This window comes from Sinohyriopsis cumingii, chromosome 1 (assembly GCF_028554795.1).
Source record: "Sinohyriopsis cumingii isolate HCF-2022 chromosome 1, ASM2855479v2, whole genome shotgun sequence".
NCBI classification, from domain to species: Eukaryota; Metazoa; Mollusca; class Bivalvia; order Unionida; family Unionidae; genus Sinohyriopsis; species Sinohyriopsis cumingii.
The window spans coordinates 67,442,223-67,586,401 of NC_142961.1; the positions used below are offsets into that span (position 1 = coordinate 67,442,223).

The 144,179-nt window shown below is 36.5% G+C and overlaps 3 protein-coding genes across 3 annotated transcripts; 2 read left to right on the top strand and 1 right to left on the bottom strand.

The window, feature by feature from the left end:
• Window positions 1–16,732: 16,732 nt before the first annotated feature.
• LOC149807055 (CD151 antigen-like) lies at window positions 16,733–61,011 on the bottom strand. Its single transcript, XM_089961303.1, has 9 exons — window positions 60,783–61,011; window positions 58,301–58,523; window positions 56,550–56,750; window positions 47,779–47,853; window positions 45,808–45,912; window positions 43,842–43,935; window positions 40,339–40,475; window positions 31,344–31,427; window positions 16,733–24,906 (listed from the first exon to the last, which is right to left on the bottom strand). The coding sequence occupies exons 2-9, from the start codon at window positions 58,409–58,411 to the stop codon at window positions 24,859–24,861; spliced, it is 855 nt and encodes a 284-aa protein (XP_089817429.1). The 5' UTR covers window positions 58,412–58,523; window positions 60,783–61,011; the 3' UTR covers window positions 16,733–24,858.
• Window positions 61,012–70,505: 9,494 nt separating this feature from the next.
• LOC149807056 (uncharacterized) lies at window positions 70,506–75,176 on the top strand. Its single transcript, XM_089951172.1, has 7 exons — window positions 70,506–70,575; window positions 71,525–71,605; window positions 73,162–73,275; window positions 73,443–73,651; window positions 74,124–74,283; window positions 74,535–74,641; window positions 75,069–75,176. The coding sequence occupies exons 1-7, from the start codon at window positions 70,506–70,508 to the stop codon at window positions 75,132–75,134; spliced, it is 807 nt and encodes a 268-aa protein (XP_089807298.1). The 3' UTR covers window positions 75,135–75,176.
• Window positions 75,177–84,550: 9,374 nt separating this feature from the next.
• Window positions 84,551–103,388, top strand: LOC149807057 (cholesterol 25-hydroxylase-like). Its single transcript, XM_089933560.1, has 2 exons — window positions 84,551–84,652; window positions 99,910–103,388. Exon 2 carries the CDS (start codon window positions 99,926–99,928, stop codon window positions 100,898–100,900), a length of 975 nt encoding a protein of 324 aa, XP_089789686.1. The 5' UTR covers window positions 84,551–84,652; window positions 99,910–99,925; the 3' UTR covers window positions 100,901–103,388.
• The last annotated feature ends 40,791 nt before the right edge of the window (window positions 103,389–144,179 follow it).

The window sequence follows — 144,179 nt, forward strand, 5'->3', positions numbered from 1 at the left end:
TTCGGTGCCTTTGTCCGTTTGCCATCGAAGAGGGTGACGACCGCTTTGTTTCAACACCCGTTGCAGGGCTCGCACTAACTCGCTGCTGGATTTGGAAGTCAAAGGCACAACCCAGGCAAATTTGGAAAAGACGTCGATGACACAGAACAAATATTTGTAGCCACGATTGTAGCTGACCAAATGAGAGACATCGGCTAAATCGGCTTGCCATTGATGATCGATGCCTTCCACTCGGGTGCGACTTCTGGCAAACTTGCGTCGAATGGGTTTGTGCAAAGTGTAGGTAGCTTGTTCCTGTAACCATCGTTGCACTTGAGGTAAACGGAGACTTTTCAGTCGCGTTTTGGCAGCACGATACAATTTTTGAACTCCTGCGTAACCTGCAGGATGCGAGGGATCGTAGTAAATGCTGGCTAAGACTTTTTCCATTTTTTTTATTTTTTGTGTTGGTTGGTGTGTTAATAAGTCACCCACTCTTCGGTGATGCTACTTTGGGTGGGTCGAAAGGGTGGTTTGGAAACGGATTTACGTGTCCGATGGGCTACGGGAGTAGAAGTCGAAGGTAGTGGTGGTGGTGGAGGTGGTAATGGAATGGCTTTGGTCTTCTTTTCTTTTTTCACTTCTGGTTTCCCTTCTTTCTTTTTCACTTCTGTCGAAGGAGGAGAGTACATCATCTTTTTAACCCAAGCTTTCATTTCTTCTCGTTGGGGTGTGGGGGACGGGGTCAACAAGGATGCTGCAATCTTACTCGAAATGGGAGCTGCTGACGGTGTTTGAACCATTTCTCGCATCTCTTCTTCCTCAGGCCTTCGTGGGGTAGCATCTCTGGTGACCCCAGGGGATGGTAGTAGTGGTGGTGGTAATGATGATGGCGCTGGACTTTTCATCAAGGTCTTAAAATCTTTCAGAGTGGGTAAAGCTGTTTCGTCTAAAGCTTTCTGGTGAAAGAGTTGCAGTCTTTGCAAGAGTTGACCGTACTTTTGCGATTTTTCTGTTTCGGACAAATCTTGGCGATCCATCAAGGATTGCAATTCGTGTTGTAACTGGGACATCTCGCTCAGATTGGGATTGGGAGGTAAATGCGGGGTGCGTTGTTCTTGCCACCGATGGTATTCCATCCATCGTTTGTAAGGCACTAAAGCTAGTTTTCGTCCTTCCATGGGGTTGTCAGGGGTCGATTCTGAGATCTTGGGACTTTCGAAGGCCTTTTTATCTTGCTCCCACTAGTCCTCCCAACATGGTTCCCAAGACTCCTTTCAGTATGGGGCCTAACAAGAGAGGCAAAATGCCTCCACGTTGGACCAACATCTTCTTTTTTTGACGAATGGGAATTTTCTTTTGAACCATTTTCCGAAGAACGTGACGATGTTTGCCTAAGCATTGTTTCTGGTGTTTGGACAAAGGGATCGTGCCTTTCAAAACGTTCAAACAACATTCGCACACGGTATCGATGACCTCTTTGGAGGCCGTTTGAATGAGTTTTTTTCGTAGGGGTGGAGAAGCTTTGGACAGGACAGATAACATGTCCCCATGTTTGGCTAAACGTGGTGGCAGTCCTTTCCTTTTCTTTCCTTGGGGTTTTCTGGAGGGTGACATCTTTGAGTCTTTAGGAGCACCAAAAAACACTGATACCCTACTCGGTCACAAGCCTTTTTTATACTGGAACGCGTCGCCACTGATTGTCTTTACGGCGTATTAGTTTGAGGACAGGCATGACACGACGTGCATGGGTACGTAACGGACTAAATCGAGCCAGTTCTTGCTTGGACAAATCCAGTAAACTTTGTAACATGCCCGATCTTTCATGGACTTTGATTTTGGGAGAAGGTACTTTGTGAGCAGCAGCCACTGCCGCTAAATTGGAAGGTCCTGCCACTGGGGAAGTTCTTTTGGGGGTCATCAACGGAGAAGTTCTTGGTGTGATCAACGTCTCCAAGTACTCTTCAGTTCCTGGTGACATCAACGGAGAAGTGGATAAACGTGAGGCTGCCGGAGACGCAGTCACCGCTGTGGCAGGTCGTGGTTTGCGAGTGTAAGGTTGCGTCCTGGCCGAAGTGCCTCTCTTGCGACTAGTTTTCTTCTGTGGACTTTTCTTTTTCTTGGGGCTTCTTTTCTTTTTCCGGTGTGGTGTCTGGTCAGAGGAGGGTCCCGCCACTGGAGAAGTTTTTCTCCTTGGGGACCTGGTCTTTTTCTTTTTCTTCTTGGGGCTTCGTTGGACTTTTGTCTTGGGTATAACTTTGGGGGCATTAGGATCCCATCTTAAGAGTGAGCGAATGATGACCCCTCCTAGAGTACCGCTCCCTCCAGGTTTCAAAATTATTTGTTTTTTGGTTTGAGTGTCGATGCGGGGATCGGCCAGTTGGACCAAAGCGACTTTGTTTCGATCGAAAAAGCGTTGGGTTTGATGAGGAATCTGAATGATTCCTTAGAGTAATTGACGTGCCGTCACCGTGAACCATCGTAAGACTTCTTTGAGACTAGCTTCTAAGACACGAGCTCGTGTTTGTGGATCTTTTTCTCGACTGATGCCATACAAGGCACGAATCAATTTGACGGGAAGATGCGACTGAAGGGACGTCATGTTCACACAGTGTGAGACAGACGAAAAAGGGTCTGAGGTTTTTATAGATTTTTTGATGGGGAGTGAAATGAAGTCGAGGACGGAGACGTGTACAGGACAGGCCCTCCGTCTTGGCACCAGTGGTGAAACAAGTGGGTACGAAATCGCAAATCCTCGGGGGTCGTAGGTTTCAAATCGACGAGTAAATAGGCGTGTGGCGTTTGAGTGGCATCGTCGTACGCCTGAGTCAGCCAAGGTGTTCCTAACTGTTTGGCTAAGACTTGCACTTGCGATTTATCTCGAGGGCTTTTAAACAAGACTACGTAATGTGCATTGAGACTGATGGTGCGATGGGCTTTACTTTGTTGAAACAAATTTTGGGTGATGTAAACGACACTGGCATTACGGTGATGCCCTTTGCGCGTGAACCACAGTTTAATTTCTTCTTCGTCTTCTCCTAACATGTCGTCGAAAATGACCAAATGGGTTTGACGGGAGTCAGAGACGATGCCGTCGTCTTCTTTAGGAATGCCTTCCACAAACACGATGGAATCGCCTTGACTTTCTCGCAAGAGGCTGTACGTCGATTGCCACTCTTTGTAACACCACACGATTCGTTGAGGGGGTCGATCGATCAAATGATGTTTATGTTCGATCAAACGTTTGACGAATTCGGTTTTGCCTGAACCGCTAGGTCCAGCAATGAGCATGTTAAATGGATGGCGAAGATACAAAGCCTCCCAACTGGCACGATCTAAGTGTTCGTCGATGACTTTGACAGTAGAGGAAGAGGGAGCAGAGACAGCAGAGGTAGCCATGGTGTGAGAAATGTCACTTGTGACACGAAAAAACAAACAAGACAAGAGTTTATATACTTTTTCAGAACACGTTTATTGAATGTTTTTTTTCAAACATGAATACGAAAGACAAAAATACATAAAAGCCAAAGGCTTAAGTACAAGAATAAAAGGCACATGATAACTATGAACGTGGAATAAACACAAGTGTCTGTACAACATGTTTTGGGTAATGTTCTAACCAGTTCTATAGTAGGGGGTAAGGTCACACAAGTGTCCTCCCGAAAGGGTCTTTCAGGTCTGTCCACGACAGTCCTGTCCTGGGTGACGGGTTCTTCTGGCACCGTCACTAACACGGGTTGAAAAGTAACTATTTTCCTTGAACAACTCTCGTGCATACTGGGCCACTTCTTGGGTCCAAGCCTCAAAACCCCATTCTTTCCAGGCACGGACATCTGTCCAATGGGGATGTAAGTCACAAGCTACACACACATCGTCATACACGTCTTGGGTAGCTAAAAGTTGACGAATCTTTTTTTCCTGTTGAGGTCGAGAAGTATCCAGATGAAACCGCAAGGCTTTGAGCAAAAGGAGTTTTTCGTGACCATTTAAGGCCATTGAGGTGGTAAGTACTGATCGTAAAGAGTCCACAAAGAATCGGCTGGTAAACGAAATCCCAGAAAACAAGTCACTAAGACACACACCACTTGTCGTCCCAAATTGAATGGATAAAGTTCTTGTAATAATTGATGGTAATGATCCACGGTTTGAATATGGTCATTGAGTACCTTCCACGGAATCTGTTGGATTACATGCGATAAAAGTCGTGGCATGACAGCCTGTTTTTATAGTCTCTTTTTTTCGGAAACAATACACGTACATTCTAGCCAGACATCTTCGTTCTCCAGTGGGGAATTTAAATGTTGCATACTGTAACCGAAACGTCAGACTTCGTTTAGAAGTTTCCTCTTCCGCTAAGTAGATTCCACGTAAAATATGTTTGTAATCCTTTACCTTGTCTTCCTCAATGTGTTGTAGTAGGTGAATCTCGAAGTAACCAAAATAATCAACACGTGGATCATCGGGAGCCTGGAAGTATTGAACAAGGTCTGACCACTGAAACAATTTCTGACGAATCAGTTCTCTTATACCATTTAGGTACCAGTGCTTAAAAATCTGGTGACGTAACGGATGCAATTGTTCTTTACGTTTCACTTGTATTTTGACCAGCTCTCGGTAAATCCTTTCTCTCAATTCCACAGGCAAAGCACGAATGTTCTCTTGTAAAGTATCCATGAACAGATGATGGTAAGAAGTTACTTCAATGTCTCGGTCCCACTAAGGGTAAGTAATGACAATTCAGTGACCATCGAGCATGTTCTACGTAGGCCGAATCTTGCGGTTCCCAGTGGTGAAGTGACACACCGCAACTGAAGCACTTGACTTTATCTCCTTCGCCCAAGTAGAAAAATCCGGCTCTGGCTAATTCTTCAGGGGTCGGTCCTCCCAGATGCTTAGGCCATTTTCCTTTGAACGATTGAAGACGATTTTCAAAGTCGCAGTATTCCGACAAACGCACAGGGAACGAATATTCGTCTTTCACAGGTTCGTTTCGATGAGGGTTGGGTGACAAGAACAGGAGTTTGCTCAGGGCTGGATGACATCCGTAGGGGGGTAGTCGTGAAGGTGAACATTCCCCTTTAAAACGAAACCCAGTAAAATGTCCAAGAGGACGAGCTGCATCGCTTTCGCATCCCTCAGGTTTGACACGCACAGCATCACTTTCAATGATAGGGGTAGGGACACTAAAGTTCCCATGATGCTTTACGGCATCGCTCAGGTCACAAGGTACAGCATCGTACCCATCGCAAGGCTCACAATCGCATTCCACTTCCGAAGCCTCACACTTGAACTGTGCCTTTCTAAACAACTTGTTCTGTGTTTCTCTGAAAGTATTCATCTTGTTCGCTCGGTCTTGGTAGTCACAATGAACTATCGATCTTGACCATAGCCCCCCTTTTTATACTAGTCGCAATGCAGTCTCCAGCTTGTACATCTTTCCTTTTTTACGTTTTTTATGTCCTGTTCTGGAAGGCACCGTCTCTAAGGTACCGTCAACATTGTACCGTAGTGTGATGGGTGGAAAGGCCATAGAAAGGTAAGGACAGTGCGGAGACCATCGAGTATGTTCCAGAATAGCTGAATCTTTATAGATACATAGATCCATTCCTAACTTCAGTCCGCAAGCGAAACACTACCTCGTATCCCAATCCTGACTCAGGTCCCAAGTAGACAAATCCTGTTCTAGCTAAAACATGCGAAGAAGGTAATCCTTCCCTATCCGTAGGCCATTTCTGAAACGTGTCCAATCGACGGGCACAATCACAATAGTCAGGTAAGAAGACTGGAAAATGGTAGGGTTTGAACTTGGAGTTCTCATTGGGTTTCTCACTCGATTCTTGCTGTGGCGAAGTCATCCTTCTGGTGGGTGGCTATCCTCTTACAACCAATGTTTTATACCAACGTGTCCATACGGTAAGGTAAAATGATTGGGAAGTCGAACTCGCTTCTGGTACACGATTTGATAAACTTTTTCCAAGGGTCGACTGACGATGTGGTGAGTGGGTAAACGTACAATCTTGTTCGGTTGGTAAGTGGTCACTTTAAAGTTTCCATCCTCTCCCGATTGCAAGGCTTCTTTCAATACCCCAAAGTTGACCACTCGACTGGTACGATGATTCAGAGTCAGTCCTTTCACTTTGCACGTCGTGTGCACTTCTCCTTGTTTGTCACGGTATTCGTAGCCGTAATTTTTGGGACCACCACTGACGAAACTTAGAATCTTGTCGTCGGGATGCTCGTCTGTCCAGGCTCCTAAACGGTCTCCTTCGATGTCAGGGTGCTGTTGAATCGGGTGATGGATGTAAATGCAACTGTCCGTGTCAAAGTACAGGACGCGTTATTCTAACAGTTCTAAAGCTTCGTACAATTTTAAGCGAGCATGAGCTGTCACGTAAGCCGCAATGATGACATTTCCAAAAGGGTCGTCTTGTACAAAGTCCAGATCTTCTTCGTAATTGACCAAGATCAAATCCTCTCGAACGACGTCCACGTGTTTCATGTATTTGGTTTTGTCGTGAATCATCTGGAAGTAGCGGGAAGGTTGTGTCAAATATTCCGTCTTGGGTAAACACGGTCGTTGTACCATTTTACCCCACAAGCAATTTAACATCACTTTGGCAAACGATCGCCTGCCTTCGTTTTTCTCGATGTGGTCTAAAGTGATGCCTTCTTGTTCGTAGTATTTCTCTTTGAATTGTCTTTGGTCTTCGGGAGTGTGACACCAGGAAGGATAGCCGCTGGCTTCTTGCTTCAGTTTCAAAAAGGCATCCACGTAGTCAGCGAAAATGCCTTTCTGAGTAGGGTCACCCTTGTGGTATTGTTGTGTCTTAGGAAAGTGGCAAATTTCGTACACTTCTAACAGTTGGTATCCCATGTCCAGAGCTTTGAACAATTCTACGCTGACCCAGGTTCCCGTCAAGGCACGTTCTTCCTGGCTGTGCTGACAAGGTTGGTCTTGGTTGCACGTTTCGGCACAAGTACGGCACAAGGGAAACATCAGTTTGCCTTGACAATGGTGAGGTAAGACGGGATGGTATAGGTTCGTGGGAGGCAAAACTTTGCACTTGATCAAGCCTTCGTATTGTCGAATGTTTTTCAGGTCGATGTGTTCCGTCAGCAATTGCGGGTGCCCTACGGGAAAGCGACAATATTTGCACACGTAGGGATACAGCGAACACACGTCCAAGTATTTGATTTCTTCTCCTTTCTCTTCGTCGGCTTGGTACAGCAAACAGGTGGCATTGGTCCTTCCTCCGTACAAACTATCCCTCGGGTTCAGCGGGTCCATGAACTGGTAACTTTCCACGAGGCGTTTAAACTCGGGATCGGTTTTCATACGGTGATCGTACTCGTGTTCCCACATTTCCACCACTTGGTATCCTTGCTGTTCCAACTTTAGGCGCCGCTGACAAGTGTCCTGGTACAAGTCTTCCATGGTCCGTTGTAAAAACTGATTTTTAGTGTCACGGTCAGGGTAACAGACGGGACATCCGTGAAATAAGCAACCGTTAAACTCGTACACGATCTTGGGGTTTTCTAAGTCTCAGCCATCGACCGAATACGTTCCGATGGTCTTTTCACCCCCTCCGTTACGGGCATGCTGAATCCATTTGTCTTCCTTGTCGCACAAGTAATGTAACCAACGTAGGGCTTTGACCGAGTATTGACGCTTGACATAGTGGGTCGTTTGAGGACTGATGACAGCCACGGTCTTTTCAGGCATGAATCGTTGGCGGTACACTAAGGAACACGCTTTGGCAATGGTGCAAGCTTCTTTCAAAGGATCGACCCCTCCGTGTTCCATGAACAGTTCTCGAAATTTTCCACAGCAACGCCGTAAAATGTCCACGTCGGAACGACAATACTTTAACATTTCTTCCTGAAAGTCGAAAGGGTCCGAGGCGTGAGCCTGGTACCAAGCGTAGAAAGCTTCTCGTTGTTCGGTACGCATGTTGTCGGGGTCGTAATAGTGAGCCTCAGGTAAATGGGGTAGAACGGCGTGTTGATTGGCTTCCGTATTGAAAAAGTGTGGAAAGTACCCTTTAGCCATTTCTGCCATTCCAAACGTTTTAGGCATTCGACTCAAAGGCATGGCCAAATAGCTCATCGAATCTTTAAACTGTACTTGTCCCACTTGCATGAAAATGATTTTGGCTCCGTTCAAAGTCACTTTAGGACGTTCGGTGCCTTGTTCCGTATAGTATCTCAAAAGAAACTGTCCATCGTATCCGGAGAAATTGTGAGCCATCACTGTGGCATGACGATGACATTCTCCGTAACGTTCGATGTCCTCTTGGCTCCACGTCTTGTCGATGGGGTCTAAGACCCATTGGGCAAAATCGGCTAACGTGTTCGGTCCCCGAAAGATTTTTTCACGCCCTCCGGGAATCTTGCTGCAGTGAGGGCAATGACTGAAGATAGGTTCTTGAATGCACTTCTAGCACGCTCGATGAGCCACGCAAAAATTAGGAATGTGAATGCCGGTCTCTTGCATGCATTCGAAATCGAAAAAGATGAAATTGCCTTTCTTCTTGTGACCGTCCTCTTTCTCTGGTGGGGGTTGGTATTTTTGCACGTAGCATTGGTGTTCCAAGTCCACGATGTGGTGACAAATGTGACATTTTTTCTTTCCTCGACATACGTGTGCCTTGGCCTTATTGGTACGTATGACTTGTTCACACGTAGGGCACAATCTCAGGAGTTGACAAGCACATTTCTTCTGTGAACTTTGTGTTTTCAGATGTTGTTGGTAACAGGTAGGACTGACAAACGTGCGCTGACAAGTCGAACAAGGCACTGGTTCTTCGCTCAGACAGGGTGGAGAGGCCAAACATCCTGGGCATTTCCATCCACAATGCTTGTGTTGCTCTCGATTATTATAACCATAATCACATTTCTCACAATAATAACCGTATCCCAGGAATCCAGTGATACTGGTAATGGTATCGAAATGTTCATCGTGATGATAAAGGTGAATGTATTTTCCGTCCTTAAAGTCTTGGCCTCGAAACAACAGAGACCCACGCATTTCTTGAGGGTGCACTTTCAAGGTGTAGCGTGGAGCTAGGGCATCTTGCAATTTTTGCATCTCAGGAATGCCACAGGGTGTGTCTTTGGACAGGCCAGCTTGTTGCAACAGGAGTTCTGCTTCGTTTCGTTGTTTGGCTCGGTCCGATTGTTGAATAGTTTTCCAGGCTCTTTTCCATTCTACCGTGTCGTTCTTGTTGGCATAGGTTCGTCCCACCACGATGGCACGGGCTAAACACATCTGGTCTTGAGGGTTGTGAATTTGGACGAGACTCTTTTTGGTGTTGCGAAGGTCGTCCACCAATAACATCTTTTTGCGTTGTCCAGTCCCTTGAGGAGGAGAGACGTGGGACATTTTCAGTGTGGCTTTACCATCGGTGATGTCAAACTGGTCATTAGATTGTTGTACGTGTTGAATCTTGTCCATGACTTTGGAAGGGGTCAGTTCTGCGGGTCTGCTAAACTCGATCCAAACAGGGGATTTCAAACCGTCGTGATCTATGGATAGTGTCAAGCGATCGTCTTCTTTGGCTTGACATTGTCGCTTGAGTGAGGTGAGCAAAGAATCCCACATCTCGGTGATGAACCCTTCTGCTTTCTCCAAGGGTACGTCGGCCTTGAAATCTTTAAACTTTGCCGTGTAGGTGTAAGCCGTGGTTCGAAATTTTCTAGAGGAGCGCTTTTCCGTCTCTCGAATGGAATAGTACTTTTCGGGGTTGACTAAGGGTGGTGAACTTGGTTTAGAGGGTTCCAATTCTGGTTCACTCATGTCCTCTTCAAAATCACTGGCATGAATTTGTGCCAAGATTTCAGCTCTGGTACGAGGCGATAGATCACGTTGCTGCCTCTTACTTTCTTCTTCTTTCTTCTCAAATGAATAGGATCGTTTCATCTTGAGTGAAAAACGTCAAATGACTCAAGTTTAAACACCAAAGACTAATTTATAGTCATGGCAGACTAGTGTATATAAAAGGGTGTGTGTCTTGTTCTTTCACTATTCATTTCACTCTCAAGCCGAGCACAACGATGGAAGAGACTACCCAGATGGAACGTTTCGTCAGAGCTTTGCGAGTGGTCATTAGAAAATTCTCTTCAGACCAGCCGACGGACTACTCTCCTTCCTTTCGAGATAAAAGTCAAGATACTTGCTATATCTGTCAGAAGAAAGGGCATTGGTCTTCAGAGTGTCCAGACCGTCAAAAAAGAACAAAAACAGGGGCTAAAAAAAACAAAAGTCAAGATACCTGTTATTATTGTAAAGAAAAGGGACATTGGTCTCCAGATTGCCCAAAAAAGAAACAAGAGGAGTCAGAAGAAAAGAGGGATTCTTCAGAAGAAGAAAGGGATTCTTCGGAAGAAGAGAGGGATTCTTCTGAGGAAGAAAGAAGACAGGTGAAGAAAAAGAAACAGGAAGAAAAGAAGGGAAGAAAGCGAGGAGGAGGAAGAAGAGGAAAAGAGTGTGACGGTGAAGAAATTTAAAAAACAGAGAGACTAAACAAGGAGACAGAAGAAGTCAATGAACTTTTAATTAAAGTGTTATGTTATGAATTGTGAATTGGATTGTAAAAAAATGGAGAAAAGAATAAATGAATGATACAAGGTAAGTGTCTTTGAGTTTTGATTTTAAAATAAGAAGCTACACTCACGCACTCATACACAGAAACGTACTATAAGGGTAAAATGGGTGGGGTTTTTTTTGAGTTATTGGCAAATTGAAATTGTATTTCTTTTCGAGAAATGTGGGTGGCCCTGAAAAGGGCCTTTTTTCTTTATGGTGTAGGGGTGAGTTTAAGCAATCAACTTTAACTGCCTTAAGCCTTTGCCACGGCCAAGGCCTACTTCAGGGCTGCGTAATGTTGATGATGATGATTGGGTTGAAATCACTAAGGGTGGTACGGTAGGCTTAGTCACAGGGTTGACGTGTTTAGCTCGGGAAGGTCGTATTCTCTTCGGTCGTAATAAAGAAGTCTGATACATTTGTTTGAGACTTCTTAACTCCGCTAAAATGTCCAACAGTACCGTGACCGTTTGATTTTCACCCTCTTGTTTCTTTGCTGCTACTTCTTCTTGCTGTTGTTGCTGTTGTTTTTTTCTTACCTCTTCTTCTTGCTGCTGTTGCTGTAGGAGAAAAGCTTGTTCCGCTTCCTTTTGTCGTTGTATAAATTTCTCCAATTCTTCTTTCTGTCTCTGTCTAAAATTCTCCACTTGCGGTAATGAAGAAGGTAACGAAGGTTCCGGAACAAATTCTTGCGAGGAGAGAAAATCCACAAAATCCCAATTCACCTCTTCTGAAAGTAAGTCCGGGTTCCCTTGGGCAGTCTCCCCTGCTGGTGCACCCCAATGGATCGTTTTCTGAGTTTCCGTCATGTTGAATCACTGTCGCATAGATTGACTGCACACAAGCGCTAACGAATCTATATAGACCACGTGACGTCACAGACTGCTCTCTTCGGATTGGATGCGAGCTGACTGAATTTTGTAACGCGTGTTCGGATTGGTGAAAGAACTCAATCCGTTTCAATCCTTCCTCTACCTATAAATATGCGCAGTTAACTGCATTGATTCTGTTCTCGTCGCTTCAAGATGTGGACTACAGTTGAGTCATCCACCCTTGTGTCTTCCATGATGTTCAGGAGGGACATGCTCATGTATGTCCGATCCAAGTGGACCGTTGTCCACAGGACAAACACCAGCCTGTGGATACGTAGGATCTACGTCGAAAGACAAGGTTGCCTGAAAAGAGTGCTGATGTACGGACCAACAGTAAGACGCAGCCTAAGGACAAGAAGAAGACCAATGCGGTGCCCTTTATGTTAAGGGCATATTAACATAAACCCAAAGGCCCTTTTCAGGGCCAGCCATATTTCTCGAAAAGAGATAGCCTTTCCATTGCCTACCCCTTTTTTAAAAAAATTTAAATTTAAATTTAAATTTAAATTTAAAAAAATTTAAAAAAAAAAAATCCCATGTTCAATTTCCCTTGACGCTATAAAGTCCCACCCTGTTTAAATTCCTTTGACGCTAAACCGTCCCACGATTTTTCTCCATGTTAAATTTCCCTTGACGCTAATCTGTCCCACGATTTTTCTCCATGTTAAATTTCCCTTGACGCTAATCTGTCCCAGGGGTCTCTGTAATGCTAATTCCCATTGACGCTAATGCGTCCCCCCTTACTACTTATACAACTATCCCTTAACACATGGAACTATTTTAACTACGCTACCTTAGGTCAGTCAATCTATGGTTTCTAGGCACATTTTGCCAGTACAACTGCATCATATTTGCCACCATGGCGACATAACCGGCATATGCCGAGTCCCTTGTTATTTGTTCCTTTGTGTAATTTGTCGGTTTCCTACCGTAAATACTGCCACTGCAGTCACACCACCAATGTACACCAATAGATTTTAATAAGGACTATGGTATTCCAGAGACACTCATTCGGTTTTGACATGAATTCATTATTAGTGAACCATGGCATCATGGAAACTCACTAACACTTTACTCCGTGACGTTTGCTTCTAGTAATTGGCTAATTATTTCGGGCAAAATAATATTTCTATTGCACTGAATTCCAGTAATCAGGCAAGTAATCACAAAAATGTAAGAATTCGTTAAAACGGAACGCTATAACCAAATGCGCCTACTCCAAATTTATTACAGTATGAAAGTGGGGCTTTTGCCCTTTTTGTCATCTTTGGGGCCATTCCACCTGTCCTCATAATTTCTCCATAAAATAAAATCAGACAGGGGTTTATGTGACCAAACAAGTATATTGTTTCCAATAGGGCGCCCTGCAGGTATTATGAACTTCTGAGAGAGGGGGGGTGAGGATGTAAGGTGAAGTTGTTTACATTTGCAACATGCACAATAGAGAGAATCTGGTATGCTTTTATGTTACTTTCATGTACTGTGGCTGAAATTTCTTTGGATATTATATTTGTGGAAATTATACATGATCTAAGCTCACAGCTACTAAACTGACTGCTTCATTGTGTAAAACTAGTCTTAAGTATACTTTCGTTAGCTTCAGCCAATGTGGGCATGTGAGAAAGCTTGCCAGTAGCTTCTCGTGGGTCGGTGGTTCTTTCCGGGGTTTTCCGGGTTCTTCCTCCACCATTAATACTGGCCGCCATGTATAGCCCATCGTGCTGAAAAATGGCGTTAAACCCCACAACAACAACAACAACAACTTTCGTTAGCAGTTCTTAAAATAGGGAAACAAACTTTGCCGGACTAGATAATACCAACTTCTGAAATTGCAATGTATGAATTACAAAATATACAAAATTTTAAAAGATTTGGCAGCTCTTTTTTTTTAAATACAATTTATCTTTGAAGTCCAGGAAGTGAAAATGACCAAGTCAAGCAAACAGTTTTGTTTTTAAAGGTGCACATCTGAAATAAGGCCAAGATGTATATTCTATAGTCCATATTACACATATCAAGCATACACCAAACTAAAGGAAATTAAAAGTTCTTTTAACAATACCTAAAAATACACAAGGTCTTTTTCTAAATAGCCAGTACAATTGGTGAGGAAAACAGGGAAAATTCTTTTTCCACTAATACATGACCAGGACTTCTGAGAAACAAGAGCATTTGGAATAGCTCTGTCTTTATGATGTTTCTTGTTTTTAAGTTTGTAGCAATCATATTTTCTTGCAATAAGTACACACAGGAAGAGATAAGGATTTTTTTATCAGTCTTATCAGAAGTTTGACTCTTATGCCAGATTGAAATTTGTAACTACTACTATGAGACTGAATAACTTTCTTACCAAAAGCCTGCTGAGATGAAATCTTATTGACAAATGAAACTTTGTTAGCCAAGGAATATTCATCATCTGTACAAACAGTGTTTTCAAAGTGTCTACATTGTGTTCATCAAGGTAAGTCTTGACGTCACTATGGACACAGTTCTTGAACTCTTCAACTAACATGATTTGTCTAAGCTTGTCAAAATCTTTCTTCAATCATTTTAGATGCACATCACCTGTCAAATTGTAATGCCTGTTTGACATAGGTCTGGTCAGTTGTTTTTGTACAATTCTTAAGCCTATGTCGATATGCATCAGGTACCAACTCAAACCCTTCAATATGTAATAGCATAATCAGCACACGGTTGTACTGACAGTGAAATATAAACTTCATGAGCTTTGCCAATAAGTACACTGTGCAGTAACAAAGTCCAGAGCTCTCAGGGCCATATTTGCAGCTATTATTTCAAAATTAGAAAAGAAATGATCTACTTCATTTTCCTGCAAAAAGGTTTCTAACTTGATTTTCTGATCACATCAAAATATAGATTTTTATGAGAGTTCTTTCTCCTTGCCATTTCTACTTCTTTTATTTTCATTTGCATTTCCAGTGATCTTTCTTCCTCTTGTATTTTCTTCTTTTTGCATTTGCATATTCTTTGTATTTGCCATTATTTTAATTCTTTTTTTTCTTCTCTTTCTTATTTTTCTTTTGGATCTCCACCTATCCTGGGTTGGATTGGAAACAAAACTCTCCACCCTATATGACATTGTGAAAGCCTGTTACCAAAACAAAATGAATTAAAATTTTTGAAATAAATTTCAATATTTCTGAAGTCTGTATTGTGGATGAGCCCCCAATTTATGTTATGACCCTACAGTCATAAACTAAGTAACAGAAAGAAGCAAAATCAACAAGTTTTGTAAAACTTAACAAATAATTTAATTAGCAAGGTTATAAATGAAATGCAAGAGAGAACTTACAGTGTTATGAAATGAATCCAAATAATCCTTAAAAGTTCTATTAAAGTCCAAAAGAATCAAATGCTCTGAATGAGTTTCAAATCCTCAAATGATCAGGTCTGCCAACAGTCCTGATATATCAAAATGGCATCGTCCAGAACTCCTCTGAATTATTCACAATAGTCCCAGAATAATAATTTAGTCTAATGAGCACTTTGTAGCTCCAATGAATAATCTAAACAAATGTTTTCTCTCAAAAGATATCCCTATGATAATAATGGTAGGGGACACCTATAACAGGAAGCTGTTGAATCAATAACTGGACATGACAAATCCAGCCCATGCAATTTTTACCAGACTTCACACAGAACAGTTTAAGATAAATCATTGTGTAAACAAGCATATACACTATAACTATGATACACAAAACAAATGCATGGTATATACACAAATCTTTTATAATGTAACAACTAAAGATATTTTATCCTCAACATTGAAAACCTGATAAACAGAATCCTTTTGAACACCTACCTATACCACTGAAAGTGATTGATATATAAGCAATACATAAGAACCCCTACCTGTACCACTGGAAGTGATTGATATATACAGCAATACATAAGAACCCCTACCTGTACCACTGAAAGTGATTGATATATACAGCGATACATAAGAACTCCTACCTGTACCACTGGAAGTGATTGATATATACAGCAATACATAAGAACTCCTATCTGTCCCACTGAAAGTGATTGATATATAAGCAATACATAAGAACCCCTACCTGTACCACTGAAAGTGATTGATATATACAGCAATACATAAGAACCCCTACCTGTATCACTGAAAGTGATTGATATATACAGCAATACATAAGAACCCCTACCTGTATCACTGAAAGTGATTGATAATAAAACACAGCAATACATAAGAACCCCTACCTGTACCACTGAAAGTGATTGATGTATACAGCAATATATAAGATTTTAATCAATCAGATTTTTTTCCATAATTACAAAGTGTTTCAAAAATCTTAGTCACATAAAAATAATTAATAATAACTTTCAGTGAATTGTGTATGCACTTAATGTCAACGCTTTATATATGAATGAAACTTTACTTTGGTTTTGTTGCCATGTACAGCATTAACAAAAGGTGGTTTAATTTCATCTTAGGATGATTCCAAATATCGTGTTCAGTTCACCAATGCTGCATGAGCAAAGTGCTAGCAGAGAAAGAAACCTGACTACTTCAGGTTCTCTGGCAGTAGATTTTCAATTATAAACAGGGTACCTAATGAGTAAACTGTCATTGTTTTATCACAAGTTTTGTCAGAAACAATGTGAGCATGCATACCGTATAAACTTGCCTGTATTTCGAGTCCAGCTGCTAGCCTCACAGACTCAAATCTGTTGTTACCTAATGTACCAGCAGATCTGGGTCTGTGAAGTTTGTTAGGTATAATCTGTAGAACAAACAACATAGACCCTGACTGGCAGAAGCATTATGCTATGGTAGATCAGGATGTCTTTTATTTGCAGCTTGACTTGATTCATAAAAGAGTACACATGGTAATATCTACCGCTCGGGAGGCCTAGTGGTTACAGCATCTGCCTCGGATGCAGGAGGTCGTGGGTTCGATCCCCGGCCGAGTCATACCAAAGACTTATAAAAATGGTACTAACAGCTGCCTCGCTTGGTTCTCAGCATTAAGAGGTCAGTGTGAGGATGGGTCAGTCTGGTGTCAGGATAATGGGACTGGATGGGACATCATGCTACATGTCTGCAGCATGATGCACCAGTGCTAGACATCACTATAAACTGCTACACTGCAAACATCACAGCAATATGACTGAAAAATTATTAAAGCTACATTAAAAATACAAATCTCACACAAACACACACCCTCTTGAACATAGCAATGTGAACTACACAACCTATTGGCATTCCTGATAACTCATTTCATTTGCAGCACAAATCCTGAGAAGAGAAACAAAAACAAAGTAACATTTGAAAGATTTTATTTACAATTTCTTATCATCTACAATTTAAAAAAGTCAAAATTAGTACTTAAAACATAATTAAAAATGAAATTGAAATAAATTACCATCCAGGTAAATACTGCTAATTTATCCTTAAAAAGAAAAAGTAATCCTTGGACAAAAACTATATAAAATATGATAAAAATATGTTTCTCTTGTAAAATAAATGTACAAATAATAACAACAAAAAGATCCACCACTGAATGTTAGTAATGGCAGCTCCTTATAAAACTTAGAACCACAGTAACTGAATTGACTTCTGTTGTGGTGGGAAGTCAATTCCCCCATCAGATTAGTTAGTAAGGATTTTAATTCGAACTCACTGATTAGAATTTTAAAAAAAATTAAACTCAGTTATTTTTGTTGGTATGTATCTACATGTAAATTCACAATTATTAATTATATGATTTTCCACAAATTTTTCTGTTGATTTGGATCAATCTTGATAAGTATGAATAAATGTTGTCATCATAACATCATTCAAAGATGATTCTCCTGAAAGCTGGCAGTTTATGACATTGTGAAAAAAAATTAAAAGAGACTGAAAGATGTGTTCTAGTTGAACAGTTATGACAAAGCTTATAGGGAAATTCAGCAGCAACAAAGCATGGAATACAATCACAATGTGAAGTACAGTGACATGGATTTTGGGACACATACTTTTAAAATATAGCTCTGGCTGCTATGGAGGCAAGCAGCACCTGGACTAATGCTAACATCACGCTTCTTGGACAGGTATGACTCTTGTCAAGTGTAGCTCTGGCTACTATTGTGACATGAAACACCTGGACTAATGCTAAGATCAAGTTTCTTAGACTAGTATGATTCTTGTCAAGATTGCTCTGGCTGCTATTGTGACATGCAACACATGGACTAATACTAAGATCAAATTTCTTAGACAGGTATGACTCTTGTCAAGTGAAGCTCTGGCTGCTATTGTGACATACAACACATGGACTAATGCTAACATCAAGCTTCTTGGACAGGTATGACTCTTGTCAAGTGTAGCTCTGGCTGCTATTGTGACATGAAACACATGGACTAATGCTAACATCAAGCTTCTTGGACAGGTATGACTCTTGTCAAGTGAAGCTCTGGCTGCTATTGTGACATGAAACACATGGACTAATGTTAACACCAATCCTCTTAGACTGGTATGACTTTTGTAAAGTATAGCACTTGCTGCAGTGTAACAACATGTACCACCTGGACTGCTGTTCATACCATGCTGAGGCTTAATCAAAACCTCCTATATGCAAATAACTTATAAGAACATGTGACTCATTTGGCACAAGTGCCATATACACTGATACATTTTTTGTATACAATACTTCAACAAGAAATTATGCTGTGCCTGTAACAATTCTGCATACTGTAGCATAAAACTGCAGAGAAACAGAGTTCACTGTTTACAGATTCAATACTTCTTTTACACAAGAGTAACATGAATAGCACCTTGTACACCCACCCCATGTTTAACAGTCTTGTATATAGGCACTTGTAGGGCATTGATGACTAAGAACATGACTGATATATGTGTTTCAATGTGCTGGACCTTTGGTCATGGTATACTGACTTGAATGAAACTTACTGTGCAGAAACTATTATTAATCAGATGTAACATGACCATGACTCTATATATATATATATATATATATATATATATATATATATATATATATATATATATATATATATGAGTTTAAAATAAACAGCCAATGAATGATTTGGCAGCCAATGATAAAACTACCAACTTAAAACTGACAGATGGGACACATGTTCTTACAAATTAAAATGTCACCTTTCAAGTTTGCTTCTGTGTGGCAGTATTATCTGTTCTGTCATGACAAAGAAATAAACTCCATCATATTGTTGAAGACTTATGACTCTGAGCAAAAGGTTATAAAATGTTACAGGCATTTTGCATGTAGAAAAAAAAGGTTATTATGCAGTATCATTCAACATAAAAACTATCACAAGTGAAAAATAAAAATATAAATTACTGACATTTCTTTGATACTGAAATCCATTTCTAAAGACTCTGACAAGGTGATGTTAGAGATGTACTTTTTCCTTTCTAGTGAAGACCCTTGACACTAACTAGTTCAATCAAACATCACTGATGACCCTTTAACAATTTGAATGTGATACTAATTAGTTCAGTCAAATCGCAATGATGACCCTTGAAAAATTCTAACTTGATACTAACTACAGTATTCTCTTCCCCTTCTGTCTGTTTGTATCCCATACTAATTCCATGAATGGAACATATCAAGGATATAAAAAATGCACATAATGTTTTAATTTACAATTGTGTAATTTCTAACCTAACTGTTACCAAGGGGTCCACAACACTGTCATCATGTTAGTAATTGACAAATTTATCATTTCTAACCTAACTGTTACCAAGAGGTCCCCAACACTGTCATAACGTTAGTAATTGACAAATTTATAATTTTTAACTTAACTGTCACCATGGGGTCCCCAACATTGTCATCATGTTTGAATTTCAAAACCAAACAAGATTTTCTTTACTAACATGGCCACCATATTTACATGGGTGAGTACATATTTTCAGACAACAGGAGTCATCTTGTTCATTGTCTTCTATAAATGCTAAATAATTCTATACATTTTTATAATGTTGGGGTTAAAATCTTTTTTTAAGTTATGTACATAAGTGTTACACTGCTTGTACTTTTTATTTAGTTTCATATTATAGAGAAATGAAGCTAGACATTACAGGTAATGGATACAGATGAGACAGTTTTTAATTTGTATGTATCACTGAAAATGGACTTTCCTAGGAACCTTAAAAGGACAGCAAGCTGGCACATTATTTATCCTGAAAACTTCCATTTGGTTGCCTGTGACAATCAGATTTAAATTTATTAAATGACAAATGAAATGTCTAAGTTTTAGGTATTTTTTTATTTTTCTGATGCATTTTGTTTTAAATATCAATAGTGGGGTACAAACTAATGGGAGGGTAAGCAAATAATATAGTTCAGTCAAATATCAATGATGATCCTTTAACATTTCTAACTTGAAACTGACAAGATCAAATATCAACGATGACCCTTTAACATTTCTAACTTGATACTGACAAGATCAGTCAAATATCAACGATGATCCTTTAATATTTCTAACTTGATCCTAATAAGATCAGTCAAATATCAACAATGACCCATTAACATTTCTAACTTGATCCTGACAAGATCAAATATCAACGATGATCCTTTAACATTCTAACATGATATTGACAAGATCAGTCAAATATCAACAATGACCCATTAACATTTCTAACTTGATCCTGACAAGATCAGTCAAATATCAACAATGACCCATTAACATTTCTAACTTGATCCTGACAAGATCAGTCAAATATCAACAATGACCCATTAACATTTCTAACTTGATCCTGACAAGATCAGTCAAATATCAACAATGACCCATTAACATTTCTAACTTGATCCTGACAAGATCAGTCAAATATCAAAGATGATCCTTTAACATTCTAACTTGATACTGACTATTTCAGTCAAATATCAATTTAGCACAACTTGATTAAGGTTTACATATTCTGACCATAAGATTTCCAGATTGAAAAATATATCATGACAAAGAATATTCTAATCTTGTTTTCAACCCAGTCCTTTTGTAGCAACCATTATTTTTAAACAAAGTTCATTCTTTAGTTAATTTTTTATTTAATATGAACAAAATTAGTAGATCTTGTGCTTGTAAAACACATATTTTTCACTAAGTTAAAAAATTAAAAACATGTCGAAAAATTAAAACACAGGTAAATAGCATGAACTTACATAAAAAATTCCATTCATATACAAAAAGTTGGTTTTGATTATTCATGCAACTGATTATGTCACAAAAAAACCCATGTCCAAGTCCAAAAAGTTAATGATAAAGTATATAAAATTCCATGTCCACTGAGCTTAGTAGATTATGTGCTATCATCTTAAAACATATCTGGGATAGATGACATATGGATCAGCAGCAAGAAAACAATACGTCCCCTTCCATATCACACAGGGCAATACTGAAATACAAAATCAGCAGCAAGAAAACAATATGCCCCCTTCCATATCACACAGGGCAATACTGAAATACAAAATCAACAGTATTGATTCAAGTTTAACATAATCTTTCCTTCAACACAAACACAGAAACATGTACAAAACATCACAGTGCACACAAGTAGGTCTCTCAGCTCCACAGAAGAGGGATTGGGGAGTTTGGGGTGGACATGGAGTGAGATTACACGTTTAAATAAAACTTTAAGTTCATTATTTTTTGTCCCCATCCGAGGGTATATACTCCAAACCAATTTTTTTTCTTTAAAGATCATTATTTATGTCCTTATGGGGTATTCTCAAATTCTAAAGAGCATTAATTATGTCCATATAGAGTAATCTCAACTTTTAAAGATCACTGGTTACATTGCTAAGGAGCACCCATAAGTCTTAAAGATCATTAATTATGTCTGTATGGATTGATCTCAAGTTTAAAAGATCATTAATTATGTCTGTATGGATTGATCTCAAGTTTAAAAGATCATTAATTATGTCTGTATGGATTGATCTCAAGTTTAAAAGATCATTAATTATGTCTGTATGGATTGATCTCAAGTTTAAAAGATCATTAATTATGTCTGTATGGTTTGATCTCAAGTTTGAAAGATCATTAATTATGTCCCAATGGAGCACTCTCAAGTGCATGGAAATATATCAAACACCTAAATAAATATTTATCTCTCATCTCAGTTGATTTAGAAACATAAATATAAGTGGCACATACATTCATAAAAAGTTTTGAGGTGATTTGAATTTTAAAGAGTTGTATGCAACAAGAACTAGATACTGCAGATAAAAAAGACAATCCATTCCATTTCAAATGTACACATGAAAATTAAATACAATTTCATTTTTACCACATTTTCAAATGTACACATGAAAATCATGTACAATTTCATTCTGATCACATTTTTCTGATATATTCACAACAATTATATAAGGCATATACTGAAAATTCATATTTTCTTGAATCAGAGTTATTTTGTAAATAATAATTTCTTGCTGATACTTCAGTTCACGGATTGGAGAAAGGGACTATTTTCTTACACCCATCCCATCGCCACCCTTTGGGAATTTACAGTCTCTTAACAAAGGTGGAAGAGACCAAAATCTAAAACATTTTTCTACAAAACAAAAATATCTCAACACTTCATTTATAAAGATAATGTAGCAAAGTAAGATAATTTTGTATGAGATTTGTAGTAAAATAAGGTACAGACATGTGGTTGATGGAAAGGTATCACACTTATCAGAAAGCTTCTTTGTTCCTTGTCCATATTTTGACTAATGAACAATTAAAAAACATATGCATGCAGTATCTAATATAATAAAATCTATCATGTGCAACATCTAAAAAAAGCATAAAAACATTATCATTCAATATAAAGGAAAATATAACTCTTGATATGTGTCATAACAGTAACATAAACAGGAGTCCTAAAATCACTGACATGACTGACATCAGTCTAAAAGCTAAATCCAAGAACACTTGTAGGAATCCAGACCAGTAGGATGCTTTATGTAGAAATTTCTTCCAATTCTATTGATTGCATATGAAATAAAAACAAACGTTTCAAGGTTTCTATATTTTTTGTATCTTCATCTGTATTTGAAGGTACACCAGCATCATTTGTCTCATACTTAAAAGACTTATATGCCAGGATGTTTTATGTCGAATTTGATTGCATTATGTTTATCAGTGTTCTGAGATAGCATTGTTTAAAAATTTCTTGTTCAATTTAGTAACAGCAGCAATATTTGATGGCAGATTGGTGTCCATGCTACAAATTTTAAAGTCCTCAAGCCACGCTACTTTCAGTCAAATTCTACTGTTGTTTTTTTTAAAAGAAATATTTAAAGGTTTTTCTACTTTTGGTATGACATTTACAACCTGACAGTGGATCTGCATCCATTCACTATGCACAGCCATGAAAGCCATTAATGCTAGGATCCTCTCGGGTCCAAAATTGGTCCAGTCATTGTTTTTAAATTTAAAGGTAGTTCAATACTGAGCATTGGTAGTAACATTTGATGGCTGAATAACATCACCGATAAATATCAATCACTTGTTGAAATAACTTAATAGTTGGCCATTTCACAAAACAGGCTTATGTAGTATTGTAAGAAAACATATGTAAACTTTCTCCCAAACTTTACATCATGCTGAATGTACCCTTTTTTATTTTATACCAATAAAAATTCTTTCAAAATATGAAGACATAGTTAATATGCATTGTTTCTTGTTCATAATTTAAGTTATCTAGAAATATGGTCTCCCAAGTTGTAACAGGGTTAGCCAATCATATGCAAGATTACCTCATTTATATGCATGAATCTCACACATTACCGATCCAAGATCTTGATGATAAAAATAATATTTAATGTTTGACCAGAGTTAGATTTAAAATATGGCTTCTAGTGTGGTAACAATATCAGCCAAAAAGGATGCAAGATCACCTCATCATGTCATTTATAAAAATCTAAAAGCCCTTCAGGTCAGTATGCTTTCCATAAAATTTGGTTCGATTCAGTAGAGCAGTTTACAAGAAGTTGTTCAAGTTTGTTCTGTTTTTAGTAATGTTGGCAAATCAGCATTTTTATTTGAATAAATATAAAAAACATTCATACCAAAATGCCTTCCCTCAACGTCTGACCAAATTCTGTCAAGTGGTGTTTTAAATCAGTTTGTTTATAATTTGTTTTAGTAATGGTTACTATATTAGATGACTTGATTGGCATCAATTGAACAAAAATGAAAGGGTTGATGCTCCCTTAAAAATCATGTGCAAATTGGAGAAGTGATTATTTTGAGAAGTTGTAAGTAACAATTGTGAAGGGAAATGGATAACTAATGATGGATGGGACATGATGGATGAAGGATCATACCTCAAGAGCACTCGGCCTTACAGCCATTTGAGCTTAAAACTTGAGTAAAGGATCCTAAACAGAAATGTTTGTTGTTGTGGGGTTTAATGCCATTTTTCAGCACACAATAGGCTATACATGGCGGCCAGTATTAATGGTGGAGGAAGAACCCAGGAAAACCCCGGAAAGAATCACTGACCCACAAGAAGCTACTGGCAAGCTTTCTCACATACCCACATTGGCTGAATCCGAGACTCAAACCCACGCAGACAGAGGTCAGATGGCAGTGATCCGTAATGGAGAACGCTTTAGACCACTCAGCCACCCTCAGAAATATTTGAGAGTCAACAATAATTACTGGCCCAATATTTTATACCAACTTTCAAAGACAGTGATAATGTCATCTAAAATGTCTTACACATGACTGGCACCCTTGACATTTGAGGCACTTGTAACAGAATTCTTGTAACAGGACTAGTACCCTTGACATTCCAGGCACTTATGACAGAATGGTTGTAACAAGACTAGTACCCTTGATATTCCAGGCACTTGTGAAAGAATGGTTGTAACATGATTAATACCCTGACATTCCAGGCACTTTTGAAAGAATGGTTGTAACAGGACTAGTACCCTTGATATTCCAGGCACTTGTAACATAATGGTTGTTACAGGACTAGTACTGTTGACATTCCAGGCACTTGTGACATAATGATTGTAACATGATTAGTACCCTCGACATTCCAGGCACTTGTGAAAGAATGGTTGTAGCATGACTAGTACCCTTGATATTCCGGGTACTTGTGACAGAATAACATGACCATTACCCCTGACATTAAAAAAAAATGTAATAAAGGTCTGCAAGGACAAAGGTGAAAATTGTGTAAAATCATTTTCACTGAGGCATGAATAAAGAAGCATTTTTGTGATTACAGGTGATTGAGGCAAGTCAGTAATTTGCAAGATGTGCATGAAAGATGGGTGTCAATGCCCTAATCACTGTAAAAAGTAGCTCTATACAAACTTGGACGGAAAACATCACAAATATGTGGATATCACAAAATTCCCAAAGGAAAAAAATCTTAATCAGAAATGAACTGCCATAGCACTAGTTAAACTCTTCTTTGTCGATTCCTCAGCGAGTACTTCTGTATACACAGATGGACAGAACCATCTCAACAATCTGAAATAGATTGAAGTACCATGTATGGCAAGCAAATAATAATAATAATAATAATAATACCGGTAATAATAACAATGTCTGTATTTAAAGAGGGTAACAAAATTATTTAAATACAGTGTGACCCCGCTTTAACATGCTCTGTTATAACACGAATTCAGATATAACAAGATTTTGGCATGGCTCCCTAATTTTCATATACATGTATTTTTCTCATCACTAAATTTTTTGTTTTCTTTCTTAAAAGTATGAAAAGTAACATGAAAAATGTTTATTATCATTTTGGGGAAGAGATCGTGTATGAATTCGACAACGATATACAATTGTGGCGTGGCTCATGCAATTTCATATACATATATTTTTCTCGTACACGGAAAAAGTTTTTCTTCTTAACTGTACGGGAAAAAAGCATGTGAAAAGTTTATTCAGTAATCACACATAGCCACAAATTGTGATTTTTTTCCTTATTGGTGACAAAATATACCATCTGGCGAGGTTTTTTGATGACAATGTTGGCTGTTTAAACTTGTATATTCAACCTTGGGTTTACAGTATGAAATCCAGAGCTGCCATGAAAGGAAGCCATTGGTATTTATTTATTGTTAGATAAAAAAATATTTTGTCCATATTGACAAACCACTTTAACCATGCATTGTTATATTATAATCTGCTTATTCTGACATCTGGCCTGAGTACTGTATGCTGTGAGATCTCCACATTTTTTTAAAATTGTGATTTCTGGTAGCAAAGATCAACTGGACAAGGCACCATCTCATAATGGATCTTTCAGATGAAACAGTGTCTGACTATCGGCTGCTCACTAGTAATTAATATATTTATTTAGACTGACCTTTATATGTGGATGATAAGTAAAATTACATTTGTTTTACTTGGAGAATTAAATCATTCAAAACTCTCACATTTTCTGTTGTAATCCCTGTCAGAACAGAACACCTGTTGGCCTTTTTTTTAAATTTATGATGCTTGCATGGAAGGTAGCATCACTCCATTACCAGAAATGTCAACAAAAAAAGGTCATGCTACCAGGACTAGCTACAATCAACGAATTTTTGAAGGCAGGAACAGTAGCTGCTACAATCAACAAAACAATGGCTAATTCTTTTTGTTTTTAAAACGTACACAGAAATAAAAATATTTTACTGAAACTTCAAACAAAACTGATTACCTATGAAGGACCGATCAATCTATATAAATACTAAGCAAATAAAAAAAAAGATTTAATCACAATTAGTGTTCTACAATTATTTGATGTTGCTGCCACAATAAGAAACGGATGTCTGTTTGGTACTACAAAGCTGTCCTTTATTGGCAACTAAACACATGCACCCTTAATCAAACAAAGCCTACTACAATCTTCAATAAAAAAAATTCATCAAAGGAAGTCCACACCAAAGTTAAATAATAGCAATGGATTTTTTTTGCAATAAAACAATTTATGCTTTCAGCTGCTACCAAATGGCATCATAAAACACAAATTAAAATTTCCAATCTTTTAAAACAATAGATATCTGGCCATCAGGTCAATTGAAGATGGGGTATCTTGCAAAGATGTCTGTTAAACTTTTTTAATTTGTTCACATATTTTCATTTCCCTATGAATAGCCTCATCCCCTGCATAGCCTCGGCAAATTGATAGGCCAAATTAAGTTCATGTACATGTAGCATGTAAACAACTATAGCCATGTGATATTTGCGATAGTTGAAGTGAATTGTTAAGAGACAATATTGGATAAAGATCAAAATGAGGACTAACAATTTTCTATGTGTTGTTTTTTTCTAACAGGATATGAGTAATACATGAATTTTTTAACACGTGATCTATGCTAGAATTCATAGATTTCTTATCTACATGTACAGTACATAATGGATTATGGACTGTACTCAATATACAAGTGTTTTACAGACTAATTTATCTTGATTTAATCAAAAGCACATAAATATACACTATACACACACTTTTTTTACCTTCCCCAGCCATAATTTAGGTAGATGCATTATTTTCTTCAGCTAACTGACTTGGTTGGTTATAACATGGTTCAGTCTATAACACAGTCAGATTCTATGGATCCCAACCACCATGTTATAGCGGGGTCACACTATATAACTAATCCCCCTTGAGACCTTCTGCTTAAAAAACAAACCCAAACAAAAAAAACAATTACAAAGTAGAACTGTTTGAAAATGACTTTCAACAAGATCTTCATGTATACAAAGCAGTAAATGATCACTTCTGCATAGATATACTTATAGGTTATTCTGCAAAAATGTAAGATGTAACAAGTTTACATCAGTATTATACTTTGTCATAAAACATTAATTATGTATAAAATTAAAACAACATTTTTTAGTGTTGTGTACATTTGATTTGCATTGTTTGTTAGTTATTTTTTTATTATTTCATCATATGTTATAGGTAATGTAAAATTGTATCTAGTGGCTAACCGTGTCCAAAATCAAAGACAGTTTTGTAAACAAGATTTTATTGTTGTTTTTCTGAGTGAAGGATAAATACTAGGATCATTATTTTAAGCTGAGTCAAGGACTCTGGTATTTTTCATGTGGCTAGATCTGGTGTACATGATGTAATACTTCCTTTACATTTTCTCCTGCTCATTTTTTAAGCCTGACTGATACAATTTCCATTTATGGTTGAACAGAAGTCAATCTTGGAAATATATAAGCATTACAGTAAAGAATTCTGGAGTCTGGTATACTTCTTTCTTGTACTAAGCAACAAAGTTATACATGGGAGAGACACTGCTGTTTCTCACTTTTCCCACTTAAGACTTCTGTCAACTTCTAATACATCCTTTACATTTTCTCCTCCAGTATTGTCAATATATAGTAATATGTTTTTCTTTTCTAACTTTACAAGATTTTTATGCTCACTTACGCATGTATCTCATCTTAGATTCACTTATTACCATCTTATCTTATTCTGACCACTCTTCAACTAATGTAAGGTCTGAATTTAGTTTGCATTCCAGGGTATATACATTGCTACTTGATGAAGAAATGATTGCATCATCTGCAAACAGGACATTATTTATCATAATATCTAGGGCAAATTGTATATCATCAGGAACTCTAGCCTTCAGTTTGCCACTTGCTGTGAGAAATGTTTGCACCTGAGGGTGAGATGATTCCAACATGAAGGTTAAACATGCAGTAACGGGTTCAGAAGAAACATTTGAAGTTTGCTTGCGCAAGGGAGGAAGGACCACAATCTCTTGTTTTTCCCCACTTAAAGGGAGCAATCAGGATCAAGGATCACATGGAATCCCTTGTTTTTTCAAGACTTTGGGATCTCAGGAAATGAAGGAAATATGTATGAAACTTGATCATTCCAGTGTATGAAGAGAGCAGTGACTGTCCAGGCCTCTGGACATGAGATCAGAGCAAAAAATATTGTTTGCTTTGCACACCAATGTGTTGCAAATAAATCCAAGAGTGGTCAACCCCAAGGTGGGCAGATTTGTGAGAATAAAGTGGGGTGAAAAAGACCATTTGCTTTGCATGAGATGATTCAATTGGGATGATGAGTCTGCTAGGACAAAGAGTATGTCTAAAGTGTGGTGAATTTGTTGACAATGACAACATCTGAGAAACAAATGGAGGAGATCTGGGTATTTGGTTCCCACTTGCCTTCTTACACAATTACCACAGTGACAGTGACAGAATGAGAAATCTCTTTCCAGACTGTGTCGACTGCATGACTCAAAGGTCTCCTGCCATGACTGAAATATCTCCTGCTATGATTGAAATGTCTCCTGCCATGACTGAAATGTCTCCTGCTATGATCGAAATGTCTCCAGCTATGACTGAAATGTCTCCTGCCAAGACTGAAATGTATCCTGCTATGATTGAAATGTCTCCTGCTATGACTGAAATATCTCCTGCCATGACTGAAATGCACCAAGTCTTTGTTTCCAGAAGACTGCCAGGTGATAATACATTTGAGAGAACCTAGACATCAAATCAGTATATTACAAAATTTGGATCAGTACAATGGCTTCTAAATCAGTATGATATTTTAATGTCATAAATTGTATGTTTCAAGAGAACCAAAATAAAAGGAATGCATTTTTTTGCCATAATATGTATTCTCTTCATATTATAATAAAACATCAAGTTTAGATCATGAATTTCATTCCAATGGCAAATCTCACAATAAACATTAATTACTATGAGTTCATCCCAGTTGGATGATTGGGCCTTAGTGACAACGTGTGTTTTCTGCATATGCTGGCATGAACATTTCTGTGCAATCTCAGAATCAGGAAACACAGCCAGTAAAATGATCTGCAATGAGGAATAGTAAATTGTGTTCTGCCAAGACATTTGCAAACAAAGTCTCTGCAAGTGCCATTTTATCAACTTTTAATCCAGTCTCAAACATACATTTGCTCCTATCTGATGAGGTCAACCTACACTTGGTGATATAATTTAATTTTCAAAAGTGGCAGGATTCAACTATAAAATGGTATGTGTACTTGACAGCCTTAAAATGGTATTTTTGTCCTGTTCATTTCCCAAAAAGAGAACAGAAGGTGGCACCATTTTCATATAGTAAAAACCATCATAAGTTTCTGAGAGAAAACCACATGAAGTTATAATAAGATTTTTCATATGGTTGTCATACTGGACATCAGTTTTGCACCATTTTCATTTAGAACCAACTATATATCATAAGAAGTGTTTGAGTGAAAACCCCACAAGAATGATAACAAAATTTAAAACATGCTCCTATCCATGAAATTAGCAGTCTAATTAGTAACATTTTAATTTAGGATCAACTAGACATTAAAAGAAGTTTTATTGGATATCCAAGAGTCAACATTTCCAAAGAACAACTAGGCTTCATAACAAGTTTTGAAGTGAAAACCTCAAGTCAATACAATAGGAAAGAATAGTGTTAACAAGATTTTAAAGATGGCTGTAATGATGGCCATACTGATGTTGGATAGGCACTATTTTCATTTACAACCCTCCTGACTTCAGTAGAAGTCTTTTAACAAAACTGCATGCTGATATGAATATTTATTCAGGAAGAGTAGTGATGGTCATCTTGGATGACCAAAGAACACCATTATAAACATTATAAATCTTAGTGAAAACACCATGTCAGTATAACAGTAACAAGAGATCAAGGTCATTTTTGTAGCCCTACTGGATGTCCAAGATGCAATGGTGTAAACATAATAAGACATTTGCTTTTTTTACCTTTAATTTAAATAGCATATACTGTCTCACTACAAGAAACCAAATAATCTCATAGAGTTACTACTTTAGTTTCACTTCTTCATAATATACAACTTTCTGAACTGCCCTTAACTGTGTTGTTCTATCTGTGGATCTTTTGAAATAGTAAAACATTAAAATCTACTGACAAGTCTTTCCTATGTATCAGCCCACTCAATGTGCACAATGCCAAACAATGTACAAAAAACAGTGAATATTAATTGCAAAAAGGTTCACTTCTTCATTTCTAGCAGAAACACTATTTTTCTCACTGACCATAACAGAAGCTTCATCAACTCCCAATGAATAAACATTTTCATTATTTAGGCCCCTAGATTCCATCTAGGCTTTCAGCTTATATAATATGATCCATGCACTTACACCAAGCTCCACAAAAGTCACATTTCCCAAGAAAAATAATTTTTGATCAAATGTTTTTTAATCTATCATATGTATATGCACAATTTCCTTAATTTCATCTTTTAAAATGGTTAAAAATTATCTCCTGTTTAGCCACTGGTTGGTATGTGATGCAATAGGAGTGGGAGTGCATACATGACCCTTCATTGAAACAGGATGTTAACAAGTTTAAACACTAGACAAATGAATACAATGAAAGTCCCAATGTCTTTGAAATAATGTTCATATCAAACTGCACCAAAATAGGTCAAATGGTTATCAGCCCATACTCATTACAGTTAACAATATCAGATATGAAGTTGATCAACATGTGCTGTAACTCTGTCCAAAATGGAGTGAACAAAATAGATCCCACAAAAGACACACCAAGAGCTACGAGATAATATATACATATTAAACTATGTTCAAATATGCTTAGTGGTTCTTGAGGTAGGCTGTAAGCAAGGATTTCCTGTAGTGGAGATAGAAAAGGGGCAATTACTCCATCAAAATTGGACCTGAAAACACAAAATGTTTTAAAGATGCATCTATATGTAATGTGCAATTGATCTACAAAATGGCCTCCAATAATGAATAAGGGTTGCAGAGTTATTGTGTTTACAAGAAGTATAAAACAGATGGACAGACAGACTGGCACAAACTTGATTATATTTAAATGTCAGATCTAACGAAGTTTGGTATAAATCATGTACAAACTCTATATTAACACAGTAGGAAATAGATGTTTGATAAATTGTCTGCAAATTGAAGTAACTCACCATCAAAGTTCCAACAACTATTGCCGAAGTCCCAACAATGATCCCATTCTGATTTATGAAATGCTCCAACTTGTTGTAACAACCCTGTAAGAACAATCACCATGTCATATTATATCAAGTCTTTTGTCATAACAACCCTGTAAGAACAATCACCATGTCATATTAAGTCTTTTGTCATAACAACCCTGTAAGAACAATCACCATGTCATATTATATCAAGTCTTTTGTCATAACAACCCTGTAAGAACAATCACCATGTCATATTATATCAAGTCTTTTGTCATAACAACCCTGTAAGAACAATCACCATGTCATATTATATCAAGTCTTTTGTCATAACAACCCTGTAAGAACAATCACCATGTCATATTATATCAAGTCTTTTGTCATAACAACCCTGTAAGAACAATCACCATGTCATATTATATCAAGTCTTTTGTCATAACAACCCTGTAAGAACAATCACTATGTCATATTATATCAAGCCTTTTGTCATAACAACCCTGTAAGGAAAATCACCATGTCATATTATATCAAGTCTTTTGCAAGTGAAAAGTTTACAAAGTATGTAGAGTATAAATTCGTCACTGGAAAGTGGGTCACAATGACTTAATTGAGTCAACAGATATACACGATAACAATAAAACATGAACTTAACTCATAGATGCAAAATTGGCCCTTGTATAGATTATCTGCCCCAAAAGGTGTTGAGAATATAAAAGAAGTTACTTGCATTTACACTATTTGTACTGTCTATATTACATTTGATAGATTCGATATATATAATTTCAAACAAAATATGATACTAACATAATATGTTATGTCTTTTTGGCATGAAGACTTATACCAGTACCTTGGTAAGACAGTCTCTTTTTATATTTAAATCATTCAATGGCACCACCAAAGCATTTACATTTTTAGTGACCATTAAAATGTAGCAAATTTAACTGGGAAACTAATTTTTTTAGCTAGGAAACTAATATCTGCTAACATTGTAAAACTATATCCTGAATATCTATGTATGATAGAAAAACCAATGACTAACCAGATGTACTGGTCTTAAAGTTTATAGCTTGGTTTCAGTATTAGTTGCCACGATTTTATTAGTGCCACTTTGTACTAGGATGTACTTTCAACTAGTGAACAGACTGACTTTGGGATATCATTTTCAAGAAATAATCTGACTGACATTTCATCTGAATTTTATTTTAAATCCTTTATTGTTTGAGACTATTTGTATCGCATGTAGTATAATAGTACTTTGTGTTGGAATATACTCAACATGTGTGATGTTTTGACATTATGTAGCATGCAAAGACATATTGCTTTTCATTTGGTAGGAAAAACAATGACCAAGAATTTATATTTTTACCAAGTGTTATTTTGCTAAAATTGTATGTCTTTAATATGTTGGAACTACATAGTCACAAAAATGTAATGGTGCTAAAATAATGATTTTATGGTAGTTTTACTTCTGTATACTATATGTGTGTAGCATATATATATATATATATATATATATATATATATATATATATATATTAAACAAGACAATAATGTCAAAATCAAACATTGTCATTAATTAATCTAGGTTGGTATTATAAACATATCTAATTTAGTATCATAAACCACTTAAATTAGAATTACAGAAACCTTATGCCAATTAGTAATCTAGTTCTTTGATAGAATATTCAAGATGCAGTAAACACAACAATAATGTGACATTAGGTGATAGGGAAACTTATAAATACATCTAAGGAAGAAATAAACCTATATATTTTACAGGATTCAAGAAGCTGAAAATTAAACACAATGAATAAATGGCCATAGCAAAGCAAAGGCCATTCAAACACAGTGAATAAATGGCCAGTATAGCACATACAGTCAAAAAACAGCCATAGCTAAGCAAAGGTCATTCAAATACAATTAATAAACAGCCATTATAGCAATGCAAAGGTCATTCAAACATGATGAATAAACAGCCATTATAGAAATGCAAAGGTTATTCAAACATGATGAATAAATAATCATTATAACAATGCAAAGGCCATAGCAAAGCAAAGGCCATTCAAACATAATGAATAAACAGCCATTATAGCAATGCAAAGGCCATTCAAACATGGTGAATAAATAACCATTATAGCAATGCAAAGGCCATTCAAACATGATGAATAAACAGCCATTATAGCAATGCAAAGGCCATTCAAACTTGATGAATAAACAGCCATTATAGCAATGCAAAGGTTATTCAAACATGATGAATAAATAACCATTACAACAATGCAAAGTTTATTCAAACATGATGAATAAACAGCCATTATAGCAAAGCAAAGGCTATTCAAACTTGATGAATAAACAGCCATTATAGGAATGCAAAGGCCATTCAAAAATGATGAATAAACAGCCATTATAGGAATGCAAAGGCCATTCAAACATGATGAGTAAACAGCCATTATAGGAATCCAAAGGCTATTCAAACATGATGAATAAACAGCCATTATAGCAATGCAAAGGTCATTCAAGCATGATGAATAAACAGCCATTATAGCAATGCAAAGGCCATTAAAACATGATGAATAAACAGCCATTATAGCAATGAAAAGGCCATTCAAACATGATGAATAAACAGCCATTATGACAAAGGAAAGGTCATTCAAACATAATGAATAAATAGCCATTACAGCAATGCAAAGGCCATTCAAACGCAATGAATAAATAGCCATTATAGCAATGCAAAGTCCATTCAAACTTGATGAATAAATAGCCATTATAGCAATGCAAAGGCCATTCAAACATGATGATTAAACAGCCAATATAGCAATGCAAAGGTTATTCAAACATGATGAATAAACAGCCATTATGACAAAGGAAAGGCCATTCAAAAATGATGAGTAAACGACCATTATAGCAATGCAAAGGCCATTCAAACATGATGAATAAACAGCCATTATAGCAATGAAAAGGCCATTCAAACATGATGAATAAACAGCCATTATGACAAAGGAAAGGTCATTCAAACATAATGAATAAATAGCCATTACAGCAATGCAAAGGCCATTCAAACGCAATGAATAAATAGCCATTATAGCAATGCAAAGTCCATTCAAACTTGATGAATAAATAGCCATTATAGCAATGCAAAGGCCATTCAAACATGATGATTAAACAGCCAATATAGCAATGCAAAGGTTATTCAAACATGATGAATAAACAGCCATTATGACAAAGGAAAGGCCATTCAAAAATGATGAGTAAACGACCATTATAGCAATGCAAAGGCCATTCAAACATGATGAATAAACAGCCATTATAGCAAAGCAAAGGCTATTCAAACTTGATGAATAAACAGCCATCATAGGAATGCAAAGGTTATTCAAACATGATGAATAAACAGCCATTATAGCAATGCAAAGGTTATTCAAACATGATGAATAAACAGCCATTCTGACAAAGGAAAGGCCATTCAAACATGATGAGTAAACGACCATTATAGCAATGCAAAGGCCATTCAAACATGATGAATAAACAGAAATTATAGCAAAGCAAAGGCTATTCAAACTTGATGAATAAACAGCCATTATAGGAATGCAAAGGCCATTCAAACATGATGAATAAACAGCCATTATAGCAATGAAAACGCCATTCAAACATGATGAGTAAATGGCCAATATAGCAATGCAAAGGCCATTCAAACATGATGAATAAACAGCCATTATGACAAAGGAAAGGTCATTCAAACATAATGAACAAATAGCCATTATAGCAATGCAAAGGCCATTCAAACATGATGAATAAACAGCCATTATGACAAAGGAAAGGTCATTCAAACATAATGAATAAATAGCCATTATAGCAATGACAAAGGCCATTCAAACATGATGAATAAATAGCCATTATAGCAATGCAAAGGCCATTCAAACATAATGAATAAATAGCCATTATAGCAATGCAAAGGCCATTCAAACATGATGAATAAACAGCCATTATAGCAATGCAAAGGCCATTCAAACATGATGAATAAAGAGCCATTATAGCAATGCAAAGGTTATTCAAACATGATGAATAAACAGCCATTAGAGCAATGCAAAGGTTATTCAAACATGATGAATAAACAGCCATTATGACAAAGGAAAGGCCATTCAAACATGATGAGTAAACGACCATTATAGCATTGCAAAGGCCATTAAAACACGATCAATAAACAGTCATTATAGCAAAGCAAAGGCTATTCAAACATGATGAATAAACAGCCATTATAGCAATGCAAAAGGCCATTCAAACATGATGAATAAACAGCCACTATAGCAATGCAAAGGTTATTCAAACATGATGAATAAACAGCCATTATAGCAATGCAAAGGTTATTCAAACATGATAAATAAACAGCCATTATGACAAAGGATAGGCCATTCAAACATGATGAGTAACCGACCATTATAACAATGCAAATGCCATTCAAACATGATGAATAAACAGCCATTATAGCAATGCAAAGGCCATTCAAACATGATGAATAAACAGCCATTATAGCAATGCAAAAGGCCATTCAAACATGATGAATAAATAGCCATTATAGCAATGCAAAGGCCATTCAAACATGATGAATAAACAGCCATTACAGCAATGCAAATGCCATTCAAACATGATGAATAAACAGCCATTATAGCAAAGCAAAGGCTATTCAAACATGATGAATAAACAGACATTATAACAAAGGAAAGGTCATTCAAACATAATGAATAAATAGCCATTATAGCAATGCAAAGGCCATTCAAAGGTAATGAATAAATAGCCATTATAGCAATGCAAAGTCCATTCAAAGATGATGAATAAATGGCCATTATAGCAATGCAAAGGTTATTCAAACATGATGAATAAATAACCATGATGGCAATGCAAAGGCCATTCAAACATGATGAATAAACAGCCATTATGACAAAGGAAAGGTCATTCAAACATAATGAATAAATAGCCATTATAGCAATGCAAAGGCCATTCAAACGTAATGAATGAATAGCCATTATAGCAATGCAAAGGCCATTCAAACTTGATGAATAAATAACCATTAAAGGAATGCAAAGGCCATTAAAATATTATGATTAAACAGCTAATATAGCAATGCAAAGGCCATTCAAACATGATGAATAAACAGCCATTATAGCAATGCAAAGGTTATTCAAACATGATGAATAAACAGCCAGTATGACAAAGGAAAGGTCATTCAAACATAATGAATAAATAGCTATTATAGCAATGCAAAGGCCATTCAAACATGATGAATAAATAGCCATTATAGCAATGCAAAGGCCATTCAAACATAATGAATAAATAGCCATTATAGCAATGCAAAGGCCATTCAAACATGATGAATAAACAGCCATCATAGCAATCCAAAGGCCATTCAAACATGATGAATAAACAGCCATTATAGCAATGCAAAGGTTATTCAAACATGATGAATGAACAGCCATTAGAGCAATGCAAAGGTTATTGAAACATAATGAATAAACAGCCATTATGACAAAGGAAAGGCCATTCAAACATGATGAGTAAACGACCATTATAGCAATTCAAAGGCCATTCAAACATGATGAATAAACAGCCATTATAGCAAAGCAAAGGCTATTCAAACTTGATGAATAAAGAGCCATTATAGGAAAGCAAAGGCCATTCAAACATGATGAATAAACAGCCATTATAGCAATGCAAAAGGCCATTCAAACATGATGAATAAACAGCCATTATAGCAATGCAAAGGTTATTCAAACATGATGAATAAACAGCCATTATAGCAATGCAAAGGTTATTCAAACATGATGAATAAACAGCCATTATGACAAAGGAAAGGTCATTCAAACATGATGAGTAAACGACCATTATAACAATGCAAAGGCCATTCAAACATGATGAATAAACAGCCATTATAGCAATGCAAAGGCCATTCAAACATGATGAATAAACAGTCATTATGACAAAGGAAAGGTCTTTCAAACATGATGAATAAATACCCATTATAGCAATGCAAAGGCTATTCAAATGGAATGAAGAAATAGCCATTATAGCAATGCAAAGGCCATTCAAACTTGATGAATAAATAGCCATTATAGCAATGCAAAGGCCATTCAAACATGATGAATAAACAGCCATTATAGGAATGCAAAGGCCATTCAAACATGATGAATAAACAGATATTATGACAAAGGAAAGGTCTTTCAAACATAATGAATAAATAGCCATTATAGCAATGCAAAGGCCATTCAAACGGAATGAATAAATAGCCATTATAGCAATGCAAAGGCCATTCAAACTTGATGAATAAATAGCCATTATAGCAATGCAAAGGCCATTCAAACATGATGATTAAACAGCCAATATAGCAATGCAAAGGCCATTCAAACATGATGAATAAACACCCATTATGACAAAGGAAAGGCCATTCAAACATGATGAATAAACGACCATTATAACAATGCAAAGGCCATTCAAACATGATGAATAAACAGCCATTATAGCAATGCAAAGGCCATTCAAACATGATGAATAAACATCCATTATGACAAAGGAAAGGTCTTTCAAACATGATGAATAAATAGCCATTACAGCAACGCAAAGGACATTCAAACGGAATGAAGAAATAGCCATTATAGCAATGCAAAGGCCATTCAAACATGATGAATAAACAGCCATTATAGCAATGCAAAAGTTATTCAAACATGATGAATAAACAGCCATTATGACAAAGGAAAGGCCATTCAAACATGATGAGTAAACGACCATTATAGCAATGCAAAGGCCATTCAAACATGATCAATAAACAGCCATTATAGCAAAGCAAAGGCTATTCAAACTTGATGAATAAACAGCCATCATAGGAATGCAAAGGTTATTCAAACATGATGAATAAACAGCCATTATAGCAATGCAAAGGTTATTCAAACATGATGAATAAACAGCCATTATAGCAATGCAAAGGTTATTCAAACATGATGAATAAACAGCCATTATGACAAAGGAAAGGCCATTCAAACATGATGAGTAAACGACCATTATAGCAATGCAAAGGCCATTCAAACATGATGAATAAACAGCCATTATAGCAAAGCAAAGGCTATTCAAACTTGATGAATAAACAGCCATTATAGGAATGCAAAGGCCATTCAAACATAATGAATAAACAGCCATTATAGCAATGCAAAGGCCATTCAAACATGATGAATAAACAGCCATTATAGGAATGCAAAGGCCATTCAAACATGATGAATGAACAGCCATTATAGCAATGCAAATGCCATTCAAACATGATGAGTAAATGGCCAATATAGCAATGCAAAGACCATTCAAACATGATGAATAAACAGCCATTATGACAAAGGAAAGGTCATTCAAACATAATGAATAAATAGCCATTATAGCAATGCAAAGGCCATGCAAACATAATGAATAAATAGCCATTATAGCAATGCAAAGGCCATTCAAACATAATGAATAAATAGCCATTATAGCAATGCAAAGGCCATTGAAACATGATGAATAAACAACCATCATAGCAAAGCAAAGGCCATTGAAACATGATGAATAAACAACCATTATAGCCAAGCAAAGGCCATTCAAATTTGATGATTAAACAGCCAATATAGCAATGCAAAGGCCATTCAAACAAGATAAATAAACAGTCATTATAGCAAAGAAAAGGCCATTCAAACATCATGAATAAACAGCCATTATAGCAAAGAAAAGGCCATTCAAACATAATAATAAACAGTCATTATAACAATGCAAAGGTCATTCAAACATGATGAATAAACAACTATTGTAGCAATGCAAAGGTTATTCAAACATGATGAATAAATGACCATTATAATACCGGTAATGCAAAGGCCATTCAAACTTGATGAATAAATAGCCATTATAGCAATGCAAAGGTCATTCAAACATGATGAATAAACAGCCATTATAGCAATGCAAAGGCCATTCAAACATGATGAATAGATGGCCATTATTGCAATGCAAAGGTTATTCAAACATGATGAATAAACAGCCATTATGACAAAGGAAAGGTCATTCAAACATGATGAATAAACAGCCATTATAGCAATGCAAAGGCCATTCAAACATGATGAATAAACGGCCATTATAGCAATGCAAAGGTCAATCAAACATGATGAATAAACAGTCATTATAGCAATGCAAAGGTTATTCAAACATGATGAATAAACAGCCATTATGACAAAGGAAAGGCCATTCAAACATGATGAATAAATGGCCATTATAGCAATGCAAAGGCCATTCAAACATGATGAATAAACAGCCATTATAGCAATGCAAAGGCCATTCAAACATGATGAATAAATGGCCATTATAGCAATGCAAAGGTGAATTAAACATGATGAATAAACAGCCATTATAGCAATGCAAAGGCCTTTCAAACATGGTGAATAAACAGCCATTATAGCAAAGCAAAGGCCATTCATGCCTTGTATGCAATTGATTTTCCTGCTTTGCACCTTCATTAAAACTGTAAAATCTGAAGTTAAATTCTCATAACTGCAAAAAGTTTTAAAACTCAAGAAAATAACAGAAGTATAATGTAACTATGGTTTAGAAATAAGGTCAATGCACAATATAGGCATATAAATACACAAGTCAATATGTCATCAGGGGAATCTAAAAACCATTGTTTACATAAACATTACACTAATGTCATTTTGGAAACCCTCAAACCAACATAAACTTTCCTGCTAAATTAGCTGTAAATAAAAAGATCATTAACTTCTAATCTTTATATGACTTATAATCTGGCTAAATATAAAAACTTTGATAATCTTCAGTGAAAATAGCTTTATTTACTACATTATACAATTTTAACTAATCCAAAAATTCTTTATAAAAACTTGGTACAAATGTGTAATTATCTTTCAATATGCTGGTTCATAACTCATTAACTCCTTATTAAATGTATTGGTAAAAGCTTCAAAGAAAATAAGACATGACCTACCGTAGTAAAAAGAGTGTAGTCTGGAGGAATTTGAACTACAGGGGGTCCCTTGTAGGGAGGTGAATCAGTTGGAATTTTCCCAAGACATGAGGTCAGGTTTATCCCTTTACAGCAACTTGCAGGAACCAAACTCCCATCTAGACAAACAAAAAATTACATGTAGTGGTATGTATAAGGCTTGCGTAATCAGAAAGCTGGACATTTACTTTTTTTGCTGCACAATTAATTTATAGCTACTGAATAGTCTTCTTAAAAGGATTTCTCTTAAGACCATGATTACTCAAATATGATGCTAAAAAATATTATGACAGTTTAATACAGGTAATAAAAATTTAAACCCATTTATCACACAGTCAGGCAGTCCTAAAACATGTAATGGACACAGATTATTTTGACTGAAAAACACTGAATCAGAAATGTTACAATTCTGTTGAGTATTATATTGTGTAGATGAATACAAAAGCTGTACCATGGATAAGTGAGACACCTTGATTGCCTCAATCAATAAAATTATGATATGAAGCAAAATGTAAATGTACATACTATAATCACATTTATTTCATCATCACTATCCATTACCATTGAAATATTTTCCAAAGCCACCTGTGCAGGACTAGTGATTTTAGAAAAGTGATTTATCCTGACCAGTTATTTATTTGTCACATTTTCAACTCAATGATTTTATAGTATCTAATGTTTGCAATGTTTCTTAAAGGTAGTGTTTGTAATTAGGTGGGTATGAACTGGACTGTATTCTTTATAATTAGGTACTAAATTATGTACTTATATGTGTGATGATCTGTCATATAAGGATGCAGTTTCTGTTCTTATTATTATTAACCTTTCATCCTGCAATTAGTCAAAATAACAGCTAATAAAATAATTTCTGATCTTTAGAGCTGACTGGTGACACCCCCCCAAAAAAAATATTGGCAGAGAGCACATGAAAGACAAAATTTTGCTTCAATAAACAGGCAAGAAAACATAAATAGCTAGCTATATTTATCAATATTATTAAAAATATAATCAATCTGATTTTAATTTAGTTGTCAAAATCTGTCTAAATTAATTGTACAGTATGTAGGCCTATGGTACACTAAAACCTGTCTTGCAAGACCACTGTAATGAGTGACCACCTGTTTTGAGAGACCAGGATTTCTATGCACAGATTTATTGAATATGTAGTGTAATTACCTGTTATGAGAAATCACCTGCCTTAAGAGACCATTATTTCTGGCAGAAGAGGTGGTCTTTGAAGAGAAGATCTACTGTACATACACCAGTAGAATCCCTATTGCCTTCATTGGTATGAACTATCCAAATGTTTTTGTATATCATCAATGATTAAGTAATAATTCATATCCACTCCAGAACTCCTTAAAAACTAACAAACTGCTCAGAAACAAGAATGGTCATGAATGTGTTACAAAACTGGAAAACAAAATCCAGTACATAGAGCAGCCATTAGCAACCTTTTACAACTGTGACATTCCAAAGAGTCTAGTGTGCCACTGTTGGCATGCATGTTATAAGTTGCCAACATGTGACATAGAGATATTTAGGTTTCAGACTCCCACTACTTAGGGCAAACCATCTGATTTCTGATCTGGTGTACTATGTCTACCTGCAGTTTAAAGAAATAAATCTGGCCCCAAACACACAACACAAATTACTAGCTGACTAATCTGTGCTTTGGTGAAATATTAATTTTATTCTGATCTAAAAACACAAAGCCATTCTGTGTCTACAAACTAGTTAACGTGTCTTTAGCTGAATTTTACAAAGTCAGATTTCAACATGCCCTACAGGCACATCATTTAATATTATGGATGACATGCTAATAATAATATGGTTCAGATGCTGATCCGGAAAAGGTCAGCACTGGGAAAAGAGGTGATGAATAAAACTTGTGAATGAAATCTGAACTTTCCATTCTGGAATAATTACACTTTCTCAGATAAAATTTTAGTCCAGGTATTTGTCAACAGAAAAATCTACTAGCCCTGGGAATTGGGCTATCACCCTAATGATGATCATAAGTATTCTACTTTGTATTGAAAAAATACTTTGTTCTTCTGGGGGGAAATGCTTGCCACTGGGGAAAAAAATAAAAAACAACAAATTTACATTGTACTATATTAATGGAAGAATCACCTGACCAACATTTGATATAAAATCTTGTATATATAGTTAAGACAGGTTAGTCTTCCATTCTGTAGTTAAGACAGTTGATCTTGTATAACATAGTTAAGACAGGTTGATTTTGTATACCACAGTTATGATAGAATGATCATGCATAATGTAGTTAAGACTCTCACAGTTGATGTTAGATACCATAGTTAAAACAGGTTGACTTTGTATACCACAATTATGATAGACTGATCTTTTATACTGTAGTTAAGAGAGCTGATCTTGCATACTATAGTTAAGACCAGTTGATCTTGCATTTCATAGTTAAGAGAGACTGATTTTGTATACCACAGTTATGATACACTGATCTTGCATACTATAGTTAAGACCAGTTGATCTTGCATTTCATAGTTAAGACAGGCTGATTTTGTATACCACAGTTATGATACACTGATCTTGGATACTATAGTTAAGACCAGTCGATCTTGCATTTCACAGTTAAAGCAGACTGATTTTGTATAACACAATTATGATAGACTGATCTTGCATACTGCAATTACAGCAGTGGATCTTGTATGCCACAGTTAAGAAAGGTATATGTTAAATACTTTTATTATGTTAGGTTTAGTTTGTAGTCAGTCATTAAATAAAACAAGTAAGTATCTTATTTAGGTGAAGTAAAATTCTAATATTGTTGCCTGAGTCCTTTTAAGATAAATAGATAAAAACAGCCAGTCAAGAATCCAAGCAGAAAATCTGAATTACTGCTCAAATTTCCAAATGTTTGATTTTTTCCCATTTCCTCCAAAAGAAGTATGAATCACCCAAGTTTTGAGATTATGCAATTGTTTGTTTCTCTTCCAGCATGCACAATTTTAATGAGTTAGACAAAGTTCTCTGTAGACTATTGACATTGAGAATCCAGGACCGTTGATCTCCAGAAATTGAGGATCTGGATAGGAAAACTAGAGCAGGCATAGAATCAATACATTCAAGAAAATTTGTAAAACAACTTTATTATAGAAGATCTCATTGACTTTATACAATCTTTTCATTTCATTTAAATATTTATTTATCTTCTAAGTTTTTAAATATAAGAATTTGTTATTTCTGTTTACATATTTATCTTTCTTGCCAATTATGGATTTTTACTTTACGTCCTTTTAGGGAAAATAAACAGGAACAGGATTTGGTGTCCATAAAATGCACAAAGAACACTTAGAATTCAAGGCAAGCATCAGAGTGTCCAGGATGAGCTAGAAGCACTTATAAAATCCCAGCTCCATTATTTTGTGCCCAGTCATATTCAATATTTTCATGATTTTTGGGGCAAGTCCAGAAGATTTAATCTATAGTCAAGTGAGGACACTTACTGGAAACATTTTTATTAACCCAGGAACTCTTCAGCTTGTACAGAGCCCAGGATGTGGTGCTGTTCATTTCACCATGTACTCCACAGCACTCAAGCTGAAATGATGGATACAATGTTACACATCTACACTGAAAATAATAACTATGTCCAAATTTGATTCTATAAGACTGCATTATTATAAACTCTGACTTCTTCTTATTACAACAATTCAAATGAATATGTAAACAATTTCAACTGAAATTTTGCATTTCATCTTATATGTATAAATGGTGCAATCATATCAATATATAGCCTGTCTGTCTGTCTCTTTGTATTACTTCCTTGTGCACATTCCTGTATCCAAAAACCAAAAAGTCTCATCCCTGGTCACAAATTTCATCCTCTAAATTTAGGTTTTGATATCTAGCCCTGACACATTGGGCAGATTACTTTACTCACTTACAAAATATGTCAACATGTTTCTTTTATGTATACAACTTTCAATGATCTTAGCACAAAATCTTAACAATGCTAATGCCACAACTCTTGTTCCTTTAACACAAAATCTTAACATTGCTAATGCCACAATTGTTGTTCCCTTAATGCAAGGGGACCCAAATGGTCTAAGGCACTTGCTTTTACAGGTCACTTACACATTTCACCTTTGTCTGAGTGAGTTTGAATGTCAGCTTGACCAAAGATGGGTACTTGAAAAAGCTTGCCAGTAGCTTCCCACGGGTCAGTGGTTCTTTCCCAGGTCTTCCTGCATTCTTCCTCCATGTAATATACATGCTGCCATTCATAGTCTACCATGTGCTGAGAAATGGCATTAAGCCTCACAAAAATAAAACCAAACCTTTAATGCAAAATCTTAATACTGCTAATGCCACAACTGTTGTTCTTTTCATGGAAAATCTGAACATGGGTAATACCTCAACTCATTGCTAATGCCACAAATGTTGTTCATTCAGAACAAAAAGTCTTAACATTGCTAATGCCACAGATGTTGTTCTTTTATAACAAAGTCTTAACATTGCTAATGCCACAACTGTTGTTCTTTTATAACAAAGTCTTAACATTGCTAATGCCACAGATGTTGTTCTTTTAGAACAAAAGTCTTAACATTGCTAATGCCACAACTGTTGTTCTTTTATAACAAAGTCTTAACATTGCTAATGCCACAGATGTTGTTCTTTTATAACAAAGTCTTAACACTGCTAATGCCACAGATGTTGTTCGTTTAGAACAAAATCTTAAGACTGCTAATGCCAATTCTGTTCCTTTAACACAAAATGTTTAAAACTGCTAATGCCACAACTATTTTTCAGTGAGCAAAATCATAACACTGCTAAAGCCACAACTATTGTTCCTTTAACACACAAAACTGTAACATTGCTAATGCCATAAATGATGTTCCTTGAACAAAAAAGACAACTATTAACACAACTATTGTCCCTTGCTGCTGACAAGTTCTATTTATACTTCATTATTTCCTATAACACGAGTTGCTTCTCCTCTGATTTATACAGATTTTTCTCACCTTGACTTGAACAGAACTCCAGGCTTCAGTTATAAGAATTTGCATCCAACCCATTTGTCTCACCTTGATTTGAACAGAGCTCCAGACCTCAGTTACAAGAATTTTGCACCCAAAACATTTTTCTCACCTTGATTTTAACAGAGCTCCAGGCCTCAGTTACAAGAATTTGCATCCAACCCATTTTTCTGACCTTGATTTGTAGAGCTCCAGGCTTCATTCATAAGATAATTTGCATCCAACCCATTTTTCTCACTTGATTTGTACTGAGACCCAGGCCCTTAGTCACTAGACTCATTCCATCTAACACACACCTCTCACCTTGATTTGTAATGAGGCCCAGGCCTCAGTCATAAGACTATTTCCAACCAACACATACTTCTCACCTTGACTTGTAATGAGTCGCAGGCCTCAGTCATAAGACTATTTCCATCCAACACATACTTCTCACCTTGATTTGTACAGAGTCCCAGGCCTCAGTCATAAGACTATTTCCATCCAAACCATATTTCTCTGTGACGCTCTTCTCTAATGCCTCCTTCACTGTTTTCTCCATCTGCAGGATAATGCACAATTATAAATCCACCTGTGCATAACAACTAGATTTGCCTTTTGTAAAACATGCATGCCTATACAAAAAGTACAGAAAGTCTATTAACCTGGTAAAAATTATATAAATCATTTAAATGACACAAACAACAAAACATCTGTCAAACACCTAGTCAGGTCATCAGAAAAACATGCCTACCAAATATCCAGTCTGGTCATCTGACATTGTATATGAAGAAAAGCATGCCTATCAAATATCTAGTCAGGTCATGTGACACACTTTATATAAAGAAAAGCATGCCTAGCAAATATCCAGTCTGGTGATCTGAAACAATTGGATATAAAGAAAAACATGCCTACCAAATACCTGGTCAGGCCATCTGACTGAGTGCACCAAATATCTAGTCAGGCCATCTGACTGAGTGCATATAAAGAAAGACGTGCCTACCAAGTATCTATTCAGGTCATCTGACACTTTATATAAAGAAAAGCATGCCTAGTAAATATCTAGTCTGGTGATCTGAAACAGTGGATATAAAGTAAAACATGCCTACCAAATATTTAGTTTGGCCATCTGATTGAGTGCAACCAAATATCTAGTCAGGTCATCTGACATTGTATGTAAAGAAAAGAATTCCTACCAAATATCTAGTCAGGCCATTTGACTGAGTGCATATAAAGAAAGGCGTGCCTACCAAATATCTATTCAGGTCATCTGACACTTTATATAAAGAAAAGCCTGCCTAACAAATATCAAGTCTGGTGATCTGACATGGTGGATATAAAGAAAAACATGCCTACCAAATATCTAGTCTGGCCATCTGACCCAGTAGATATAAAAAAAAACATGCCTACCAAATATCTAGTCAGGTCATCTGACATTGTATATAAAGAAAAACATGCCTAACAAATATCTAGTCAGGTCATGTGACACACTGTATATAAAGAAAAGCATGCCTACCAAATATCTAGTCTGGTGATCTGACACTGTATATATAGAAAAACATGCCTACCAAATATCTAGTCAGGCCATCTGACTGAGTGCAACCAAATATCTAGTCAGGTCATCTGACATTGTATGTAAAGAAAAGCACACCTACCAAATATCTAGACAGGTCATGTGACACAGTGGATATAAAGAAAAGCATTCCTACCAAATATCTAGTCTGGCCATCTGACACTTTATATAAAGAAAAACATGCCTACCAAATATCTAGTCAGGTCATCTGACTGACTGGATATAAAGAAAAACATGCCTACCAAATATTTAGTCAGGCCATCTGACTGAATGCATATAAAGAAAAACATGCCTACCAAATATCTAATCAGGTCATGTGACATTGTATATAAAGAAAAACATGCCTACCATATATTTAGAAAGGGCATCAGACAGTGCATAAAAAAACATCCCTGCAAAATTTAATTTTAATTATCTATGTCAAGTGAATTGTAATTTATATACTTTGCAATAATTATAAAATGCCATCATACAATTAGAAAGACATAATATTTTTTTAGACAAAGTTATTGCTGCAATTTAAAAAATGAAGAAATTTGTATGCATATTGCTGCAATGGAAACCTACAAATTAGAGACAAATTAAAAATAAACAAAATCAGCAAAAATGTGTCTTCCAAAACACTGATGATTATACATGTAATTCTTTAAAGTCATTAAATTTTCATAAATATATTGAACTTGACATTGTTGGTATTTTGTTTCTTTTAACTATCCACATAAGTCAAATGGTCATGAATTTTCTTCTCATCTTATATTTGCACAATCTTTGCTGGTTAAAATCTTGTGTTTTAATGTCAGCTGGTGATGTATATGTTTTGTAATGACTGATTGGGGAATGTGCAATAGAACTTACAGAAGCAATTAGAACATATCCCAGGATTCCTGCAGCAAATATAATGACTGAGACAAATGCCAAAATACCAATGTGCTGTAAAGAAAAGAATAAAAACAGTCACATACTTGGAGCACTTACATTTTTCATGGTGTTTAATTTTGCCTATATTTGTAAAAACAAGAAATTCATATGATGGTCGTATAAATTTTAAAAACATATGAGCTGGGCTACCTGAAATAAAAACTTGGCTGCCAAGCTAAAATTTCTTAGCATTATGAAGGCACAGCATGCAGTTGTATGTTTGCTTCAAGACAATCCTTTAACCTCTTGTGTCATTAACAATTATTATTTACCAAAGACCACTGTTTTATTTTCATAATTTACTAGTACCCATATGATATGTTTTATATATGTAACATGTGTAATAACACCTTATGATATCATAGATGACCTTGTGACATCATAAAAAGAAGAGGCATAATCAATGACGCATCTGAATGTATTTCAGGCATAACACTGAGGCATCTGAATGTATTTCAGGCATAACACTGAGGCATCTGAATGTATTTCACGCATATTCACTGATGCATCTGAATGTATTTCAGGCATATTCACTGATACATCTGAATGTATTTCAGGCATAATAACTGAGGCATCTGAATATATTTCAGGCATAACACTGATGCATCTGAATGTATTTCAGGCATATTCACTGAGGTATCTAAATGTATTTCAGGCATAACATTGAGGCATCTGAATGTATTTCAGGCATAACACTGATGCATCTGAATGTATTTCAGGCATAACACTGAGGCATCTGAATGAATTTCAGGAATAACACTGAGGCATCTGAATGTATTTCAGGCATAACACTGAAGCATCTGAATGTATTTCAGGCATAACACTGATGCATCTGAATGTATTTCAGGCATAATCACTGAGGTGTCTGAATGTATTTCAGGAATAACACTGAGGCATCTGAATGTATTTCAGGCATAACACTGATGCATCTGAACATATTTCAGGCATAACACTGAGGCATCTGAATGAATTTCAGGCATAACACTGATGCATCTGAATGTATTTTAGGCATAACACTGAGGCATCTGAACGTATTTCAGGCATAATCACTGAGGTATCTGAACATATTTCAGGCATAACACTGAGGCATCTGAATGTATTTCAGACATAACACTGATGCATCTGAACGTATTTCAGGCATAAACACTGAGGCATCTGAACCTATTTCAGGCATAACACTGAGGCATCTGAATGTATTTCACGCATATTCACTGATGCATCTGAATGTATTTCAGGCATATTCACTGATACATCTGAATGTATTTCAGGCATGATAACTGAGGCATCTGAATGTATTTCAGGCATAACACTGATGTATCTGAATATATTTCAGGCATAACACTGAGGCATCTGAATGAATTTCAGGCATAACACTGATGCATCTGAATGTATTTCAGGCATATTCACTGATACATCTGAATGTATTTCAGGCATAATAACTGAGGCATCTGAATGTATTTCAGGCATAACACTGAGGCATCTGAATGTATTTCAGGCATAACACTGAGGCATCTGAATGAATTTCAGGCATAACACTGAGGCATCTGAATGTATTTCAGGCATAACACTGACGCATCTGAATGTATTTCAGGCATAACACTGAGGCATCTGAATGAATTTCAGGCATAACACTGAGGCATCTGAATGTATTTCAGGCATAACACTGAAGCATCTGAATGTATTTCAGGCATAACACTGATGTATCTGAATGTATTTCAGGCATAACATTGAGGCATCTGAATGTATTTCAGGCATAACACTGAGGCATCTGAATGTATTTCAGGCATATTCACTGATACATCTGAATGTATTTCAGGCATGATAACTGAGGCATCTGAATGTATTTCAGGCATAACACTGATGTATCTGAATATATTTCAGGCATAACACTGAGGCATCTGAATGAATTTCAGGCATAACACTGATGCATCTGAATGTATTTCAGGCATATTCACTGATACATCTGAATGTATTTCAGGCATAATAACTGAGGCATCTGAATGTATTTCAGGCATAACACTGAGGCATCTGAATATATTTCAGGCATAACACTGAGGCATCTGAATGAATTTCAGGCATAACACTGAGGCATCTGAATGTATTTCAGGCATAACACTGACGCATCTGAATGTATTTCAGGCATAACACTGAGGCATCTGAATGAATTTCAGGCATAACACTGAGGCATCTGAATGTATTTCAGGCATAACACTGAAGCATCTGAATGTATTTCAGGCATAACACTGATGTATCTGAATGTATTTCAGGCATAACATTGAGGCATCTGAATGTATTTCAGGCATAACACTGAGGCATCTGAATGTATTTCAGGCATAACACTGATGCATCTGAATGTATTTCAGGCATAATCACTGAGGTATCTGAATGTATTTCAGGAATAACACTGATGCATCTGAATGTATTTCAGGCATAACACTGATGCATCTGAATGTATTTCAGGCATAACACTGAGGCATCTGAATGTATTTCAGGCATAACACTGAGGCATCTGAATGAATTTCAGGCATAACACTGAGGCATCTGAATGTATTTCAGGCATAACACTGACGCATCTGAATGTATTTCAGGCATAACACTGAGGCATCTGAATGAATTTCAGGCATAACACTGAGGCATCTGAATGTATTTCAGGCATAACACTGAAGCATCTGAATGTATTTCAGGCATAACACTGATGTATCTGAATGTATTTCAGGCATAACATTGAGGCATCTGAATGTATTTCAGGCATAACACTGAGGCATCTGAATGTATTTCAGGCATAACACTGATGCATCTGAATGTATTTCAGGCATAATCACTGAGGTATCTGAATGTATTTCAGGAATAACACTGATGCATCTGAATGTATTTCAGGCATAACACTGATGCATCTGAATGTATTTCAGGCATAACACTGAGGCATCTGAATGTATTTCAGGCATAACACTGAGGCATCTGAATGTATTTCAGGCATAACACTGAAGTATCTGAATGCATTTCAGGCATAACACTGATGCATCTGAATGAATTTCAGGCATAACACTGATGCATCTGAATGTATTTCAGGCATAAGATTGAGGCATCTGAATGTATTTCAGGCATAATCACTGATGCATCTGAACATATTTCAGGCATAACACTGATGTATCTGAATGTATTTCAGGCATAACACTGAGGCATCTGAATGTATTTACACTGATGCATCTGAATGAATTTCAGGCATAACAATGAGGCATCTGAATGAATTTCAGGAATAACACTAATGCATCTGAATATATTTCAGGCATAACACTGATGTATCTGAATATATTAATCACTGAGGCATCTGAACGTATTTCAGGAATAATCACTGAGGCATCTCAATGAATTTCATGCATAACACTGAGGCATCTTAATGTATTTCAGGCATAACACTGATGCATCTGAATGAATTTCAGGCATATTCACTGAGGCATCCGAACGTATTTCAGGCATAACACTGATGCATATGAATGCATTTCAGGCATAATCACTGAGGCATCTGAACGTATTTCAGGCATAACAATGAGGCATCTGAATTTATTTCAGGCATAACACTGAGGCATCTGAATGAATTTTAGGCATAACACTGAGGCATCTGAATGAATTTCAGGAATAACACTGATGCATCTGAATGAATTTCAGGCATAACAATGATGCATCTGAACATATTTCAGGCATAACACTGATGCATCTGAATGTATTTCAGGCATATTCACTGATGCATCTGAATGTATTTCAGGCATAACACTGATGCATTTTGAATGTATTTCAGGTATAACACTGATGCATCTGAATGTATTTCAGGCATATTAACTGATGCATCTGAATGTATTTCAGGCATATTCACTGATGCATCTGAATGTATTTCAGGCATATTGACTGATGCATCTGAATGTATTTCAGGCATAACACTGAGGCATCTTGAATGTATTTCAGGCATAACACTGATGTATCTGAATATATTTCAGGCATAACACTGAGGCATCTGAATGTATTTCAGGCATAACACTGATGTATCTGAATGAATTTCAGGCATAACACTGATACATCTGAATGTATTTCAGGCATAACACTGAGGCATCTGAATGAATTTCAGGCATAACACTGATGCATCTGAATGTATTTCAGGCATAACACTGATGCATCTTGAATGTATTTCAGGCATAACACTGAGGCATCTGAATGTATTTCAGACATAACACTGATGCATCTGAACGTATTTCAGGCATAAACACTGAGGCATCTGAACCTATTTCAGGCATAACACTGAGGCATCTGAATGTATTTCAGGCATAACACTGAGGCATCTGAATGAATTTCAGGCATAACAATGATGTATCTGAATATATTAATCACTGAGGCATCTGAACGTATTTCAGGCATAATCACTGAGGCATCTGAATGAATTTCAGGCATAACACTGAGGCATCTGAATGAATTTCAGGAATAACACTGATGCATCTGAATGAATTTCAGGCATAACATTAATGCATCTGAATGTATTTCAGACATAATACTGAGGCATCTGAATGTATTTCAGGCATAATCACTGAGGCATCTAAACATATTTCAGGCATAACACTGATGCATCTGAATGTATTTCAGGCATAACACTGAGGCATCTGAATGTATTTCAGGCATAACACTGATGCATCTGAATGAATTTCAGGCATAACACTGATGCATCTGAATATATTTCAGGCATAATCACTGAGGCATCTGAACATATTTCAGGCATAACACTGAGGCATCTGAATGTATTTCAGGCATAACACTGATGCATCTGAACATATTTCAGGCATAACACTGATGTATCTGAATGAATTTCAGGCATAACACTGATGCATCTGAATATATTTCAGGCATAACACTGATGTATTTGAATATATTAATCACTGAGGCATCTGAACGTATTTCAGGCATAACACTGATGCATCTGAATGTATTTCAGGCATAACACTGAGGCATCTGAATGAATTTCAGGCATAACAATGATGTATCTGAATATATTAATCACTGAGGCATCTGAACGTATTTCAGGCATAATCACTGAGGCATCTGAATGAATTTCAGGCATAACACTGAGGCATCTGAATGAATTTCAGGAATAACACTGATGCATCTGAATGAATTTCAGGCATAACATTAATGCATCTGAATGTATTTCAGACATAATACTGAGGCATCTGAATGTATTTCAGGCATAATCACTGAGGCATCTAAACATATTTCAGGCATAACACTGATGCATCTGAATGTATTTCAGGCATAACACTGAGGCATCTGAATGTATTTCAGGCATAACACTGATGCATCTGAATGAATTTCAGGCATAACACTGATGCATCTGAATATATTTCAGGCATAATCACTGAGGCATCTGAACATATTTCAGGCATAACACTGAGGCATCTGAATGTATTTCAGGCATAACACTGATGCATCTGAACATATTTCAGGCATAACACTGAGGCATCTGAATGAATTTCAGGCATAACAATGATGCATCTGAATGTATTTCAGGCATAATCACTGAGGCATCTGAACATATTTCAGGCATAACACTGAGGCATCTGAATGTATTTCAGGCATAACATTGATGCATCTGAACATATTTCAGGCATAACACTGAGGCATCTGAATGTATTTCAGGCATAACACTGATGCATCTGAATGAATTTCAGGCATAACACTGATGCATCTGAATATATTTCAGGCATAACACTGATGTATTTGAATATATTAATCACTGAGGCATCTGAACGTATTTCAGGCATAACACTGATGCATCTGAATGTATTTCAGGCATAATCACTGAGGCATCTGAACATATTTCAGGCATAACACTGAGGCATCTGAATGTATTTCAGGCATAACACTGATGCATCTGAACATATTTCAGGCATAACACTGAGGCATCTGAATGAATTTCAGGCATAACAATGATGCATCTGAATGTATTTCAGGCATAACAGTGAGGCATCTGAATGTATTTCAGGCATAACACTAAGGCATCTGAATGTATTTCAGGCATAACACTGAGGCATCTAAATGAATTTCAGGCATAACACTGAGGCATTTGAATGAATTTCAGGAATAACACTGATGCATCTTGAATGTATTTCAGGCATAACACTGATTCATCTGAACATATTTCAGGAATAACACTGATGCATCTGAATGAACTTCAGGCATAATCACTAAAAGGCACCTATTTCAGGGTCATTTCACTATACAATTCTATAGTTTAGTCAAGGAGAATCAGTATTTTTCATCATGTGATAAACTGAATCTTACATCTGTGTTCCTTTCATATCAAATTTAGATATTCATTGAATAATTTCAATTTCTTGCTGATCAAGACCCACAAAAGATAGAAATTATTTAACTTGTTTCATAACTTTTATAGGAAACAAGCATTCATGTAGTGTCCTCTGTATTTATTGTAAGAAATATAAAAACAATACATGGTATTAGATGGTAACCCACTGGTGTACCTGACTTCGAAATATTGTAGCCCAGACCCAACATTCTTGTAGCTCAGGGTTCTTTGGCACAAGATTGTTAGCTTGTGCACGTATTTAAACAGCTGAAACACTTTTATCCAAGGTTGTGCCAAACTTAATACTGCCATTGTGTCCATGTTTGTAAAACAACAACACCAAACATGATGCTATAGGTACAGAGTACTGTTAAGTAAAATGCTTTTTTAAAACAATTTGACAATAGGTACATGACATTTTTCACAATATTCTGACCTCACTTTTCCAATTCTTATAAGGGCAATATAAAAAAGTTGAAAAAATGAAGTAAGTTTTAGAATTACCCTCAGACTGAAAAGAAACTGTTTATATGCCTCCAATTTTGTTCCTAAAATTTCACAAAGCTCCATTTCCTCATGTTTTTGACAAAACTCTAAGGCACAGATGGAAGAAGAGGAGAATGGTGGGGGGGGGATCTAAATGAGAACATTATCATTTGGTAGGCACATTTCAAAAGGAAGAATAAATGCAACCAGAATAAAGTAAAACCTAGGATCTCCTTAATACTAACTAGAAGCTGTAAAAAGTTATATCTAGGCCATTGACTATAACCAGATCCAAGAACATAGGCCATGTCAATATGAGATTCACACTCATTTCAAAAGCACAGTGCCAAAAACTTAAATGAATGCTTGATAATTAAATAGGTTTTAAATCAAGTGAAATTCATGTTTTAGTGTCATCAGTTTGGTTTAAGTGTAATCATCATAAATGCGATGTGCCCTCTTGTCTTTAAATGGAAAACGTGTCAATCTACTGTAACAATTCTGTCTATGAGCATTTCTCTGAGAACTTAATTGAGTGCTGACTGTTTTGATATCTGATTTGCAAAAGTATTTGTTGTATTGTTGCACTGAATTAAAAGCAGACCTCCTTTTTATTATCATGTTAATTATGTCTTTTGTATCAAAAAAAGAAGGTGGAATAAAAAGAAATATTAACAGGCATGCATGGCCCTATAGGCATAAGATCTAGCAGCCCTGATTTTATGTTGGTTGAACTCATTTTAATTGATCAATCAAGCACTGTTATAAATATTATTGTGTACATAATATATTTAGACTACCTTAAGTTAACCTATTCAATCATAAATGTGGTCAAAGATAGCAAGGAAACCAAGTGAAATGAATACTCCATGAAATAAGAGCTTTGTTTCACAGGTACTGATCATTGTAGAGAACAGAATTCCTGAGTCGGTACTTACAGATATCCTCAAAGATGAGAAGAAGTTTCCCTATAACTTGCAATGAAATTGCAGCATCAATAGTTTACCAATGAACGATACAAAAATAGTGGTTTGAGATGTAGGTGATTGTTTCACAAAATAAATGCTGTTAGTTTTTCAAAAAAGGGATCTTGTTGGGTGGTCTCTCAACAGTTATCCTGGTTCCCTGCTTTGTATAATCCCTGCTTCACACTTTGGTATAATATATGATGCAGGGAAGCAGACTAATCAACAACAACAAAAAGCAGTGACATAATACACAAATGTTTTTGAGTACACATGAAGGTTGTTGTAACCAGCTGGAATAAAAGAAATGATCATTCAGATATTAGGCATCTTGCAAATAAATGTAATTTATACAGGAAAATGAACAACTTCATTATTAAAAGCGCATTACTCATAATTATTCTCAAAGCGATTATAAAAGATGTATCCAGCCATTAAACAGCCCTGTTCCCCCAGCCCTACCAGTTTGCTCATTGTCCAACAGGGATGGCATCACGTCTTATATTTCAGAGGTCCCTCTGTAACTTGCACCCTCACTTATAGTGCAGTCTATGTTTCTGGACCCCATTGTGCATGAGTAATCAAATATGTACACAAATTTAAAAACATCAACAAGTATGTATTCTGAGATTCAGTATTTTTATCTCAAAACTTTTCAAAGAGCTACCTGTCAATATAATATGGAAAATTGTTCAGATTACTGGAAAATAAAAAACATCAATAGCTAGATGTGGTATGCAGGGTTTTCAGTTATTGTGGTTATTTTAATATTGAGGTAAATTGGCAATAAAGATTTTGTGACAATAAACAGGTTTGACATAATACTAAGGGGCAATACAATGAGGTGACACTTCATCTCATGAATGTTTTCCAGCCTGTTATAAAAATAAATGAACATAAAAAGTCTTTACCAGTTCAAGCAAGCACTCATTTCTGCTGAGAACAGCTGCAATACCTATGGCAGTGATGACAAGAGCAGCCGACCCTGCTGAAATCATCATTACAGAGTCAACTTGGAACAGCTGTACTCCAACCAGTGCTGAAATCTGTTTGCCACCATATTCTGTTTCATGAGTCCAGATCCCAATACCCAGAATAGCAAAAGCTCCTACCTGGAACATGAGGATGTACAAATATTCCTGATTATGCATATGTGATAAATGTAAAAATAGTACAAATATTCCTGATTATGCATACGTGATAAATGTAAAAATAGTACAAATATTCCTGATTATTGCATATGTGATAAACACCAAGGCTGAAAATATTTTCAGTCAATAAGACTGGGACTTTTCATGTAATCAACCTATGTCCATCTAAAAGTATCACATACATAGCACTTCCATCATAAAGCGGGCTCCTCCATTACACACCTATCTCATCTATCATTGAACTTTACTCAGAATTTCAAGCAAAAAATTGATAATCCAAATTTGGAAATATTACTTAAAATTGTCAAATGCAGCCTTCTGATTGGTCAGAATATCTGATAGTAGGATCTGGAGTCGAGTAAAGTTTTATGACAGATGGGACAGTCCTGGAAATCGTAAATCTCTGAATCTCATTTTGAAACTGATTTTCTACTCTCAGCCAATCAAAAATGACTATTCAAATGTAAGGTTGTCTGCAAACAGTCAAAACAAAATCCCAAGCACAGACTGAAACTTGGAGTTTAATGATCACTAAACCTGGCCCTTTTTAATAAGTTTTAAGCAAGAAACTTTATCTGAAAGCCTTAAAAGTTGTCATTAAAGTAAAGTAATAAAGGCTGATTAAACTTTCAGGACATTATCAACTTTGGTTCCTGAATAGAAAATGCAAAATGTCATTTGTGTAGGTTACTCCAAGATACACAGTCTGAAATTTAGGTCTGAGAATGAGCTGGACTGTCTTGCTATAAAAGTTGTGAGAATCAGGGTCAGATGCAAAAGTCAAGAAACAGTCTTTGTACTGAAAATAAACTCTAGCTTGATTAACTTATTTATATCATTAAAAAATTTCATATGAATATAGAAACAGAATACAGGGAGCAGGTTAAAACCTGCAGGTTGCACCTGCCCCTAAGTTTTTTGATAATTAATGTTGTACATACCAAGATGTATGTAAACCAAGTAAAATGACTGTGACCAAATTTACTTTAGAAACTAACCACAATAAATTTTTAACATAGTATGTGGACACAAACATACAGACATACAGCTGGACATACACATACATGTCAATTTGAATGTGCTTTCTATGTTGAGGAATAAGATATTGTCAACATTTTTAGTGGCAAAGCCTACAGAACCACTGATTTCAGTCATCATGCTTACTTCAAAGACTCTCCTACAGAGTCTATGATCTCAGTCATCAGGCTTACTTCAAAGACTGTCCTACAGAGTCTATGATCTCAGTCAACAGGCTTACTTCAAAGACTCTCCTACAGAACAGCATCTATGATCTCAGTCATCAGGCTTACTTCAAAGATTCTCCTACAGAGTCTATGATCTCAGACAGCAGGCTTACTTCAAAGACTCTCCTACAGAGTCTATGATCTCTGTCATTAGGCTTACTTCAAAGACTCTGCTACAGAGTCTATGATATTAGTCATCAGGCTTACTTCAAAGACTCACCTATGGAACCTTTAATCTCAGTCATCAGGGTTACTTAAATAACTCACCAAGATGGCCAACAGAAAGATCAGCAAACATATGCGAATGAGCTGCATGCAGGTGGGGCCAGACCTCTTTTCATTCATGATGCTCATTTCATCTAATGCCTGTGACCACATGATAACAGCACACACTGACCAACTTCAACGAATAATAGCCACTCCACTTCAACTTGTCAGATTTTATTTCTCTGGTCTCCCAGTGGTCTGCCACATCACAGTGACACAGCTCCTTAAATATATTCAATGTATATAAGTTTTCTTTTTGTATTCCAGATACCATACATCCCAGTATCATCCAGATACCATACATTTCAATATCATCCAGACATTGTATATCCCACTATCATCCAGATACCATACATCTCAATATTATCCAGATACTCTACATCTCAACATCATCCAGATACCATACATCAATATCATCCAGATACCATACATCAATATCATCCAGATACCATACATCAATATCATCCAGATACCAATATACATCTCAGTATCATCCAGATACCATACATCAATGTCATCCAGATACCAATATACATCTCAATATCATCCAGATACCATACATCTAAATATCATCCAGATACTCTACATCTTAATATTATACAGATACCATACATCTCAATATTGGTATACATACATACATCTCAATATCATCCAAATCAAAATCAGCAGAAAAATATGTTCCATGCTGGAAACAAGCTCATCCAATCAGATTCAACACCACCTCGTTAATATACATGTATCTCACTCATTATTAAACTTGTACAAGCTCTTGGTGTTATAAGCATATATTCCAAGTGTGATCAAAAGCACACAAGAAATATTGCCTTAGTAACAGAGGGGTTACAATTTCAGCCAATCAGATATAATCTTATATTTCATGTTTAATTACAACTGGATAAGAATTATGGCTTCCAATGGGTAACATTAGCTCTGCCTAAATCAAATGCAAGATCACCTCAAATAATTTACTTGGGGCTCAACCATTATGAAACTCACTAAAGATGTTGATGATAAAAGTAATATATTCCAAGTTTTTAAAAAAAAAAGAACTGGATGAGAAATATGGCCTTCAGAGTAGTAATAAGGTTAGCCAATCAGGACCAAGATCACCTCATTATTATGCATGAGTCTTGTTCATTATGGAACTTATTGTTGATTTTGATGATGTAAGCCCATATTATATGTTTTATTGATACTGGATGAGAAATATGGACTCCAGAGTGGTAAGAAGCATTTGCTGATGGTTGGATGTATGATGGATGCAGAGCTATACAATATGCTTCAGTTAGCTGTACAGCCATGTGAGCTAAAAATACAAGTTACACTGCTGCACCTTGAGTGAGCCTCGAGATATTATCAAACCTCAAACTGTCAGTGTCACCTTAAATTTAATAAATCCCAATATCTTCAAAATTTGAGGAAACAGGTATATGTACATAAAATATCCCCCCTAACATCTCAACCAAGGTTAAAGCATATATAAAAGTAAAACACACATGACAACAATGCAAAAGAAAAAGAACATGATGGATATAATTTTTGCTAGCCAGAGGTCACCAATCCACTTTGTTCCACATTAATCCTTGTCATATCTTGCTAGCTGAAATGATGTTTTGATCATGTGAACTCTTGCTGGTAAACAATTCCCTGCCCATAGAAAACAAAATCAATTAACCAGTGAGAGAGCTCATTATGTGGCCTGTTAGGTATTCAGTAAGGCCAGCTATGATTATTCCTAACAATCTCAAAATTAAATGTAACCAGTGTCTGATCGGATCAGTTTATTTCTGCTGCATCCAGGTGGATAGCAGAGCCGAGACTGCATTTCAGCCAGCTAAATATGTTATAGGTTGATGTGAAAAGAAGTGGATTGATGATCCTTAGCAAACATGAATGGACTTAAAATAAGATGATTAATACAACTTGGGGGCAAAGGTGGATGAGACACAATACCATAAATTGCATTAATGATACAAACACAGACAAGAATGACAAAACAGTGATATTACAAATTAAACTTAACAAAATAATCAGGTCTTTCAGCCCGTTAAACAGTAATTCAAAAAAGTCTGAGTTTTAGAAATACAGAGTCTTAATGTAGACGGGGAGATATTTGCTTTAATTTAGCATAACTAATAAAATTTTATAATTCTCTAATGAAAAAAAAGGCCCCTATTTGGCAATTTGATGAAAGATATAAGTTTTGCCACATTTTTTAAATGTTGAGCTTTATTCATCATTGCCATGCATTGATCCTATATCCTTTGCTACCCAATGCGGAAAGGATGACATGATTAGTCATGAAAACCTCCATTTAGGTACTAAAATGGATCATAACAATGAAACCATATTAGCACCATTTATCACAGAAAATAAACGATCAAGTTCTATAAATTGCATATACTGCATTGATGTATTAATATATTTAATTTCTAACTAATGTCGTCACTTTTCCAAATAGTGTTTTCAATGGCTTTCATACCGATGGCGAATGACACTGGTGCTGCTTCAAGTTGTTTAACCTGACCACAAGGTTGAATGTAAACTTTGATCCGTGAAAGTCTGAATAATATTCAGTTTCCGTGGCAGGTGACCAGTGTATAATTTGTCGATTTAGTTATTATCTTGAGATGAAAAGAAAACGTAACATGCTTTAACAATCAAAAATATGCTTAATTGGTTATGTCCACTTCGACACTTTGCTACTTGTTGTAAACAGAGAACGGTGTCATGGTATTTTCTCGGCAATGACAATGGAACCAAAATTGTGTAGCACTAAATTCTTAAATCTAACAAGATTAAATATGCGAAAATAAGAAATAATACGAACTAAAATATATTAATAATTTGTCTGAGGTTTTAAAACTAAATGTACACTATTAAGTTTGCTTTCATTCGTAGGACAAAATCTAGTTTACTTGAATCAACATAGTTACCGTTCCATATCTAATGACGCCAAGACTGTTGACACAGGAAGTTGTAAAATGAAAGCCAGTATGGATTGAGACGTAATCGACTCTGGCTAAGCATGGGGGTGGGGGTGGGGGGTGTTTGCTTTTTTAATATGGACATAGAACACAATTAATTTTACTATATGTTCTCTAGATTTGTTTCTCAATACTGACCTTTCCACTGTGTGACAATCAATGCAAATCATATATTAATCAAAAATACCTTCAAAGATGACTTCACGGTAAAGTTCTTATCAAATGTTGACCTGCTATTTTTTAAGATGCTGGACTGTCAACGTAGCAGCATGTAAACAAAACACAGATTTCACTTCCTGATCATCACCAAGGCCTTATTACTCACTGTGCACTGTCGCCGAAATACACACAGACAACAACACCCTGAGCTCATATTATGAAGAATAAACAGTTACCTTTAAATCCCTACCAAAAGTGCATAAACAAAACTCTTCTATCACCACCAAAATGAGAGAGGAAAAAATTTTCTAAAATAGACTAGAACTACATTCGTGGGTACTGGAATGGAAGTATTAATTGTGACCTAATTCCATATACGAATGTTGTGGGTGAATTGTAGCACATATATCCAAACCTCTTTATTTGATGTTTGTGTATCAGAAATTAATTTCATGATATCAAAAAAGTTCGATGCTACGATGTCCTATATTTATCAATTTTAATATCATGAATTCGGAATGATTTCATTATTTTCTTAGAATTTATTATACAAAAATGTGTAACACAAATTTATTCTTTTATAGGAAATATTTACTGTAAATGAGGCGTTCTTTATTGTTAATCTACTATTCATGATATTCATTTCCGGAATGATATATTCTAGATTCGAATTGTGGTATACAAATATATATCAAAAGATCGCATTTTTATGTAATTCATTTCAATTCATATCATACATTTTAATTAATGATATAACAAATTAGATTTTAGGATATAATATATTTAGAAGAATCTAACTAATTTTTATAATGTCGATTTTATCATAATAAAATTTAATATTTCATTTTTAAAATGTTCCTTTTAATATTGAGAGCTAAACTTGGATAACGGCTAGACCAAATTTTCCTTCAAGTAACTTTAGTGTTCAAATAACGAGGATCAGGCCAATATTTAATATGTTGATCTGGAGTCAAATCGTGATACCCCCCCCCCCCCCGGTCCTTATTTATCTAGAAAAGAGAACCAAGCGGTTTTGTAAATATGAAGCTGACTGAACTAACTAAATGGTTGTATCTCGCTGAGTCCTGTCACTGTTTTAGCTCTACGGTACACTGTATGGAAAACCGTCTAGGCTAGAACGTGACAAACAAAACGGGAAATCCCTTTGGAAGAGACTATTTCAATAACATGGCCTAAAAATTGCGCTCTTCATAGTGCTCAATCGTGTCCTCCACTTCGCGAAATCGAGACTGGTCGGAAGAGTTATTAGTCCCAGCATGTTAGAAAAAAAGCTCACTGGTCCGACGGTGTCATTAGTCTGAACATATTCGAACTGAGGTTAATTTGTGCAGCAACTAATTTTACAAATAATCGGATCGTATTTGGAATAGTCCCAAAATAGGTTTCATTGAATAAACCATTTTTAAACCATAAAGACCCTTATTGTATTTAATAAAAACAGTCAATCAGAACAACTTTATTTTATATTGAATTTTCTCATTCCAAACTGGGGTACTAAAACAGAAATGCTACAAATGCTCGCTCAGATGAAAATCGGTTGTACTATTATTAATGATCTCCTATTTTACCGCACAATAAGTTGGGAAAGGGGCTCAAAACCCATACATATGCCTTAACGGTAGTTGATGTCAACCGTAATCAAGGAAGAGTAGTCACTAACGTGCAAAATTGTATCCTATATTGCAGAAGTCTTGGCTCACACTTACACTTAAGTGGCCATGGCTGATGAAAGTGGGTAACGGAAAAAATAAATTATGGGCGCAGCTATGCGTTTACTGGGTAGACAAGGTATAAAAATATGTTAAGGTCAAGCTTAGAACGCAGGGTATTATAGAAATATCGAATCGCTCTCTTGCCGAGCGTTTGTTTGGATTTCAGTACGTAGAAGAGATGGCAAAAGACGATGCCTGTCGCAGCGTGATATGTGTACTGAGATTACCCACTGTCCTAAATGCATTTAATGTGAAAACTAGCAAGCTTATTAGCGTGACAAAGTGCAGAGTTGAATAAATAAGACCCACCAAACGTGCTCGCTATCGTTATGCTCCTGCGGATTTGGAAGGCAGGTTTCGCCATGCCATTAGTCCTGTATAGTCATTGAATATGTACTATTTTCTGCACCAAGTTAACACATCAGGTCAAACGCCAAGCAGCAGAACTGGCGCTTCACCCCGTAATATTTTGGTCCGCGAAGAATTTGCAGATAGTGTCCAATGACACCCAGCTACCTCACGAAGTGTCTTTGTAAATCAATCGTTAATTATCTACTGCTCCATCCTGCAGGATAATATACGCCCCAGCAAAAATAATCTATGTATAGAAGCAATCCATTATTTTGTATACAGTGGACTTGGACAATTATTGTAGTCCGGAATATGCCTAGATTGTGGAGGTTGCCTCAGATCAAAGCCATCAAGTGAAGAATTCCTGCGCATTGACCCAAGCACTGTATATAAATAAAATGAGCACTATCGACCTGTACAACTGGCTTTGTTACACCTTTAACCATTCGTACTGCAACATTATGCGCCTTGAGAAGTATGTACATATTTGGCGAGAAAGCTTGCCAGTAGCGTCTCGTGGGTCGGTGGTTCTTTCCGGGGTTTCCCCGGGTTCTTCCTCCACCATTAATACTGGCCGCCATGTATAGCCTATCGCATGCTGAAAAATGGCGTTAAACCCTACAACAACAACAACTTTGGCCAAAACCCCAAAATTTCTGAAATGGCGGTTTCTGCACAACAATATTTAAAGTTGCCAATGAGCGTTTGCTAGCGACGTTGTACAAGGGATATTTTTGGGGATGCCTAATCTGTATACGTCTGCTGTCGCAGTCTGCACCAGCAGGCAATCCGTATCTGTGTAGAACAGGGAGGATTTATTTCCATGTTTTGTCGTGCTGTTATTATCGTAAAAGTCGTACAAATAAACTTGTTGAGGTCGAAAAGGGAGGATTTATTTCTTTATTTTGACTAGATGTGATTATAGTAAACATCGTACATACTGTACTTGCTCGGGTTGAGAACTACCATTCCAACATAGATAGGACAGTTTAGCTTGTGTCTTGGCTTTATGCTGTGCACAACCAACATGTTGTTGTCAAGATCTTTGTTGATTTAAATGCAAGGTCAGCGATCAGAAGGCGCACCTTGTCGGTTCACCTTCCGATCAAAATGTTGTTATGCAAAATATAACAATTTAATCAATTTTATAAACAAAATGAAATCAACATGATATTTGAATGATTCGTTTTCTCTCAGAAACAGAGTTGTAAAATTTATGTGAAATTCAATCGGTCGTTCTGTTATACTGATAGAACAAATTTCATCATATGATCGAGTGACTGATCGAACTCAAATTGCCGGCATGACAGCATCACCTAGTGCTTCCAGTCTTTTCCAAATCACTTCTTGGGTCATCAGTTTATTGGTTGCAGAATGCGTTCTATTTCCACTGTGCAGTCAGATATGGAGCTGTTTTCTTTTCTTTAAAAAATAAAACTATAGTAGACAACCTAACTATGTGTTAGGGATTTCTTCTCCTGTGATCAAACAAACTATGAGCATAAATGATGCAAATAATTGAAGACAGATAACTTACATATTCACACAATTTGTATTAGAAGTAATGCGTACAATTTGTAGGATACATGCTTCCTATTACATAAAATCAACTCAATCCGAACTCATTCATATAAGGAAATACTGTATGACATTCTTGCAATACAAGAATCATATAAAATGCACGATAATTTCTGGACTCAACAAAAAATTGAAGTATTAATTTTAAACGAATGAATCCAACAAATAATTGCAAGCTTTCATGAATGAACACATTCCACCCAATTGAGACGAACCTTGTGCTTTATTCGAGATTTGCATCTCCTGATGAAGTCGAATCTCTCCCTTCGTGGCCCTCACTTTCTGACATACGTCCCTTGGACAATGTAACGAGAAAAGTACGTTTAACTAGTTCTTGGAGCTATAATATGGCTTCCTCAGAAACTAAGACCGAATAATTTTACGAGGGGAATCTTTTTAAACCCTGAATTCAGTCTGGGAATACTCCACTCCTCGTTTAGCTTAACCAGTCAGGATTACTTCTTTAACCGCCAAAACTGTTATCACCACAATAGAAGTTGGAATAATCCTCTCAAGTTCGCCTTTATTAATAAATATTCTGGAAAATATCATTTCATGACACCTGTTTCAAATGGCCCACGACTTCCTAAAATTTCCCTGGATTGTCTCAAACTCGTAAAGTCTACCGTTATTTATCTTGCGTTAACATCGCACTCTATCTTTGTTCAATCACTATCGAATGGACCCTAATCAAAATTATTCAACTGATGTCTCAAACAGAGCAGACTCCATCCCTCGTAGTCAACAATTTATGGCGAGTTTATCACATACGTTAAAGGTAATGTTTACGTGTCACGCCGACCACGACAGAATGCACTGTAAAATTATTCTACAAAAATTGTTCTACAAAATTTTGCACTATTACAGGGTTCATGGTTTTTGAAGAAACGTTTTCTAACTATGGCATACCCCCACGTATTCCCTTCTCAGCAGACTGGTCCATATATTTGCCAGTCATCTTTAGAAACACATCCCAGATCATGCTGGGGGAGCTAAAGTAGTGTGCAGCATCTAGGCCATAATTTTTTAAGTGACATTCTTAGAAAGCATCAAACGCGTCAGCTAAGATGACATTATCTGTTTTGCAACATGAGTTGTGGCAGTATCCCAGGTTGTGACAATCCATATTCCTAACACTTCCAGCATGCTGGTAGTCGGTTTCAGAAATATCCGCGTTTGGAAACTTGCCAAGAAACGCTTCAGTGGGTGGAAGGTTGGTTTTGTTTAATTTGTTTCAACTGCTTATGTATTCATAGGGGTAAAATCCCTTTGTTTGGTAAGCAGGTCGACTCCATCCATACTTAGATATGTATTTAGTGGTAGCATGAAATGATTCCTTTGGTAATCTGGTGGCTACATGATCTTTTTGGCCTCGATTCAGAAACAGCAAGCTGTCCACAAACTGTACTTGGCCAATAAAGAATGTTATATACATTACATGTTTTGGGAAATAAACTCAATCTTTCCCAGGGATGCAGTATCAGCTGTCTAAAACAAAAGACGGCCACCGTATCCTCTCATGTTAAGGTACATGACTATACAATTTTCTTGTTTGGGTAAATGTGTAGCTGAAGTTTTCACTTTGTGTGGGCAGTGCTGTGTGGTTTTCCAGTTATGCGTGAATGAACTCGAGCTTTACTGTCGTCATCAAGTGTATTGTCGGAGATACATCAATTTGTTGCGCTTTAGAAAGTTTGGCTGATTGCTTTTCCGTGATCATTGGTATTGGATTTTCAAACATCTGATGAATTTCAAATTGTCGGCTTCCAACCTGCGCATGAATTCTGATACAATATCATAGATCACGGGATCCTTTGTAATGCCATCAGATCATACCACCAAGTAGCTAGATCGAGAAAGTATTATGTTTTGCAATTTTTTGTGTGCCTGCTCTGTTTGGATTGTCCGATGTGCCTTCTCGGGGATTCAAAGTTAATGTAGATGTATGCATGGAACCGCAATCTGATTCTGATAATTTTGAAACCTGAAGATGTTCTTTTCCGTGCTCTGGCGGTACTACATGCTCCTAATTTTAACTTTCAGTCTGCATTGTTGGCAGCAAGCAGTGGTTTACGGCTAAATACATAAAAGCACCCGCATATATGCTTTTAGTTTTACATTTATTGTGGGTTATAACCATGCAATCAATTTTTTTTAAAATCCACTCATAGTGGCGTATTTTTGCAACGCAGCTATGCAAGAGCAAATCTACTGTTTGGTCCTTTCTTTTTCCTTACGTGGAGAGGATATAGACAGACCTTGGTTTCAGGTGTAAATACTCACTATTATGTTGGAATTTCTCGTTTGATTTTTCCGATATCAGAAATTCTAAAGGGAAAGTGTAGTCGCTAAAATCCAGCTGACCCAAGTGCTCAGGGAAATCGCCGGTACAATACACACCGGAGGCGGCTGACTATAACACAGAAAGTAAGGCTCGCTTAATGCAGAATTCATATCGGTGTGGCAGGTTTACGACTGCATGTTGTGGAATATATGTTGGTGTGGCTATGTACTATTTCCATGAAAGGGTCGATATTATGACGAACCTAGTTCATCCAGATCCTTCTTTTACATAATCTTCTACGTGGAGGTGTATGGCAGCGCAGGATTCCACTTCAAGTTTATGAATACCGTTTGGGTGCAAAACCGTATACTCTCCTCTTTTGAAACAAGTTGTACCTTGAAACATGTCCTCTTCTGCGCCAGGGTCATATTCAGCCTTAGATCCTGGCATGGGCTTTTGCACCTTTGCTGAAGGAATGAAACTAAATGTAAACCATTTAACTCGGGAAGGTGTTTGAAAATAATGTCCAGATTGTTGAACTCTATTGCAGAAAGAAAGAACAAATTGTCACCACCAGCAGCAAGACTATCAGGCACGATGGCCCTGTTATATAACACTACTGCTCCATTGCGAAAGAACGCACGATAAATTCGGTCAGCCTTGTTCTGGAAGTTCTGGGCGCCATAGTGGGCCCAGTGGTAGCATCTGGATGCTCAACCAAACGCCGGGGAGCATGTACAGTCCTTTGCGACGTATCAGTGGTACGAAGCCGTGCGAAGTCACAGTGCAATCAGGCGAAACTGTTCGCCTTGGAGCGGGTACGGGTTTTTGCGTATTCTCAGAGGGACACCCACCTGGCTATATTAATCTCACAAGGAAACCGCGAGGTACGCTCTCTCGACTCCTGTAATTGGTGATCATGAGATTTCACAAGGTCACCCAAAACAGTGAAGCTTACCCAATGGTAGGAATGTCAACAGTGGACATTTTGCGCTAGCAAGTTTATTGAATTTCTCTGCATTGTTAATTTAAATTGAAATTTTTTAAACTATCGATTTATGTGAGATATATAATTTCAGCCCCTGAAAGTTTAGGCCATAAATATATTGAATTATACACTAAAACACTAACCCCATACAGGACTATCCAAATGGTGGCATAATGCGAACCAAACAAAATCTGTCGTTTCAATATATTCTAGTGGGGACATAGTGTTATCGTTGCACAGAAAAGCACAAAGAACATCCGGAAAAAAAGAGTTATATAAAATAGTGAACCCGCGCGCCAATACACATATAGCATTCACGTGCATAAAGGAACTACTTTCTATTGTAAACAAGCAATGGACGCAGACGCCAACACTTTTGATTTGTAAATAAATCATGTACATTCGCGTAAGAGGCGCTTTATGTTGTGGTTGTTTAAATTTGTTTCTGTATGAACTAAAACAAATGTTTCGTGGACTGCCATATACCACCTGCTTTGGCACATTCTGCGTTGATACAATGTTTCGGATTTAGGCTAGCTACAGTATACAACAGACGCAAGAACATGTCCTTTCAAATAACATACAAGTGACAAGTCATGTGCTGTCTTTTTTAGCTGGTGATAAGAATGCCAAAAAAAATATACTTACAGTTTTACATCCTGAATTTCCTCAAAATGTACTTTCTTAGTTCTGCAAATCCGAATTACATGAGCCATGTCATAGGTTCTCAATCTTGATTACACATTTCGAAATTGTACTTAATTTCGATGATAAGTTCAATTACATCCTCCTTACTGCACTCAAAATGAAATAAACATTAAATTCCGTAGCGTCATTTTGATAATTGCAATTGAAAGACTTCATATTTTTTCCACATTATGATTTCAAACATTCAATGACAAACAGAAACAGATCTGCAGATGTCAACACGCTTCTCCCTAGCTTCTTCAATCCCATGTATTTCATGTGGAATTGTCACATTCAAATCCAGTCCATAACGAAGAAATTTCGTAGAATCGAAACAAATACCAAAATCTATTCATTCCAGATCAAATGTAAAAGTTGTGGCAATGCACATTCATTCACAATATGACTCCAAATTTCAATTTTAACTAGACACGCCATTTTCTTTCGAAAGTTATGTCGAGCGCGCGACTAAGTTCAAATTTATCTGGGCGGAGTTATGTACGCAGTAATAATGTTGTTTTTGTGTAATGACGAATATGCGCTTGTGTATTTAGTTTGGAATACGGTATACATTCATATACGTTGTTTCTTGTAGTGTGATGATAGAGAGTGTCCTATGATATATATATATATATATATATATATATATATATATATATATATATATATATATATATATATATATATATATATTACCCCAATGACCCGTTCTGACATAGGACCCTCTCTATCATTATATATATGATAGAGAGGGTCCTATGTCAGAACGGGTCATTGGGGTAATCTAAGGTATTTTTGTCACTCTGTATGATTTTTTTCCTTTAGATTATTATTTTTTTCTTAACATCAAGCTCGCGTCGAGCACCTTTGTTTTGAACCACCAAGGTATGAACATTAAATAGTTAACGTATATTCGCATATTTAGTTGCAGAAAATAACTTTTTTATTGATCGATGTCTGCTGATGCAATCAAGCACTTGTAAACTGCTACGAGCTAAGCGCGAGGCAATGCCATGGCCTCAGTCGCATTTTCAAACAAAGAAAATGGGATATATCGGCCAACATGTTCAACTTGTAAAATTGACCTAACTGCTTGGCACATTTCTGTTACTTTTATCCGACTCGTATTAAGTAAATTATATTGTTACACTGGTACATTTTTGGAACGAAAAATATCAAGGATAGGATAGGTTACCATGATAAAATTCCTTCCGTTAGGCTAGCATTTCGAATTACGCGCGCTTAGCTCAAGAGCGTAAGATTTATCGTTCTTGACCAAAATTTTGTTTTAAAAAAATACCAAGTAATATAAATTGATTTCAATCACAAGTGAAATTCAAATGAATGTATGTTTAGACATATGTATACATATGCTGATTTACATAGATGTGAAAAAAAGAAAATGCATATTAAAGATTAAATTTTGAGAATTACAGACATGGTTGTAAATAGGTTGGGTCGGCATGACGTCACAAGCTTAGCGACCTACTTTCCGCCATATTGCGGAGGTGAAAACAATTGCTTAGTAACAGTACAGTAGCGTTAGTTATGTTCGATATGCAAACCATTTTAGTTTACCTGTATTTTGTTTATTATTTCTGTTTTCTGTTCAGAAGTGCTGCATAGGCTTCTGTAAAAGCAGGATATAAAACCACGAATGTGTCTGTTGAATATTGTTATAGACGTAATATATTTTAGGTTGATAAGGGTGGTAGTGGTGTGACGTTTTATCAATAAAGTACGGCGAAATCTCAGACAACATGAAATCACCTTATCGGTAATATAAATGAACACAAGGGGTGTAAGCGTGACCACAACCCTCCGCTCGATTCGACTTTTCTCACGCGTCTTTTGTCGCTTCAGAATCGCAAGAAGACTGAAAAACTACACATATAGATATACATTCAAAAGACAGTACCGTACGCATAACTCTCTTGATTTTCTAGAGGTTGCCACCTGGTAAGATTATCTGTTGTTTCTACTGATATTTTTTTCATAACAGAAAATAATAGTGGAGAAGAAAATATGATACTTATGTGAGAGATGTACTATTTATTATGATGATGATGATGAAAATGATTGAGAGAAGGGGAAGAAGAAAAAAAAAAACAATAGGAAAGGAGAATATATTACCGATAAGGTGATTTCATGTTGTCAGAGATTTACCGTACTTTATTGATAAAACGTCAGACTCCTACGGTACGTGTCACGTACATGTGTACACGACAATATACGCCAATTAGTGTCAAGGCAGTTTGAAGGCTGTTTGTTATATAGTTTGTGTATTGTACACTTTTCCTATATAAAATGAATATAAATGCAAGGTTCATAAGATCAGTTGGCCATTTTTGCAATGTCTTACGTTTACAAAGAGACGCTGAATAGCGATGCTAGTGCACGATATTTACAGAAACTTAAAAGTTGTGGAAATTAATGATTGTCCTTATAAATTTCCAGCAAATATTTGGGTAAATTACCCAACAAAATGGCCTGAAGTGACTTGGCCTGACTTTTGCAACTATCTTACAGATACACCTGGTAAGTTTGTTTTTTATCAAAATATTTTGTTGAAGTAATTGAACACCTTTTTCTCAAACCTATTTTTCTTTAATTAAACTATATCAAAATCTGAAATTTTCAGTCGGTATTGCTTGTGATCCTAATTATTTTTTTAAAGTTCTCATTAATTTATATTTTTCCATAATTATTATTCTTTATTTGTCCTATTAAACCTTGATTAATAAGTACTAAAAGTTGCGTATTTTTCAACCTATGTACATTTATCCACACTGCGTTTATAACAATAATTGCAAATCTTAGGCATATTTTTAAATTTTGCATAAACGTCACCCACACGTTTCTAAAGTCACTAGAACAATGGCGGTCGTTTTCACCTCGGCGGTCATAACTATGCACTGAAAATGCCCGGATTCCCGACCCAACATATAATCTATACAGGTATGTTTTCAGTGATAAATTATGTACATGATCTTTTTGTGAGTTATAAACACAGCACATATGAACGACATCTGTGATCAGCTATGCAGTTTAGTTACTAATTAATAAGATGGAAGAACGTGTTTACATTTGAAGTTGATGGGTCTAGGCTAGTCCTACCTGTAAGACCTCTATGCTGATGTATGTTGTGGGCATCAAGCACAAAAACATGTGTTATGTCTTACATTGTAGGACAAGGCCTGCATGGTCAGTTCTGTGTTTGGGGATCCACGTGTTCAAGAGAATCATGCAGAATATTTAACCAAAAATTTGCAAATCATTTTGCAAGCCCTATATTTATTTCTTTGCTAAATTCTAAATTGATAGTTGTGTACATGGTCTTTATAATTACTGAATAAAGTTGATGCTGCAAAATGATAATTGTGGAGAGCATAAGCTTAACAACAGATTTTAAGTAGACTCGAAATCAACCTCTTTTTAAGTTTGTTTACAAATATCAAAACATTATGAGGTATGAAAATAAAGAAAAAGAGTTTAGAGATTGAGCATAAGTCAGGTGATCCTACATAATGCATACATTACCAAATCAACAAGTACTATTACTTAATTTGCATGTGTCAGATTGTCAGGAATTATGATCCCATATCAGGTGCTTAACTTTGATTTTTTGAGAAAATTATTTTGACTCATTTTACTTGAAATAAGAGTATAGTTCATGTCACACTGGCAATAAAACAATGTATAAATGACTTTACTATTTAGAGAAAAGGATCATATATTTTAAGCATAATGTGCATGTTTTGATACGAATTAAATATTTGCCTTGCTACAGAGCATGACTAATATGCATGGAATCACAAGTATCATACTTTTATAGAGTCTAGGACTCAATTGTACCTGACAAAGCTTCTTGAAGACTGATGATGAACTTTGGAGATGATTCCTATTGTCATTTGAAAGACATTACAGAAGACCGTAGAAGTTGAAGCATGATTTACATATTTGATATGTTAAAAATCCAAATCACATACACACACTTAGTTGTACCTATAATCAGTATTTACAGTGGATTCTTTTTTCACTGATGTGTCCACTCTGTTGATCATTCAACTGGGTTTTTTATTTTCTTTTCTTAGGTACACCATTGTCTTCTTTGACGCCAAAACCATCTATATTGAATGAACACTTTACAGACAAGATTATTGAAACAAGGAGGCCAGGGAGTAAAAAATTACAGGATTCCAGTGACAGTAAGTTTTATTTCATTTCAAATAAATTGTACAAAGAGCAACTATTTCATTTCAAAACTTTTTCCATTGTTAGACCCATGTTCACTCTACAGATCTTTACAAGGAGGTAATAGGAATAAGTCTGATCTTTCAAAACAGATGTTTATGGTATCATAAATCTCTTACAGATTTCCAGCTCAGCGTTCTAATAAAATTGGATGCAATAATTAAAAATCAGCAGGAGCAGCTGGCCCTCCTTAGGAAAATTATATTTACTACACAAGGCCCAGACACAGAATATACAGACGAAATTATTGCAACTCCACCTGATTCAGTGGAGGAACTAGAGGGTCTTTGCCAGAGGTTGGAGGAGAATCCCAGACTCTCCAAGAAAATGGTAATTTGGGGCCTCATTTTCTCATATCAAACTGTTATCGTGTCTATAACCTTTATTTGCTGTTGTGAACCTCAATATGCATTGTACAAGTGCTGGGGTGCCTGCAGAATTATTTTTGTGGGGGTGGGGTGGATAAGATGTAGTGGTCAGCTATTAAATTTTATGGATGTAGGTCAAAACATGTATAGAGATGAACATTTACAGGTGTTTTACTACGTATACACCATTACATATTTTTTGGCTATTTTAATTCAGCCTTAGAGTGAATGTCATTTATGAAGTTAAATGATTCACGGTGGTTAATTTGTTTTATAATTGCTGTTAGTGCATTGTGTTGCATACTTGGTGTTGGCAAATTGTTTCAAGTTAGAGCAAACAAATTTGCATGCAAAATCATGGCAAAAAAACTATATTAATGCATATTTTGTCACATTATTATTATTATTTTTATTATTATTATTATTATTTTCAGATATACTACATGAGCTCCTTAAGCGGGTGTAATATGAGGGATAGTGTCTGCAGGATGATGAAACAACTAGGAACAAAAAGACTCTGGTCAGAGTATAGTCTAAAGGGACATAAAGGGAAAAAAGCATTTCAAGACCTTGTGATATACCGAGTTTTGACAAGTAAGTATGACTTGATTTTAATTGTCTATATTTTTTAAATGACTTGCCAGAGATTTTTCCATGAATGGATAAAGTACCAGTACTACATGTTTCTTCACGCATACTGCAATTACATCTATATGAAAGAACCTGAGACCACATTTCAAAGTACATATTTTATAACTACTCCATTGATTATTGCTGGCATTTAGAAAACTGCAATGCATTCTTTGTTGTGAAACTTATTTTAAAATATTGTGTTACTCTTGCAGAAGCTTGCTTGAAAAATAATGGCAAAGCGAAAGAAATTGAAATTGAAGAGGCCATATCAGAGACCCTCAAATATGCACCCAACCAACGCGGAGGGATAAAATACAAGGTTAGCCATTTGACTCTTATTTCATCAATATTGGATTCAGTTTTTTAAAGCATTGTGGATGCATTTCTAAATTGCAAACAAAATCAGCTTATCATAGTTTCCAGGACTATTAAAGCTTGAGTACAGCTAACTACAATTTTCATCCATCTTGTCTGATAGGACAAGTGCTTCCACTTGGAATTTTTATTCACATACAATGTTTGGACAAAATAAATTCATCTTTGCGCAAATTGATTTCACCATCCACTTGCCTGAAATGACACATAAGTACAAAGTTATCTTGTAACTTGGCTTAACAATATTAAGGGAAGCACAAGTACAGTGAAGAAAGTTTCATAAAGTTTAATAATGCTAGTTAATGTGACTTCTGCATATATAAGCAGTGCTGAGATGATATGTGACTTTTAAATTATTTTTTAATTTGCAGGTGCCTGAGCAGAAGAAGAAAGAGATACTATTTAGAGTGGAGGAGGAGACTAATTCTGAGTCCTAATCTTAATTAAATCTAGAAAATAAACAAAAAGTGATCTTAAAACAGGGATGGTCCTGGCTTTCAAAAAGCTGTCGCCAAAATAATCGCCAACCTCAATATTTTGTCGCCAATTTTCAAAAAGTGTCGCCAAAAAAAGTAGTGTACATTTTTCCAAGTGTTAATTTAGTCTATTAATATAACAGGCAATGAAAATTACAAAAGATGGATTAGTTAATACTTTAATTACAACAAGCATTAACAAAATGTTACAAAGTGTTACCTGAAGATCCGTCGCGATTTTAGGGCTGCCCACTTGATGAATGCAGTTTCAAAGTCTAATTTTTCACATCTGTACATGCTGATTCTCATTAAATTCTCGAGAGATGAGATGCAGAGCTTATTTCTGATGTCAGTTTTTATGAGGTTCATCTTACTGAATCCACGTTCACAGTCCTCAGTGCTGACAGGTGACACCAGTAGTCTCTCAGCAGCCCCCCCCCCCCCCCCCCCCATGGCTAGCTTCACAAAGCTTGTAGCTTCCTAAATCCCAAGAATGATCACTGAATGCTGTATAAATTTTCTCGACAAGAAAAATAGGATCTCCATTCCCACGAATGAAACTTACACGAGTCAACACCTGGCAATATTGGACCGTATATATAAGCGTAAATTCACACCCAATTTAGGGATTCTTTCACTCCTGTATTTTGAGAAATAAATAATTATTATTAATTATGCAAAACTGGTTTGTTTTTTTTTTGTTTTTTTTGCTATTTCTTGTTGCGGAGTTTAAGTCTCTGCAGCCGTAACACGGGACTGATGACAAAAGAAAAAGATCAATGAGTAAAATGCTGCACTAGCGACAGATGTAATTGTGATTGAGATTTTTTCCATTTGCTTTGTATTTATACACAGTAGTCGGTACTTCAAAGGTTATCAGTTTTCTATGAAGGTTCAGCAAAACTATTGTATTGGTATATGTATAAAAAAAAACAACAGAATGATTAGCCATACAATTAATTATATCTGTTCTATTCGCGTCTTCAAGGAGATCCACCAGGTGTCGTGGAGACACCCACGTTCACGCCACTGGCACCAGCTAGACCTCGTCATCACCAGGCGTGCAGAACTGGCTAGTGTCCTCCTTACCCGCAGCTACCACAGTGCCGATTGTGACACGGACCATTCCCTGGTGGCCAGCAAGGTGCGAATATTACCCAAGAAGCTGCACCACGCCAAGAAGAAGGGTCACCCACGTATCAACACCTACTGTGCAAGCAACCCAGAGAAAACACAGCAGTTCATCAGCAAACTGAAGGAAGCCCTCACCAAAGTGACACCTGATGACACCATTGATTCCAAGTGGTCCCATATCCGTGACTCTGTGTACAAATCAGCCATCACAGCTTACGGGAAGAGGGAGCGAAAGAATGTCGACTGGTATGAGGCAAACTGGGAGGAGATGGAGCCCGTGACTGAGGCAAAGAGGAAAGCCCTTCTGGCATACAAGGCTGCACCTAGCCCCAGAACACTACAAGCCCTCAGGATTGCAAGGAATAACGCCCAGAAGACCGCCCGCCGCTGTGCCAACACCTACTGGCTGAACCTTTGCAACAGTATACAGACAGCTGCTGACACCGGGGATACAAGAGGAATGTATGAGGGTATCAAAAAAGCGACAGGCCCCCCCAGCTACAAGACCGCCCCCCTCAAGTCCAAGACGGGCGAAGTCATCACAGACCAGGGGAAACAACTGCAGCGATGGGTTGAGCACTATCTTGAGCTATATGCAACCCAAAACAATGTCACTGGAACTGCCCTGGACGCCATTCCAGACCTGCCTGTCATGGAGGAGCTAGACACACAGCCCACCCTGGAAGAGCTCGGAAAAGCCATCGATTGCCTTGCCTGTGGGAAGGCTCCTGGAAGCGACGGCATTCCGCCTGAAGTCCTCAAGAGCGGAAAACCAGCACTGCTCCAGCCCCTACACACACTCCTCTGCCTTTGCTGGGAACAGGGATACATCCCACAGGACATGCGTGATGCCAACATCGTCACTTTGTACAAAAACAAAGGAGACCGTAGCGACTGCAACAACTATCGGGGCATCTCCCTCCTCAGCATCGTCGGAAAGGCCTTCGCCCGTGTTGCCTTGGCACGCTTGCAGATCCTAGCCTCCCGCGTCTACCCAGAATCCCAGTGTGGATTTCGAGCCGGCAGGTCAACTGTAGACATGATCTTCTCACTACGTCAGCTGCAGGAGAAGTGTCGCGAGCAGCAGATGCCCCTCTACATTGCCTTCATAGACCTGACGAAGGCGTTTGACATGGTTAGTCGGAGTGGACTCTTCAGACTCCTGCAGAAGATCGGCTGCCCCCCACGTCTGCTTGCTGTCATTATGTCGTTCCACGAGAACATGCACAGCACAGTGTGCTTCAATGGCGCAACATCTGAAGCATTCCCAGTCGTTAGCGGAGTCAAACAAGGCTGTGTCCTTGCACCGACGCTCTTTGCCATCTTCTTCTCCATGCTTCTCCAGTACGCATTCAAGGACTGCAGCGAGGGAGTGTACATCCATACCAGGGCTGACGGCAAGCTGTTCAACATCGCCCGTCTCCGTGCTAAGACTAAAGTCACAGAGGTACTCATCCGTGAATTGCTCTTTGCCGACGATGCAGCCTTGACATCACACACGGAAGATGGACTCCAGCAGCTGGTATGCTGCCTCTCCCATGCATGTAAGGAATTTGGACTGACCATCAGTTTGAAGAAAACAAATGTCATGGCACAGGACACAGACTCCCCTCCCTCTGTCTCCATCGATGGGTACAATTTGGAAGTTGTCGAGAACTTCACATACCTCGGGTCTAACATCTCCAGCTCACTCTCCATTGATTCTGAGGTGGGCGGCAGGATTGCCAAGGCAGCAGCAGTGATAGCCAGACTTAACCAGAGGGTCTGGAACAACCCCAACCTCACAGAGAAGACCAAACTGCGTGTCTACCAAGCGTGCGTGCTCAGCTCACTTCTCTACAGCAGCGAAACATGGACCACCTATGCAAGACACGAGAGGAAACTCAACAGCTTCCACCTGAGATGTCTGCGGCGCATTCTGCACATCCAGTGGCAGGACAAAGTACCCAACACAGAGGTTCTAGAACGCGCCAACATGAACAGCATGTTCTCCATACTCAGCGAGAGGCGCCTTCGCTGGCTCGGCCATGTCAAGAGAATGGACCCAGGTCGCATTCCCAAGGACCTGTTATATGGGGAGTTAGCAGAAGGTGCACGACCAACTGGACGACCACATCTGCGCTACAAAGATGTTTGCAAGAAGGATATGAAGACAGCAAACATCAATGTCAACGACTGGGAGAGCTGTGCAAACAACCGTTCCAGCTGGCGTCTAGCTGTCAGGCAGGGAGTTCAAAACGCAGAGGAAAAGAGAAGAATAAAGCAAGCTGAAAAGAGAGCTAAAAAGAAGGATAAGCAAAAGCGTACTTTGGAGCTATGCCATCGTCTCTCGTAGACGGACGGATGCCAAGATTCGCGTCTTCAGAAGTCGGTCAGTTGTAGGTATAGTGCGGTAGCATGATTGACTGTATCGCAACATACAGTACTCAGCCCAGATGTCAGCATAGGCAGATTATGATGTAACAATGCACTGTAAATATAGGGTTGTCAATAAGAACAAAGGCTCGTTTGTGTAACAGATTGATTATAATGCATTGCTTAGTCAAGTTTATGGCTTCCTTTCGTTCTGGCTTTAAATTTATTCAGTCCAAATCCATGATTGTATGTACAAATTAAATAACCAAAAAGTATGTCGCCAAAAAAATCGCCAGATGGGATATTTTTGTTGCCAATAAGGAAAAAAAATCGCAATTTGCGACATTGGCGAAGCCCAGGACGATCCCTGTTAAAATATATGTTGTATTGTTTCCTTTTTCCTTTTTGTCTTTTAAAAACAAATGTTTGAACCTTCAGTCTGCAAATTCAGGGGATTCCTTATCAGGCAAAAGCAGTATGGTTTACCCATCTACTTTTACTTTACACCCTGCTACCTAAAATTTTTTTTTTTATCCCCATTGGAGTAGATCTCCCCAAACCCCTGCTTACTTTGTGAACTCACATGTCCCATTTACATCTAATGGAAGGCCTGCTGTAAAGTCTGTTAGGAAAACTACCCAGCAAGAGGATTTCATACAATGAACAGAAAGCAGTGTTTGCATATAAACCGTGTTAGAACACCTGCACTGAAACTGATTGCAAACTTCAGAATGGACGTTTGAATTTTTATTAAATTAGTATCATTACTATTTTGTCTAAGATTCTTTTTAAATGTATGAAATGATAAATAAAAATTCTGTACTGTGAAGAGTGCATTATTATATGTGCAACTTTGAACTGATATGTGAGAGTTGTCACGCATCAATGAATGCAGAGTGCTATTCCTATTAGTATTATTATTATGGTCAAATGACTGGTGATGTTTGGTTTGTCATGAATGAAAATGGTCCAGAACTGACACCTAATACTGTCACAGTGGCAGTCTTGACATTCCTGCTATCGCAACTCCTAGCTGGATGGTAATGTTGACATTTTTGTAATGTTGTCGATTTTTGGACATTCTTGCCAAAAGTGCGAAACGTGTTTCAGAAACACAAGCCGGTTTCATCAGATTTCCATATAGGATTTGAATATTGTATTGTAGGAAGGTTATTTAATAACGTTAGACAACAACGTTGTAGCAACGTTCCCACTTGTTCACCAAAACACTGACAACGTTGCTGCATCGTTGTAGCAACGTGGAATTGTTTGCTGTGTAGGTAGAATAAAAAAATGAGCATATAATAAAAAGGTTACTGTATTTGTATGGGAAAATATGAACTCGTTTTGTCAGATGGACATACTACACTCCAAAGGTCATGCAGTAATTACATCCGAAAAACGTATTCATATTTTCCCATACAAATGCAGTAACCTATAAATATGCGCTTGTGTATTTAGTTTGGAATACGGCATACATTCATTTAAGTTGTTTCTTGTAGTGTATGTTACTTATATAATTAAGCATTAGGTAGAATTAAAAAATGAGCATATAATAAAAAGGTTACACCATTTGTATGGAAAAATATGAACTCGTTTTGTCGGATGGATATACTTACACTCCCAAGGTCGTGCAGTATTCCATCAAAATAACTAGATTATTTTTTTCCATACAAATGCAGTAACCTATAATTCTTCAGTTATTTCCAGTTTTTATAATACTTGTTATGCAATATAACAGCGCCCCGTTCTTAGCAATATGACAACAAAATGGACACACATATCAGCACAGTTAAAGTATATTGCTTGCTATCGTTAATTACATCAGTTTACATTCAAGCTTGTGAACTTAGGAAACATCAAAAATGGCGTTAAACCCCACAACAACAACAACAACAACAAATCTTTCTTCTGAACTTGCTACTATTATTCTATTAATAAAAGTATTCATTCCTCAGGGCTATAAGTTTCGACCTGGTCAGCAAGGAGGGCCTATTTGAACTTCTCAGTAAGATCGGTTGCCCCGCAAAACTCCGCTGCATGATAATCTCTTTCCATGCCGATATGAAGGGAACAGTCCTGTACGACGGAGTCTCATCAGACTCCTTCCCAATCAACAGCGGCGTAATAAAGAGTTGCGTGCTGAAGCCGGTCATTTTCTGGATTTTCTTCTCACTGCTCCTATCCTACGTATTCGACTCGTCAAATGATGGCATATATCTGCACACCAGGTCCAACGGGAGGCTGTTCAACCTGGCACGACTGCTCACGAAGACCAAAGTGAGGTTGGTACTCCTCAGGGACATGCTCTTTGCGGATGACGCGGCTCTTGCGACCCATGTCGAGTATGCCCTCCAGAGACTGGGAGACCGTTCCGCTGATGCCTGCAATCTTTTCATCCTGAAAAAGATAAGCGTCAGCGTGCAAGATACAACCACTTCCCCTTCCATCAAAATAGACGGTGTCACCTGGAAGCAGTCAACAACATTACTAACCTGGGGTCAACCATCAGCAACACTCTCTCGCTCGATGTGGAGTCGGAAAGACGGCTTGGAAACACAAACACCGTCATGGCACGACTAGCAAAGAGGATGTTGGAAAACAACGCGCCAACAGAGCACACCAAGATTCAAGTCTACTAGGCCTGCGTTCTAGGCAGCATCATATATGGAAGTGAGACCTGGAGCACCTACATAAGGAATGAGTGACGGCTCAACTACTTCCATATACGGTGCCTAAAGCGCATCCTGAACATCAGCTGTCAAGACCGCGTCCCACAAAGCGAGATCCTGCAGCGTGCAAGTACCCTCAGCATGTACTCCCTGCTGAACAAACACCGCCTTCGATGGCTGAGACACGTCCGATGTATGGAGGATGGGAGGCTGCCAAAGGACATCCTATATGGAGAGCTCTCCACTGGCACCAGACGAGTCGGCCACCCCTCACTCCGTTTCAGGGATGTGTGCGAGGGACATAAAGACCTGCAGCATTTCACACAACGGCTGAGAAGTGCATGCCAAGGACCGAGGACCCTGGAGACTGACGGTAATCAAGAGCATAGCAGTCGCTGATGTGATGAGAGGCCAGCTGGCGGCAGATAAACGTGAGAGAAAGAAGAGCGCGGCAGCAACCTCAGCAACTCAGACTTCCCAGTATGTCTCCACCAACAGCAATATTGACTGTCTTTCGCGCATAGGCCTGCACAGCTACAGCAGACGATGCCAAAACTAGAGACATACGACACTCCAAGAGCGCTATTTGCATGGTCTCTTGAGACATGAGCCGCCAATGATGATGATTGAACTGAAAATGAAATAAACATTATATTTCATAGCGTCTTTTTGATAATTATGATTGTAAGACTTCACCTTTTGCCCACATTATGATTCAAAACATTTAGTGACAAAACATAAAAACTTGCCGACGTCAACAATCTGCTCCCTTGATGTTGAGATTAGATGTACTTTATGTAGAACAGCCACAGATAAATCCAGTCATAACCACGAAATTTAGTTGAATCGACAAAAAATCCAAAATCTATTAATTCCAGACTAAATGGAAAAGTTGTTGCAATGCCCATTCATTCACAATATGACTGTAAATTTCAATTTTTAAGTAGATCAAAATGCCATTTTCTTTTGAAAGTGATGTCTAAGTTCAAATTTATCTGGGCGGAGTTATGTACGCATTCATAATGTCGTGTACTGATGAATCTGTGCTTACGTATTTAGTTTGGAATACGGTATAAAGTTGGTTACTTTGTTTCTGGAATTGTAATTTTGTTTATATAATTACGCCTTAGGTAGAAGAAGAAAATGAGCCTTTAATAAAAAGGTTACCGCATTTGTATGAGAAAATTTTAACTCGTTTTGTCGGATGGATATACTGCACCCCCAAGGTCGTGCAGCATTTCCATCCGAAAAACTCGTTCATATTTTCCCATACAGATTCAGTAACCTATACTTACAGTGACTGTCGGTAGTAATGTATCAATATATTTTTTAATCAGGAATATTATGTAAAAACAACAAATTTAATAACATGATTTCAACATTAGATTCATAATCCTTATATGCCCTAGTTCTAGTAAGTCCATAAAATAATTCCGAATTATGTTAAATAAATACTATATTACATGGCATTTATAAGTAGCCCCAAACCCCGTAAACTTGAACTGTATGTTCCATATCTTAAAAAAAACACCTATGAACTGAAGGGATGACAGGGATCAGTAACTCGTCTTTGCACTACTGATCTAAGAACTCACACTGAAACAAAATTCACAAGTTTGACAATACACCCATATGCCCCCCCCCCCCCAAGTTAGATAACAATTTTTTTTATTATCTACGAGCGTAAGTCGTATAACCAGTTCTGGTTGAATTGTTCAAGTTGTAAAATAGATCATTTTTATTCATTGTGCTAAGCTCTATTTTTATGATTAAAAAGTAAAAAAAAGTGATTGGAACTGTATATATGGTTTGAACGGGATCTGATCCCTTAATTAAAGTTGTAAATGTAAAGGAAGTCAACGATTTTATTGCTGTTGCTGTTGTTGTCGTTATTGTTATGTAGTGATTTTCCCATGCATCGTAAGTCGGCCGTTTTAATAGATATCCCCGTATTAAGAATGAGATGGTCCAGTTAGGAATAGACTCTTCGGGTAACGTGAGAGGTCACATATGACCAGTGTATAATAGAGGCCGAATGTGTGTTTAGTCGGGATTCTGATGCGTATGGTACTGAGGGAAAGAAGGTTAGAGAAAAGAGAGAAAGCCAATAAAATTGTGAGGCAACTATTTTATTAAGTATTCTAGAGTTAGAGTATTATGTTTGCATATAGGTTATTAAAATGTTACGCATGGTGACATCACAAAACAAAAAAATCTTTAAATGCCGTCGTGATATGTGTCACTATACCCCTACTTAGAGGATGTCAACATCGTAGTTAAGTGAGTGGTGCTGTTATGTGGCCTAACAAGTGGTATAAACACTTAAAATAGCTTTAAAACAAACAACTTTCTTTTCAAATTTTTTTTTTTTGGGGGGGGGGCAGTGGGAAAGGGATTGCTTTGTGCTGTTTTGTGCCCCAATAACACTATATTCCCAGAAGAAGATTCTGAATCGGTGCATTTCTAAAACAAACAGTACCTAACTACGATGTCGTAGCCTAAACGTGGTTGAGGTTACGATCTGATATCGAACACCTTACAATGAAGCAGATCAAACTTTATCAAAGATAAAAAGATGACTGTAGTTAAAATCTACTACATAAGAAGAGTTATGTTTTTCAGGAAGTTTTTGCTAATAATAAAGTTATTAAGTACATATCAGGTAAAGTATATTGGAATGTTTACGCTAATCATATCTCGTCGACCACGAGATTCTCGCGGTAAGACTTTAAAATAAAAAATAAAACGCTTGCTGGTATCACGGTACCAATTGTTTTTCCATATACCTCAATGCTAATGTTTTGTGAAATAAATATACTTTCTGTCCTACTTGGGCATGCATGTCACACACTGTCATATAGAACAATGCTAGATTGTCAATTTGACAATGACATAACCAGGTACTCCATTGCATTTAAGAGAGATAACTCTACTGGAACTAGACAGGGGTAAGAGTTATCTAGTCACAACAAGCACATTTTCAGCCATGTGTACCATATTTTAAAAAAATCATAAAAAATACAAAATATGATCTAGATAGAAATTAACACAAACTCACATGTTGCCAAGAGGCTCAACTTCTTTTTAAGCCAAACAGAAAGTACAACTCTTACATAATGCACCAATCACAGCTAGTGTTGTTCTTTAATTCTGAATACAATGTTCATACACCTTAAGCTCCGCCCACCTGGACTTGCGCAATTGGTACCGTTATACCTGCTATGCTGTATTTGGATATTCTACGATATTGTGAACGGAAGTAGTTATCAAATTAACTAATGTGGTGGATGATCGAAAAGAAAATATTGAATAAAGAAGGTAAGCGATATTGTACACATATTTCTACATTGAGATGCAGCAATTCTTTTATGAAATAAGAGGAATATTTAATTTCTTTCAGTATGTGAGGAACATGCTCAAATTTTGTTTATAGTAGACTGAAAAAGCGCCGAGGGTGAATCACACCCGGCCGCTCCGTTGATAAACATTTGATCATGTTAGTATCCTGTTCACGAAGTAGGGGTACTAATATCTGTATTAAACAGTACCATGTCCACAAGGTTGTTTGGTTCGTTGCATTCCATCATCTGATTAGCGTCGTTCACCGCCTAATGACGCGGATGAAAAAATGTGCCTAGGGCTACTGTTTTACCTTTTTTTTTTCTTTTTTCTTTTGGGCACCAGACAGAACCCCCCTCCCCCACTTACCCAAAAAAATAAAAATAAAAGGTGTTTTATGTGTAAGTGTTACCCCCACATATATGCTGTTTGTTTTATTTTAAGACAGAATTTAGATCAAAAATATATTTGGATAAAATTTTGGACGTTTTTTTTTTTAAAAAAAAATCCCTAGTGTTATCTATAGGGTTGTTCTTCCGAGTGGGTTTCTATCACCTAACTCGAAATCCCTTCCCTAGATTCGAAGTAGACCTTGGCTAAAGGACGCATATATCCTGTGTATGCTGTATGAGTTTATGCTATATTATATGTGTGGTATATGAGTATATGCTATATTGTATGTGTGCTATATGAGTATATGCTATATTGTATGTGTGCTATATGAGTATATGCTATATTGTATGTGTGCTATATATATATATATATATATATATTGTTTTCGTGTATGGATAGACAGTTATTGTCAAATAGTCCCCAGTTGTCTTGCGATCCAGATGATAATTGGATCAAAACTTTACTTTTATATTAATTCATTTGAATTTTGAATTTCGGCGAAGTAACATTGTAATACTGGTTTGATTGAAGAAAGAAAAAATTTCCCTATTGTTTCATGTGAGTGTTAACCTGTGTCGTTCTTCGCATAATTGCTTTATTGATCGAGGTCGGCTGTGCTCGAGTTGGGGTCCACACATTCTCTCTTTATTCATTTGTATTTCTCTCAACTCGATTTAGGCCGCCTCTAATTATTTATTGGATTATTGCCAAAGTTCCAAGAGGGTTTAAGTTTCCCACACAAAGGGGATTAACTGTGCAGTACGGGATCTGTACAGTTGAAGGAAAGAAATAGAAGAGAAAATTACACGAGAGTCTTTGTCTTTATGTTATGCATGTTAAGTTTTCCTACCTGGGGCAGTTTTCCAAAACTCTTTCATATGCCTGTTCACTTCGCGTGTTTTAACTTACGACCTAGTTTACCCGGTTTAATGTGTGGTTTGCTTCTGGTACATTAAGCTCGTGTTAAATGTGTTTGAAGTTCAGGAAGATAATTGATATGCAGTTTGTGACACAGATCGTTGTATTGCCCTGTATCCATGTATATATTCGATAGCTGCACAGTCTGACACTTCCTATTCCTTTGGCTAGTTATACCCTTGAGATCCTAAATGGTTCTTTTTTATATAAGTAAAATGGTATGCTTAAAGTCCAACCTAAAAATTCAGGCATTCATTTTATCTTTGTTATAACAAAGCCATGATGCCTTTTTAGTCGGCAACGGTTGTTGCTAGGTAACAATGCAAGTATTTTCATTGTTTTGACGGTAGTACAAGAAACATCCAAACAAACAAAGACCATGAATGTGCTACTAGTTGCTCAGTTGATTGATTTGCGACACCTATGAGACAAAACATTGCAACTAGTAATGTAGAATGCTCTGTCTTCTGTCTGTCTCTGTCAATCTGCAGTAGATAATATTGGTTTATGGATCAGTACGTGATTCAACCTTGTTTACAGAGGTCATAATGATGTTGCAATTGGGCCGCATTTACATCGGTCATTATGAAGTTGCCATTAGACCTGCAAAAGTGGTCATTGTGGTACTTTCTCTGATATGTATTCATTCACGCTTTTGTATTTCTCAACACGCTCGTCCATAAGCCTCCAACTCTTGGATCGAGAAAATGAGAACGAGTAAATGACAGAGTTAATATCTGTGCTGAGTGCAGCTTTATTAAAACATGCGTACTATTAAAAAGTTCTATCAAAGGACTTTGTGTACGAGTTTCATTAATAATAATTTAGTATGGTATACTCAAGAGCTGGGTACCTGGAAAAGTTTTGGACCGTGACATACCACTGTAATTCTCAACGTACCGCGATCAGGACTTGCCCTAGGGCAACTCCGCAATGCAAATATTTTTTTCTTGGGGGCCCGCTTATTGCTTGCTGCCTTTGGCCCCACACATCCTACGGCCGGTTCTGACCGCGATATGTCCCAAGGTATACGTCATTTATATTAGGGACCAACAATTCAATGTTTTGGAGCAGAGGACTCACACTTTCTGTTTAATTCCGTTTGACAATAACTGGAAATATACCTTTATCTGATTTACAGCAAAATAACATCATACTAAATCCACGATAGTATTAGGAATCAAATATTAATTATCTCGGGTTAAAAGGAAAAGAAATATAGTTAAGCTCAAAAAAGAAAATCACAGCCCCTCCCCCGATAACTAAATGGCCAGTACCTTACAGTGGACGAATTTGCTGTTTGTGTGTTAATTGTTGCGCAAGTTGCAGTCAAAAAGTTGTAATTACAGTGGGACGATTAAGATTAAACTATAGCTGATAATGTGCAAGACATTCCGGTGACATTAGCGACCCTATTGATACAAATTTGAAGTGTTGATACTGAAACCTACACTTTTCTAGCTACACTAATGATGTGAATAGGCAGGGAAACTTTGATAGGGATGCGAAAACCCAGGCATGATATTTATCAGAGATGACCAGTAAATATTAAACACATGCAACAAAAAAGATAATATTTAGTCGACGTCAGAAATTGCGTATAATTCAGAGAGCAGACAATTTCGCTCTTGAAAATTGTAGCATGATTCTCAGTCTTACAAATGAATGTATATACTTAACGCATTCACATACGCTAATAAATAACTAAAACATGACATGTATTTTTTTGTGTTTTTGTTTTATTAAAGCGAAAAGTTTTAAAAACTTTGATTTGCTCGAATCTGTTTCACAATTAATTTAGCCGCTGCATTAACATACTTGACATATATCAAAGGAGTGAATAAAGGATTATAAACAGAATTATATTGTCACCAATAATTTGTGACGGATTATGAATATAATTATATTTGTCACCAATAATTTGTGACGGATTATAAATATAATTATTTTTGTCACCAATAATTTGTGACGGATTATAAATAAAATTATATTTGTCACCAATAATTTGTGACGAATTATAAATAGAATTTTATTGTCACCAATAAGTTGTGACAGTTATAACCGTTTTGTAAGAAAAGATAAATTTGTTTAATTATTTTGTCATGAATAATGAAAACAAGCTATTACGAACATTAAGTCGGAACAAGAAACATCGGGATTTGCCGTGCATTCCTTACTGAAGGAAACTACCGACGTACCGCTACAGCGAAAAGGTGCCGTTGTACATACTACCGAGAAAGGAAAAAAAACCCTCGGGAAACCAGTATACCGATAATACTGCGCACATATAGTATACTCAAAAAAGTCCATGCGAGAAATATCTGTGCATGTTGGATGTGAATGGCTATACATATTTATTGCAAGTTCAAGCACAAAGGTGAAGCCACAAGTTAACGAAGTTTGTTACAGAGCCACCACCACCACCACCACCACCACCAACTGCTGACAAGGATAAAAAAGAATAATAGTGAACGGGATCATATGCCATAATGCACTGCAAGACATATTTCTAATAGACTAGTTTGAAAATGTAACTGAAGTCTGAAACTGCCAGGCATATCTAATCAGCATATACTTTTGTATCAGGATGTATATGTTCATAGATTTTACTTTTTCTTGTGCACGCACGGTCGAACGTACGTTAAAAAAAAATATGCTTCGCACGTTATATGTCCTGAGGGAGGAGAATAATTAAAATTACACCGGAACAATGTAAATCAAGCTTTCTCACGTAACGACATTGGCCGAATCCGAGACTCGAACCCACGCAGACAGAGGTGAGATGGCAGTGACGCAGAGCGCCACTCGGAGCCCCTTTATGATTCAGTAAAAGTCGTTTTAGTTAGCAGGACTCTTATCAGTAATACAATACTGATGTACGTATGTATGTATGTATGTATGTATGTATGTATGTGTGATATATATCTATATTTTCAGTAACTCCTGGTACATGATTTTTATTTAATTTCGCAATTTTTCGTTATGGCTGTAAGCTGTATAGAATATATTTTGTTATAGATTATACGTGACCTGGGTCTGTTAAGAACGCAAATTTCGTAGGATTTATAAATAGATGTTTACGTGTTGATAATTGGTAATAATAATCGTAATAACAAGGCTCAAAATGGTGCATATGACGTTGTTTTCAGTGACTGATGGGATATGTAAGTTTTGAGAAGAATTCTTTGGTTATCCGTTGGTTACGGGAGGTCACGTGAAGATGCTTAGTTCATGAAAATCAATAGTGTATGCTATCAAATGGGGTCTGTTGCGAAGTACAGTCACAATATATGATGTCTATAAGAAGATTAAGCATTAAATTTCATTTTGATTTCTGGACTCATGCACGCTTTTTCTGTTCCTGTTGTAAGTCTGCATACGCATTTTATGTTGTACTTAGATTTTCTCAAGAGGAAAAACATTTGTTTGGAATGTGCGGTGGTGATAGAAAAGTGCTTATTACTTGGACAATAATATTGTTTTGGAACTATTATAAATTTTTCGAAAGAATTCTTGACAATGCCATCTTGAAAACATCATGGTTCTTGGAAAACCAATACATTTCCGGTGTTGAAATTATAAATGACTTTTTTTTTTCGTTTAGGACTTTGGTAGACCTTTATAAGGCTAATTTGGATTCATTTCACTTTAATAATTAAATGGTTTGTTAAGTTTTACAAAACTTGGTGATTTTGTTTCTTTTCTGTTACCTAAGTTCATTACCATAGAGTCGTAACAGTATGTATGTATGTATGTATGTATGTATGCACGTATGTACGTACGTATATATGTACATATGTATGTAAAGGGTTTAACGGCACGTCATAACATTACATACCACATAGTGCTGGTTTAAACGTTATGTTATAAAATTATATATAAAATACATATGCAATACTAGAAGAAAAAAATGGAAGATAAATCATTTTAAATACACGTCAACATGTATCCCTTAAAGATAAAATACTAAAGGGAAAGATGTTTAAATTCATGAAAAGAGATATAAAATATGTACTGCTACTGAAGCAATAGAATGTACGAGAGATACGGACAATAAAAGATATACATTCATGAAAATAAATGGTCAAATATTTTTGCTCAGACAGCCTTCATTGAATAATAAAAGATTTCATCACAAAGGGCGAGGGGGCCCCGAGTGGCCGAGTGGTCTAAAGCGCTCTCCGTTACGGATCATTGCCATCTCACCTCTGTCTGCGTGGGTTCGAGTCTCGGATTCGGCTAATGTGGGTATTTGAGAAAGCTTGCCAGTAGCTTCTCGTGGGTCGGTCGTTTCCGGGGTTTTCCCGGTTCTTCCTCCACCATTAATACTGGCCGCCATGTATAGCCTATCGTGTGCTGAAAAATGGCGTTAAACCCTACAACAACAACAACAACAACACAAAGAGCGAGCCAAGGTTGGTCAGTGGTTAGCGCTTCAAACAATCGACAGAAATGGTGCGGGTTTGAAATCTACCATCGGTCCTGCCTGGGTTAGCTACATACAAGTTAGCGATGTTATCACTCCTTGACATATACACTGTAAAAAAAATAGTAATGTTTGAATAATCTTGTAAGTTAGGGATTGCTGTGAGCTAGAATTTTGTGAATTTTATGCAATATTAATCGAGCATGTGGTAGCGTAGGTAAAGAGACGGGTAACGTTAGACATACCGTCAACGTGTTAATTATGGCCTGTCGCTGTGAAGCAAGTGTGATATTCTATCGGATTAGTTCAGAATTTATGCATTGTGGATAGCTAGTATGCTTCTCAGTAACGTAAATGAGGGAATTTATGTTCGTGTAGAAAGTGGTACATACAGAGATTTAGGGCTAGTTTTGACTTGTAAGGAACAATTTTCCGGAGAGAGACGGGACAGTACGAAGACAGAAGACCAAAATAAAAGAGTGACGAGTTTAGAATAAAGGAATAGGAAGTCCAGGAAAAGGATGAAGCGTAGAGAATAGGAAGGCTCGAGGAAACAGGAAGACGTCGATACACGGTCAAGGGAGGAGGGTTATGCAATCAGTCGTGGACATTGCGCTTTTTTTCCCCACTCGTTATTATGATGAAATAAATCTAACTCAGACACTGATATTACATTCTGTTGACATAATTTAGATTAAATTGGAATTGCCGTTATTAATTTGTTTTAATTATTTGTTATTTTCTGGTCTAAGGGGGTTGGTAGTGCATTATTTCTTCCCAATATTCTTGTTCAGTTCTCTGTTGAAATTCTTTCTTCCACTCTCACCGGGCTATACTATCGAGGGAGGTCATCCTCTAGATAACGCCAGCCAAATTCAATTAACCACCCCTCTTACTAAGAGGGCGACGTGACAAAGTGGGGGCTCGTCAGGGATTATTTTGAACGGTGTGAGTGACAGAGGCTAGTAGGATTATATTGAACAGGAAGTAGAGTACCGTAGCAGTGATAAATTTGGATACTTTTAAGCAAGAAATTACGAGAGTGAATCTAGTCAGTATCTGTGCATTCAGTAGTTAGCGCATGCCATGGTTTTATATTTCTTTAATGTTTGTTATGCCATTGTAAGAAATTAAGATTCCGTACTTGAACTGTTTTGATAGCGTGATCGTTGTCTGAATTAAAGTAATTCAGAAAGAAATATTGCCTTTAGATACGCTTGCAAGAAGAGATAATTAAGTTGTTGGTGCGAGCTAGCTGAATTTGGAGAGAACTTTAGGATTTTGTACTGCAAAACGCTGTTAGGTTGCTTTAGAGTGATTTAAGTAAGTCCGTGGGATAAGAATATATTGGAATATAATACGGGTAAGTATTCTTAAGGAAGCTGTTTCCTGTAAGGCAGAAAGAGTTAGTATGTACTTAAGCTAAGTAAATTGGTTGGTGATACAGTCGAGTAGACTAGAATGACAACTAATAGGCAGTTGGTTAAAGAGTTTAAGTCTATTGGTAAAGGCGAATTAGGTCATTAAGGGACCTAATTAGCGGAATTTGTAGAGCGGAGTCTCAGGGAATACAGAAACCAGCTTGACAAGCCGAGGATAAAGAAAGAATCAGACAAGCCGAGGAAAAGAAAGAATTAGACAAGCCGAGGAAAAAGAAAGAATCAGATAAGCCGAGGAAAAGAAAGAATCAGAGAAGCCGAGGAAAAAGAAACAATTAGACAAACAGAGGAAAGAGAAAGAGAAATCGTGTTAGCGAGATTACAGGCCGAAGAAAGAGCTAGGGAGAGAGAGCATACGTTAGCCATGGAGAGACTAAGGATGGAAGCGGTATCTAGGAGGGACCAAGAACTGAATGAACATTCAGGACCCACAAGCAAAATATCAGAGGATAGACGTACCGTCCAGATAAATATGCCGGTGTTTAATGACAGAAACGAAATCATCGATAACGTTTTGACTCAGTTTGAAAAGTTAGCTTGAATCCATCATATACCCAAAGACCAGTGGGCCATTAATATCTCTGCATTTTTGCAAAGAACTGCCAAAGATGTCTATCATAATATGGCACCGACTGAAGTAGATGATTACGACGCTCTTAAGAAAGCGCTGTTAAGGTACTACGAGTTGTCGGCTGAAAGTTTTCGCAAACATTTCAGAGAGTCGTCTAGCGAACAACGGAGACACACGTGCGATTTCAATCTCACGTACGCGTGCTTTTCGATAAATGGATTAAAATGACACTCATGAAGGCATACGGAAGGAGATCTTGAAAGAACACGTCCCCAGTACGTATCGGAAAGGTCTGATTATATTTTTTTTTAGCGGAGCGTGATTTCGCGACCTTAGAAGACATCTGTGTGATTGCTGAGCGATATCAGAGTGCAAACTCTCGTCCAATCATCTAGGGTGGCATGGATCGATCCAGCGTCACGAACTTTAGAAGAGCTAAGGGTTTTCCATCTTATAGGCGGAATGGTCAAAATGGTAGGAAGCTAGGGGCTGTTAATCCCAGCCGTGATCAGTTCAGCGGCTCAGGAAAGACCCAAGGGTAGATAAGGGTACCCCTGGTAAGAAAGCTGAAGTGGTATGCTACGGCTGCAACAAACCTGGCCATATTCTCAAAGACTACAGGAAACATCGTCCCACAATAAATGCAGTGACATCAGGCACTGGTAGGTGTAAACCAGTAGAATGGTCTAATACAGCAACAGCTACGGTAAATGGAGAGATGGCTACCGTGCTTTTTGACACCGGCTGTAGTTATCCAGCCTTGGTGGATAGCTAATTTATCAAATCTGCTGATTATACAGGTGAGGCAGTGGAAGTCCAATTTGTTAATAGGACTAAAGATTCTCTCCCAGTTGTCTACATCCACCTTGATTCGCCGTATGTGAAAGAACGTATTCAAGCAGCGTGCTTGTCAGGATTGTTTCACGACGTAATTTTAGGATGTAGGTATGTGTTGCCACAGCCGAATCCTATGACGTATACACCTGTACACGTGGGGTCAATAGAGACTAGGTCTATGAAGCGAAGGGCAGGGTCGAGGCTGCTGAACCCCATAGCTTCACCCATAGACAGTTTGCTACCTGTTGAATTAAGGCGACTTAAAGAGGAAGATTCTACCATTAACAGGATACGCGGGTATGCAAAGGAGGGGTCCGTACGAAACTTGCCAGACGGTGAGGTAGAGTTCGTGATGAAACGGGGTATTTTGTATCGATACGCCCGGAAAGCTTCCGAGAGGTATAAGGAAGTGATTGTACCTCGATCTAAGAGAGAAGAAGTGCTTGGGCTAGCACACGAGAGTCTACTTGGTAGTAACATGGGCGTGGCAAAGACGAGAGATAGGTTATTGAGGGAATTCTACTGGTCATGTGTGTATCGTGCCGATTTATATGATAGTCAGTCATGGTCCCGTCACCTGAAATAAAAATTTCCGAAACAATTCGTATCACTATCCTATTTCAACATGTATCATATATATATATATATATATATATATATATATATATATATATATATATATATATATATATCCTCCTAGATAGCATTGTCAATGAAACTTTTTTCGCCAGTATATTTAAGGGAGATAACTCTGCTAGAACTAAACAGGCGACGGTTATCGAATTGCAGTAGAGCAACTCAGTTATGCGTATTTACATTTCAAAAATACAAAACATGTTTTAGATATGAATTAACATAATCTCACATGTTGGCAACAGGCTCGATATTTTTTAACTCTTGCATAATGCATCAATCACAGCTAAAAAAAAATCAAATATACAATGTTCCCTGCAGATTAAACTCGTTCCCCCACCAGGGGGTTGAGGTTGTTTAATTGGTACCCGTTATACCACATCCAACAACACTATTGTCTCTAAGGCCGAAAGTAACACAAACAACAAGTTCATAGGTCGGCGCAATACCAGTAGTTATGGAGTCTGAAATGGGCACGTATTGGCTGGTCTGGGCATAGAGACAAAGTCCACTCTCTGCAATATGCTTTTGGAGCTACATTGAGCACAATGGAAATTTAAAACTGACGACACACACTCATAGGACTAACTCTGGGACTGGTCTGGGTACACGGGAATCGAAGGTTGAAAACATCAGTATGTTTAACATTGTGAATACTTATTGGGGTCTATGGGAATTTAACATGGTTAAGGCAAGTAGATATATCCGTATAAAATGTGTTGTTGTTTTGATCAGTTTTGTTTGGCAATTAAATATTTTTTCTTCAGTCATTGGTGATATTGACGCTCACTGTCGTGGTCGTGATGTACAAGTCAATACAGCACGTCATCATCGGCGTGGCATGATTTGTGTTTTTGTTTGAGACTTTTGTATCATTTTATTATAACATTCTTTCATGGTATAATAACTTTTAATTGATTGTAAACACACCCACCCACCCCACACACACAGAGACGCACACACACATTCAGACACACACACACACACACACTGTTACGAGTCTATGATCTTAAAATAATTAACAGAAAAGAGTGAAGAAAACAAGCTTTGTAAAATTTAACAAATACTTTATTTCCCTAGACTACAAAGTAAAAAACAAAATAAGAAAAAAAGAATATACGGTATTGCGAATTAAATCCAAATTGTAATCCAAGAATTAGAACACAAGTCCTATCAATAAAAGTTCGAAGTAATCACAGTTCAAATCCCGACTAAAATCCAAAATGGAAGGTAATGACGTGTGCAATAGTCAGCGTTGTAATGATGTGCCAACATTCTCTTGTTGAATCACAGAAAATATTATTCCAGTTTTTTAATTCCGGATAAATTCCGGTAAATATCTTTGTCCAAGAATTAATTTAGAGCACATTTGTATTTTCAGGGAAAACAATCACTTGAATCCAATAATTTAAAGAAAATAAAAATTCAGCCCCAAACTAAACACAACATAAAGCAACTTGACGTCTCAAGTGTTAAGGCACGACTGATATAATTCTTATCATAACATCACTTATAAGACTAACTAAAACGCAAAACATATTCCCTGATGGGGGTCAAGAGTTCATCCTTCTGAAAAAAATAGAAGTTTGTTTACGAATTACCATGTGCCTCACGTAACGTAGTTCAGGTATGACCTTGACTGAAGTAAATGATTCTTACTCTGAGAAAGAATATAATTTTTTTTTAAAAAAGTTGTTTACCAAAACTGTAACTAATTTTAAGATCAGCAAATAGATACAATGTTTCTATTATTAAGTATTTACATTAATGAAATAAATTTTAAAAACATCAATCAAGTCAAACAGAACTGAACTTAACTAAAAAAAATCAAGTCGAGTAAACAATATTACTTTACAATAACATGTAATGGAATAAGAAATATTTTAAAACTAACAAACAATTAATTTAAATATACATAACAAGCAGACACACACACACACACATTCTCTCGCTCTCTCTCTCTTGGGATGGTAATATTCAGTTCTACATAGACTCACAAGCTGTAAAGATGGAAGAACAATACAAGATCACACTTCTTTACAATGCCTCTTTGCAATTATTTTTTGTGCGCATGCACATTTTGTTGGTCTTTTATTTAAAGTTTGTATACTCGTTCTGTTTGTTTAAGCACTTACGCACACTACGTGTGGTGGGATATCTTAATATGATAGGTTGACTCTATTAGTGACACTGTATTAAATTTCTATGGACCCCAGTACTGACTCATATTGTTAAAGCTATGGGCGTTTTTAACACTAAAATATTTTTGTTTCCAGACTACTATAAATCCATGATGGCCGAAAGCGGAGTTTTTCTATATTAACAGACGAGCCGAAGTGTGCCTAGATTGGCTCCTATAAATATTAGATTAGCGTCATTGCCCTCTTCCAGTGAGGACATACTCAAAAACCAAGGCCCGCTCCCTTCTCTTTCCCACTATCTACTAGCGTAAGATGTATGGAGTTTATTATAGCAACTTGCTTTGGCCAGAGCTACTGCAGTTTTTCTCGCCCAGTAAACAAACGTATTTTGGGCCAAGCAGAAGCAAATATTTTTTGGCCAGAGTTACTGTGATTTTGAGGGGTTCGGTAACCCTAATTAAGAATAAGTACACCATGATATATGTACACGCTATTTCAGCTACACACTAATAGTTCGAGTACCACACCAGGTGTTTAAAAGCACAAGCACGATGTAAGCAGTACACGTGGCCTTCGAATGTAAGGGTATTCGTGCAGGGATAAGCTCCGCATTACGTTGCTCAGTGAAAATGTTAAGAGGGATCTTGTCCTTGATATGGTCCTTGTCAAATACCTTGTCGGTCATGCCCTGCAGTACGAGTAATAACTGCGAAACAGGGTGTATTTGTTATGCAGCTGCCTATGAAACAAAAAGAGAACCTGGCCAGAAAGGTCAAAAGTTGTTCGCACCTTGCAGATGGACCATTTAACACCATCTAAATTACCTGGTACGCCCCCAAAACCACGAAACAGATTGCTCGAATTCGAATGTGCCCCACAGAAGTAAAATGCGGGGCGATGCATGCTGGAAAAAGTTGTATTGTTGGCTATCTTTAAGGTTTGGTCGGCAAGCGGCCTGCACAGTTCCATACATCAGAACCACCACCTGGACTACATGCAGACACGCCCAACATTGTATGAATAGGACGCAGTGTCGTTCTGACTGCTGGGGCGACAATGCAGAAACTCGTGCATTCGACAGCACGGGCACCCTGTGCCATTTCCAGCCTTTTAAGTACCAGCAATCCTGCTGTTTAGTCAGCAGAAGACTACCTTCATAGGATATGTACTTTGGAAGAAAAAACGCGGGAACCAACAAAAATCTACTGTGACAGACCTGATCGAGGGTCAGGATACGCACATGGCATCTTTTTCAGACACGGCTTAAGTGAGTTACAGCCTAACATAACGAACAACCTCTGAAGCTCAGACAGTAACCTCAGAAGCACAAGTAGCAACCTTGCATAAAATTAAGATGTGCACTATTTTCCGAACACATCGAGCGTGCCAGGGAAATGAGAAAGCAGATAGGAAGAATTGGACAGATGATCGAGCAGGCCCTAAAATGCATATATCTTGAACTTGCTGACCTATTTTTGGGAAGATGACCAGGATAATATGTGCAATAGAAACAACGTCTGGGCGGCCAGAGAGGGGCAAAAACACAAACTGGCATCCAAACAGTTGGGAGTGGAAAAGGGTACTCTTTCCATATTGGATAACCTGGTCCTTGAGCTACCGAAGCAGATGTTCCCTTCGTCTTGCAGATATGGTAACCAGGTCCCTAAAAAGCTATCCAACAAATACTCGTGCATATGGCCGAAATTACCTTGGTATCTGGCGAATGGACATAATAGAAAATGATCCCTAAACATTTCGGTAGCTCTTGCCAAAAATGTCTATAACAATATGGGATTTTCTTGAACACTAGATTCCTGTCTGACTGCTAGCCATCTTACACATGTACCGCGATTGTCGGTTAAGGACTTGTTTCGTTCCTGTACATGTTTGCCGGTGTTTATACAAAAAACGTTGTTGCTAGAACGATTCTTTACCTTGGATACCATGCTCTGTATAAACGTCATCCGCCGTAAACCAGTAGCACATGAGATGACAAGTGGTCGGCATTGTTTTTCTGGTAGCTATATACTCGCGGGAAATAGACTTGGACGTGTCGCTCTACTGGGCTTTTGTGTTGCTTTGACAATTTCAGTTTAGGCCGTGCCGGAGGTGGGGGTGAGGCAGCGGCGGTGTGAGCAAATTGCGTTTCTTCAATAATTTGGATGTTATTGTGTTAGCACATTTAAGTTTTGTAAGGTTTGGAGCTTGGGAAAAGGAATTCAAAAAGAATGAAGACATTATTTTAATAAATTTTGTTGTATTTCAGGGATTTGAGAAGGGACTCCATTTTCCCAATGAAAATGGAGGCTATATCTTGTAACCTTCTTAAATGGTGCTGTGAGGTGTTTCAGTGTTAGCAGCAACATTTCTTTTGTATTTCAAACTGTCTGTAAGAAGCTGTGATTTAATTGAATGCACTCTAAAAAATGAGACGATTGGCTGAAGATGTTAAACTGCCAAAGTTTAAATAAATATATTTTGTTGCTTTCAGTAGCCAAGGTGGCTATTTTGAAATAAAGAATTTTTAAATAGTTGCAACATTGACTTTTGCTGCTTTTAAATGAGGATGAGTTCGTATAACAGAAGGTAAAATGAAATTTGATTTCTGAATATACATTGTTTGGTATTTGGACATAAAGTTCACATCATTTGCAGGATTAGATTTACGACAGGATAGCTCGGTACTATACTGATTAGTCAGTTTCTTTGAAATGAGATAAAGTGATGAATAGTTTGCTTCAGAATAGGGGATATCAAATGCGAACGTACTACGTGCCCCCAGGGATAGTTTAGGTTCCAAATGGGATGGTGGAGAAAGCATCTGCAGGTAAGATATGACAATTCACTTTTATTTACCGGTGATACATTTGAAGTTATCCATTATTTCATCGTTACAAACAATTTGTAAACAGAGGTTCGGTAAGGATGAAATAGGATCATTTTAGTGTGTTTTAGGCATATTTATTTGTGTCTGTGTTACTTAATCAACAGCTCGTTATCTATATCACGAAATCCTCATTCAGGGTCTTGAGAGATATGATTGAATGTTATTTAAACATTCGTCATGTTCGGTTTTATTTTCAAACATAGGCAGCGTTATCTTTCTTTATCTGCCAGCAGGGAGTACGTCCAAAATATGGACGTGAGTCCTCCGTTTTGTGGTTAATTCCTGTCTATATCCCTTGGCCAGAATAATGAACTTGGTAATCTCGAATAATTCGCAGCAGTCATTTATAAAAGAAAATTTTAATCTGTCAATGAAAAAATATTCTTATAGAGTTACATGGAATCTGTGAGAAAACAATGTTTGGTGCCCTCATGTGACCAGCAAGGAGAGAAACTTGCATTAAAATTACCGTTATCGAAAGTGGTCTTAAACTGTGAGAATTTTTGAACTCTTTTCTGGGTGTCCAAGACTTTTGACTGGACATTTTCCGCAGATATTTCTTGTGGCACTCTATGGTTAGCTTCAGTTAATATCCCTTTACACCAAGAATAACTGCCGTAGATCAAAGACAACTAAGCTGTGGTGTCATCTCGCCTCTAATGTTAAGACACTCATAGGTTAGGTTGTAATCCATTTGTTCTGTTTAATTTCAATTCAATTTTATCTTCAAAATGACTTCAACCTGTAATGTTTCAGGATACGTTTTCTTCTTATTGGAAATCATCAGATGCATTATATGGATGTTTATTTTATTATCAAAGTGCAATTGACTTTTCTTTTTTAATTCAATGCTTTTATTTTATGGGGTGACATTAAGTTTCGATATGTGAAAGCAGAGTAGATCTTTATCTCTCTCCACCTTTATTTCCCATATACAAGTCTAAATGGACTATATGTCAGTGAAGATAAAATAAGTTCTTTTTCTCTTCAGGAAATACCAATTTGACATGGAAGATAAAGCTGTAAAAATGTCAGGCAATGATCACGTAGAGAAGATTTCCAAAAAGGACGTTGAAGAAAAGCAAATCATCAGTTATCATGATTACTTCTGGCTGCTAGTAACAACCAGAGGGTTTATCGTCTGCCTTGCTGCGATATGCCTGTACCACGTCGATCTTCTGCAACATGTCGTTGAAAGAATCTGGGATCTGTTGCTGTCCTCTTGGGTATTCAATTCTGTATATTTTGAGACCTGGTTTACAACCTTCACCTACGGTGTGATAATACACACTTATCCCGTCGCCCTGCACAAAATACCAGCGCTACAAAGATTCAAAATCCGCAACAAAGTGGATGTCGCTAATTTGTCGCCACAGGTACAGCTTGTTCAGGAGGCAGTATGGTACATGACCCCGCTGATGATCCTGGACACCTTCGTCGTAAAAAGGTATTGTGGAGTGGATCCTAAGATATGGATCGAAAAGAGTAATGACTGGATCCAAATTACAAGGGCTCTACCTAACAAGGCCCCATCCGTGATTGAGGTGATATTCCAGCTTGTAATCAGCATTCTGCTTTACGATGCCATCTTCTTCTTTATACACCTCATTTTACATAAAAACATGTACCTATACAAATATGTACATGCTTATCATCACGATCATGGAGATATCAATCCGTTTGTTACAAACCAACTTACAGTAATCGAAAGGCTCGTTCTGGTTTTGTCAGCCAATTTTTGTCTAAAGATATTTAGCAGTCATCCTTTAACCCGAACCATCTTTGTACCAGTATTCGTTTTCCTACTGGTTGATAACCACACCGGATATGACCTGCCTATCGGATTTCATCGACTTGTGCCGTTTGATATTATAGGTGGGCCAGTGAAACATACGGCACACCACACCCAAGGAAGTAGGTTTTATCAACCGTTCTTGACTTATCTGGACAAATTACTCGATAAAGGATTCATCAAAGTTTAGAAACATCCGTTAATTAAATTTTATAAACTGTACACTTTAATCATCATGTTAAACAGCCACTAAATTTTATCTCTACTGGTCAATACCAAATAACTTATGGAATGGTATGTTGTCCGTCGTCCGTCTTTCCATATCTCCGCCCGTTGGCACAAGTTTGTTATCTCTACTCCTCCTAAACTACTAAGAGGATTGACATACATATTCACCCCATGGCCTAGTTGGTGCCAATGAAAATGGTTCACATCGGACTTCTTGTATGGCTGCCACATTGGCATTCTTTATAACGTTGTTGCTACTCCGTCTGAATGGATGGTTATATCAAAATGGGGTTTTCTTAGTATGTCTGGTTGGTTCTAAACGAAAATGGCTCCGATCTGATGTTAATCCTTGTGAATGAATGGTAATATTACCATGGAGTTTCACCAGATGATTGTTTATGGTGTATAATTGGTTCTAAGCGAGAATGGTGCCGATCTCGTGTCCAGTACGACCACCACGGTGACCATCCCGAAAATATTATCACCACTCCCCCTGAATGGATAGAGATATCAACATGAGATTTCATTAAACAACTTCATATAATGCCAAATTGATTCTAAATGAAAAAGCCATTTAATATACCTGCCATAGTGGCCTTATTGCAGATCTTGTTATCGCTATTTCTGCTAAATATATGGACTAATCAGCATAGAATTCTCATTGAAGGACTTCTTACGATGTTTAGTTGTTCGTAAATTAAAATGGTATCTATTCGACTTTAAATGTGATTGAAGCAATTTCAGTTTTATTGCTGTCACTACTTCTAGATGGCTGGTATCATCGACAGCGTGCATTCACCACAAAACTTCTTATGATGTTTTGCTGTTACTAAATTAAAATGATGCTAATATTATATCCGATATGGTACCGATCGTACGTTTTCAAAATGGAAAGTCGTATCAGGATGGGGTTTTCACCTAAAAACTTTTTATCATGTCTTGTTAGTCTGAAACGAACATCGTGCTAATCTGACATCCAATATATTCACTACAACAACCAAGTTGAAAATATTGTTATCACTGAAGAATATTAGAAAGTTTTAGCACTCAGCAGTTATAATGAAGAAATGGTCTTATCGTGAATTCATGGAAATTTATTTCAGCCAACACCGCGTCAGTCTCTTCGAAGGTCGCTTTTTAAAATGTTGCTTTATCAGGCGCGACCCCTTTTTAACGTACACTCAATCTGCCATCTAACAAAGCTCAACACACAAAGTTTCTTAACGTGTACTTTTTGGAACGAAATATTTGATATTTGGTTGCTTTAAATATATAAATCAATCCTTATATGATTGAAATTTTACTTCACTATAGCAGATGGTTGATTTTATGCTTTATTTAAAATCTGTTTTATATCCTTAAAGCGAACGGGCATTGACCAAGATCTGTTTGAAATATGTAGGCCCAATAGAGATAGTGGTAAACGATGACTACAAAAGTCTTGAAAAAATATTAGTCCCAGCGGAAAGAACAAAAACAATATCGGTTCACTAATAATTTTATATTTCACCCTCTCTTATAGAGAAATATTAGGACATTAATAATGAAAATTTAAAATAATTAAGTGGCCAGTAAGACTGAAGTGCAAGCAACAAAATGTATGGGATTTGAAAGGCAAGTAAATGCTGCACAGTGTAGATGGGTCGCGCGGTATAATGTAAAGCATATGACTGTGGTTCGCAAAATCAGCCGAGGTGAAAGAGAAAAGAGCTTGAAAACGGTATATTGGAAAATCATATTCAAAAACGGTGACCGATGTACACCAGTTTAACTTGAAATTGTATGTTCGAAATATTAGTATATGAAAATGGTAAACGTCGCAATTTGGTTAGACTATACAATATAATGCTGTATGTACAAAGAATAAACAATAACGTTTAGGTACATAATAAACTACATTTATTACGTAATTCTGAAAGAAGGATATGTATGAAGTAAAATTATTTCCATTTGAAGCATGCGCATATCTATATGCTTTTTTCATTTACAGTGACTGAAATTTCTGTACATGTGGCAATTATGAAAATCGTGCACTATCTCAAGCACAGTTGATCAAAATGGCTGTTATATGTATTCTCGAAAAATGAGTTTGATATAGGAAAACTTCAGTAGCTTTAGTAGTACTTAAACTATGAAAAATAAATTTTGCCAGAGTAGGTAATACTAGTTTTTCATAGTAATCTAAGTTTTTGGCTCGTTTTTTCTCTACAGTTACCATTGAAGTCCAGGAAGTGAAAATGACCATAAAGACACAAATTTGTACTCGGTTGTATTTATAATTTGTATTGTACATATCATTATGACCATGTTATTCAAGTATGAATGTAACGCCATTTGTGAGCATCTGTTTTACGCTCTTAATACGTACGCGTTAAGATATTTTATTCAAAGGGCAGTCTTTGGGCAGCAGTATGAATAACTGGATATGTTTCAATAGAACGATGCCACACAAAAATTCCAGATAATAGAATGCAGCGAAATACAAAAATACAATTAATACTGTTATTAGTATTGTTGTTTTTTTATCACAAGTTGGTACACTTTGCGTACAGTGTTTGTGATTTTAAATGGTTGATATGTCAATACGTTAACTTATCACTGTATGTGAATTTGGATTGATCTAAAATAAGCCTATAAAATAATTACCCAGTATTCTCATTTCCGATTGACTTTGACCATGGAAATTTTCCTTGCCTTGCTTTCCGGAATCTTTATTGTTTTTTTTTTTTTAATTATTTCCGTCAACAATATGGCTGCCAAGTCCAGTCGGTTGCCCAACGGACATTTGGAAACACGGCTATTTATATCAAAATATGACCAATTTGCTCCACAGGGGCTCGATATCAATAAAATTAAGAGCATCGGTCAAATGATTGAGGGCTGGGGGATCCAAACTATGTCTGTAGCATGATGCCTCAGAGCTTGACATCACTATAAAGTGTCACACTGCAGACATCGTAGCGATATGACTAAAAAATTGTTAAAGCTAAGTTAAAAAAATCCAGATCACACACACACACACATCTGTAACTTTGTCTTGTCAGGAGTTTAATAACCTATAACGCACGAACTATTTTGTGAGTGCCTTAGCATGCAAGACAACAGTAATTCATCTAATCCAGATATCGAATTTCCATTGTACCGTGTCAGTAAGTATTTCGGTCATGCGTTCGGTTTCAATAGCTGGTAATGCTATGGCTTCTGGGCATCTGCGTAATCAAAAAGGGTGACACTACCAGCTTTCCAATCTGAAACATATATTATGGTCCCGCAATATCGACTGCTACCCCTTAAAACTAAGCATATGTTCAAAACATTTGCCCAACTGTACTCATTTTAATCTTCCCGTCGACACGGTCTTCCGGTTAACGTCGCACAAATCGTGCTACGCCTCTATTCACACTATCTATCTCTACTGGGCGCAATTCATCGCGCGAAATCATCACATGTTTATTAATAAATGATATGCAAAACGAGCAAAAAAAATGAATACTATTTACAATGCAAAATTAAATTAAGTTACAGTATGCTTTTGAAGAAATTCCTTAAGGTTCAAATAGTTTTAATGACTAACAAGGATATAGGACAAAATTATGCAGCTCTTTTCTCCAATTTCTTTGAGCCAGTTTACGAATAATTATCTGATAAAACAAAAGATAACGCTAAGCAAAATAATTAAATAAATTAATATATTAAACAAAGCAAACATAGTATTTAAATGAGCTATAGTGGACTGATGAGAATTATATTTCAATATTAAAATACACACCGAAAAAGTCGTGACGGCAATTCCAACTTTCTTGAGGGATGGTGTAATTTCACAAAATTTAAAAACAAAGACATCAGAAGAGACAGTCACACCGAAAAGGCATCCTAAACCTTATTCAACTTCTGGTTAGACAAATAATGTTCCAAATTACACCTGTCCATCTCTCTGCATCTACATGGACGAGAAAATACAACAGCACCACCACAGTATCCATCACCACCACTTTTGTTAATTGCGGAAAACGGTGTTAATATTAGATTGACGAAAATCAAACAAATCAAAATCGACTGATTAAAGAGATAGACCATTAAATAGGTATAAACAGAATTTCAAAATAGTATGCAATGTTTTTAAATGGAGAGACGATAGCATGACATCAGCTTCAGGTGGGATGTGTTTAGCAACTGTCAATTTAGAAACTACTGGAATAGCTACAAGATTTATAATCCCTTAGTTTTTAGTGGATTTAGTACAACTTTACTGTGGTTCATAGCAAAAGATTCAAAGAAAGCTAGTATGCAGCAATGTTTAAAACCAAGATGAGATTGTAAATTTTGATCTCAGTAACTTGAAAAGTATTGATGATATGGCGAATAAAACAACACGCAATAATAAAAAAGTCATGATAAATTTATTAATACGTTAATCAGTACAGGAGTAAAAAGAGATATAAAATGCAGTCAGGAAGAAAGTTATTAATAAAGAAAACCAAAATATCGAAAACTTAAGCAATGATTTATAGGAAGGCAAGAGGATAAAGTAAAAAACACGATTTGGGATAAACTTACAAGATTGAACGAAAGAAAGAAAAACAAAACAAAGAAAAACAAAATATATAATAAGAACGTAAACTCTGAATCTATTGGTTGTTTTAATTAATGTTAACTGTCCTAATTGTTGTTAGTTAAATACAAGACTGTATTACCATTGAAGGAAATCCTGAGAAAGAAAAAGTATTTTCCAAATGAAACTGATGGTAGAGATGGTGAATTGCACATTTTGTTATAGGGAATATATTTCGTAGTAGTAGGTTATCACACTGTTTCAAATGATAAAAACGGATGTATTATATTACATTAACGACAAGACTGATACAAAAACTGTTTTAATTCATGATTGATTTTATAATCTTGAAATGTACACGAAACTAGTCAAAGAATGGACTGCTAATACGACAAAATAAAGCATAACTGTAAAGTGTTAGCAACTGCAAGCAATACTTACTTATACGATAATCAAATACAGTCCTAAATTGATAGAATTTAATTATCAGAGATCTATACAGCTTCTATTTTTCTAAAACCCAAACTTTTTCCTGTTCAAATTTAGTTTACAGAACATTACTGCTCAGCTCCAACATCAAATTATTTAAGTTGTATATATAGCCTCCACCTCTTAAAATACATTCAGTGGTGGTTTCATTTTTTCAGTGTTAATAACACTATATAACACAAGGAAAGAAGAATAAATAGATTTAGCATCAACTTTAAAGATGAAGAAAGAAAAGTAATAGATCCTTTCGGTGTAATTTATATACATTGCATCGTTCATGAAGCTAGCGCGCAGCATGTAAACTCAAATGTTTAAAACTCGCAAACCTCGTGAACTGTAGGTTAGGTAAACAAACAAAATTGCTAATTTATATTAAAGAAATAACAGAATTATATATAATAAGCCAATGTCATTTTAGTACTTTTCTAAGTAACAAATTAAACAGCAATTGATCCATTGCTTAGTCAATCAATAAATAATGACTTATACGTCAATAACAACCGTATTACAAATTTTGCTGATCCGATATAAAAATATGATGTTGATACTGGACATCATCAAAGGACAGGGATGTTGATACTAGACATCATCAAAGGACAGGGATGTTGATACTAGACATTATCAAAGGACAGGGATATTGATACTAGACATCATCAAAGGACAGGGATGTTGATACTAGACATCATCAAAGGACAGGGATATTGATACTAAACATCATCAAAGGACAGGGATATTGATATTAGACATCATCAAAGGACAGGGATGTTGATACTAGACAGCATCAAAGGACAGGGATATTGATACTAGACATCAAAGGACAGGGATATTGATACTAGACATCATCAAAGGACAGGGATATTGATACTAGACACCATCAGAGGACAGGGATTATGATATTAGACATCATCAAAGGACAGGGATGTTGATACTAGACATCATCAAAGGACAGGGATGTTGATACTAGACATCAAAGGACAGGGATATTGATACTAGACATCATCAAAGGACAGGGATATTGATACTTGACACCCTCAGAGGATAGGGATGTTGATACTAGACATCATCAAAGGACAGGGATATTGATACTAGACACCCTCAGAGGACAGGGATGTTGATACTAGACATCATCAAAGGACAGGGATGTTGATACTGGACATCATCAAAGGACAGGGATGTCGATGCTAGACATCATCAAAGGACAGGGATATTATATATTTTGGCAAGACGTGTAGCTAGTAGAATTGAGTACCATCAAGAAGCCATGCGCAGTAGAAAAGAGCGCACCGGAATCTTTGAGCACATGTACTTAACTTGACAAGCATGACAAGTCAAAACATATCAAAAGGAGATAAAACAAATGCATATACTAACAATTACAATTTTTTTTAAAAGTAACACCATGCAGACATGCAGACAACGTTGAAAATCAATCAATATATGGTTTCTAAATAATTTCTACTCCATTAAACTAGTCAATGAGCAAATTTTGATTAAGTTGCCCAAAAGAAAAGACCAATCCCTGAAAATTATACCAGTACTGGTTAAACACATGCACAACCTCTCTCTCTCTCTCTCTCTCTCTCTCTCTCTCTCCGGCTATTGAGTGGGTTCCTGGTCGACGATTTTCGTCTGTGTTGATGGCACAGGTTTGAAAATCTTTAGATTTGCGACAAGGAAGGTCATCTTTAGCACACACCGCATAGTTCCAAGACTCATTAGTCGCACAAGTTTTTGGCATAATCAGCTACCTCTTTTGTTTCAAAGTGTCAAATCTAAAGTTTTGCCAGTCACGTACATCCTTGCATTCGTTAGTCTTTTTGTTTATTTTACAACACACACACACACACACACACACACACACTTCTTGGTAAACATGAAGCGTCTATAGAATGCAACGAATATTTTCTTCACACAAAGGTAACAAATATTGACCAGGAATCGCAACACTTTTATTATAATTAGTATCTGCTGCACATATAAGTTATAAATCTTTGGTGGTCATTCGTGTGCATGTACTGTTAAAACTTTGACACGACTAATCTGTTGAAAACGAAATTCGAGAAAAGTAGTCACTGACACACGCAAAGACCACAAGACATTCGGTGGAATAGTAAATGCAATCGGTTCTATTAAGCATTCTTGGTAATCCGGTGAATCTTGAGCACTGTTATTGACTTCATTTCCTTGGAAATTGTTGCAATACTGAGGACACAAAGAGTGACATAGTAACTTCTATATTTGTCCTTCCTAGGAATTTGTTTTCTTATTTTGTTCGAGGGAATAGGGTATCTATAGACTCACAGAAATTGCTGAGAAATCGGGTAAATTTGAAGGAAATATTAATTTCTCTAAATGATGTGCGCATTTCATTCATCGTAAAGGCGTGTAATCTTGAGGTGGTTATCGTAAATGCGTGTAGTCTTGAGGTGGTAATCGTAAAAACATGTAGTCTTGAGGTGGTAATCGTAAAGGCGTGTAGTCTTGAGGTATTAATCGTAAAGGCGTATAGTCTTGACTGGTAATCGTGAAGGCGTGTAGTTTTGAGAGGTAATGATGATTGTAAACATCTTTGTTAATTCTGATATAATTTGAATTCTACAAAGTATACGAATATTGTAGTTAGAAATAATAGAATCGAAGCCCTTCTGAGCTATGGGTATTTGATCAATGTCTGACCATCTATACAGTTTAGCAGTGATCAAACCCATTATAGCATTCAGATACCACTATTTGTTTATAAGTCTACGTCATAAAGGATGCTTTTGTTCTTCGCATTTCACTTGAATATTGACACTCTGTAAATGTGTTCTCGCAGCTCAGGAAGCAAACTACATTCTTTCTATGGACTCCGTGTGGGTGATAATCATTCCTCAAGAAAGGAAGGAAGTGACAGGAAGAAGAGCATCTGGCATGTTCCAGGAAAGCTTTTATAGCCTAACTTGTGTATCTTTACTCTACAACTGTCAAATACTACTCTGGTTAATGTTTTGGTATTGGACATTCCATTCCTATCATTGGGCCATTGTTTGAGTGATTTGAGTCGACTTTCAAAATCCACAATTGACAGACAAAGCCACGGGAAAGGTGTATTCTTCCTTGTTTGGTACATGTCGTTGAGTTCGTGATATTTGGAACTGTTTGCAAATGCAAGGATGAGATCCATAGATGGGTGGACGCAATGTTTGACTTTTACTAGTAAAGCAGAAACTAGTGATGCATCGCTTTCTCAAATAGAGCACTAAGGCACACGATCGGCTGTCGATTATAGTAAAGGATCGACAAGGTACGGCATTACTCTGGTCAAAAGGTGTAGCATCGCACTCGAGTTCATTATCGAACTTGAAGTATGTATTGGGCATCTCAGTCAGTTGCTGTGTCGACTTCGTCAGTATCGATGAAAGTGTTCTTGCCTCAAAATTGAACTTGGAGTTCGCCGTGGATTCCTTACTTGGTTGCTGTGTTGAATAACTTATAATTTTTTCGGTCGACGTTTGGATTCACAATAAAGTGTTAGTCTAGGAACATTTCCTTCTCTTATACTGGAGTTAAGCATATGACTAGATAGGTAAGTTTCAGTCCTTTAACAATGCATATGAATTTCACCCTATTTGTCTCCATATATGGCTACCGCTAACAAACTGTGAATAAACGGACGATATCCATATGTTTTGTGAGTTTTCCTTTGTCACCAGTTGAAAGCTGCGACACATATTTAGCCTTAGATAATATCGGACGCTGCGCCAATTTTCACCACGAACAATTTAATATGGTTTCTCTCTAACGATTATTTTCCTTCGGTCTTTCACACCTGTTCCAAAGTGATGCTTTTTATGGGTCTTTACCGCTGTTTGAATAGCTCTTTGCCTCCTGGAGTCTGACAAACCGGGGGATAACCGTTAACTTCCTGCTTCAATTTGAGAAATTCCTTGATGATGATTCAAACATTCCTTTATTTGAGTCAGTGTTCCTTTGGTATTGTTGTGTGGTAGGATACGCCAAATTTCGTAAACGTTTACAGTTAGTATCCACAACCCAGAACATGTAACAATATAATTAATACTCACCCACATTCCTGTCAGAGCTCCTTTATCATCCTTGTGGTAACAAGGTGTTTGGTCTTGACCATATGTTTCATCACGCGTTCAGCATCATATCAGTTTTCATTGGCAATGGTGTCATAACTCAGGATGGTACAAGTGAGATGGGGGTAAGAGTTTGCATTTGATTAATCCTTGTTATTGACGAATGTGTACAGTCAAGATTTAAAGGTGCCCGGAAGAAAATCAAGCATATTTACACATCCAAGGATGTTAAGAAAACAGGTCATTGAATTCGATGTCTTGGACAGTTGTCCACGTCTTACAGTCAGCGTGTCGCATTAGCTCGTGCTCCAAACAGTCTTCCATGTTAATACTGCTGTAACGTTCTGTAATGCTTCTAAATTCTGAATCGGTTTTGATAGGTCGATCGTACTCGTGTTCCCACATATCTACGGCTCGGTGTCCTCGCCTTTCTGATCTTCGGCATAGTTGGTATCTATATTCACACAAATCTTCCATGGGATACGGTTAGAAACGACTTTTTAGGTCTCTTTTTGAAAAATACGGGTATGATGGCTAGTTTGTTCCCAGGCATGAACTTATTTCGATAGTCTGATCTACACAATTAAACGATGTTAGAAGATTCTTTCAAAAGATCGACACAGGCGTAAATGCTTACAATCGGATCGACAATATTTCAACATTTCTTCCTGAAAGTCAAAGGCGATTGAACCTAACGTCGAATGCTTCTCTTTGTTCTGTGAGCAGGGTCGTAGTAGCGAACGTCAGGAAATGAGAAAGCACAACGTGCTGATTACCTTCGGTATTGAAAAACTTTTGGAAAATAATTCTTTGCCATTCAAAACGTTTTGAGCATTCTATGCAATGGCATGGCTGAATAACTCATGGAATCTTTAAACTGTACTTGTCCAACTTTCATGTAGATGAGTGTGGCTTCGTCTTGGTAACTGGTACATTAGGTGCCTTGCTCTGAAAAATGTTTCAGATAAATTGTCCATCGCATATCGAGAAATTGTGAGCCATGATGAAGCAGATCGATGACAGTTTCCGTAATGATGAATGCAAAATCCTTAGACACATTTCTCACAATAATAATTGTATCAGAGAAATTACGTGCTACTAAAAATAGCATCGGAAAGCTCTTCATGATGATACAGGTGAATATATTCCGTCAGGGAAATCAGGCTATCGAAACACGAACGTTCTGCGAATGACTTGAGGGTATACTTTGAACGAGGTGCCAGCATTTGTTTATTTACTGCAAAGGCAGATAAACTTAAAAACAGACGGGAAAAGACAAAGGCAGGACTGATATTACATAATATGTATCTGGTCTTTCATTCCATTTTGAATCCTAGTTCTTATGCATATTTGTTAAACACAGATTTTATATATATATATATATATATATATATATATATATATATATATATATATATATATATATATATATATATGTATATATATATATATATATATATATATATATATATATATATATATATATATATGAAGATGAGACAAAATGGCCTCTATCGCTTAACCGACTTGAAGTAGCTGTTCCGTTTTTTAGTGCCGTTTTCATGATATTTGTGCTTGTTGCCTGTTTTCATCTTCGTTATTGTGTTCATTATGTATTGGCTGTTAAATTCGTATGTGTTTCTTCATCTCCTTGTTTTGGAAACGAGAACAATTAGACTTTTTCTCATCTGTCTTGCTCCACTGTTTTTGAACAAACCGCCATCACGTGTTACTCGCCAGTCAACCCGTTTGCTACAATGGACCCTCATTAATTGCTTTAAATGATCACTCCTTGGCTCTCCACACTACATTGTGCTCTAGACTAAACGAACTGGGATTACATTCATCATTACCTAAATGTAAACAGAAGCGAAAAAAGAAACGTTGTTTCAAAGCTGGACGGCGTAGAACAGGAACAAGAATCCCAGTTATCTCCCTTATTTCGGCACAACCATTTAAAAACATTCGACCGTTAATTTAGATAACCTAATTCAAATCCCTATTAATTCGTCAACCTTTGTGTCAACTATCCTAGAAATACCTCTGTGTATTGCATTATTCAATGTCCAGTCAGTAGGACCACCGGAAAAGCGCACAGAAATAGTTAATTTTATCAACGACCAAAATGCTGACATATTTTTCCTGACAGAAACATGGCTAAAAAATCAGGCGATGAGCCCAAGTGTGCGGATCTAACACCCACTGGTTACTCCATCAAGTCGTTCCCCCGTAATTCTCGCGGAGGTGGAATTGCTGTCATCACAAAGAACTCCATGATAAAACGTCTTAACTACACCACAACATTCAATTTCGACCACACATCGTTTGAACTAGTCCAAACCACACTCACACTGGAGCAAAGGTCAGTCCATTTTTTCTGCCTATACCGCCCTCCTCCTAGTAGAAAAAAACAAGCTGGCTGACTCTTTCTTTTTGGAGCAGTTTCCGAATCTCCTGGACTATGGAAATTCGATAGGTGGCAACCTGATTATTCTTGGAGATTTCAACTTTCACTTTGACTGTCCCGGAAACTCAAATACATCAAAACTCATAGATTCCATTAATGTTTTTAACCTCAAACAGTCATTTAACCATGGTCACATTTTAGACTGGATTCATCATAGACCTGATAACATTCTACGGTCCTCCCAGGTATCACATGACCTTGCATCAGATCACCTATGCATTATATGCCATCTTGACGTATCAGTCTCTAACCCTTCACCTTTACCTGTTACTAAGAGAAACCTCAGTATGATAAATAGAACCAAACTAATGCACGACATCCAAGCTAACCGAACAACTTGCTTACCTAATACCGCAGAACAACTCGATAACTGTCTGCGTTCATTGCTTGACAAACATGCCCCAGCTACCAAGTGCAGAGTATCAATTCAAAAGTGTTCTCCATGGTATATCAGTGTTAGGGACCAGCTTCGCACTGCTAAAATAGACCACCGTAAAGCTGAGAGGCTCTGGCTTTCCACCAGACTCACTATTCATAAGCAAATCTATGAAGTCGCTAAGAAGAATGTCACAAATATAGTCCATGCAGCGAAATCAGCCCACTACACTACTAAGATCATGGAAAGTTCCAGCTGCAAAGAGCTCTTTGAGATTACTAACAAACTAATGTCAAGGAACAAATCTACACCACTTCCAACTACCTGCTCTCCAGTCGACCTTCCGGACATGTTTGCAAATTTCTTCCGTGACAAAGTACAAACCATTAGAGATAGGCTTGACACCACAATTTCAATTGACTCGTCGTCACCATACAGTTGGGATACATAATTTGAGCGGCAACCATTAGCAGCATTTGAACCTGTCTCTATGGATTTCGTACGTACAATTGTGATGAAGAGTGACCAAAGTCACGTGAACTTGATCCAATTCCAACATCACTGCTGCTTGAGTGCTTAGATCCAATATTTCCTTCACTAACTGATGTTATTAACACCTCTCTCTCTCTCATCAGGGGAATTCCCATCATTTTTCAAAACTGCCATTGTAAAGCCTCTGCTGAAGAAACCAACACTAGACCATAACGATTTAAAGAACTACCGCCCAGTTTCTAATCTCCCATTCATATCAAAAATCTTAGAAAAGGTTGTTCTATCCCAGCTTGTATCTCATTTAAATTCAAACAGTCTTTTTAGCAATGTACAATCTGCATATCGCCCTTGCCACAGTACTGAAACTACTCTTCTAAAAGTAGTTAATGACATTCTCTCTGCGTTGGATAGAGGAAAGATTACAGTCCTCACCCTCCTTGATTTGTCTGCAGCATTTGACACAATAAACCATGATATATTACTTCACCGTCTCCAGCATGTATTTGACATTCATGATACAGCCTTACTGTGGTTCAAGTCCTACATGGTCAACAGGACACAAATTGTATCTGCAAATGGAATACACTCCAGCCCAGTTGATCTATGTTGTGGTGTTCCACAGGGGTCTGTTCTTGGACCTGTTCTCTTCATTCTGTACACTCAGTCGCTCTCAAGTGTCATAGATCATCATCCAGTGTCTCACCAGTTGTACGCTGATGACACCCAATTATACAAATCTAGTCACCCAACTGAAGTTGATGCTACCATCCAAGGTGTAGAGAGGTGCATTTCTGATGTGAAATCATGGATGACATGTAACAAGCTGCAGATGAATGATGATAAAACTGAGGTCATTCTGATCACAACACAAAGGCTTTCTCATTCACATCCTTTACCTCAAACAATAAATATCAGCAACGCCAACATTAAATTCACACAATCAGTACGAAACCTAGGTGTTACTCTGGACAGTACTCTCACATTGCACCAACATGTCATGAACATATGCAAGGCTGCATATCTTGAGCTGAGACGCATCAGCTCAATTCGCAAATATCTTTCAGTTGATGCCACTAAAACACTTGTGTGTTCATTAGTACTTTCAAGACTGGACTATTGTAACTCAATTCTGTCTTGTTCATCTCAATATCTACTCCAGAAACTTCAAAAAGTTCAAAACACAGCTGCTCGGATCATACTTAGAGTACCACGATCAGAGCACACCTCCCCGCTGCTCTGTACCCTACACTGGCTATCCACTCGATCCAGAATCAAACACAAAATTTGTTCTCTGTGCTATGTTTCACTGTCGGACTCTAGTCCAACATACCTATCCGATCTCACACATGTGTACACACCAGCAAGATACTTACGCTCCTCTTCTGACAATCGTATACTCATTATTCCCACTATGAAAACAAAGTCATATGGACAGCGTTCTTTTGCATACCAGGGCCCAGCAACGTGGAATGAATTGCCCACTGAACTTAGACACAAAGACACAGTGATCCCATTCAAGAGTGCTCTCAAAACTCACTTATTTCGTCTGCAAGAACAAACTTAAAGACCTAATAATGTTTCCTACCTGAAATATTCTCAGCATGTTTGTTTTATTTTTTTAATGTTTTTCTAATTGCATGGTGTTTGTTTTTGTAATAATATTATTATACTTTTTTTATCTTATAGGTGTTGTCTAATGTTGTAAAGCGCTTAGATCTTCTAAAGATTAGGCGCTATAAAAAGTCCTCATTATTATTGTTATTGTTATTATTATTATTATTACTATTATTATATACGTATGTATGTATGTATGTATGTATGTATGTATGTACGTATGTATGTATGTATGTATGTATGTATGTACGTATGTATGTATGTATGTATGTATGTATGATTGTATGTATGTATGTATGTATGTATGTATGTATGTATGTATGTATGTATGTATGTATGTCTTTGTGGATATGTGCATGGGAGTATATGTGCACATATATGCATGTATATGTGTAGGTATGTATTCCTATGCATATGTATGTGTATCTGTAATTATGCATGCACTCTCTCTCTCTCTCTCTCTCTCTCTCTCTCACACACACACACACACGCACACACACACGTGTACAGTCATCATGTGTATTATATGTAGGTTTGCAGTCATTGTGTGTAGTATATGTAGAAATACAGTCATCGTGTGTAGCATGTACAATCATCGTGTGTAGTATATGTAGAAATACAGTCATCGTGTGTAGCATGTACAATCATCGTGTGTAGTATATGTAGAAATACAGTCATCGTGTGTAGCATGTACAATCATTGTGTGTAGTATATGTATGTGGACAATCAGGTTTTATTTCAACAGTATTCGCTAGATAAGAGAAGCTGAGAATCTGTCTCCAGTTTTATTCTCATTATTTCTCTATAATCAGGAAACGTTTCTGCCAAAATGTCACTGCACTGGAATACTTAATTTACTAGTCATGCTGCTGTGAAATATTTTTAAATTGTTGACCCTTTATACGCGGATGATCATGTTATCTTTGTACGCTTGCGTACCCTTTTCAGCGAAATTTATATCACATTTATTAGTATGGGAACTGAACATAATCATACTGAATCAAAATAATGCTTTTGGTGTATTATTCATTTATCTCAATGTCATCAAACTTGGTGAAAATATCATATCCATTTGTAACAAAATCAAATGCACAGATGATATCTTATCTACGTTCATTTTTTAATGTGTGTGTATCTGTGTGTGTGTGTGTGTGTGTGTGACTGCGATTAACGGCTACTTTGGTACAAAGATGTTCTGAAATTTTACAACAATTTTAGGAAAATGACTTTTACAAAGATAGCTTGTAAATGTAATGCTTGAAAGTAAGTGTGTGTGTGTGTGTGTGTGTGTGTGTGTGTGTGTGTGTATTTTGTCAAATTACTGACTGTTTCCAAACGAAAATGAAGAGATTTGTATTTTAATTAACATATTTCTTGCGTGGATTGATATAGAGAACATTGTTTGGGTGTGGTTGCTGTAGTGGTCGCATATGATAGATTTCAGAACGTAACATCAGTCTTTAAACGGAAGATTTTATAGTCTGTGACTTGTACGGGTTTCGGTTCTTTCTGTTCTTCATTTCTATATTCAAACTTGAACTTTTGGTTCGGGCAATCTTCCAGTATAGATCCTTAACAGACAACGTTGCACCCCAATTTAGATTATCTCTTACGTTCGCTTTGCAATCAACACGCATAAATACCCGATATTCCCCTTGCTTTCTAACATGATTATGATTGTGTTGAGATTCAGAATCTTTACTGTAACAGTTTTAATACTGTATTTAATGTTTCATAAAAATATATTCGTTTTTCGGAGAGTGTATCATGCATACGATGCTGTAAGGGTGACACGGAATAGTGAATGTCTACAGTTTATATAAGTTCAGTCAATAACGATTTATAGGATTCATGTGAAAAACTAATCTGAAAATGTTAATGCTTGAAGCCTACTTGTTTGGAGTTCGTTTTAAGGCACTTTTACGGCGTCCCCTTATTGAACAAAGTATACATTTTCGACTTTCCACTGTCGACACAGTTTAAGATTTTCTAAATCCTGAGAGAGAGAGTGAGAGAGAGAGAGAGAGAGAGAGAGAGAGTGAGTGAGAGAGAGAAGAAGAAGAAGAAGAAGAAGCAGAGGAAAAAGAAGAAATGAAATAGGCGTAACTATCTAAATACAGATTGGCAATTATATTATTCTTTATATTTAATTTGTATTGTGTGTTGTGTGTAGTCTTTCATCAACGATTATGTATGTTATGCATATTTAATTTGTATTGTCTTATTACCCTTTATCTATCTATAAATGAAGGTAAGATTTTGGGTTACGTGATTTATATATTTTATATACACAATATACGACACAGCTAACTCTTATCTATGATTTTAGATTAGGTATTAATTAATTATTACTTGGAGGTAAACATATTTATGTGGCTTTTTGACCAAGGAAGTTTCTAGAAAGAATCTTATTTATGAATTCGATGGGAACAATTACCCTCATCTTGGATCTTCTATTGTGTCTTTGTTTTCTTTACCAGGGAGAAGCAAACATAAATCTTTCATTTCTATCAAAAGAATCAATTTTGGTTCTGTTTAGTTTTAATTTATTTATTTAAATTATTTATTGGAATTACAAAGTGCTCTTTGACTGTAGGGCTTAATCACTAATTTGGAATTATCATGAATTCATGTAAGGACATTTTGGATTATATAATCGTGATACATCAAGACTGATAGCACATCTGCACTATTTGGGGCTATTGGTACATCAGCACATTTGAAATTGGAATTCATTTGGAACACCATTATAATTCGTTCCGGATGCTCTCTGCTGTTACACTTGTTAATATAGCTTTAAAGACTGGTTTTTAATTCACAATACTGTACGTTCATTTTATATTTTAACTTCGTACTCTAGGGTTATAAATTATTTGTTGAATTTTACAAAACGTTGTGGTCGTCTCTCGTTTCTATCACTTAGTTTAAGACCATAGAATAGAGTCATAACAATATACTCAAAATAGGAAAAGAAAGTAGTTCAAATGTGATATCACCACAGTTTCGATGTAATTTTTCTCCCACGTGTGTGTGTGTGTGTGTGTGTGTGTAATCGTAATAATGATCATAATAATAATATCAATTAATCGGGGTCTCCTTATACAGGAACAGCTGCTGGCTGCTGATGTTGTTGCTGATGATGATGCTGTTGATTTTGTTCGGAATACAAAACTATTTTTTTTAAACATCGCATCATTTACACATAGATATGTAATCTACTTCAACTGTCTTACAGTTGCAATTCTTTGGCGCATCGAAACAATGTTGTACCTGAATAAAATATATTCTCGATGTGGATGACTGAAGATTGGTAGAGTTTCAATGTCTGTTTGTCACCCTTTTTCACAAGATCAAGTCAGTTACCCGGGTTCCTATCTATTTTCATAGTGCACCAAATTTAGTTAAGCTTCAGGAGCTACTCTTTCCAAGAAAAAAGGTGCAATATATAAATGTTTTAAGTGTATTATAAGTGTCTATGCAGCACTTCTGTACAAAACAGTCCTCTCTTACGAAGGATTTTTATATTTCTAAACAATCTTTAATATTATACGTGTTTTCATATTGTTTTATCAATCTTTAATTTTGTACGTATTTACATATTGTTTTATCAATCTTTAATATTGTACGTGTTTTCATATTGTTTTATAAATCTTTAATATTGTTCGTGTTTTCATATTGTTTTATCAATCTTTAATATTGTACGTGTTTACATATTGTTTTATCAATCTTTAATATTGTACGTGTTTACATATTATTTTATAAATCTTTAATATTGTTCGTGTTTACATATTGTTTTATCAATCTTTAATATTGTACATGTTTACATATTGTTTTATCAATCTTTAATATTGTTCGTGTTTTCATATTGTTTTTTCAATCTTTAATATTGTACGTGTTTACATATTATTTTATCAATCTTTAATATTGTACGTATTTACATATTGTTTTATCAATCTTTAATATTGTACGTGTTTTCATATTGTTTTATCAATCTTTAATATTGTACGTGTTTACATATTGTTTATCAATCTTTAATATTTTACCTGCTTACATGTTACGTCTTTAAAGGATATTTATTATTTTATTTGTTTGTATGTTGTGTTTTTGAATAATCTTTAATATTTACATGTTTCTTCTAGCTGGCATTATTTTAATGTTATGCATGAATTGCACTGTCCCCCTAAGAAAAAGAAAGAAAAAATAAGAAGACTACGAATATTATTTTTTATGATGCTTTCAATGTATTATATTTACTATATATTTGAAACTTGTACATATTTACCGTACATAGCTACAAATTTGTTACTCTAACTCAACTTTTCATCAACAACATCAGTAAGATTCTCATTACATGGTGAAATGCATTACTGATACTTTTTCATACAGAAATTTTACAGTTTAGACTTTCTTTATGTGTAAAATTTGCTTTGACTTTCACAACTGTTTCGTTTACTATTATCTATACGACATACGTACTATCGAGGAAAAAAAGACTATCGGAAAATAAAAAAGAATAACTCTCTCTCTCTCTCTCTCGTGCATTTTCCTATGACATTAGTTGATTCATTAGCTTATATTTACTGTAATAATCCTGATTTTCTTAATGTGATTACTATATATCGTCTTATCGTCTTATCGTCTTAAATGAAATCCATTTATTGTCAGTTAAAGAAAATCAAATTTAACTCGATCCTGCAACTCTAAAAAATTAAATACTCAATGCACGGTTTTATTATCTGATGAAATTAATAAAACTTGTGATAATTTTGATGGAAAAAATAATGAAATATATTTTAAACAGTTAGGCTTTGACTTTAAGATTTGCGTTGAGTTATTACTGACATGCTTTTTTTTATACAGTGATTATGTGTTGTGTGATGAAAGTCGTTAATAGTGTTTGCAGATGATACAAATTTGCTCTGACCATTTTTCCTTTAAATTCACCCTAATGTGTATTTTTGTTAAAAATTATAATGCAAATATAATGTATTTAAATATTTCAGTTTGATTGTTATCTCATACTGGATATTTAGCCTATGGTTTTTCAACATTTGTGTCGCACATTACTCTTTTATGCTTTCCAGTCAATCGCTTTGCTTTTTTTTTCTCTCGCTAAGACGACAGAAATTTCTAATTTTCTTACTAAAAGGGCAAATTAAAATCCATTTCTTTCCTCTTTAGGACAATAGTTGCGCTTTTCGTTTCGCTAGCTGTATTAATAACATGACGATCCCCGGAGAACGGCACTTTACGACAAACAAAACCATCTCTTCATGGTGACAATGGGGCGCCCGCTCACAAACTGTAGTGCGCATATGGTGTATGCAAATTTCAGTCGCTTTCATTTGGAAGTCCTTTATACTGTCAGTACCTCTCTAATCCTGCAAATGACCTCTGACCTTAACACACTTTTCTTCAACCGGAGTGAGAGGAAATTAGGATGGGATGATGATTTCAGCACAAGAAATAAACGACTTTTTGTTCGCACGCTCTTTATCAACGCATGCTTCACAATAAGATCTTATCACGGCATGGTATTTTATATACCGTTTTACAATGTAGATTTCCGGTAATGCTTTCGGTGCATGGAGGTATGTCTTCAGCCATATTATTGTAGTGGTTGATAAAATTACGCCGGTGTTAATAGATTTTTTTTTCTTTTTAGTTCAAAGAGCAATTTTCGTATTTGACTTATTCTGTCCATTTCCAAGACAGTGCGTAGTGCGGGGAAATACGGATTTTGTCCCCGTTTTTTATGTTATATATATATTTATTACAAGTCATAGTCTACATGCCAAGACTCTTCTGAACATGTTAGAATTACACTTGATAATGATAAAGCATATTATTCATAAACGATTAAGATCGTATGTATGTATGTATGTATGTATGGATGGATGGATGGATGGATGGATGGATGGATGGATAAAAAACAATACAAACGCCGAAAATTCTGTGCAACTAGTTTGGCATTTATGCTACTTCCAGGACGAAGTGTTTTGTAAGACACACTTTAACGCACTTTAACACCAATAATCACTCTCTACTCGATTTTTCTTTCATGCCAGTAGATATTGTGCATGGTGACACGAATAGACTCATAAAAGAAACTTATTGGATTCATAAGTTAGAAACTTTGTATCCTAATGGCCTTAATGCCAATGCACTGTATAAAATTGTATATTTTTATATTTTTATTATATATATATATATATATATATATATATATATATATATATATATATATAATTTGATATATTTTATATCCTTTATGACAATATACTTATATGTATGAAAGTTTGTCTCTATTCTCTCTCTCTCTCTCTCTCTCTCTCTCTCTCTATATATATATATATATATATATATATATATATATATATATACCTCTGACATTAGAAGTCTGAGTCAAGTATCTACTTTAAAAAATATTCTGTAAAACTTATATGAGGGGTACACTTCTTCTGTCACACCATCACCAAATATGTACTACTAGAGTCAGATCCCAGATGGGTTAGAGATGGGGGGTTGGGGGCACTGTTAGTTGCATATCTGAATTCATCTTGTCTAGATAGGTACATGGTGGTATCTGAATGGTTTCTAATTTGTGACCCATGTGCCACAATTCCACGTCCCAAGGTCGTTTATCTAGAGGACTCATTCTAACCACTTATTCAAAGTATGCTGACACAGGTGTCGTTGATCACATGTACACACACAACTTCTTAAACATACTGGACAGATTATTTCAAAATTAGGCACCCCCGTCCCTTCTACCTCACCTCTTGTATCGGTTTCACATCTGCAGACTATCCCCAATTATATCCCAGGGTTTTAATTCTGTCTTGAACTGCGTAGGAGGGATTGCGATGCACTACCATGGCACGTACGCACTCACGTACAGACGATATAACCTAATCCATAATCCCACCTTTTCACCGATTATCTCAATGGATAATGAGAATTTATATTACGCTTTATGATGATTGAAATTTTAGTAACCTCTGGTCTTAAAATCATCCCGTGTGTGGGCCGTTACTTGTAAATGTGACACCAGTTGTACTTGAGGGGAAGGGAACTAGGAAAGATCTTTGTTTAGTATAAAAGACCGTTGCAGTTTTGAATTGGTTAATTAACTGGCGTGTGCTGTCCGCGTGTTTTCAAGGTCTAAAACTTTAATATAGCAATTGCTGCAACAGAGTATGAATTTACACCATTCCAAATTGTATGGTTTGAATCGGGATGATACCGAAATGTATATTATCCTGTCTATATAAATCATGACACCACGCTGTGTGATTAATGGATTACCCGTTAGCAGGTGTTATTCTTCGGGATGGGAGTGGGCTAGTGGTACTAGGACCGGTAATTTTGCCAATTTCTCTCTTCATTTACATGTAATCAACGAGAGTTCTGTACTAAGATCATTGTTAAAAATTGTCTTAATCTGCATTAGCAATCTAAATCCATTAACAAAAAAATCACCTTAAGTATACGATTCCAGGTCACTGGTTCTATTCCTTAATCTAAAAAATATCATAGAATTTACTGTTAACAATCATGCCCTATTTCAGCCTTTCCATATAGGTCACTGATTATATTCTGGCATGAGATATTGTCCTAATTCAGTCATTCAAGTCCTAAATTTCAATAGAAGAACTGAAATCTGGCAATCTTCGTTGTGCTGCACGTACTGGTTAGAGCGTCCGCCTCGGATGCGGAAGATCGCGGGTTCGGACCCCGGTTGAGTCATATCAAAGACTTACAAAAATGGTACTTACAGCTGCCTCGCTTGGCGCTAAGCATTAAGAGGTGAGTGTTCTGACTGGTCGGCCTGGTGTCGGGATAATGTGACTAGGTGGGACATGATGCTACATGTCTGCGGGATGATGCCACAGTGTCATTCATCATTATAAGCTTCCACCCTGCTGACATGGCAACGTTATGACTAAACTTTGTAAAGCTATATGAAAAATCCATACAAGAAAAACAGACAAGAAACCATTTTTGCGTATATTCAATGTAAACACTAGTTATGAAATCATGGAGCGATTTTTCTCATATCAAGGTTGATGAAAATACTAGCAAATTATTACAATAATTGGGTTGAAGTGCTTTGTTTTCTTTTTCTGCATATAGGCAACTACGCGCATGCAAGTATTTACATGCTTACATTCATATCACTCAAAACTCGTTTGATGAACATATTCCTATATCGTCATGAACGCAGTCATCTTTAACCAGGACCTGGCCTAGTCATCTCTAAACAGAGCGTTTAGTCAATCAGCAAATGGCATAGGCACCTCTATATTAGGAACCGGCCTTTGCCACCTCTAGAAAGGGTGTACAACTGGCCTAGGGATCCCTATATTGGGTGCATACTCAGGAACTGACCTAGCAACTTCCGGACACTGTTTATAAACAGGATTGGTCCAAGCATCTCAAGAAAGGGTGTATAATCAGGACATGGCCTAGGCACCTTCAGATTGGTTTTACAATCAGGACTTGGAGGCCTAAGCACCTACCGACATGGTGTATAAACTGTAGACACTGGCTTAAGACCCTACTGACAGAGAATGTATGATCAAGAACTGGCCTAGGCAACTTAAGATAGGGTGAATAATCAGGGCATGGCCTAAGCACCTCCAGAGTGAGTGCATTCTATGAATAGAATAGAAACCGAACGTTGCTGCTTTCAGTAGGGTTTAAGAGAATGTACGATGCAATGTTTGCGATAACGCAGGTAACCACACCTGCAACGTTTCCCGTTTGAGGATTTTAAGCGGAATTTATAATTTTGTGACTTTTAACCTTATTTGTCAAATTTCTTAAAATAATTTGTGTTTATCTGCGTTTTATACGCATATAATACAAAATTTAACAACTTTATATAGTATGCCACGTTTTCATTACCTGATAATAAATTGCATGTATATTAGTTTTTTTTAGCATTAATAAATGAATATGTATAATACATATAAACATCGTGGGCATTTTCAGATATTGAAATAACCGAACCGCGATAAGCAAAGTTAACGAAATTTAATTTGTGGATTTTTCTGAACTTTTATGAACTTTTTGTGAATCTGTATTTTATCAATTTTAGATTCTTATGTTCAGCCTATTAACGTTCCTCCTAAATTGTTTGTACTGACCCATAATATATTACAAACCGTTGATATGACCTACAGACTAAATGCAGGGTATGTTTTATGAAATTATTGTTTCCACTTCACTTGTAAGAATAATATCATCATTTTATTTTTGTTTTGTTTTTATTGTTGTTAGGAAGCAGCTTTATTATATTTTGAGAGAAAGACAAGGTCGATAATTACGAATAATTAATCTTTCATCTTCTCCTGTTTGTATTAGTTTCATTGAATCGACAGTAATAGTTCACACATCGATATAATTTTTTTTACAGCCAGCCATACCTCTCTAAATTTCTCTTCTCTATTTTACATCAAGTTTCCGCTGCTGCTGCTGTTGATGATGGGGTGACGATATTGTTGTCGTTTCTTAATTTCCTGATAGTTAATTTTTATGTTATATATATATATATATATATATATATATATATATATATATATATATATATATATATATATATATATATATATTGGAAAGTTGGTGATCATAGAGTGCCGTTTATCAAGTTTTCATATAAACTTTCCAAAGCTATCCATCCACCTTTGCACCAATCTATAAAACTTGCATAAAAATCATCCTTTTCCATCCATCTATCTCATCTACTTTTCATGTCCCCATGTATGCATACATACAGACAGACAGTTCGTCAGAAGAAAGATGAACATACATGCACTGGGAAAAAAAGCTAGAGATATTTGCCAGAACATTATGATTACATTTCCTTGGCAACTGCCCCTGGTCTCCCTCATCAGCGCGTCTCTGCGGCATGAGCCACAAACTCTATTAGCCCTCTAGTGCATATCAAATCAGGCGCAGAACCAATGAACTAGCGTCTCTCTTCACCGCTTCAAACTGTTCAATTAATTTGTTAATATGATTTGCTTGAGAAACGCTGACTAAACCGATAGCACACCACGAGAAAAGAGCTTTAACGATTTGGAGTGAGGAAGAACCGGATTGAATCAAGACAAGTTTATTGGATTCCTTGTTTGTGTTTGTTACACATTATTTTGCCGGCAAGAGTATTCTATCAGCGCGGCTGGGAATGAGAAATTTACACTGATGGCTGTCTAAAGTGTGAAACTACGTGAGACCGTGTAACAAAATCTCTATACAAGTAATTTCAGGACAAGGATTATCTCTCTGGAATTCATTGCTTAAAGAAACAGAGGACTGAAGTTATTAATACCACAACATCACCATAACACAGCTGAATGAGATTAGCGATGTTCTATCCTTTATACACTTCTGACTGATGTTATCTGTTTTTTTTTAAAGCTTCATAACACAATAAATTTTTGCGGAGAAAATATTACAAAAATACGCTTGTATCTGTGCATTTCATTCGAAAATATAAGAAGTCATGAACATGAATTCGGACATACGGGGCGATTCTTTTCCGTTGTTTGAATGTATGAGCCGGTCGACATTGTCTCAATGTCCGAATTTGCCCTCTGCTGATTTCACGATAGCAATGAAAACGGCTGAGGATGATAAGAATGAATATGAGAGTGGAGAGGAGGATTTGGTTGATCGGACAAGATTTAACGCTGACACTGGAGACAACACGGACTCGTCCGATGACAGATACCATGGAAACGCACGTGAGGATGAAGATCAAAGCAGTAACGACAGTTCGTCAAGTAAAGTATTAGATGTTATGTCGAAGTTAGGTCCATGTTATGACGAGCAAATGGTAAATTCAAAGATGAAACAGAGGAAAAAAGGAAAGGAGCAAAAAGTGGTTCGTTTGAATATCAACGCACGTGAGAGGAGAAGAATGCACGACCTAAACGACGCACTTGACGAACTTAGGAGCGTGATTCCGTACGCCCACAGCCCGTCCGTGCGGAAACTCTCCAAGATCGCTACTCTCCTTCTTGCTAAAAATTACATTCTCATGCAAGCCAATGCCCTGGAGGAAATGCGCCGGCTAATTACCTACATGAACGCCACCTCCAACCCCCACGCTACATGCTTCGACCCAGGCTACACTTCCTTGGGGCCAGTGTCGGGGATGACGACGCTGACACCTCAACGGAGGGAAAAGTTCGGCCCGCTGCTGTCAGAGTCGAAGGACAAAACAAATTTACCTTACCTTCCTGTGTCACCGGAGGAAAACACAGGTACGATGTACCACTTAACATCAAATGAAGTTTCTTAAAGACTGAAATTCTCGGAGCGGGTAGAAGTATTTGGTGGTGTTTGTGTTAGCCTTCTTAAAAGAGATTCCGGAAGGATAATGTTTCTCTCTTTATCTTCTAGAAGCCTTAAGAAAGGAATAAAAAGACCTCAACAGGACAGTTTCTGCCGTTGATAAAACAAACAAACAAAACAAATAAAAACAAGACATAAAATTTGAAGCGGATTAGCTGCATGAAAGTTTCAGCGACTGCTTTAGTAAGTTAGACTTCATTAGAATGAAAAATAACAAAATTTTCATTCCCACTGAGTAAATTGACATCACATACATTTTTCACTTTTATGGAATAATTATTTCGTTCTCTAAAACAGTAGCGAAACATTCATTCTTTGTAATGTAAGAAACGTATGAAATACAAATTATGCAGCAAATAAAAGTCTTGCCAGCCGAAATGTATTATAAACAAAAATCACTTTTGTCAGAGATTTTTTGGTTGCCTTAGCGCCTTCTGGACCCAAATGCTTATTTTCTTAGGGAAAAACGCTCACAAAAAACACAAACAACGTCTAGTTAAAAATAATTTGACCATGACATGTTTAGTGATTCACAAAAAAGTTGTTGTTCTTTCCTAAATATAGTACTTTTTGTAAACTGTTGTTTTTTCTTGAGCGTTTCCTTTTGAGAATGGGTCCCTTAATTTTTATATCATGTAAGAACAAGAGAACAAGACTTGTTGGGGCGGGATGGGGTTAGGGGTGATACATTACTGATCTCATCTGAAAAATACAGTACATATAACGTTTGATAAAATACAGTACAAATTACATTATAAAAAATGCAGTACCAATCACATTTGGGGAAATACGGTACCCATCACAAGTAACTCGGAATGTCTGAAAGATTACTACTAGTCAATTTAACTTGTCCAGTTGGTAGTAATCAAACGACGCAACCAGAGGGAAATCTGTTTTCAGAGAGTTTAAGAATGCCTTAGTTTTTGTGCTCATTTTAATTTTATTTTAAAAAAAATGTACATTAGATTGCATATTAATTATTTCATTTTCAATTCTATGAACCTCTTCGGTGTTTTCTAGCTTAAAATATCGTTCATAGCTCCTTGAATCAAATAACGATTAGTAATATACCTTACTAGTTTACAAAGCAATATACTGTACTAGTTTACAAAGCAATATACTGTACTAGTTTACGAAGTAATCTACTGTGCTAGTTTACAAAGCAATATACTGTACTAGTTTGCAAAGCAATTTACTGTACTAGTTTACAAAGTAATTTCCTGTACTAGTTTACAAGTAATTTACTGTACTAGTTAACAAATCAATTTACTGTACTAGTTTACAAAGCAATTTACTGTACTAGTTTACAAAGCAATATACTGTACTAGTTTACAAAGCAATATATTGTACTAGTTTATCAAGTAATTTACTGTACTAGTTAACAAATCAATTTACTGTACTAGTTTACAAAGCAATTTACTATACTATTTTACAAAGTAATTTACTGTACTAGTTAACAAAGCAAGTCACGGTACTAGTTTACAAAGCAATATACTGTACTAGTTTACAAAGCAATATACTGTACTGGTTTACAAGGCAATATACTGTACTAGTTTACAAAGCAATATACTGTACTAGTTTACAAAGCAATATACTATACTAGTTTACAAAGCAATTTACTGTACTAGTTTACAAAGCAATTTACTGTACTAGTTTACAAAGCAATTTACTGTACTAGTTCACATGGTCTTGTTCATTACGAAGAGCATAAAATAATATAATGGTAATGCATTTGAGTCATTAAACATTCTTTAATTTATGTATTTATTTTTGTGCCACATCACGACAGCGTTCGTGTATAAAGTGTGTCCGTAGTCTGTCTGTCCGTCCGTTCGTCACGCCCTGGTTAGGTTTCGCTTGAAGATTAGTTTACAGACAGTTTGATAGGGCATCCTAGTCTACGCACATTTATTTATTATTTATTTATTTATTTAGTAGTAGTAGAGGTATTAGCGTCTGTTCTAATTCAATATTCTTCACTTTGCGCTCAATAACATCTCTGTAATTAAAAAAATATTATGTTAAGCCACTAATCAGTCTGAGACAAATGGCAATCTTTAGAAATTTTGTGGATCTATGAAGAAGAATTATTAAAACGATCTTTTTCTTTAATTTATCAATACATTTTTTCCTGTGCATTGTAATCAATGAATGTATCCATTATTTGGTCTCAAGAATTCTTCAATTTGCATTCGAGAGTTTTTAGCATGAAAGCTGAAATGTAGCGGGTTGGTTTTCTTGATTTGAAATGTAGCAGGTTGGTTTTCTTGATTTTTTAAATGTAGCGGGTTGGTTTTCTTGATTTGAAATGTAGCGGGTTGGTTTTCTTGATTTGAAATGTAGCAGGTTGGTTTTCTTGATTTGAAATGTAGCAGGTTGGTTTTCTTGATTTGAAATGTAGCAGGTTTTCTTGATTTGAAATGTAGCGGGTTGGTTTTCTTGATTTGAAATGTAGCAGGTTGGTTTTCTTGATTTGAAATGTAGCAGGTTGGTTTTCTTGATTTGAAATGTAGCAGGTTGGTTTTCTTGATTTGAAATGTAGCAGGTTGGTTGCGTGACTTGGTGGTACTACATATCAATTATTCGCTGAGTGGAGAGCAAAGGTTTCTAATGGTAGGTATGTGTGCGTGTGTTTGTGTGTGTGTGTGTGTGAAATTACGAAGGAATAACTTTTTCGATGACATCGAATTTGAAATATATCTATGTGTGTCTATGTCTATATGCATTAGTTAGTGTGTATGCAATAATCTCTCTCTCTCTCTCTCTCTCTCTCTCTCTCGGTCATTCATGCAATCAAAATAACAGTGTTTCTTTCAAATGGGCGTCTCTGTAAGCCACTGAATGTTTTTAGATGTTAACGCATCAGTAGGGTTACCACGTGGAATTCATTTTTATTTGTCACTGAATTATAAAATATTTCATGATTGATGGAAACTTGTCCATGTTCTTCTTATGTGTTAAAAATGTCATGAACATTTAGTTAGAGCTGTAAACTGATATTCCTTCTAAGTTGTGTTGCAAGGAGATTTTACAGTGGCATACTTAAACATGTATTCTATTATTTCCGTAAACTATCGTTTGTTTAATAGGCCATCCTAGTCTAGTCTCAATTCCTTTAACTGTATCATACTATATACAACGTCCTTCAAACTCTCACAATTCACAGTTTGAAGTTTATGACCTTTTAACAGTATTTGATACGGTTTCGCATTGAGGTCTGATATTAGATTAGACAAATGTGAAGTTTAGCTGGTTTGAAAGGTAAGTTAGGGAGAGAAAAAGCAACGATTGAGAATACTTTATCAAAGGAAAGTAGTCTAAATACGTGTATCCCATGAGTCTTTATTGGGCCTTGAACTTTTCGAGATTCAATCGAATGATATTCGTGATTGCACGTGTCTGTATTGGGCCTTGTACTGTTCGTGATTCAATCGAATGATATTCGTGATGGCACGTGTCTGTATTGGGCCTTGTACTGATAATGATTCAGTCGAATGATATTCCTGGTGGGCATGAGTCTGTATTGGGCATTGTACTGATGATGATTCAGCCGAATAATATTCGTGATGGCACATGTCTGTGTTGGACCTTGTACTGATAATGATTCAGTCGAATGATATTCATGGTGGCATGAATCCGAATTGGGCCTTGTACTGATAATGATTCAGTCGAATGATATTCCTGGTGGCACGTGTCTGTACTGGGCCTTGTACTGATAATGATTTAGTCGAATGATATTCCTGGTTGCATGAGTCTGTATTGGGCATTATACTAATAATGATTCAGTCGAATGATATTCCTGGTGGCATGAGTCTGTATTGGACCTTGTACTGATAATGATTCAGCCGAATAATATTCGTGATGGCACGTGTCTGTGTTGGACCTTGTACTGATAATGATTCAGTCGAATGATATTCCTGGTGGGCATGAGTCTGTATTGGGCATTGTACTGATGATGATTCAGCCGAATAATATTCGTGATGGCACATGTCTGTGTTGGACCTTGTACTGATAATGATTCAGTCGAATGATATTCATGGTGGCATGAATCCGAATTGGGCCTTGTACTGATAATGATTCAGTCGAATGATATTCCTGGTGGCACGTGTCTGTACTGGGCCATGTACTGATAATGATTTAGTCGAATGATATTCCTGGTTGCATGAGTCTGTATTGGGCATTATACTAATAATGATTCAGTCGAATGATATTCCTGGTGGCATGAGTCTGTATTGGACCTTGTACTGATAATGATTCAGCCGAATAATATTCGTGATGGCACGTGTCTGTGTTGGACCTTGTACTGATAATGATTCAGTCGAATGATATTCATGGTGGCATGAATCCGAATTGGGCCTTGTACTGATAATGATTCAGTCGAATGATATTCCTGGTGGCATGAGTCTGTATTGGGCATTGTACTGATAATGATTCAGTCGAATGATATTCCTGGTGGCATGAGTCTGCATTGGACCTTGTACTGATAATGATTCAATCGAATGATATTCCTGGTGGCATGAGTCTGTATTGGGCATTGTACTGATAATGATTCAGTCGAATGATATTCCTGGTGGCATGAGTCTGCATTGGGCCTTGTACTGATAATGATTCAGTCAAATGATCTTCCTAGTAGCATGAGTCTGTATTGGGCATTGTACTGATAATGGTTGAGTCGAATGATATTCGTGATGGCACGTGTCTGTATTTGGCATTGTACTGATAATGATTCAGTCGAATGATATTCCTGGTGGCATAAGTCTGCATTGGGCCTTGTACTGATAATGATTCAGTCGAATGATATTCCTGGTGACATGAGTCTGCATTGGGCCTTGTACTGATAATGATTCAGTCGAATGATATTCCTGGTGGGCACGAGTCTGTATTTGGCATTGTACTGATAATGATTCAGTCGAATGATATTCCTGGTGGGCATGAGTCTGTATTGGGCATTGTACTGATAATGATTCAATCGAATGATATTCCTGGTGGGCATGAGTCTGTATTGGGCATTGTACTGATAATGATTCAATCGAATGATATTCCTGGTGGGCATGTGTCTGTATTGGGCATTGTACTGATAATGATTCAGCCGACTGATATTCCTATTGGCATGAGTCTGCATTGGGCCTTGTACTGATAATGATTCAGCCGAATGATATTCCTGGTGGCATGAGTCTGCATTGGGCCTTGTACTGATAATGATTCAGTCGAATGATATTCCTGGTGGGCACGAGTCTGTATTTGGCATTGTACTGATAATGATTCAGTCGAATGATATTCCTGGTGGGCATGAGTCTGTATTGGGCATTGTACTGATAATGATTCAATCGAATGATATTCCTGGTGGGCATGAGTCTGTATTGGGCATTGTACTGATAATGATTCAATCGAATGATATTCCTGGTGGGCATGTGTCTGTATTGGGCATTGTACTGATAATGATTCAGCCGACTGATATTCCTATTGGCATGAGTCTGCATTGGGCCTTGTACTGATAATGATTCAGCCGAATGATATTCGTGATGGCACGTGTCTGTATTGGGCCTTGTACTGATAATGATTCAATCGAATGATATTCCTGGTGGTCATGACTCTGTATTGGGCCTTTTACTGATAATGATTCAGTCGAATGATATTCTTGGTGGCATGAGTCTGCATTGGGCCTTATACTGATAATGATTCAGTGGAATGATATTCCTGGTGGGCATGAGTCTGTACTGGGCATTGTACTGATAATGATTCAGTCGAATGATATTCCTGGTGGCATGAGTCTGTATTGGGCTTTGTACTGTTCGTGATTCAATCGAATGATATTCCTAGTGGGCATGAGTCTGTATTGGGCATTGTACTGATAATGATTCAGTCGAATGATATTCCTTGTGGCACGTGTCTGTATTGGGCCTTTTACTGATAATGATTCAGTCGAATGATATTCTTGATGGCATGAGTCCGTATTGGACATTGTACTGATAATGATTCAGTCGAATGATATTCCTGGTGGCATGAGTCTGCATTGGGCCTTATACTGATAATGATTCAGTGGAATGATATTCCTGGTGGGCATGAGTCTGTACTGGGTATTGTACTGATAATGATTCAGTCGAATGATATTCCTGGTGGCATGAGTCTGTATTGGGCCTTGTACTGATAATGATTCAATCGAATGATATTCCTGGTGGTCATGACTCTGTATTGGGCATTGTACTGATAATGATTCAGTCGAATGATATTCCTGGTGGCATGAGTCTGTATTGGGCCTTGTACTGATAATGATTCAATCGAATGATATTCCTGGTGGCATGAGTCCGTATTGGGCATTGTACTGATAATGATTCAATCGAATGATATTCCTGGTGGTCATGACTCTGTATTGGGCATTGTACTGATAATGATTCAGTCGAATGATATTCCTGGTGGCATGAGTCTGTATTGGGTCTTTTACTGATAATGATTCAGTCGAATGATATTCCTGGTGGCATGAGTCCGTATTGGGCATTGTACTGATAATGATTCAGTCGAATGATATTCCTGGTGGCATGAGTCTGCATTGGGCCTTATACTGATAATGATTCAGTCGAATGATATTCCTGGTGGCATGAGTCTGTATTGGGCTTTGTACTGATAATGATTCAGTCGAATGATATTCCTGGTGGGCATGAGTCTGTATTGGGCATTGTACTGATAATGATTCAGTCGAATGATATTCCTGGTGGCATGAGTCTGTATTGGGCTTTGTACTGATAATGATTCAGTCGAATGATATTCCTGGTGGCATGAGTCTGTATTGGGCTTTGTACTGATAATGATTCAGTCGAATGATATTCCTGGTGGGCATGAGTCTGTATTGGGCATTGTACTGATAATGATTCAATCGAATGATATTCCTGGTGGGCATGAGTCTGTATTGGGCATTGTACTGATAATGATTCAATCGAATGATATTCCTGGTGGGCATGTGTCTGTATTGGGCATTGTACTGATAATGATTCAGCCGATTGATATTCCTATTGGCATGAGTCTGCATTGGGCCTTATACTGATAATGATTCAGTCGAATGATATTCCTGGTGGCATGAGTCTGTATTGGGCTTTGTACTGATAATGATTCAGTCGAATGATATTCCTGGTGGGCATGAGTCTGTATTGGGCATTGTACTGATAATGATTCAATCGAATGATATTCCTGGTGGGCACGAGTCTGCATTGGGCCTTATACTGATAATGATTCAGTCGAATGATATTCCTGGTGGACACGAGTCTGTACTGGGCATTGTACTGATAATGATTCAATCGAATGATATTCCTGGTGGACATGAGTCTGTACTGGGCATTGTACTGATAATGATTCAATCGAATGATATTCCTGGTGGGGACGAGTCTGCATTGGGCCTTATACTGATAATGATTCAGTCGAATGATATTGCTGGTGGGCACGAGTCTGTACTGGGCATTGTACTGATAATGATTCAATCGAATGATATTCCTGGTGGGCATGAGTCTGCATTGGGCCTTGTACTGTTCATGCTTCAGGTGAATGCTATTTATGATGGCACGAGCACTCTCATTATCTCCTGGCAGATGATTCTTCTCTTCCAAATTCTCCCCCCATACTGTACAGAAATAGAATTAGTAATTAATACTAATCCAAACAGATTACAGAACTGGTCCAAACAATGGCATCGAAAGTTCAATCCTTAAGAAACAAACATACAAACAAACGAGCTGAGATATTTACAAAAATTAGCAATCTTCTAATTTTACTAGAATTGGCTGTTATAATGCAAATCCGCAATGTATGGAATCGCATTCTCATTTTCGTGTTCTATTTGCGGAAAATAATAAATTCACGTGTCATATAGGTAGTCGTATTCGGTCAGACGATTTGCTAATATATAAAAAGCACATTATCCAAACTTTTTACAGCTTATCTCAGACCCAGTGTTGCATGGGAAGGATGCTAATTACTGACTTAAACGAGAAACCTCACTTCGAAGCAGCAAGGATAGTTATAGTAATTCCGGGACATATTAGTAATCAATCTCATCTTACGGAAACTGGTCTGGAAACATCACAAAATCGAATGAATAAATGGACGTTTTTAGCTTTTATTCTTTTAGACTGCATTACTCATTCACTCGCACCTCAGTTATCCGAATTATTATCTTACAATTCTACATATATAATATCATCATTTATCAATGTAGATTTTCAAATATTAGTAGTCACTTTTCCTTAATTATATCATTGCAGACTGACCTTGAACCAGTTATTGAAAACAGCACTTCGTAAGTGCCTTTAAAAAAAGCGTATGTACAGCAACTGCTAATATATAAATATGATGTTGAAATTACATATTAGATAATATTCATACCAGATTGCATCACAACTCAAGCACACAACACATATTACTGGTCTTTCTCGAGTCCATCTTGTCGACAATCAGTTTTGTTCTTGCGGAGGTAAAGAAACTAAAAGAATTTCACATTCTTAAAAGTTTTTGCCGCTTCTCTAGACTTCTCGCGAGATACTGCATAGTTGGACGGTGAGTAGGGCATTGTTAGAGTGAATCCCGTTGAGTGAACGAGCAAAATGAATGAATAATTGAATGTACAAAAATGTTTGATATGAAACAAAAAGGTTTTCGTGGTAAATGAACTTGCAAATAAAACAGAGAAAGGTAGCATGATGTAGCAGAAATTATTCCAGTTTCTAAAGCAAAAGTACTAGGTTCAATTTCCAAGACGGAACGGGTGTTGCTTCCTTAAGCAAACACCTGACTCATTGCCCAACAGGACTAATCAAAGGCTCCTTGCAAAACACTTTAAAATGGACTGAGCCCAACCAGTCCAAAATGTCTGACGCGCACGCGTAGTTATTTAACCTGCAACTATGACACCAAAATGATAAATTTACATGATCACTTTAAAAAAGAAAATATTTTTTTAATGATTTTACATACATAGTTTTAACAAACTAAGGTAAATGATTTTTCATCTCATGTCAATCATATAATAAATGTTTGAAACAAACGTCATGGAATATTATTCATTTGATGAACGACACGACGCAGACAGACAGACAGAGACAGTCAGAAAAAAGAGATATTTGAAACGACTGTTGGAAAACAAGGAATCTTATATAAATCGCAAAAGCAAAATTAAAAGATAAAAACCAATTAATTGGTCAAAGGGATTGTGTGGCCTTGTAAATAGTCTGAACTACCACCGCAAACGAAAAGAAAATGAAATAAAAATTAAGAAAAACCTCTATATCCTTGCCTGTGCTGCAAATTATAAGACATGGTTGTCTAGGATAGACATCACGCATATGAGAGAGAGAGAGAGAGAGAGAGAGAGAGAGAGAGAGAGAGTGCAAAATTACTTAGAACACGTGTCTAAGATCCTCTGATTCCCTCAGCATTTCTTTTATCACAAAGAATCGTTCAAATAATCTTAAATAATTTTTCTCGATGAGTTACTCTGTTTATTTATTACTCAATGCGACTGTCATTAAAACTTGAATTAATACAGTGCACAATTTTAACAGTCGGTCTTTAATATTATTAGAAATGCAAGAAGAAACGGACGAACAAACAGGCGGTGATGCAGAAGAATACGTCCAGGAGTTGGTGTAAGAATGAACAAACAAGCAATGAATCAAGCGAACGATAAATGAATGAAGGAAAATAAATATAAATAGGAAAAGTACGACATTGACAAATTTGCATACCGGTGAAAATAAACAAGAGGATAAAAACGACTATTACAACAGTGTAACATTATAGATCAAATATAAAGCTAACTCTTTTTTCCTCTTTTTTAAACAAAATAAAACTTCATTTCACAAATGGATATTTCAACTGTAGTAATGCCAAGAAGGGAAATACAGTCCCAAGGTGTAAATTACGAAAATGACCGAATGTTACTTTTGAATAGGGTTTTATTTAGTGTTTTATTAAACCTTGCATCAAACCGAATATCTTCTTGGCCGGTAACTCTTATGTGCACACATTATAAATTTTCAACATAGATGACAAGCTACTAATTTTCTCAAATTAGAGGACTTAGTTGCCAAAAAAACACAACGGTTGTCTTATTTTTTGTAATGTACTACTTGAAGATTGTGCTGTATCATTCTCTGCTCTTTGTATACATTGATATGAGAAGAGTAACACATTTCAATTTAGATATCTCTGGCGACATAACAAATAACCGTCTAGCTTGAATATACCTTCGATAAATCAAAACTTGTACATTCGTGATAAACTGAGGTTCCGTATCGATCGTTATACTACTTTCTGGATAAAGTTAAAGTGTTGTTTAAAAAATAAACATAAGAGGAGAGTCATTGTTATTTACCAGCCATTTTTTATGGCGTACTGAGTAGTCGATGGGTTGTCTCTATCTTCCCCTTCTTCTCTTTCTATCTCCCCCCCCCCCCCCAGTGACATAGCGAATATTTCTCGCACTATTTCCTGATTTCGACGAACCCCAGCATGCGAACAGCCAATGCGAAAGTCATCTATTTACATTACTTTTTCTGGTACATGACATAACTGAGAGAAAAAGGAGTTACATACCAAATTGCTTTACCATACCGAACACCAATCTGACAATAGATCAATTACTTTGGGGAAAATGGAAACTTTGAAGAAATTTGTATGACTGTATAAGTATTATATACATGCATAAATATAGGAAACATATAGGAATGGTTTGTTTCGATTTTAATTTAATGTTTCAGGCTTCTTGACTTTAATAACAATTAAATAAGTTAATCTTTCTCTCTCTTTCTCATGGTCAATCTGCGTTTGTGTTTTTGTATCTTGCATGTTGCCATGCAATGCTGTTATAATATAGCTGTCATGCAATGCTGTTATAATATAGTTTTGTTTTACTTGGCAACAGGGTTGTATAATTTTCCCAAATGTGTGTCCAGTCCAGTTTTATTTTGTCTCTATCAGTAATTCAAAAGTGTAAAGCAACAAGCATGGTTTGTCAATGCTTATGATTTATCTGATAGTTCCAAAAATGTATACTAGATGTTGAAACGAATGTTTCTGATGACGTACGTTTCCTGTGCAATAATCTTTCGTACTCTTTTATGGCTACTGTATCTATCTTGATATCATCGTTGTTTTACATATCGTAGTTCATTATAGGAATCACTGTCTCAACCATATACATGTATTCGTTATAATAAAAACTATTAACAAAGACACGCCAGTGTTTTTTTTTTTTCATTCAAAGAAAACATATTTTATTTCATTCATTGAAAGAAAGCAAATTTTGAAGTACTGTTTACAATGCAAGGACACTTATAGGTAATTATTCAGTATCATAATACAGTGATACGAACAAATCAGTCGTCAATAGCACTATACTGTGACACGAACAAGCCAGTTGTCAACAATACAATATAGTGTATAGTGTCTAAACGGACCAATCGTCAAAACCCCATGTACAGTAAGCGCATGAGTTCGTAGCCGCAGTCAAAATATCAGGGTGTTCCAACATCCTCACCACGGTGGGCCAAATGGCATACGGTATATATATATATATATATATATATATATATATATATATATATATATATATATATATATATATATATATATATATATATATATATATATATATATAATGTTCTAATTATATAACTGAATTTTTCTGCATTAGCTGGCCACACAAATGGACCCGCGGGCCTGTAGCTGGACCCCTCTGATATAGATTATGAAGAGAACACGCTCTTCATAACACTGGTTAACAGTCATAACGTTCTGCGTTGTTTAAAATTTATTTCTGTTTTCTTTGTTTTCATCCTTCGATATTTACATACTAATACTTTTAACAATGCATTCAACACCACAAGTTTTAATCGACTTTTTAAGAAGTAGATGTCTAGGCTGATAGTATATAGGGGAACAATCGAGTATACAATAATGACAGTATTGATTGAAAAAGTAATGTCACACATATTAAAAATAAAAACATGTCTCATTAATGTTACGTATCTCCCCGTCTCTCTCCTTTTGTTTGCTTTAGTGCTTTACGGTACAGCAACACAAGTAGGTTGGCTGACCCAGGCTGGTCCGATGGTAGGATCCGAAGTCGCACCCTTTTGGTCGTGAGTATATCTCTCTCTCTCTTTTATATATATATATATATATATATATATATATATATATATATATATATATATATATATATATATATATACATGAGAGAGAGAGAGAGAAAGAGAGAGAGAGAGAGATGTTGTTACATATTGAAACTTGTTTAAAGCTTTATTTTACTAATACATACGGTAGTTAAAAATCAGTTATAAATATCTAATAAAAAATCAATTATAAATATCTAATCTTAGGCTCACTATTAATTATCTAGCTTTGTATAGTAAGTTTAAATGTATTGATATTTGCTTGCTTTCCCTGGCTAAAAATACTGGGTTAGGCATGAAATTTTCTTGCGCTCATAAAATATATGCAATTTAGGTTTATTCGAGTACATTTTATGATCTATCCATTTTTCTAAAGCAAAGGTTAATAGTGGTAATTTTCAGCTCGACACCAAGACGATACAACTGAGTACCCGCCTTCTCACCTACATGTCCATTGAGTTACTTAACAATCACCGAAGCATAATCTTAATTCGATTGATTTGATAAACTACAGATGGAAGTCATACATTACACGCATCAGCAAACCGTGATAGTAGCGGTGATTTTATTATTATGACCGGTCTGAAGGAGATTACAAAGAAAAAGACTCTTCTTTCACGACGCACGACAAAAAGTAAAAACTACTGACTTTCCAATTCCAATAATAACCAAAACAGTAACAGCTTGCAAATCACCTAATAGACTTATGTAAGAACACTGATATATGCATTGCAAATGGAAGAATAGGTGACAATGCAGGTCAGTATATTTGTTTCACAGCAAATGGCGAAAGCACATTTGATTATGTTTTGAATGAATAATTTTTCTTTCATTAATATCTTCGGAGTACGTAGATTTACAATTTTTTAAAATTATAGACAATGTTATTCTCATTAAAAATTAAAACACATAATTATATGAAGTTTATAATGATACAACATAAATGAAATCTTTATTTGAAAACATCTTTCCTTGCTGATAAACAACGAGATATTGGGGAACTGTAAGAACACTTTAATAGTAGCATTATTGGACTCGTATACCAAAACACAATCCATGAAAAAGTTGAAGCATTGACGCTGTTCATCACCAAGAATGCAAAATCGATATTTTGAAGGAAAAATAAAAATTTGTGCATTTTCAGGATGTAAAGTTTAATGTTCTTATTAAAGATGGTGCCCTATGGTTTAATTGGTTTAATGTTCACTGTAAAAAAAAGGAAAATGTATAAAAGTATTTTGATTAATTACAATTCCTCCAAATCCGACGAAACTAGGAAAAATTACATAAAGAATAAAAAATAATATAAAAAGTGAAGATGGCAAAGACTGGATGATTTGCGAAAAGAACCCACGTGAGTTTTGGAATCGTTTTTGAAAATCTTAAACGTTTCAGTAATTATTCGAATGATTGCTGTGATATTTTGAACATCGCCAATTACAGCTGAAGAAGGTAACTCAGCTTTGCAATAAATGTGAACAATAATAAAGCACAAGGTCATGACACAGTTTTGGGTTTATACCTTACTGACTCATTTCCACTTAGATTGCAAGCTTGAACAGCGATGTTTATCCTTCTGATTGGAGAAAGGATTTTACAATATCATTTTGCTTAAAAAGAGGTGATCCATCCGACGCAAATAATCACAGACGGCTAATACAGCTGTATAGAAAACTTACTTGCATAGTAAATCAAACACGCTCTTCTCGGGTCGTTAAACATGATAGCATTACTGATGAACAATTCGATTTTAAAAAGAATAATAGTACAGTAGATGCCATTTTTATATTCAGTTCTTTTTATTCAAAAGCTACTGCATGAAAAGAAAACGCTTTTTGTGCTGCATATGATTTTAAAAGATATTTAGCGATGAAGAAAGGAGAAATCATTGGAAAAAGAAGTAAAGCGCGGAGTTAATGGGGAGAATGTTTGCTATAATAAATGTTTCAGTGCAATCATGTGTAAAGCACTTAAACTAGCACTCTATTTTGATTGTTTCCTTGGGATTCTTCAAGGTGAAAGCCTCTCTCCATTTCTGTTTTCTTCTTGTATTACTTATCTGTAAATTACATTGCAATCAAATATAGAGCCAGATATCTTTTAAGAATAAATGTCTTTATATCTTTTATTGTTTGCTGATGATACGATTGTATTTTCAGAGACAGCAGATGGCTTTCAGGCATCTGGGATAATGTACGTGCATACTGTGTAAGATGTTTGTAAATATTGATAAAATAAAACCTATGATTTTGAACAAACGATTTACAAGACTAAACGTTTTATATAAGTACGGAAATGTGGTTCTAGACACTGTGGATAATTTTAATTATTTAGGATTTTTTTTTCTTCCAATAGAGGCTTGTTTCGATGTGCTGCAGATGCTATTGTTGGCAAAAATCTCATCGCAACGAATGCACTTTCGAGTAATAACAATAATCTACAATGCACAGAAAATATAATGTGTGATTTATTTAATTCTTTGGTATCTTTCATTTTGTCTTACTAATGTGAAATCTGAGGGTTTTTGAAAGCTGAAAATATAGAACTGGTACGTTCAAAATATTGCAAGCGGTAAATAGATGTTCAAATTTGTACCAACAATATGTTTGTATTTGGAAAGTCGGGGAAATATCCATTTTATGTAAATGGATATGTACGCATTATTATGTATTGGTTCAAAGTTATATATACAAAAACGTGTATTCCTCTTCAAAAGAACCAATTGATATTTCATAATTATGAAGGAAATAATTAAAAGAACTGGATTTCAAAATGTGAAAAAGAAACTATTGGTCTCAAGCACTGGGAAATTCTGGTTTTATCTTAATTCATCTCCGATATCGTCCTTTTTATCACTTTTTAACCAAAGACTAAAATACACATTTCAGTATGACTGGAGGTCTGCAGTTACTTCGAAAACTTCATATATGTAAAAACATATAAAATATATATCCGAAACCTCTTCTTATATTAGAATAAGAGATAATGCCAGCTACAGAAAGGCTCTATGTAAATGAAGGCTTTCAATTCACACATCAAATATCGATACTGGTAGACATGTAGGAAGCGAATCAAATATCGATACTGGCAGACATTTAGGAAAGGAATCAAATATCGATACTGGTAATCATTTAGAAAAGGAATCAAATATCGATACTGGCAGACATGTAGGAAACGAATCAAATATCGATACTGGTAGACACATAGGATAGAAATCAAATATCGATACTGGTAGACACGTAGGAAGCGAATCAAATATCAATACATATAGGAAACGAACAGCATGAAAAGAATTGCGAACTTGGGTAAATAATGATGTCGAAGATGAATATTATTTGTCTTAATCTGTCCTGTATACTTCTAACTTAAAAATCATATATCGATACTTATTATTGGCAGAAACCATTCAATTACTCAAAAATGAAGATCACCAATGGTAAAATACCTAGGTAAATATATGTAGAATGCATTCCAACTTAGCTTATCTTCTGTGTCTGTATGTATGTATGTATGTATGTATGTATGTATGTATGTATGTATGTCTGTCTGTCTGTCTCTCTCCTGGAATTTATGAGTATATAGGTGTGTATCGCCATTACTCAATCATTTTCGCAGCAAAGTGTTGTATATTTATTGTATTGACAATGTGCTTTTTGTATACGTCATATAAAAAAGTTCTGTTCTGTTCCGCTCTATACCCAGCTCCATATCCACCAACTTACACACTTGCTTAACTGTATCATTTAGTTTCCTCAGTACCGGGATCAATAATACAATGTTACATAACTATCACTCCGTCTTATTACTTTGCAAGCGTTGCCGCAGTCCAATCGTAATAGTACCTTTTATTGCCTCTATTACAGTGGAACTAATATGAGTTATTGTTCGTCTCATTCCATTGAAACAGATTTGTCGTTCCTAATATTCCACAGAAACTACTTTTCCATTTTGTCAGGATTGAGCCTGGACGATTTCTTCGGCAAGTATCAATCATTAAATCAACCGTTTGTGTAGCCGCGTGCCTATTAACAAATGTTCTATTTACTCCTATTAGGCGCATCAGTTCACTTCCACTGACAAATCATTTATTGATCATAATGCTTGTTTGGAGTTTCTTCCGATCACCCCATACAATTAGGCTGAGAGTGGATTAAATTGGATTCTTCGAAGTTATTTATCTACAGAAGATGTTACTGCAAAACGTTTCATCTTCCCCGAACCGGACTGGTCGATAAGCATTACACTCCTGGCTGATGATGCGTTTGGCAATCCGACAGTTTTCCCAAAGATTGAGATGTCAGATGGGCCCAAGTTGAGGAATTGAGTTTGTCCCAAAATTAGTCTGCCAATTTCCTGTAAGGAGTGGTGAAAAGTTATGCCAGATACGGTCTAACAAATGCATGAGAACCAACATTCATGGCAGATATACAAGGGTAACTCAATTGTCTGTTGCAAAAGTATTTATCAATGACACGCGCATCGCCTGAGTTTGCGACAGAGGAGAATTCAATTCAGGAAAGCATCAAATCTATCCATGCTTAGGCGAGTGCATTCAAGCCTCCAGCGACACCATCAGGGCTTTCTGTCACTTTTAATAAGAGTAAAATTTGTAAAAGATATAGAACCCTAATAGATATCATCTCCTGGGAGTTGACAGCTCATATCTCAATCTTCCCAAATATCACATTTTTCGGCGCAAATAAGTTTGCTACGAGCCCCGAGAGAGACCCGCTTGATAAATATTCATGAGTCCATCTGGTCTGATGGTGTGGGTTGTTATAAGGTGTGAGTATGCCCAAAATCTCAAGCAGTGAATAGAATACACTAGACAAGAAGAATAGAACACACTAGACTAGATGAATAGAACACACTACACAAAAGGAATAGAACACACTAGACAAGAGGAATATAACGCACTACACAAGAGGAATAGAACACACTACACAAGAGGAAAGGAACACACTAGACAAGAGGAATATAGCGCACTACACAAGAGGAATATAACACACTACACAGGAGGAATAGAACACACTACACAAGAGGAATAGGACACACTAGACAAGAGGAATAGAACACACTAGATAACAGGAAAGACTCAGTATAAACATTAAAGATGTGTATTACTTTTGGTACGTTGTGATAATGAGAATATAATTTTAAATTTATGAAGTACTGACTATGAATTTTCAATTATATATATATATATATATATATATATATATATATATATATATATATATATATATATATATATATATATATATATATATATATATATATATATATATAAACTGTGGTCACGTGGTCAAAGAAATATAGAACTCTTCTATCAAGAAAGTTACCTCACTGAAGTCATAGTGTGGAATGGGTGATTAATGATTTTGATTTTTTTAAACATAGCTTTAACAATTTTTCAGTCATATTGCTACGACGCCTGCAATGTGGATTCCTAGCACTGGGGCATCATGTCGCAGACATGTAGCATTATGTCCCACCCAGTCACAGTATCCTGACACCAGGCAGACCAGTCCTAACACTAACCTCTTAATGCTGAGCGACAAGCGAGGCAGCTTTTAGTACCATTCTTGTAAGTCTTTGGTATGATTCGGCCGGTGATCAAACCCATGACCTCCCGCATCCGAGGTGG

What these genes read in the sequence shown, in the direction of transcription:
- LOC149807055 (XM_089961303.1), bottom strand. Translation starts at nt 58,411, where the DNA reads ATGTGGTCACAGGCATTAGATGAAATGAGCATCATGAATGAAAAGAGG. An exon ending in GATATGTTCTAATTGCTTCT is followed by an intron (nt 45,913 to 47,778) that starts GTAAGTTCTATT and finishes ATTATCCTGCAG; the next exon opens with ATGGAGAAAACAGTGAAGGA. An exon ending in ACTACACTCTTTTTACTACG is followed by an intron (nt 31,428 to 40,338) that starts GTAGGTCATGTC and finishes TTGTTCTTACAG; the next exon opens with GGTTGTTACAACAAGTTGGA.
- LOC149807056 (XM_089951172.1), top strand. Translation starts at nt 70,506, where the DNA reads ATGGTTGTAAATAGGTTGGGTCGGCATGACGTCACAAGCTTAGCGACC. An exon ending in ATTACAGGATTCCAGTGACA is followed by an intron (nt 73,276 to 73,442) that starts GTAAGTTTTATT and finishes AATCTCTTACAG; the next exon opens with ATTTCCAGCTCAGCGTTCTA. An exon ending in CCAGACTCTCCAAGAAAATG is followed by an intron (nt 73,652 to 74,123) that starts GTAATTTGGGGC and finishes TATTATTTTCAG; the next exon opens with ATATACTACATGAGCTCCTT.
- LOC149807057 (XM_089933560.1), top strand. Translation starts at nt 99,926, where the DNA reads ATGGAAGATAAAGCTGTAAAAATGTCAGGCAATGATCACGTAGAGAAG.